The sequence below is a fragment of the Ursus maritimus genome, unplaced genomic scaffold (genome assembly GCF_017311325.1).
Source record: "Ursus maritimus isolate PB19 unplaced genomic scaffold, ASM1731132v1 scaffold_4, whole genome shotgun sequence".
NCBI lineage: Eukaryota > Metazoa > Chordata > Mammalia > Carnivora > Ursidae > Ursus > Ursus maritimus.
In genome coordinates, this window is record NW_024426552.1 from 10,476,263 (window position 1) to 10,620,441 (window position 144,179).

General features: G+C 46.7%; 1 protein-coding gene across 2 annotated transcripts; it reads left to right on the forward strand.

Moving 5' to 3' along the window:
* Positions 1-14,340: 14,340 nt before the first annotated feature.
* On the forward strand, positions 14,341-117,184 carry RCAN1 (regulator of calcineurin 1). 2 transcript variants are annotated; one of them, XM_040620993.1, is made up of 4 exons: positions 14,341-14,689; positions 109,213-109,386; positions 112,098-112,257; positions 115,433-117,184. In XM_040620993.1, the coding sequence occupies exons 1-4, from the start codon at positions 14,447-14,449 to the stop codon at positions 115,600-115,602; spliced, it is 747 nt and encodes a 248-aa protein (XP_040476927.1). In that variant the 5' UTR covers positions 14,341-14,446; the 3' UTR covers positions 115,603-117,184. The 2 variants fall into 2 exon arrangements, with proteins under 2 accessions (XP_040476927.1, XP_008700086.1); XM_008701864.2 differs by lacking the exon at positions 14,341-14,689 and adding an exon at positions 106,035-106,312.
* Positions 117,185-144,179: the final 26,995 nt, after the last annotated feature.

The window sequence follows — 144,179 nt, forward strand, 5'->3', positions numbered from 1 at the left end:
TTGCATTGGGGGGGGGGCCTGGAATCCAGTGATGGGGGTCCTTAAGGAGAGGGGGATTTAGAGTCAGAGAGGCCAGAGGGGAGGCCATGGGACCATGGAGGCAGAGCCCAGAGCTATGCAGCCACAGGCCAAGAAGGAGCAGGAGCTACCAAAAGCTGGAAGAGGAGAGGAAGGACCGTTGCCTCGCGCTTTGGAGCCAGCACGGGCCTGCTGACGCCTTGATTTCTGGCCTCCAGGACCCTGAGAAAGCACATTTCCACATTTCCGTTGTTTTGGCCTCCCGGTGAGGAGCAGCCCTCAGAAACTGATACACAGGCCCATCTGGGGAAGAGCTCAGGGCTGAGACTCTGTTTGGAGCCCCTTCGTAACAGGATGTCCCTCTGTCGGGGCAAAGCAGCCCACAGTCGGTCACCTGTTAACCAGCTAAATGTTTCGCCAAAGCCTGCCTCATCGCTTGTCCCCGCAGACCTGGAGCAGAGCCATAAAGGGGCTCACTCTCATTCTCACTGCCCCCCTGCCTCCTGCTCCCTGGGTCTCTCCCACACACCTGGCAGTTGGTGTCCTCTAACCATACCCTCTCGGCTGGGAACCCTAAGATCCCCTTCCTCCAGCTCCAGAGTCACCCTCCAGGGTGTGCATTCTTGCTCCCCTTTCCTAGCCAAGGGGTCCATCTCTTTGCACCCAGGAAAGGGGGCTAGAAAGCTGCTCATATTTCCAGAAGACGTGGGCAGACTTCTGGACATAACATTTCCCCCAAGTGCCTATGAGAGTGACCGGTCCAGAAGAATTCCCCAGTAGAGACTCACTGAATGAGGGGGTCCCTTTGGCCGGTTGTGCACGGCGGGAATCAACATCAAGCAGTGTGTAGGGGCGGTATTACGTGGCAGAGATATTTTTAAGCAAACAGATCCTTCAAGATCCTTCCGTGCCTTACCTGCGTAGCAGCCTTCTAGGCTCTCCTCATCTAACCCTTCTACCTTGGTCAGTCTGTCCGATGGAAAATGTTAGGGACATGGCCACTTGGACAGCCAAGCTCTTCTTATCCCTCTCCGTTGCCTCCCTCCTCCCCCCATTCCTTCTTTCTCCTGGCTTTTGTAAAGGGATGTGGCCATAGGGGTAACATCACAGAAAATACAACGTGTCAAGCCAGGCTTTTGCAAGTCTACCTTTGACCACTAGGTGGTAGTATTGCCACGGCTTGCTCTCCCTAACCGGCAATTTACTAGGAGTGGCCCCAAAGGAGCCATGACTTCACTCTCCGCATTATTTTGACACGTCTTCACCAGTGTTACCCTGGAGAGGTACAATCTGCAACTAATTTGTTCTGGCAAGTTGACTTAACTTTCTTGCTTTCCATCAGGTGTTTTGTGGCCATATTATTAGACAATTTAAAAAAATTAATAGCTTCTGTTCTAGAGCAGTTTGGGGATTACAGGAAAAATTGAGCAAAGTACAGGGACTTCTCATCTACCACGTCGCTCCACACACAGCCCACAGGTTCCTCTGTTGCTGACATCTTGCCTTGGTGAGGTACGTCTCTGTTACTGAGGAGGCAATACTGATACATTATTATTAACTAAAGTCTATATAGGTTACCTTAGGTTTCATTCTTGGTGTTGTATATTTTATAGGTCTGGACAAATGTCTAATGGTACATATCTATCATTATAATGTTATGCAGAGTATTTTCACTGTCCTAAAAGTCCCCTGTACCACCTATGCCTTCCTCCCTAATGCCCCCACCCAAGCCCTGGCCACCACAGATCCATTCACTGTCTCCATAGTTTTGCCTTTTCCAGAATGTCATGGAGTTGGAACCATAGAGCATGCAGCCTTTACAGAATGGCTTGCTTCTCTTAGCAATATGTGGTTTAGATTCCTCCCTATCTTCTTGTGGGGGAAGCTCATTTGTTTTTAGCCCTCAATAATATTTCATTATCTGAATGTTTATCCGTTCACCTGCTCAAGGGCATCTTGTTGGCTTCTAGTTTTTCGGTAATGATGAGTAACACTGCAATAAACACACGTGTTCAGGTTTCCGTGTGGACATAAGTTTTCAACTCATGTAATCTTACGGAGCACAATTGGCAAAGTGTACGGTAAGACTGTTTTATTAGGTGATTTTGATCAAGAGGGTTTGCTGCTGGTGAGGAATGGTCGGAACATTTTCATCTCAACACCGTCGACAACAAAGCAGCTTTTGCTGTTTTCTAGGGATAATCTTGGTCCTTCCTGAAATAGACATGAAGCGTCACAGGGGTCCAGGGAAGAGAGCTTCCACTGTGTAAAAGGAACCCCCTCCCCCAACACACACGCCCTCCCACCCCTGCTCACTGGATTGATGAAGAAATGGATCTGCCTTTAAAACACTAAGTACACTTAGTTCCCAGTAAGTACACTACATTCCCAGTAAAAACAGCCTGTGATTCTCTTCCGACTAAAACTCAATTCAAATACTCAGGTGAAGTCGGTTTAGTAGAAGGAAAACTTTTTAAAATAAAATAAGATGACGACGGTGATTCCACATTGTAGAGAGATGGCCTTGGTCTCGCAAGTGACTCAGAAACACCCAGATGGGCCCTGAAGAGTAGTTGGGGGTGAGAGACAGGAGGCCCCCTCGACGTGCCTGCAGGGGCACTCAGCCTGCCCCACCTGGACCCAACTTAGTAAAAGTAAGAATCCCACACAACGAATGCAGCCTTGGAGGGAGTTGAGCGTGTCCAAGGAGACTTGCAGCTGAAAGAACAGAGAGCAGCCCGGTCCTTCTCTCTTCGGGGAGTCAGGCTCACCAGACGTAGAGAATAAGCAAGAAAAACCGTCAAAGTAAAATTGCTTTGGAGGCCACAGAGGCAACTCGGCAGACCAACGAGGGTTTTTAATTGAACCAAAACTCCAGAGAGACAGCAGGTGATAAAGCAATAATTTAAGAGCAGGGAAGGTATGGGAAGAGAAGACAGAACAAGGAAGCTCTTAAAGATTAAATACAGACTAACTCAACTCATCTACAGGGGCAGGGGCAGACCAGGGGTGATGTAGGGGTGCCGTGGAAAGGAAGCTTGAGGAAACCCAGCAGGGATGGGTATGTTCACTGTCTTAATCGTGGTTGGTGATGGTTTTGTGTGGGTCAAACTTACCAGTTATACAGTTTAAATTTGTTTAGTGTAGAGTACGCCAGTTATACCTCAATAAAGTGGTTTTATTTTATTAAGATGTTACTTATTTATTTATTTTAGAGAGAGAGAGTGTGTGTGTAGGGAGGAACAGAAGGGGAGAGAGGTGTGGGGTGCGGGAAAATCTCCAGCAGACTCCCCTCTGAGCCGAAGCCAAGAGTCACACACTTAACCAACGGAGCCACCCAGGCGCCCCAGCAAAGTGGTTTTAAAAATACTCCTGCTCCATGATGAGCGCCGAGTCATGTATAGAACTGTTGAATCGTTATGTTGGATACCCGAAACTCGTACAGCACTGTATGTTCATTATACTTCAATTAAAACCAAAAATGCTGCCTCCACAAAAAGCCATTCGAGCAGTGGAAAATGAGTGCAAGTTTGAGGAAACTGATTAGAATGAAGAACACACAGACCCCCTGTCAATTACCCCGTTAGGGGGGAGGAGAGGTGAATGGACCGTCTGAAATACATACAGTCCAACTGTGACAGTAGAACAGCTTATTCTGCAGGCTAAATAAAAAACGTGCTCCCGAATTGAGCCAGAACTGTCTGGGGGCTGCGGGGGCTGCGTCCTCACAGAATGGCTTTTGTGAGCCTAGGTTCATGTCCCCAGTTTGCCTCGATGGAAACTCTGAGAAGCGGTCTGATGAAATGTGCTATTCCGATTGTCGGAGGGATATTGTCAATCATCCATTCATTCCCACAGCAGTCAGTTATCCGGTGTTTGGCACTGGGAGCCACAGATCCTTACAGGCAGGTGCTATAATTACTGAATATTGAATACCTCTGTGCCTGGCATTATGCAGCATACAAGGAGAACTCCCACTCTCCCTGTTCTCAGGCGGCTCACGGTACAACGCAGAAGAAAGACAATGAAGTGTTAGAATGCAGTACGATCATTATATTTGATAAAGGTGACAGAGAGAGCAACATATAGGGGACTGGGTAGGGACCCCAGATCTTATCCGAGGGGGTGGTAGAAAAGACGGAGGAAATTTGATGACCCCTATTTGGATGCCTGATCCTTGGAAGTTCCTGGTGTTTAACTCAACCATGAATGGAGTAGGTTCCCAAGTCCTTGGCTCTGCTACCCGGCTTCGGTGACCCGGCTGTGGTCCTGAACTAAGAGACTGGAGAGAGAGAGAGCGATGAAGACAATGGGGTAACCTCAGCCAATATTATTCCACAGGAAGCATGGACAGGAGTCACCTGGAGTGGGGAATGGGGGAGGGGGGACGTAAGGTAGAGAGAGCAGTTACAGACCTCCTGCTTTCTTCCAGGTGACTGGACAGATTGCAAATTAAAACAGAACAGAGTGGGATGAGCAGGTTTGATGGGAAAGATGATGACTTTCATTTTGGCCTTTTGATCTGAAGTGTTCTTTGGAAATTAGTTTGTATTTCAGATGCCAGTAATGAGCTGGGAAGATGGAAGGGGCAGAGCTCGCTAAAGCCCCGGATGCCCCACAGCCAGAAATCACAGTCCCAGGTCAGAGTGAGACAGTCCGGGTGGAAGAAGCTGTCCCTGATGGAGTTTTGTGCATTCTGTTTATTTGCCCTACTAGGTCAAGGTCACTTGCCAGGATGAATGAAAAATACTAGGACTTTTGTTTGTATTGGTTTCTAACTTTAAAAGAAAAGAGAAAGAAAAGAAAAGAAAGAAAAGAAAAGAAAAGAAAAGAAAGAAAGAAAGAAAGAAAGAAAGAAAGAAAGAAAGAAAGAAAGAATTAGAAAGAAAGAAAGAAAGAAAGAAAGAAAGAAAGAAAGAAAGAAAAGAAAACGAAAGAAAGAAGGAAGGAAGGAAGGGAGGGAGGAAGGGAGGGAGGAAGGAAGGGAGGGAGAAAGGTATGCTCTGCTGCTTTGCCATGTGGGTTAACCCTGGTACCCATTCTCACTGCAAGAGCCAGATTGGCAGGTGTCATGAGGAAGCTCACGGCACCCTGAAGGGACAGCTGGAGCTCCAGGTGGCGTGGGCTGACACAGCTCTTCACACCTTCTCTGCTTTCCAAATTTTGCTGTTACTGCAGGTCCCAAATTCCCACTAAGAGAATTTGCAGATTACATTATCTAGTTTTTAACCAAACTCATCCTCATGAAAATGGACAAGTGCCTTACAAAGATGTCTGCTAGACAGTAGTATGAAGAGATTTCTATGGAAGCAAGCAAGGGGGGGGGGGCAGAGAGAAAGGGACCAACCGCCAGCCAACGGATTCAGTAGTTGAAGATAAATAAATAAAACTAACCTGGCTCTTCAGGGTCAAAGCGACATTTAACAGCAAATGAGAAAATAACCACTTTCTGCCAGAAACATGTATTACCGGGAGAACATTCTGAAAACAGTAGTTTGGAAAGGTTTCTATCATTAGTGCCATTACTGCCAACAAATGACGTGTGACATCTATCAGAGCTCTCGTATCTCACACTTGAAAACTTGGAAACACCATTTCCTAACCTGCTAAAAAGCTTCCAAGGGATTCTGTGCATTTTAAAACCCATTTCTGAAACCTATAAAAATGAATAACTTCCAATTAATTTGCAAGAACAACTCACTGACATCAAGGAGCATGGAAATTTACTAACAGCATCACGTAATAATAATAATAAATAATAACAACCCCTGGCATGTTTGGCCGATGGGATTGAAAAATGAATACCCTGATTTAGAAAGCAGTGTACCTAATACCTGCCATGTGGCTCGTTATGATTTCCCAAAAGGACGAAGCACATTTAATCACATCACTCTCAATAAGATATCGTTCATAAGTAACTGAGAGTTACAGAAGATTTTTGAGAAAACAGGGTATTTTTGATGGTTGATAAAGACTTTACCTTTTTGATCTTCCAAGCTAGAAAAGATGAGGGTAAAAACATAGTAAACATTCAGGGGCGCCTGGCTGTCTCAGTCAGTCAGAGCGTTCGACTATTGATCTCGGGGTTGTGAGTTCAAGCCCCATGTTGGACGAAGAGAATCCTTTAAAAAATAAAATAAACATTTAAATTTGTATTTATTTCCTTTTCTTATACTTTTTTTCAAAGATTTTATTTATTTATTTGAGAGAGTGAGCACAAGTGGGGGAGGGGCAGAGGTAGAGGGAGAAGACCCCCTGCCGAGCAAGGAGCCCAAGGACGTGGGGCTCAATCCCAGGACCCTGAAATCATGACCTGAGCCGAAGCCAGACAGTTAACCAACTGAGCCACCCGGGCGCCCTCTTACACTTTTAACATATCTATTTCTATGTATATTTTATAATAAGCATCACATATATTATGAATAGAGTGAAGGAAACATAATTTAGAAATAAATGTTTTTAATTATATATAACATAGTTTATTAATGTTATTACATACATGATCTGCATATATGTCTATATTCATAGATGATGGATGAACATATATTAATATACCATATTACATATAGTATATATTAGATACTATTGATTGTAATTACTTTGTAGTATGTTATATTATACATACTATATATATACTTGCTTACATTTATTAATGCATATGTATATATTATAATAATGTGCATATATTTACATAATGCATGCATATATTATACTCCTACTATATTTGTGATCCTCCTGCCTTTCCCTAGTGTATTCACACTCCCACATTCCTGGAAGACAACTTCACATCTTCTCTTGCCTTAAACTCTCAATGCCACATTCCTCACCCTCACCATCAGGAGAAGGTATCACTTCCTAGTTCGCTGAGAAGACCTGGGGGAACCACAGGTAACTTTTACCATCCCCACCGGCACCTGTGCTGAGCTTGCTACCTGCTCTCTGGGGCAATAAATGGTATTCCCTTCTTCTCTCTGGACCCGCCTCTCCACTCCCATACCAGGTGCCCTCCCTCCCTCTCCTCACCTAGAGATGGCTCCAAAAATCCCCCTGCCCCGCCCAGTCATCAAGCTGTCTTTATCTACTGAGTCATCTCCCTGAGCACACAACCCCGTATTTTTCCTCCCATCTGTAAACACAAACAAAGCCCTTCCCTTACTCTGATTTCTTCCCATGCCTCTGTCCACCATAGCACAGCCTCTTGAAAGAGTTGCTTAGACTCCTTGAGTTTAATTCTTCTTCCCCCAGTTGGGCACTTCTCGCCCTCCATTTCTCCAAAATTTCTCTTGCCAAGACCAGTAATGACTTCCAAAGTGTGAAATCCCAATCTCAGGTCCCCATCCTCCTCAAAGCTAACCTTGGGGCGGCATCAGGCATGGAAGACCGTCTGTCCTCCGTGAAGCCCTCTGTCTCTGGTTTCCAGGACACTGCACCTGCCCGGTGCTTCCCTGGCCTCTCACCCACCTCCCCAAGCACCACTGCTGACTAATGTCTGAGTTCATACCCCTCTCCTCACTCTGAAGGGGATCTTGACGGCCTCACGCCTTTGTATTCTATCCAGAGGTGCATCTCCCACAGCATGCCTCCAGCCTTCTCCCCTAAACTCCAGATTCTCTACCCGACCGCCTCCTGGACGTGCAGCCCTACGTGGTCTCTCGAGCCTCTACTGCCCCAAAGCGAGCTCCTGCTAATGGCCCCTCCCCAACCTGCTCCTCTCGGAGTCTTTATCTAGGTGAGAGGTGGCTCCTTCCCTGTGGCTATGCGGACCAAAGCCTCAGACTCAGCCTTGACCCCTCTCTTTCTTTAAGTATGGTAGATGCAATCATGGTCCCCTCGAAGATTTCCACATGCCAAAACCCGGAACCTGTGAGTATGTTCTCTTACAGGCCCTGCTCCTTGTGCCTTCGTGAGCATGAGGTCATCATTATTTAACACACCAGGCGCTGCTGGGTATCCCAGGCAAATGAGATGTGGTTCCTACACTATAGGGTAAAATCAAAGAAGGAACTCATCACATCGGTTAAAAACCATCCCTGAGGAGGGGCTCTGGGAGAGGTCCCAGTGACGTCCTACCCCACTCCCTAAAAGGAACTATCTCCTGTGGGAATGATGACAACGACTTCATTGTCATTGTCATCCTGACCTCAGGACAGACTAGCACAGCACACACAAGTGCCTTCCGAGGACAGGCTGTCAACAGACTGGGCATGAGGTGGGACAGGTCCTTAACGTCTCACCCGTCTTGCAATCTGAAGAGAAGAGCTCATTAGCGCAAGAGCTCACTGGTCCCTAGACTCTTTTGGTTCGCAATCCTCTTGGGAACTTCCCAGGGGTAATCCGAAACTGGTGCGCATTCGCAGAGGGCCGGGAGAGACCAAAGAAAGAGGCGGGCCACTCAGGGCTTATGGGTGGCAGGTGTAATAAGCAAGAGAACTTGCACACGAGGCTCGTCGGGGGCGGCAGCAAGATGAATGGATCTCCGCACCCGCCCTCTAACACCAAATCTTAAAAGTGGATAAAAAGGCCCTAATCAGGTCCGGCCACGTAAACCTCACAGGTGTTCTCAACACCGCATCACTGTCTCCAGGTCGTACCTCCCAGACTCTGGGAGCCGGAAGGCCAGTGGAATCCACATTCGAAGGACAGGGGAGGGGGTGAGGAGCCTCCAAGTGCCCCCGTCCAGCTCTCAGGTCAGTTGGCAGCCATGTCTTTTCAGTGACCTTACCCACCAGTCCAGACCCTGCCCTGGTATTCATTCCCTAGACCTGGCCAGAGGGCAAGACCAATTTACCTGTATTCTCACTGTTAAAGGACTTTTTTTTTTTAAGATTTTATTTATTTATTTGACAGAGAGAGAGAGCCAACGAGAGAGGGAACACAAGCAGGGGGAGTGGGAGAAGAAGAAGCAGGCTCCCAGCAGGGCAGGGAGCCCAATGCGGGGCTTGATTCCAGGACCCTGGGATCACGCCCTGAGCCGAAGGCAGACGCTTAAGGACTGAGCCACCCCGGTGCCATAGTTGAAGGACTTTAACACAGAAGAGTGTCTCCAAGAGGGAGACCCAGGACCGGGAGTATTAGTATAATCTTCTATTCTGAGCCTCTCCTCTGGGCCAGGCAGAGGTCGGCCAGTGCTTCTAGCCCCTCGATGCTTCTGACAGGAAGCTACTTACGTCACCTTTCTGTGCAAGAGGATTTGGAGTGTCAGAGACGGCGAGTGACTCCCCCAAGGCTATGGAGATGCAACGGACAGGACTGAGACCTAGACCACATGTCCCTGACTTGTGAAGCCCCATGGGAGATCGCGTGATACTATGACAGGATTCCTGATTTTAGCTCGATACAAAGGAAAATATTTTGAACGAGAGCACCCTGAAAATGCGTGGCTGTGAACTTCCAGAAGTAGATAACTTCTTTGCTTATACACCCATCCTCGACCTCCGATGGCCTCAAGATGGCCCAAGTGACAACCTGGCTTCTGGATAAGGTCCACTTTCTAGGACTTTCCTGCGGCCTGGCTGCATGGCTGCCCTTGGTCACCACAAGGCACCCTGAATTTAATTTAAATTCTCTCCTGTTTAAACAGGCTCCAGAGGTTTTGGTTCCTTGCAACCAGAAGAATCCCAACTCACATAAAAACGACACAGGTGTCAGCTATCTTGAAAGAGAACTTAGGGTGATAGAAAAGCCAGTGAACTTTCTAAACTTGGAAAGGCAAAGGAACCAAATTCCAATATTTCTCTCAAAACTCAGTTTATAACTCAAGCTTTCTGATTTAAGAAGTATCAGAAGACCATAGAAAATAACAGGGATTTTAAAAGTGGGATTTAATTTAATTTTCTAAAAGATTGCTATTTTATTATTTATTTGAGAAGGAGAGAGAGAGAGAGAACACAAGAGCAGGGGAAGGGAGAAGCAGACTCCCCGCTGAGCAGGGAGCCTGATGCAGGGCTTGATCCCAGGACACTGGGATCATGACCTGAGCCAAAGGCAGACACCTAACCCACTGAGCCATCCATGCGCCCCTGAAAGTGGATTTTAAGAATGAAACCTGATTAGGCTTGATCAGGCGGAAAAGTTCCTTTCCCTAATAAAAGAAAAAAGAAAGCCAAAACGACAACAACAAAAACACAGCATATATTTGTATTCGTTTTACAGAAGGTAACAGAATAGGAATTTTCAAATGGCACATTTGAGGAGCTGACTAGAGCAGACTTCGGAACAGTTCCTCCCTTGTAAGAGCAAACACTCGGAAAGTCAGCTATTTGCCTTTTATCCTAAATAAAATGTTTAAATGTCTATAATCTCTCGAGTGTGCAGAAATGCCTTTGGTTCATTTAATAAGCATTCATCGAGTGCCTACTGCACACAGCCCCCTTCAATTCCCGGAACAAAACAGAAAGCAATCCAAAGTGTTATCCAATGACACTTTCCCACCTGGCAAATGAATAGGCTGGCTTATCCAGGCATCGGCGTGTTTGCATAACCGGGCTGCATTAAATGGAAGAGACAGATGCTAAGAACAAAAATAACCAAATGTGGCTTTCTGAGCGCCTCGTCTCTTATATTCAGTAATTACAATGGCTGCTGCGAAGGAAGGAGTTAGGGAAGGAAAATGAACGGGAAATGGTAGGATATATTAATTAAAATTTGTGTCCCTTCCCTCATTTCACACACACACAAAAAAAACCCCAAAAAACAAAAAACAAAAAAAGAATCTCTGAGAGCAGCTCTTTATCCATGTAGGTTCCTTTCCCTTCCTGGTATCTGAACGTCTGGATGGAATCTGCTCCTGCGAGCCAAGGAGAAGGGAAGGCTGTCTACTAGATGCCCAATCAGGGAGCAGGGGTAGGTTTTGGATTCCATCGCCACAGTTGGAAAAGGAGGAACAGCTAACAGTTCCCAAAGGACACGTTAGGAATTTTGTACCTGTTTCATGGTAGAGCAGCTCTTAAAAGATGGCCCCCAAGTTTAGTGGATTTCACCCTGAGCAACGACTACAATCGGAGTTAAGCAGCACCTTGCGCTTAGTTTCCACCTGTGCTGTTGACCACCTGTGCTGTTGACCATCTGTGCCGTTGACAGCACGTTTTCTCTGTTTTTTTCCCTCCTTGGGAAAGGCCACTGATGGTTAGCGTTAGCGTTAGTGAAAGCATAAGACACGGGGGTCTGCCTTTCTTAAATGTATAAGGTGTGACAAAGATGGCAGTTACTATAAAAGTTTATTTTCTAAGTGGAAGGAAGAATCAGACATCTTATGACCAAGTCTACCACCTGCAATAGGGCAAGAACTCAGGGCATGCCCCTAGATGAGGAAGGGGTGACGTTAATCCTAATTATTGAGAGATTCCGTCATTTTGCTCTGATATTTTGAGAGCTCTCGATCTTTCCAGCATCACGCCCAGCGCTGGTCCTGAGTACCTGAGAGTGAGCCCTTCCTTAGAATCATCACCCTGCCCCCCATTTTGAACCTCAAGCACCCCCTACCTTTGCTCTCAAATTCCTACCTCTCCCATCCCTTCGTTTCTTTTCCTTTCCTTTCTTTTCCCTCTCCTCTCCCTTTCCCCACTGTTTTTCTTTGGTTCCTTACCATTGTTCTGGGTCCTAGAGTCCCAAGGGGCAGAGGCAGCGCAGGATGAGAGCAGAGTTGGTACTCTGCTTTGCCATCTGCTGCCTGTTGGCTTGTGGGAAGGTCATTCAATCTCTGAGCCTTGGTTCTAAGAACCAGGAGTAATAACACCGTTTGTGGGGATCATGTGAGCTAGTTTATGTGTGCACCCATTAATTAACAGCTAGCCAAATGAAATCGGTATTATTATTGGGATCACACAGACAACTAGGAAAAACATGTCCCCATCTTAACTTCGCTGCCTGGAGAGGGAGAGGAGAGAGCCGGTGGTGGGAATCCAAAGTCACTGAAGTAATGTGTGACTGTATCTGTGTCTTAGTAAGGACTAGCTGCATTCCAAAGTCAAGGACAGGTAACTCTGTCTTTACCACTTGCCTGAGATTGACCTTGTGCCTTTTTGTCTTAGCTCAGCAGCTGGCCAGCTGTGATGGCCTGCTCTGTGTACATTTTAGGTTTCTTTTTCCTGGTGTGTTTCCTGCTCACATGCATTGTCCCCTGGCCCTCTCTGCTTGCTCTAAGCAGCTTAGGGTAAGCCTGGATTGAAAGAGCGTCCTGTCCTAAGGGTGATGACAACATGGACCCACCCAGCAACGGGTTGCCTGGGTGTTGTTTTTCCAAAACTGGTGCCTCATCCCCTTTGTTACCCTTTTCAGAATGTCTGGCCAAGTTTACAGAGAGTTCTCGACTCTGCAAAGTCACCCACTCTGCCACAACTCATCTAACCCCTTGTGGCCTTTAACACAGTTCCTGTTTTGTAAACACTAGCTTTATTGAGATATAATTCACATATTGTAAAACTCGCTCTTGAGTGTACAATTCAGTGACTTTTAGTATATTCATGCAGTTGTGCAAACATCACCACATTTCAATTTTAGAACATTTTCTTCACCCCCCTCCAAAAAACAAAACCTTTTAGCACGTACTGCGTCTTCTCTCCTCTCCCAGCCCCCGACAGCCACTAATCTATTTTCTTTCTCTGTGGATTTGCCCATCTTGGACATTTCATTTAAATGGGATAATATAGTATGTGGTGTTTTGTAACTGGCTTCCTTCACATTGCTTAATGTTTCCAGGGTTCGTCATGTGGTAGTGTTTATCAGAACCTCATCCCTTTTAATGGCTGAATAATATTCCATTTCTACGGATGTACACGTCATTTACCCATTTGGCTATTGATGAACATTTGGGTTATTTCCGCTTTGGGGCTATTTTATTTTTTATTTTGTTTTGTTTTATTTATTTATTTTGAGAGAGAGAGAGAGAGAACACCAGCAGGGGGACAGGGGCAGAGGGAGAGAGAGAAGGAGTCCTAAGCAGGCTCCACACTCAGGACAGTGGGGCTATTTTTAATAACAATGTTATGAACCTTTGAATATTGGTTTTGTGTGGACATGTTTTCATTTCTCTTGGGTTCATACCTAGAGAGGAATTGCTGAGTCCCACCGTAACCCTATGTTTAACTTTTTGAGGACCTGCCATACTGTTTTTCCAAAGTGGCTGCACCATTTTGCATTCCCACCAGCAATGATGGTTCCTACATTTCTTGATCCTTATATCACATTCTATTTCATGAGTTATCTCTGCATGAATATTACTAGTCCACTTGGATTTAAGCGCCTACTGGCCACAAACCGCTGGTGGGATTGTCACAATGGCAACAACAGCCCACGGCATATTCTGAATAAATCTCAGCTATTAGTTGGATATACTTTTTATTATATTCAGTTACAGTTCTTAACTAAGTTGGGTCAGCCCACTTTAGGAGAAAACACAGGTCTGATTTCACATCTTCCAAACAAACCTACACATAAACAGAGTTACCAGCCCTTACTGGACTCTTACCGTATATGACCTCATTTTTCATTTAAGGAAACCAAGATTCAGGTTACTCATCCAAATAATTAAGACCAAAGCTGAAATTCAGACCCATGTTTTCACTGCATCACGTTATCTTCCCTGGTGAAGGAATTCTATCTATTCTGCAGGGAGAGAGAGGCTTATTTGAGAACTTGTGCTTTCCCTCTATTAATTCCCCAAAGGTAGGGACCGATGTTTTGCTCCCTTTGTTAACTCCTCTTGTACACAGCACGTAGTGGTAACTCAAAAATTTACTTCTGATTATATATAAATTTTGAACAATGATATAACGACTAATATGCTGAAATATAAAAGTACGGTATTGTCACGGTCTAGTTCAATCCTTACTGCGACTATATGTCATAATATACGGTAAGCCTTTAACCGCTTGCCAAAGGCCACGGAGCCACAGCCAAAACTGGATCTCGCTTAAATTCCCCAAAGTTGGCCTATGTGCCTCAAAGCGTCACCTCCTGGGAACCAGAGAAGCTCTGCCTCTGCAGTTACCATCCGGGCGCCCAACACACTCCCTGGTGCCATTCAGCTGACACCAGCTGTCGGAAAAGCGGAACTGGCTGAAGAGGCCTTTGCCCCTAACCAGCATGGCCACCCTGAGGCTTCGGACTGAGGGCGGTGGAATGAGGATCACGTGAGAAGAATTCCGTTCTTTTATTGGCTTTCTCTCCTGGAAGGGCGGGATACAATGACCCAGCGGGGGCCGGCCTTAAAGGAACCGCCGCTAAGTCCGCCTGAGCTCCGCCCCCGGGGCTGGGCGGGGCCGGCGCGCGGAGGCCGCGTCCGGGGGAGCCGTGGTGACCGCCGCCGGCTGCGACGGGAGCCGGAGGGGGTTAACCGCCAAGGCGGCGGGCGGGAGAGCGCGAAGAGCGCGCGTTCGAGCCCGGCTCAGCCGACGGGGGCGCACGGGGGCGCGCGGGCTCCGGCTCAGGGATGGAGGACGCCGTGGCCGGGCCCCGGCTCCGGGCGGCGGCCGAGGCGGCCGAGTCGCGAGCGCAGCCCGGGGTGACGCTGCGGCCCTTCGTGCCGTTCTCGGGGGCGGCTGAGGCCGACGAGGGCGGCGGCGACTGGAGCTTCATCGACTGCGAGATGGAGGAGGTGGACCTGCAGGACCTGCCCAGCGCCACCATCGCCTGCCACCTGGACCCGCGCGTGTTCGTGGACGGCCTGTGCCGGGTGAGCACCGGGCCGGGCGGGCCGTCGGGCGGAGGGCGGACACTTGTTGCCCCGAGGAGGCGGCGCGGGTCCCGGCGCCCAGGTCCCGGCCGGCCCGGGGCAGCCTCTCCAGCCCGGGCTGCTGGCGGGGGGCCGAGAGGCGACCCTCAGGGATGCGGCGACGCCCCCGGCTGCCCTGCTGCGGTCCACTCCTGGCCCGGCGGCGGCGGGGGCGCGCTCCCCGAGGGTCCCGGGTCCCCGAGCACCTGCCGGGCCGCGCGCGCACCCCGCGCAGGGGCTTTGGGCGCCTCACCTTTGATGGTGGCGGGTCACCTCCTCCCGGAGACGCCCCTGCCCCCGGGTGTCTACTCGGGTGGGGAGAGTAGGGGTGGGGGGAGTGGAGTAAGGAACGGTCGAGGGATGCATTAGCACCCGGAGTGGACGGGAGCTTACACTGCCACCCCTGGGGCATGTACCGTCGCTCTGCACTTACTCATTTGGGGAAGGGGCTCCGCTCATTCATAGGGAGCAGGAAACAGACGTGGAGCGGCGACGTGACTCACTGTTCATAAATAGGACAACGTCTCTGCATTCTCAATCTGCACTATTGGAAGAAAAGCCAATGTTTGGGTGAGGATCTGCGGTTGCTCATTATCCTGTGGCTGGCCAGTTTTGGTTGAATGGTGTTGGGGGGAAGGGCCTTTAGAATAATCAGGAATCTTGCTCCCTGAAGGGGTGACATGCCACCATCGGGACACCCAGTAGGTGGGGAGCCGATTTTTAATTTTTTAAAAAATCTACCCAGTTTAGAAACTTAGGAAGCTGAGGGGGCAGGTATGAGTAATCAATAGTGGTGGCAGGGAGGAGGAATTTATTTCAAATCTGCCATTAGTGTGCAGAATAAAATTTGGACAACGAAGGCATTGCAGAATAAAGCCTGTCTTTGAGAGATATGCCTCATGAGGAGAGCAGCTGTCAAAAAAAAGTGATGCTTTCCATGCTTGGCTCTGGGTCTGCGCATACTGTCAATGAACTTGTAGTTGAAGGCTGCTGCCAAGAGGAACACCACTGTGGAACAGAGCATGGTGCGACTGTGTCCCATTTATTTGTAATTTATGTGCCCAGTCGCTTTCAGGAAGGATTTACAACGGCTGTGTGCTTAGGTAAGCTCCTGCTGCATTGTTTCCTACAGCAACGATTGTCGTAAATGCAGGGTCTCACTCATCTTATTCTAAAATCTTTTCTCTTCCTGAGGCCAAGGTCTAGCCACTGTATCAAGTCTCTTTCCTAGGGGTTCGAGGTGTTCTTTCTAATGGAGCAGGGTCGGGTCGTGTAAGGCTGTGCTTATTTGCTTGGGTGTCTAGCAGTTCACAGTTTTACGGTCTTCCCAGTAAGTGCTGGGGACATTCCTGAAATTGCTTTGTATGAAATCTTGTCCACTTTGCTAGCTGTTCATTTTAACAAATGTTTGAGACTCTGCTTGGGCCAGGCACTATTCTAGGCTCTGAGGGGACAGCAGTGAATGGAATCACAACCCTGCCTTCGGGGCTGACCTTTCTTCTGTTGGGGGCAACAGACTGTCAACAAATATTAAATATGTTAGGAGGCTATCGTGCTATAGAAACAAGTAAGGCAGAGAAGATAGGGGAGGAGGGGGTGGAGGTCCGGGAGGGGAGGGAGATTGATGTTTTACCTTACATGATCAGGGAAGAGCTTAACGACAAGGTGATATTTTTTAGCAGAAACCATGGGCTAGCGTTCAGTCCTTTTTTATTATTTTGTTGTGTATTGAATGCTTATGTCCCAGGCCCTAGTTTAGGCCCATGGGGTAGACCGGTGAACACGCTAAGCTTCCTGCTTATGCTCTAGTGGTTGAGGAGGGGTCAGATAACTGAGAAAAGTAAGTGAACAAGGTACTTCGGATTAGTGGAGACAAGTACAGTGGAGAAAGTAACACAGGATAACATGCTAGAGAGTGACCAAGGAGGGGACAGGGGCTGAGTCCTACCAGTCCTAACAGGGACATGGCAGTGGTTCGAGTTAGTGAAGAACAGATGAATTGGGGCAGGACTGAGGGAGGCAGCCGGGGGTGTTGGATCAAGGGGAGGAGGCGGTACTGCTAGAGTCCTAGGAGAGCAGCTGGCAGGCCGGCAGGAGCTGTAGAAGTGAAGGGGTGGGATTAGGATGCTAAAGCAGGAAGTGGCAGGGACCAAATACCCCCACTTGCCCTGGCTTTCTGGTCTCATTGGCGGAACCCAGCTGGCAGCCAGGAGGCCAGGGGAGCCCAAGCAGTGCAGGCCATAGGTGGGGTCAGCCTTCCAGAGCCCAGAGAAGGGTAGAGAAGGCAGCACATGGCCCTGGGGTCAGTGCAGGCAAAGAGGACATCCAGAGAGGGGTCAGCATGGGGCCACTGTAGAGTGAGTGGCCCCGGAAGGTCTCTCTGCACAGCTTGGACTTGGCTGGCAGGAGGAAGCTCCTTGCATAGGTTTTGTGTGGCCAGCGACCAGGCAGAGGGAACAGGAGAGAGCAGCAAAGACAAAAGTTCCAGGGCAGTGGTGAACTGACTATTTAGAGGGTGTGAAGGGCCCTCATGGCCATGGCCGAGTGAGAGTTGGTAGAGGGTGGCTGCAGTCGGACACAGCCGGGGAGTGGTTACATGGGGGCCTTGGCGGCCCTGGGAGGGGTTGGATGTTATTTTAACAGCAGAGCGGAGTGGAGAATGTCTCTTGGCGAAAGAGGGTGGATGGTCAAGAGAGAAAGCAAGGAGACCCCATAGGCAGCTCTCGTCTTTTGGTATCTAGGGGAGCTATGAGGGTATTCCGAATTGGGTGAGGGCATTGGAGTTGGCACCTGTCTTCTCCTCTCGGAGGGTCAAGAGCTTCAGAATGGGGGCGGGGGAGCTTTGGGTGGTATTGCTTGCCCATCTCTAAGCTCCCATAAGATGTCAAACAATTGATGAAGACACCACATTCACTGAGCTAAGGGAGTCACAGGCCCTGAAGGCAAAGAGCACTGCCATGGGGAGGGGGCAGAAATCACTTCGGGGGTCCTTTGATGAGCCTTCCAGTAAAGAGAATTTCTCCTTCAGCTAAAACCATCCCTCTAGGTGGGAAGGTGTGGCTTCTGGCAGCCTTCTTATTTTCAAGGCTATTCTCCCTCAAGGCCTGCCTGATCCCACCTTTGGGTAATATAAGGAAAATGTCCTTCTGCTTCGGGTCGGTGTGTCTGACCCCTGAGTAGGCAGACCACTCACTGCGTTGACAATGGTCCCTGTGCTGGGGGTCTGGCCATCCCCTCTCCTGAACCACTCCCTTGGAGGGTCAGCTGGGTGAGTGATGGTTAGCCCGTTAGGGTCACTAGAACGACATGCATACTGCGGACTGGGTGGCTTATGAACAACAGATGTTTATTTCTCACTGTTCTGGAAGCCAGCTTGGTCGGGGGGTGGTCCTCTTCCGGGCTGCAGTCTTCCCACTCTGTCGTGCTGTGGTAGAAGGGATGAGGGGGCTGGGGGTGGGGGGCTTTTTCATAAGGGCACTGGTCCCTTATGGCCAGAGGGCTCCACGCTCATGACCCGAACACCCCCTAAAGGCCTCACCTCCTCATACCATTACCTTCAGGGGTTAGGATGTCAACATGAGAATTTGGGGGCAACACAAACATCCAGACCATGGCAGACGGTGTGAAGGAAAAAGATGGCGCCAACTTCTTTCCCCATGTTTATTTTCTAACCACGGTCTCGAGAGAAAGACATCGATCTGAACCACCAATGCATTTGGGAATTCAGGTCAGAAGCTGTTTTCTAACCATAGCAGGTCTGATAGGTAAAGTTTGTCTTTGCTAGCTGGGTCGTCATCAGTGCTGTCAATTTATAATAAATGTGCCCATTAGATGCTTATCCAAAAAACAACTGAAACTGTATCATCATTAATTTCAAGTAATATGACTAGAGAGATTCACGCTGTTACAAATAAGTGAAAACTTATTGAAAGAAGATTATTTTCATGGCGCCTGGGTGGCTCGGTCAGTTAAGTGTCAGACTCTTGATTTAGGCTCGGGTCGTGATCTCAGGGTCCTGAGATCAAGCCCCATGTGGGGCTCTGCTCTGATGTGGAGCCTCCTTAAGATTCTCTTCCTCGCCCACCCCACTTTCTCCCTCTCTGGTATATATATATATATATATATATATATAGTAAGATGATAACTTAGCATATCCCATTACTGTTCTGTTTTTGCGAACCTATTTTTTTTTAATACACTGAGAAAGCAAAACAGTGCTTTGAACCATTAAACCATTAATTGCATGTGCTTTGGCTTATTGGCGGTCAACCATTGGTTCCCTAGAATAAAAGTGTTTATTCAGTGCTCATCAAGCTAGCCAGAAACTTAGGAGTTCTCAAATAATACTCCGTGAGTTTCCAGGCGGCGAGTATAGTACCATAGGGTAATAGAAACGAATGCCACTTTTCCCATTGTCTGAAACACGAATGCATATTTGATTGGTAGAGCTTTGCCCAAAGGCTAAGTCAGAAAATATTAATCATCAGAAAATTTACTCTTCCTTAGTGAATAAACTCAAAGACGAATGCCTGCTTAAGATTTGTGATACTGACATGCTTTTCTTTTAGTAACAGGAAATATTCTGAGAGTCATAAAAGGAGTTTGAGTGGTGCTGTTGAATGCTTTGTATCAGGGATGACCCCAGGCCAATCACAACTTAGCTGCATGGAAGAGTCCCCGGGGAGATTTAAAATTGTCCAGGCCCCGGGCCACCCTGACCAACTGTAGTCTCAGGGGCTGGAACCGCCTGGGAAGAGTCACGTAAAAAGCTCCCCGAGGTGATTCTAATTGCAAGTTGAGGTGAGGACCGACCGTTGTCCTACCTGGAAGGGGTTTTGCCTGACCAGAGGCCTTGTTGTGCCCTGGAAATATTGAATAATTGGTCAGTGGGTTCCATTTGGAGCCAGATCTGTGCCTTGATTTCCTCGAGTCTAAAATAGAGTCAGGCTCCTGGTCTGGCGCCTCCCTCCTCTGCGTGGTGTTTGACCTTGTAGCCGGAAAGCTGGATGATTGGCTGTCAGCCCTGGAGCCCGAGCCTTTGGGAGGTGACACATGAGACAAGAGCAGGTCCTTGAACATGGGGTTGCCTCCTGTGGCCTTCGCATGCATCGCCTTCCTCTGCTGCTCAGTCTCCAGCCAAATGGCAGATCCCGGACTGGTCCTCCCCAAACTCGCCTTTTGGTAGACAAGACACCATCCAGTAGTAATTGGTGGCTGAGATGTTTTAGAGGTCCAGGGTAGCAGGGCTGGTATGCATAGTTTCTGCTTACAAGATAGTAGGTACTTGGCGGTGTTTCTGCCTCTAACTGTTCCAAGTCTGTCCGTGGCCGCGTGTTGGAAAATGTGACATTCCAGCAGATCGGTAGCAGTCGAGTTCTACGGTGGTATAAAATCTGGGTGCTTTCAGGCCGTTTCACCTTTCGCCCTAGTGTCATAGGCCTGTGGTTTTTCCAACCTAAACTATGCCTAGGGGTGCCTGGGTGGCTCAGTCGTTAAGCATCTGCCTTCAGCTCAGGGCATGATCCCAGGGTCCTGGGATCGAGCCCCGCATCAGGCTCCTCCACTGGGAGCCTGCTTCTTCCTCTCCCACTCCCCCCGCTTGTGTTCCCTCTCTCGCTGGCTGTCTCTCTCTCTCTGTCAAATAAATAAATAAAATCTTTTAAAAAATAAATAAATAAATAAACAATGCCTAAAGTTGCCCCTGAAACCCCCTGAAGAGTAGAGAGACAGTAAACTGAAATGGTATGGTTTAATTTTATTTGGAAGTGTCCAGAGTGCCGTATGTTAAAAAAACAAAACAAAACAAAAAACCTTTGTGTTATATACCTGCAAAGTTTATTTGAGAATTGATCCTCTATTTCCCTAATTTTAGAATTTCTTACTCTTACATAAGAGGTTCCTTTGATCCCTCCCCATCACTCCCCACGCGAGCAAGTGTGTGGTTCCCTTCCAGCTCCATCCACCACCACCGTGGCCGCCGCCACACATCGCTCAAAGCATTTTTCCTCAGCAGCAGTAGCTGCAAATGTCATTGCCCGTAACTACAGGCTTTCCGAGCCCCAAGACATTACATAAGGGAAGAAAAAACAAATCGGCTTTGTGATAGAGCAGAATAGCTAAAGCAGAGGCTGTTAGATTCCGATTCCTGTGTTTATATTTCAGGCTGTATTCTTCCTCTCTTTCCTTGTAAAAAATGTAATCAGACGGTGGAGTGCACTCTTTGCAGCTGTGTCATTTGAGGGGGCCCGTTGGCCCTGCCCTGTGACTGCATGACTCCTGGTAAGTATCAGCTGGCTGGTACCCAGCTGTGCTGAGCACACATCAGAGGGGGTGGCAGAGAGAGACCCCCTCAGCTCGCATGGTCTATGCACCATTGTCAGGACACACGTCAAGGGCTATGGGGGGGGGGGTGCCAGTCATTTGCAATACAATTCAGTGGGGAGGGAGAATTTCTTTCTTTTGTAAATACTAATCACCACCCTAAACATGGTGACACGGACAGTAAATGACAATGCTGTGTTCTCTGAGCATTGACAGGCTATACCACAGCAAGAGGAAGTAAAAATAGCTCTTCTGCCCTCATTGGGCAAAGCAGATATGCTTTTAAAACATAACATTAAGCAAATATTAATTACCTTAACTCGAAGTCGGATGTTGGGGAAAGGGTTGGCTTTGCGTGTGGATGTCAATCATTGTGGAAATCCTTTGCTGTATTTGATTTAGTTGGCAGAGAGTGTTTTATTTATTTTTAACCTCAGAAGATTTAATTGGGGGTTAATATGCTCGTATTCCCTGTTCAAGTGCGTCCGTGGAGAGGCAATGCAGCGTGACAGCTAAGGTATGGATCTTAAGCATTCCTGTCCCGTACACGCATGCATTGTGAGGCTGAGGAAGCTGTTTGCCCCCCTGTGCCTTAGTTTCCCTGCCTGTCAAGTTGGGGGGGCGTGACAATAGCGCGTACGTATTATGACGTATATAAAGTGCTTCTCGCCGGCTAGGACAAAGTCAGTGTACAAGGTACATTAGTGTGTTTGTTACCTGCTGCTGTGGCCCACGCTAACTCAGCACTCAGTAGTCCAGAACAGGACATGTGACCACCTCCCAGCGGTTGAGGATCCTGAACCCAGGGATGCCTCAGCCTGGTGCCAGTCTCTCTCTTTCTCTCTCTCTCTCTCTCTCTCTCTCTCTCTCTCTCTCTCTCGCAGTCTGCAGGAGAGCATCAGCTGAGCTCCCGGCTGAAAGCCGCCCTGGAGTGCTCCCAGGCTCACTCACTGGCGGCAGCAGGACGGCATTGCTGGTGGGCTGGGGGGCCGAGGACGTCACTCCCGTGGTGGCCGCCCTGCCACGGGGACCTCTCCGTAGGGCAGCCCCCGACCTGGCCGCTGGCTTCCCTCGGAGCCAGTGAGGAAGGACGTGGGAGAGGCAGGGGATCTCAGAGGGAAGTCCCACCACTTGGGTTCCGTTCACGAGAAGTGAGGTGGCGAGGCTGATCACACTCAAGGGGCAGGGGGCAGACACCTCAACAGGACCCAGGGAGGTGGTCGCCAGGGCCATCTCGGGCTGCCGGCCGCAGGAGCTGTTTATTAGTACATTTTTTTCTGTATAAACTCTTTTGACTTCCTGGGGCAGCAGACATTCACAAGTGTTCATTAAGGTATTTTCTAATCTGATTTTTTTAGATTCAACCCTAGAAAAGTTTTATTCCGCACAGTTTTAGACCGCACCACTGAACATAAAATTCCTCATGGATAGGATTAGAGCTAGGTTATTAAGTTCCTAAAGTAGCAAAAGCTGTTAGCCAGTACATTTCTGAAGGAAGAGCTTGGGAAACTAGATCCATTTACTTTGGGAAGACTCGGTATTTTTCCTTTCGGTACTAATTTCAGCAGGTGCAGTATGAAACTCCCAGGTGAGGTCCTAATCAACGCCATAGTACAAGTATTTGAGGTTGGCCTGAATTCAGATTTAAGAGATGAAAATGTTACTTAATTCAGAGAGCCGAGTCTGGATTTTTCTTTCACTCCATGTAACAGTAGCTTGTTTTCCTTCCCACCTTGATATTTCTTGTTCCACTTTCTGCTTTATTTTAAAGATAATAAAATAGTTCCCACTCATTAATGTGAAATGCCTTATGGGTAACCTTTCTCTTTTCATCCTCTTATTAGAACTCTATGCAATAGGTACTCTTACCATCCCCATTCCACAGATGTGGAAACGGAGGCCAGCAGAGGCCCAGAGCCAGGAAGTGCCGGTCCTGGGGTTCAGACCTTGTTTTAGCCAACTCCAGAGCCTGTGCGGTAATCATCTTACAGCGGGCAGTAATGCACATGAATTTTTCATATCTTTCACATCTTATTGAAACCCCAGGGCAGCTCTGTGAAGAAAGTATTTTTATCCACAGGAAACTGAGGTTCAGATGAGTTACAGCTCTGTTCTTCTTACAGCCATTTATTTATACTTCATGGATGTAGCCAAGTACATCAGGGACAGCCCTGGCCGTGTTCTTGTGCTCCAGCAGAAGGCCGGGCCGGGGCCCTGGAGCCAGCTAGACCGGGATTGGAATCCTGGCTCCATCCCTTCACTCATTCATTCATTCATTCATTCATTCATTCAATGAGTATTTACTGGGCACCTGTTCTGAGCACTGCTGGTTGCAGAACTAGCCACAGGGTCCCACGCGAGACTCTGCAGGCCCGGCCTCCCCAGCTACAGAAGGAAGACAGTGACCCCTACCCCGCAGTCACGGTGACGTCAGCATGAGGGAGCACATGGTGAGTGACAGACACCATCCCTCCCTTCATGGGGCTCACAAGCTAGCAGCAAAGACATGAAATTGCATTTTTAAGTTGTGTGTGTTATGGTAAATATAACCAAGGAGCTTGGGAGAGCCATAAAAACTATGAGTCCTTGAACCAGTTATCCAGCCAGATCTCCACTGCTTCATCTCTAAAGTGAGCAGGTCGAGTTGGATCATCGGCCCTCACATCCACAGGGCTCTGCAGTGGTCCATCGGTGGAACATGGCCCGTTTGCCCCTTGCTCCCGGCATCCCCCACATGTTAAATCAGACTTTTCCAAGTAGGAAGTTGCTCAAGAAGAGAATGTCTCTAGCGTGAATCCAGCTCTCTTCCACCCAATTTTCTAGTCTTCCACCTGTGGGGGGGACAGAACTTGACCTCCGCCCATCCTCAGTTTTCAGCTGCGGCTCTCTAACAAAAAGATTAACAAGAGAAAAACAGTTACTAAAGTGTGCGGTGCACATCACAAGGGAGAAACCTCAGCGAGATGTAACTCAGCTTATAAATCCTCTTGAACAAAGAACAGCACGTTTGTAGAGAAACGACGGGGCGGAGAAAAGCCATCTCAGGCTTCGAAGGGCAGCTGAGTGCAGGAAGGTAAATACGTGGGAGGAAGCTAATGGAGTAAGATTGTCTGCAGATTCCCCCGGTGCCTTCTCTGGGCTGATAGAGTCTGGAGTCCTCTCCAGTAAAAGAAGAATTTATATCCTGCCTTAAGGCAGAAAAATGGGGAGAAGATAGGTTTTTTTCTGCCTGTACTCTTAATTGCCTTCAGCTCAAAATAACTTTTATGTTAAAAAGGGGTATTTTGAGGTGACATATTCTGGTTCCTTCATACCCATACTCCTGCCTCCTGTTCCTGTACTGGTCAGTGGGAGGCCTGTCTGCTAGTTTGTAGCCAGAGAGGAGGAACATTTCAGTCCTTTGGAAATTTCTGTAGAGCCGACCTGAAAAGACACCTGTGTCAGAGAGCGTTTCACTGACTCCAGCATCAGTTCTGTCCAGTTAGCATTGGAGGGTTTGCTGAAGATAGCCTCCCAAAGCCAGAACACTCAGAGGACATGTGTGTTTAAAAAGTCTCGTTTACTGGGGACTTTTCCAAATCCCCTGATGGCTATTACTTATTGATAAGGTAATAGTATGTACCATTTGCATGTCTGATTTGTGCCTATTACCCCAGGAAAGTTATTAGTAGTACCCCCTTTGACCCTTAAGTTTGGATGATAAATTATATAATAAGTAATTTTGTGTATATATATATATATGTATGTGTATATATATATATATAATTATAATAAATTAATGATTAGCCCCCTATTTATTTAGCACCATTTGTTCGAAATATATTATGTACATCATTTAATCCTTCTTACAGCCTTCTAAAATAAATACCGTATTTGCCTGTTTTATAGAAGAAGAAAGCTTCTTCCCCCTTCGCAAAACTATCAGCACATAGAATCCATGGCAACAGGACATCAGACTGTGGGCACAGAACCAGGGCAGGAAGGGCCCTGAGGCGCACACCTTGCATTTCTCCAGGGAGGAATCAAGGCTCAGAGAGGGGATGAAGTGTCCTCAGGGGTGCTCCCTGGATATCGGCTAGCACTAGAACAGGTCTTCCTGCCCTCTGCCCGCTGGTTTTTATACTGCTCATTTAATTCTCTGCAAAATAATGTCATCCCCTCTCCCACTACCGCCCCACCTTAAAGAACCCAGAGCATGCAAATAATGAGGAGGACAGCTAGAGTCAAGTCAGCCAGGACAGGGGGCTGCCAAAGAGAGATCTTTGCCCCAGAGCTGATCCCACGCTGTTCAAAAAATACCAGCACTGGCCACCAGGGGACAGTAACTTCGCGTATGTTCTGTGGCGGAGCCTGACTGTTGACTTAGACTTTAATTCAGGCATCCACACAGAAAGTGCATTTTCAGCAGGAAGAAGTCACGCCTGTGCTGCCAAAGAAGCTATTTAAAGATAAGTTTGTAGTTGAAACTTTCAAGTGGAAAGACACCTCCTCCCCTTCCCGTAGAAGACCAAGGTTGTGGGAGAATCACCTCCTGAGTAGTCCCTTCCTTACTGCCTGGCAACACTATGGCCTTTGGAACAGGAAGCACACCGTGTGTGTTCACCTACAGCGATGGTCTTCTTACTCCAACCACGCCTGGGCCCAGTTTGTGACTTCCTCTGCTCCATGCTTTGATTTGCAATTTGTTGGGACTATGACTCAAATTATCAGCGTAAAGAAATACAAAGGGCACTCACTCAGACGAAATAAGCACCATTTCAGAGATAGTGAGAGTTTTCTGAGCTGGTTGCTACATAGACTATTTTTAAATTTTTTTTTTTTTTTTTTTTTTTGAGAGAGAGAGAGAATGAGAATCTTAAGCAGGCCCCACCCCCAGCTCAGAGCCTGATGCTGGGCTCGATCTCATAACCCTGAGATCATGACCTGAGCTGAAATCAAGAGTCCGACGCTTAACCAACTGAGCCAGCCAGGCTACCCTACATAGACTACTTGTAAAAGGTAAAACAGATAGGTCCCAGACCTGCATGGTAGGAAGTTCTTTCTCATGGGAGACCCTGTCCTGGGATGATTCCAGAATTACCGACTGCTCAGGCCATGTGGTGACCATGTTCTGGGCTAGCGTGGGGATTCTTGGGAACTCAGGCAGATCCTGGCTGTGCCCACACACCTGTCTTCGTGTCCTAAGCTGCAGATCTTGGACGGTGATGGAGACCACTTCAGGTCTGGGTCAGTATTCCTAAACTGCTTTGCAGCCCCTAAAAACAGATCACCCATCAGAAAAATCCACTAGGTTGCCTACAGTGGGTGAGTGGTCTGGAAGACACTTGCAGATGTTTGGCAACATCAGGGTTGGTTTCTATCTGTATCTCTGTTTCTAGCAGAGCTGAACCTAAGATGTAGCCTTCCAGCCCAACCACCTGTTCATCCGACAGAATGTTTCCAGAACGTTTTTATTTTTCAAATCAATTCTGAATTTGTGTATTTCTTTGAAGTAGTCAGTGAATTTGCAGGGGACTAACACTTTGACCCTAATTTGCTCTGTCCTGTCAAATATTTATTCTTGATGAATACTGGGAAACACTATTAATGGACAAGATCCATTGTACCTCCACATTTTGGGTATTTCAGTTCCCTAGAGCAAGCTGGGGAAAATGACCTGGTCCTCAGCATGGTGAGTCTGCCCTAGACTGTGGCGTGAGCGAGGTGGGCTGGCAGGTAGGGAGGTTATCTGCTGGCTGGAGAGGGTTATTGTGCCGGGGATAGAATGGAGGTTACGTGCTCCCTTAGCAGCCCAGGGCTGTGGCTGAGATTCTGAGCTTCCTCTTCCGTCTGTGAAAGGAGGGCGAGGTGGTGCGTTCCCTTTGCCTGGATACTGTGAGGATTAAATAAGTGTCTGGGATGGCTTCTGATGGCAGAAGATACTCCAGAATATGTGTGTAGTCTTTACCAAGGAGCCCGTTTTAACGGCAATGAAGATATCTTTAGACCATGTTGTATATTGGATTGCCATTTAATTTTTGTTTGTTCGTTTATTTCCTTTTCATGTATTTCCTTTTCCTCCTTCCTTTCCTCTGCTGGATAGCATGAGGGCCACCTTGGCAGGACCACCTCCTTGCAGGTTCCCCTGCTGCTTATCATTCATCTTTCTTCCGTGGCTCGGCCGAGGGTGGAAATGTGCACATCATACCCATAAGTGCCCACCCTCTTCTACAGACAAACACCGACCTTGCTTTGGCAGCATGCATGGTAAAAGGTGTTACGATGTTGAGGTTATAGGAGGGTGAGCCCCAAAGCCAAGTGAGCCTGAATTCCAGTCCCAGCTCTATCAGCAACGGCTGTGTGACCTTGGACGAGTAACTTTTCTGTGCTTTGGTCTCTCCGTTTTTAAACTGGGTAATCCAAGTACCTACCTCACGGGGTTGTGAACATAGGGAACATGGGCAGGCCACCCCAAAATGTGCCAGGTTGGCCTGTTGGGTTATTTTAAATAGCAGTTATGTAAGAGCCAGCCTGTGCAGGAAGGACACTCCTACCCTCCTCTGTCCCCCTGAAAGCAGGAAATAAGCCTCCCCTGCGGAAGGTGCCCTCCCTGTACCAGGAGGTGAAGACACAGCCTTATCACCAGAATTAATTCAGGGCCAAGAAAGCTATATAAATAACCCTGTTACTTTTTACTAGCTTACAACCCCAGCCCAGATTTGGGTTAGAATTCCTTACTAATTGAAGCCCTCAAAGTTGTCTTCTTTGTCCTGTCACTTCCTTACACATTTATTGTCTCTTTGTCTAAAAAGCATAACAACTGCCTGCCTTGGTCATTTCTTTGAGTCTCAATTTCATTATTGGGCTTCTGTGCACACATAGTAAAACTTCATGTTTTAATTTTTTCTCCTGTTAATCTATCTCACGTCGGCTTAATTTTTAGTCCAGCTGGAAGACCTTAAAAGGTAGAGGAAGAATTGTTCCTTCCCTAAATAAGGATGAGAGGAAAGCATACAAATTGTTAACCTTAAAAACAAAACTGTCAGTATTATATGTCCCTGTACGTCAATTTAAAAAATAAACAGTCGTCTCTAGGTAACTAAAAATTTAAAAAAGGAAAATAAAGCTATTAGCGCTTTTACCAGCAAAAATGGGTTTATTCAGGAAAGCAGAATTGCAATCCCAGACAGTCAAGCTATGGCAACACTACAGGCAAGTCTGGTGAACAAAGCAGAGGGATATTCTATCATGGAAGGAAGGGGGAGTTGGGAGGGCCCAGTAAACAAAAAAAATCCATTGGCCTGACCTGGGAGTTCAAGTGTAGTGGCTTCTCATTGGCTGAGCTGTGACTGTCTCTCAGTGCCTGGGCTCCGACTGTCTCTCATTGGCTGAGCTGTTGTTGCTGGGAGAGGAGAAAACCCTCCTTCTTCCTGTGGGGTGAAAAAGTAGTATCCTTGTGCAATGTGCCTCTCTCCCTGCAATTGACAAAAGGTAGGGTGTTAGCTCCCCCTACTTCTGGCTTCCCATCCTAGTGAGGTTTTCCGTTACTAATTTTCACAAAATAAAGGGCTAACAATAATACCAGACTCCAAGTAAGTGTTTAGTACTTGTTAGCAATCTCATTAAAATCATTATTAAAATGCAAATATTAAAGTGTCTGTTGCTCACTACCATTTATCCTGTACCTGGGATGGTGCCTGCCACGTAGTGGGCACTTCATAAATGTTAAGCGCAGCAGTAGAAGTAAAACACGTACAAATGAAAGTATTGCTCTTTTCAGTCCATTAAATATTAAGCCTATTTTCCCGGGAGTTTCCGACACATGTGAGCACACGTATGAAATTAACAGGCTGAGGTGTTGCCGAACGTAGCCAGATATGTCACACCAGAATATTAAAATGGCTTGTCAGCACTTGTAAATGCTTAGATAAAGCATGTTTTCACATGAAATGAGCTCTGCTACAAAGTTGAAAACAACCTAAGAAACTAAACACTTTGTAAAAATAAATCTCAAATAAGACAATGGATGTAAAAACCATTAACTCTAAAGCATAAAATCATTAATGCTGATGATAAGAAATCCTAGGCTTCCTGGCAGAATTTAAAAAAAATCTGTAATTTGGAAAAATAAATAGCATGTTTGCTGGGGAGGCTTTCCCTCTCTCTTGCCCTCTATCTCTTCTTCCTTTTTCCCCTCTTCTCCTTCCCTCTCTCCCTTCTCTTTCATCATTCTTAGAATGCCTTTGAGGAGACAGACACATCTTTTCAGAAATTCACTGTCCTCTGCTAACTCTCCATTTACTGCACCAGCCAGCTTCTAGCACCCTTGATAGAAGGTGGCTGGTCATTCCTTGCCAAATCTTGTCCCTAAAAGGGCAAAATCAGCTTGTGATCTTATCTCTGAAAGCTGCCCTGGTTTCCATTAGATCGTGCCAGGAAAGATGACCTTCTGTAATGAAATGCATGCTGTCTGCTCAGTACTCAGTGGCCTGCTGTGCTTTTAATTAAATGAACCAATCTTTAAAAACTTTATTGTTATCCCCACAGCAGCATGTCACCCACCAGTCTGTCCCCAGTTCCAGTAATTCCAGATGATTACATCATAGGGCGGCACAGTGGGGACCCAGGGTTGGGCTTCAGCACTGTAGGACTGGGCTCATACTACTTAGAGCCAGCTCTCTGGGCTTCTGGTCTAGGATAACTCACCCCTTATCCTTCTAGCCGGAGAGCCCTGCCATCATAAGCTGGCTTTAGCGAAGAGTTTACATACCGTTGTGTTAGGTCCACCGTGTGCTGGGGGAGTGGTATTTAATGGCATCAGGGAGAACTTTCTGAAGGGCAAAGCTCAGAATAAGTACATTTGCTGAGCGCCAACCATGGGTTATTGCATTTGTCTAGACTGCTGCTTGATTTGAAGAGTAATTCATTCTAAAAGTAATATTTGGGGGGCACTGGGTGGCTCAATCGGTTGGGTGTTTTGCCTTTGGCTCAGGTCATGATATTTGGGTCCTGGGATCAAGCCCTGTGTCAGGCTCCCTGCTCAGCCGGGAGTTTGCGTCTCCCTCTCCCTCTGCCTCTCCCCCCACCCCCCACCCCCGCTCATGCTCTCTCTCTGTCATAAATAAATAAAATCTTTTAAAATAAATAAATGTAATATTTGGTTTTAAAAATGAACAAAAGCATTTACTAAAAATTCCCCAGCCTCTTCTCTCAACCTGTTTCTTAGAAATAGCCTCTGCTGATGGGGCGCCTCGGTGGCTCAGTCCTTAAGCGTCTGCCTTCGGCTCAGAGCCTGATCCCAGGGTCCTGGGATCCAGCCTGGCATCGGGCTCCTACTCAGCAGGAAGCCTGCTTCTCCCTCTCTGGCTCTCCTGCTTGTGTTCCCTCTCTCGCTGTGTCTCTTTCTCTGTCAAATAAACAAATAAAAATCTTAAAAACAAAAAAAAAGAAAAGAAATAGCCTCTGTTGAGTTTTATGTGTACTGTTTCATGCATGTTCTATGCATGGATAAACATGTATGTGGTATATAAAGAGATAAATGCAACTAAATATATACCATGTATATATATTTATATAGTATCATACTATACACACTCTTTTGCCACTTTTTAAAATATTTTGGACATCTTTCCAATAACTCCATGCATTTCTTTGGATGACCACATAGCATTTCATTATAAGGATGTAACATTTAACCAGCAATTCCTTTTGATAAACATTTAGGTTGTTTTCCAGGATTTTTTCCCCCTATTATAAACATTATTGCAAGCAGCTCCTTATACATATATCTTTGTTTACTTCTGTAAATATGTATGTGGGTTACATTTCTAGAAGTAGAATTTCTCAATCAGAGGGTATAATGATTTTGCATATTGATAGATACTGCCAGTTTGCTCTCCAAAATGTTTATACAAATATATATTTCCCCCTGCATAAAACTTCCTCTCTCCCCACATTCTGGCCCACAAAGGGGGTCATAAATCCTTTTCGATCAATGCCAAGATCATTCAGAGGTGAAAAATAGTTTCTCTTTGTTTGAATTTGTTTTTCCTTAATTTGGAACAAGGTTGACCCTCTTTCATGCTTATTGATCATTTGTTTCTGTTGTTGTTGTTGTTCTGTAAATTGATTGTTTATATCTTTTGTTACTTTTCTGGTAAATTTTTGGACTGTACTTATGAATTTGTAAGAATTTCCTGTATATTAAAGGAATTGGCATTTTATCACATATATTGCAGACATTTCCCCCAGTTTGCCATTTGACTTTATGTACTTTTTATCCCCCAGTAATATTTACTCTTTTCATCTGTAGTAGCGACGTAGAAATTTTGCCTTTTGGTCTTCTGGGTTTGTCTCATGCCTACAGAGTCCTTTCCTGGGCCACGATGTATAAGACTATGTTTTTTTCTAGTACATCTATGTTTTGTTTTTGATGTTTGCCTTTAATTCATTAGACATTTTGGTATAAGGAGTAAGGTAGGTTTCTGGTTTTCTTTTTTGCATGTTACCTGTGAGTTCCAAGTCCTACAGATTTGAAATACACCCGGGTGGCCAAATATACTGGAATCAGGGCTCTGCTGGGAATCTTTTTGTCCGTTTTGGAACCAGTTTAATGCTAGTGTACTGACTGTGGCCTTACGTGGCAGCCTTATTTAACAATCAGTGCGTCTGTTCTCCCCCATTCTTCTCTCTCAGTATTTATTTTCCTGGCCAGTTTCATTTGCTTATTCTTGTCCATGAACTTTAGAAGCATTCAGTCTGTCACATTCAAACTATCCTCTACCCCCTATGAATAACGACATAAGAAATGCAACAACGAAACCTGTTGGTATTTTGTGAGATCGCTTTGGGTTTATAGTTACTTAGGGAATATTGGCATCTTTTAATATTATGTTTCGATAATGTTCCACTTATTTGGGCCATCTATATGCTACCAATATATGCCATTGTCTCCATATAGATCCTGTCTGTTGTCTTTAGTTTGTATTCATGTTTTAGATTCTTGGGTATAAATATTTTTTACGTAAATTTAAGAAATGTGTTAAAATATGGATGGGAGTTAAGATGGCGGAGGAGTAGGGGACCCCTTTTTCAGGCGGTCCCCTGAGTCGAGCTGGATAGGTACCAGACCAGCCTGAACATCCACGGAATCAGCCTGAGACGCAGGAAGATACATCTGGATCTCTACAAATGAACATCTCCAGTGCTGAATATTGAGGTACGAAGCGGGGAGCCGTGAAACCACGCACAGATATCAGAAGATAAACAGAAGGGGGAGGGAGCCTCCGCGTTCGGGCGCCAGGAAGCGGTAGCCATCTGCACCGGGGAGCGGGTGGACTCGCGGACCGGCACCCGTGAGAGAACAGACTGAGACCATGAGCGGGGAGCCGCGTGCCACCAGACTGAAATGGAGCTCCGGGAGTGCGCGGGGGCGGCTGGCGGTGTTAGAAACACAAAGGACAGAGACACGCCGGCCCTGGAAGTGAGGGCTGGGACGCCGGGTGTGGGACGCACGTCCCAGGACGCTGCAGGGTTGAGCAGCACCAACAGAAACAGAGTTAAAGTGGCCAGAACATCAGTGGAGAATGGTCCGCGATCCCTCTGTTCTGAGACAGAGGCTGAGATTCAGCCACTGCTGCTCTGACTCTCAGAAGAGGCACAGCAAACAGCCAGGGAAAGCCGCCAGAGAACAAAAGCCTGGAAACACCGGCTCACAGCGTGCCCATCCCCATCCCCCCTCACAGGGGACAGGGAGACTCTACCCAAACAGGGTTGCCTGAGTATCGGCGCAGCAGGCCCCTCCCCCAGAAGGCAGGCTGAAAAATCAAGAAGCCCACATCCCTAAGATCCCTATAAAACAAGGGCACACGGCCTGGGTCCCGGTCAATAATTTGGGCTCTGGACAATCCCGCAACCTCTCCTCATCAGAATGACGAGAAGGAGAAATCCCTCCCAGCAAAGAAAAGACAATGAGTCTGTGGCCTCTGCCACAGCACTAATGGATATGGATATAACCAAATTATCAGAAATGGAATTCAGAGTAACAATGGTCAAGATGATATGTAGACTTGAAAAAAGTATTAATGAAAATGTTAATGACAATATAGAATCCCTAAGGGCAGAAATGAGAGTGAATTTGGCAGAAATTAAAAATTCTATGAGCCAAATGCAGTCAACACTAGAGGCTCTGACGGCCAGGGTGAATGAGACAGAAGAACGAATCGGCGAATTGGAGGATGGGTTAGTAGAAGAAAAAACTAAAATAGAATCTGGACTCAAAAAAATCCATGCACAGGAATGTAGGTTATGGGAGATTACTGACGCAATGAAACGTTCCAATATCAGAATCATCGGCATCCCCGAGGGGGTGGAGAAAAACAGAGGTCTAGAAGAGATATTTGAACAAATTGTAGCTGAAAACTTCCCTAATCTAGCAAGGGAAACAAACATTCATGTCCAAGAGGCAGAGAGGACCCCTCCCAAGCTCAACCACGACAAACCTACGCCACGTCACGTCATAGTGCATTTCGCAAATATTAGATCCAAGGATACAGTATTGAAAGCGGCCAGGGCAAAGAAATTTCTCACGTACCAAGGCAAAGGTATCAGAATTACGTCAGACCTGTCTACACAGACCTGGAATGAGAGAAAGGGTGGCATTTTTAAAGCTCTTTCAGAGAAAAACATGCAGCCAAGCATCCTCTATCCAGCTAGGCTGTCATTCAGAATGGATGGAGAAATAAAGACCTTCCAGAATCGCCAGTCATTGACCAATTTCGTAACCACGAAACCAGCCCTACAGGAGATATTAAGGGGGGTTCTATAAAACTAAAAAGGCCCCAAGAGTGATACAGAACAGAAAGTCACAATCTATAGAAACAAAGACTTTACTGGCAACATGGCATCATTAAAATCATCTCTCTCAATAATCAGTCTCAATGTAAATGGCCTAAATGCTCCCATAAAACGCTAGAGGGTTGCAGATTGGATAAAAAGACATGACCCATCCATTTGCTGTCTACAAGAGACTCATTTTGAACCTAAAGATACATTCAGACTGAAAGTAAAGGGATGGAATACCATCTTTCACGCCAATGGACCTCAAAAGAAAGCTGGGGTAGCAATTCTCATATCAGACAGATTGGATTTTAAACTAAAGACTACAGTTAGAGACACAGAAAGGCACTATATTATTCTTAAAGGATGTATCCAACAAGTGGATATGACAATTATAAATATATATGCCCCCAACAGGGGAGCAGCAAGATACACAAGCCAACTCTTAACCAGAATAAAGAGACATATAGCTAAAAATACGGTAATAGTAGGGGACCTCAACACTCCACTATCAGCAATAGACAGAGCACCGGAGCAGAAAACTAACATAGATACAAGAGCTTTGAATGCCATACTCGACGAGTTGAACCTCATAGATATATATAGAACACTACACCCCAGAACCAAAGAATACTCATTCTATTCTAATGCCCATGGAACATTCTCAAGAATAGACCATGTTCTGGGACACAAAACAGGTCTCAACCGATACCAAAAGACTGAAATTATCCCCTGCATATTCTCAGACCACAACGCTCTGAAATTGGAACGCAATCACAAGGAAAAATTTGGAAGAAACTCAAACACTTGGAGACTAAGAACCATCCTGCTCAGGAATGACTCAATAAACCAGGAAATCAAAAATCAATTTAAACAATTTATGGTGATCAACGAGAATGAAAACAAAACGGTCCAAAACCTATGGGATACTGCAAAGGCAGTCCTAAGGGGGAAATACATAGCCATCCAAGCCTCACTCAAAAGAATAGAAAAATCTAAAATGCAGTTTTTATATTCTCACCTCAAGAAGCTGGAACAGCAACAGGGGGACAGACCTAATCCGCTCACGAGGAAGCAGTTGACCAAGATTAGAGCAGAAATCAATGAATTAGAAACCAGAAGTACAGCAGAGCAGATCAACAGGACTAGAAGCTGGTTCTTTGAGAGAATCAATAAAATTGACAAACTGCTGGCAAGACTTATCCAAAAGAATAGAGAAAGGACCCAAATTAATAAAATTATGAATGAAAAAGGAGAGGTCACGACCAACACCAATGAAATTGGAAAGATTACTAGAAACTTTTATCAACAGCTATATGCCAATAAATTAAGCAGTCTGGAAGGGATGGAGGCCTTCCTGGAAACCTATAAACTACCAAGACTGAAACAGGAAGAAATTGATTTTTTAAACAGGCCAATTAATTATGAAGAGATTGAGTCAGTGATAAACAACCTTCCAAATAACAAAACTCCAGGCCCGGACGGTTTTCCTGGGGAATTCTACCAAACATTCAAAGAAGAAATAATACCTATTCTCCTAAATCTATTTCAAAAAATAGAAACAGAAGGAAAGCTAACAAACTCATTCTATGAGGCCAATATTACCTTGATCCCCAAACCAGGCAAAGACCCCATCAAAAAGGAGAATTACAGACCAATTTCCTAATGAATATGGGCCTTAAAATCCTCAACAAGATCCTGGCTAATAGAATCCAACAGTACATTAAAAGGATTATCCATCATGACCAAGTGGGATTCATACCTGGGATGCAAGCGTGGTTCAACATTCGCAAATTGATCAGCGTGATACATCATATCAACAAGAAAAGACTCAGGAACCATATGATCCTCTCAATTGATGCAGAAAAAGCATTTGACAAATTACAGCATCCTTTCCCGATTAAAACCCTTCAGAGTGTAGGAATAGAGGGTACATTTCTCAATCTCATAAAAGCCATCTATGAAAAGCCTACAGCAAATATTATTCTCAATGGGGAAAAGCTGGAAGCCTTTCCCTTAAGATCAGGAACACGACAAGGATGCCCACTCTCGCCACTATTATTCAACATAGTACTAGAAGTCCTTGCAACAGCAATCAGACAACAAAAGGGATCAGGTATCCAAATCAGCAAAGAAGAAGTCAAAATGTCTCTCTTCGCAGATGACATGATACTCTATATGGAAAACCCAAAAGAATCCACTCCCAAACTATTAGAAGTTATAGAGCAATTCAGTAATGTGGTGGGATACAAAATCAATGCTCAGAAATCAGTTGCATTTCTATAGATGAATAATGAGACTGAAGAAAGAGAAATTAGGGAACCCATCCTGTTTACAATAGCACCAAAAACCATACGTTACCTTGGAATTAACTTAACCAGAGACGTAAAGGATCTTATATTCTAGAAACTATAAATCACTCTTGAAAGACATTGAGGAAGACATAAAAAGAAGGAAAGATATTCCATGCTCATGGATCGAAGAATTAACATAGTTAAAATGTCCATGCTACCCAGAGCAATCTACATTCCAGTGCTATCCTGATCAAAATACCGATGACATTTTCAAAGAACTGGAACAAATAGTCCTTAAATTTGTAGTGGAACCAGAAAAGGCCCCGAATCTCCAAGGAACTGTTGAAAAGGAAAACAAAGCTGGGGCATCACAATGCCGATTTCGAACTGTACTACAAAGCTGTGATCACAAAGACAGCATGGTACTGGCACAAAAACAGACACATAGACCAATGGAACAGAATAGAGAGCCCAGAAATGGACCTTCGGCTCCTTGGGCAACTAATCTTTGATAAAGCAGGAAAAAACATCCAGTGGAAAAAGACAGTCTCTTCAATAAATGGTGCTGGAAGGGTGGACAGCTACATGCAAAATGAAACTTGACTACTCTCTCACACCATATACAAAAATAAACTCCAAATGGATGAAAGCCCTCAATGTGAGACAGGAATCCATCAAAATTCTAGAGGAGAGCATAGGCAGCAACCTATCGCCATAAATAAGCAACCTTTTTCATGACACATCTCCAAAGGCAAGAGAAACAAAAGATAAAATGAACTTGTGGGACTTCATCAAGATAAAAAAGCTTCTGCACAGCCAAGGAAACAGTCAAAAAACTAAGAGGCAGCCGCAGGAATGGGAGAAGATATTTGCAATGACACTACAGATAAAAGACTGGTATCCAAGATCTACAAAGAACTTCTCAAACTCAATACACGAGAAACAAATAAACAAATCAAAAAATGGGCAGAAGATATGAACAGACACTTTTCCAATGAAGACATACAAATGGCTAACAGACACATGAAAAAATGTTCAAAATCATTAGCCATCAGGGAAATTCAAATCAAAACCACACTAAGATACCACCTTACGCCAGTTAGAATGGCAAAAATAGACAAGGCAAGAAGCAACAATTGTTGGAGAGGATGTGGAGAAAGGATCCCTCCTACATTGTTGGCGAGGTACAAGTTGAACAGCCACTCTGGAAAACAGTGTGGAGGTCCCTTAAAAAGTTAAAAATCGAGCTACCCTATGATCCAGCAATTGCACTACTGGGTATTTACCCCAAAGATACAGACGTAGTGAAGAGAAGGGCCTTATGCACCCCAATGTTCATAGCAGCATTGTCCACAATAGCTAAATTGTGGAAGGAGCCGAGATGCCCTTCAACAGATGACTGGATTAAGAAGATGTGGTCCATATACACAATGGGATATTACTCAGCTATCAGAAAGAACGAATTCTCAACATTTGCTGCAACATGGACGGCACTGGAGGAGATAATGCTAAGTGAAATAAGTCAAGCAGAGAAAGACAATTATCATATGATTTCTCTCATCTATGGAACATAAGAACTAGGAAGATCAGTAGGGGAAGAAAGGGATAAAGAAAGGGGGATAATCAGAAGGGGGAATGAAGCATGAGAGACTATGGACTATGAGAAACAAACTGAGGGCCTCAGAGGGGAGGGGGTGGGGAATGGGATAGACTGGTGATGGGTAGTAAGGAGGGCACGTATTGCATGGTGCACTGGGTGTTATACGCAACTAATGAATCATCGAACTTTACATCGGAAACCGGGGATGTACTGTATGGTGACTAACATAATGTAATAAAAAAACATTAAAATTAAAAAAAAAGAAATGTGTTAAAATATGAGCTTGCTTTTCCTATTTTACTTTTGTACAAAGAAAACTGTTGTTTCTATGTGTTAAATTTGCAACCAACCCCCGTACTAAAGCCTCTTCTAGTTTCTGAGAGGGTTCAGTTGATTCTAAGGCATTTGCCAGGTATAAAATCATACGGTCTGCAAACGGTGATGATTTGCCATCTTCCTTACACCTTCCTTCCTTCCTTGTGTTTTCTTCCCTTAGCCACATGGCACTTGAACGACAATTATCAGGTGCCAGATGGCGTCCTTATCTCGTGTCCGTCTTCTAAGGGGAGCGGCTCCTGTTTTCACCCTTGAACATCATCTTGGTGTGGCGTATGGTAGTTTAACTTTCCTGCAGGTGTCTCTCACAGATACTTTCCTGTTCTAGACCTGGTTGCACACAACACATCCAGCGCTCTCACTGCTTTTGAGTAGCCTCTAACCTCGCACTCGATTCTCCTTTTCAAGAAGTGATCCCAAGGATGTTCTGTGAGCCACGTGTCCCCTCCTGCCCCGTCTCAACACTGCCCAGTGGAACTGTGTGTCGATGGAAAGCTTCTTCATCTGTGCTGCTCAGTACAGCAGCCTCTGAGCCACCGAGCACTTGAAATGTGGTGGATATGACCGTGGTCTCTCTGCAGGTGAGCTAGAAAGCACCATGAGGCGCTATGTTCCAGCCTCCTCGGGAAATGCTGGTATTGTGCCCTTTGGGTCCAAACGTATTTTCTAGTCTCTTTCCTGCAAGATAGTAAACATCCGCGCCTCAAGCAAGATAGCACAGTGTTGCTCCTACCCCCCTGACTAATCTAAACCCCAAGGGAACGTGTGTCGGGTGAGTAGGAGAATTGGAGAAGAGTATAAAGAAAAGACAGCCAGAGCGCCTGGGGGGCTCAGTCGCTTAAAAATCTGACTCTTGATTTTGGCCCAGGTCATGATCTCAGGGTTGTGGGAGCGAGCCCCATGTTGGGCTCTGTGCTCAGTGGGGAGGCTGTTTGAAGTTTTTCTCCCTCTGCCCCTCCCTCCACTCACTCACGGGTGTGCTCTCTCACGCGTTCTCTCTCTCACTCTCTCTCTCTCAAAAAAAAAAAAGCATCGCCTCCAGGAAGTCCCTGGGCCTGGGTCTCCAGCATGGGGTTAGGGCTCCCGGTAATGAAGAAACCACAGCAGCGCTCACAAGTCACTTGGAACTTTCCGACTTCAGCCAACCCTGTCCCTCCCACCCTGGGGCTTTCCTGGGCAGTCCCTTGGGGCCACAGCTGGCATTCTCCTTGACTTTCCCTTACTGCCAGCCAGTCATCCGCATGAAGCAGGAGTGACCTACCCCACAAAGAACGCTGTGCTTTTTCTGGCCAAGTGGGAGACCCTGCTTCACGTCTGGAGGTCATTGGTCAAAGCTAAGCGGTGACAGTGCCAACTGTCTGCTCTGCCGCTCACATGCAGCGGGACTTTGGGCAACTTGCTCACCCTCTCGTGCTCGCCCTCTCTGGGCCTCGGCGTGCTGGCCTGCAGATTGACATGGCCACCTTGTGGGCAGGGCTGTAGTGAAGATGATATGAGTCCGTAGCTGGAAAGTGCTCCGAGGGCAGGTGACCTCAGGCTCGGTCCACCTCTGCCCCTCACTGAGAGCTGTCCATGCAGCCGTATTTGGGCGCGGGGCCTGGGTATGTGCAGATGGCTGCACCAGTGGCCCCAGGGAGTCCCCTTTCCTGGCTGGATCACATGCGTGTCTCAGCTCGGCAGAGTGGCAGCTGCTTTCTGCCAGCTGGGTCCCAGCGCCCTTGGGGCAGCTTGTCCAGCGCCCGTGACCCCACGGGAGCTGTCAGGATGCCGGCCCACAGGCCCATCTGGTCCAGGCAATGTGTTGGTTTTGGGAGGGATGCCATCCTAGCGGCCAGGGAAGGAACGCCTGTCCGAGCCTGTTTGCCAGTCGGGAAGTCTGCTCTCTGGTAGGAAGAGGACTGGCCTCCCGGCAGCTAGCAAACCCCAGCATTTCTGTTTCTCCACATGGGTTTCCACAGTGGCTGAAATGACGGGGCCCACCTGCAGAGTCTGGCCTTGGGGACCCATTCCCCAGACACCAGCGTTTGTGACGAATAGACAGGTTGTGTTCACTCTTAGCAGAGTCAGTAATTTGCTAAAAGGTCAAACTCAGCTTGATCAGAACACAGAATTACTAGGATTCTATTCTTTCTGCCCCACTTGCTCCTTTTTTTTTTCATGGTCAGGCAAGAGCCTTGGAGTACTTTCTTAGAGCTTAGAAACTAGGTAATTCTCCTCCCCCTCCGATGACGCTCTTTTCCTGCCTTCCAGCGCATCCAGAGAAGGGACATGGCTGTGGTGACCTTCCCCAGCCTTTCGCTCAGCACCTACTATGTGCCGGTCCCCACAGCACGTGGCTCATCTGTGTGTTACGTGAATGCTCTTAGAGCGTTTGGTCTGTGCCACGCACTGTTGTACGTGCTTAGACATGTGGCTGCGTTTAATCCTCACGCAGGCCCCGTGAGAGAAAAGCTGCTGTCGTTTCCATTTTACGGGTGGAGTAACCGAGGCAGTCAGAGGGGAGGTCACTGGCTCCCTGTTGCACAGCTAAGTTGGGGGAGGGGCGGGATTTGAGCCCCGGCTGTTCTGTCCCAGAGCCGGGGAGTCCTTAACCACTGCCTGCTGCTGCCTCTGCACTCTGGTCCCTCATTTAGTTTGATGCCAGCTCCCTGTGAAGTACACACTGTCGCACTGTCATTCCATGGGGCCTGGAGAGGTCCTGTGCGGGCCGGTAGCTGGCCTGGGATTCAGAAGCAGCCCCCAGGCGCTTGGCTCTAAACACTGCTGTTCCCCATGTACCCGGCTACCGATCCCTCATTCCATCGGAGCCCCTGGACTCTGCCTCGGCCCCTGATGATGCCCATCACGTCAGATGCAACTGACAGACTCTAGGGGGCTTGAGGTTCCCCCAAAGGGGCCCTTCTTGGCTCTTCTTCAGGAAACTTTCTCTTGTTTTATAGCTGTGTCTCTGACTGCAACATCGTTCTGTCTTCCCACGTGCTTGTTTACTGGTCCTGCTTCCTCTGGATGGTTCATGTCTTTTGCCTGATTCAGTGATCGGACTGTTTATTTTAGGTAGGTCTAGTTTCCCACCCAAGGGTCAGGGCAGAAATTCCTCTAATCTTATCAGTCGATACCTAACATTTTGTACCTTTTCGGTCTTACAGCGGTTCTGAAAATAATCACTTACCCATCGTGTCGAGTACGAGCATAAGAATGCAGATGTCACCCATCACCCAGCTCTCCAGCCTCAGAACAAGAAACAAGTGTAAATGAGCGGTTCTTTCCTACACGTTCTAACACTCTAAGTCTGCCTGGGACAGTGGTCACCCAGGGCATGAGCCACTCTTGTAATCTGTGCGCCTGCTCCTTGAAGGCAGGGCTATACCTGGTTCTCCCTGTACCCCGACCTGAGACCGGGTGTGCAGGAGCCTTCTATCAGTGTCTGTCCAGGGAAAGACAGTGGGCAGCTCACGTATATTTGGTGAGAAGGGAGACCCAGGCAGCCAGAACCTAGCCCAGAACTTTCATGAAGGCAATGCCCATAACTGTTTTCTAGACATTTTACTAAACCTGTTTGCTATTCTGGAAGCTGTGTGTATCCTTTGTCTATGCTTGGCTCAGCAGCCAGAGGGCTCCTCCACCCCACCGCATAACCCATGCGGGCCCAGTTCCTCCATCTCTTGGAGGCTCGGTGTCTTCACCAGAAAGCTGGCATGGTTGACTGAGTGGGCCCGTCCTACAGGAGCACTTGGCATTCTTAGTACATGCGAAAGGTAGCGGACATACTATCTTGGTTAGTGTCCCTTTGAAACATGTCTAAGGGAAAGCTCGAGATTCAGGGTGGCGCCTCAGCCCATGTCATAAGCCAAATCTTATTCATAACTATTCAATGATTGGATAATTTGTGACGAGGCACTTAGAGAGTCAGCTGAGGGACGGTGAGCTTCACATATGCTAAAGCTAGCACAAGTTTGGCTGGCATTTATGGGCACTTTGCAAGCCCGTGGTTGATGGGTTGAGAGCTAATTAGTATCATGTCAAAACACATGAAATTGCCAAGATCTGAGCATTTTTCACCTAAAGATGTTGATGCCTCACTGTTACGCATCTGTCCATTACCGGATTTCGCATTTGAGACCATCTCCATAACAAAAGCAAGATTGAGAGCATCCTCTGAGGTCCTAGTGTGTACAAGCAGGGGTCCAGTTTTAGTGTAATCTAGGTGAGAAGATTTGGCTCATTTCGGAGTGAAGGCCACCGTTTCTCTGTGACACCGCCCCGTGTTGGCGCACAGCCATGTGTCCTGAAGCCCTCATGACTCCTCGGCGCCCAGGACCCCATCCTCTGTGTCTTCATGTTCCCAGACACCCTACGGTCCATTCCCATGTTCTCCTGGAGCTCCAGTCAAGTCAAGCCATTGAGGCTTTCCTGTAATTGTAGATTGACGTCTCCGTATTAATCATTAGAGTATATACAAGTTATATAGGAAAATCTGGTCAGGGACAGATGGCCTCAGCCAAGACCTGTTTTGTTTTGTTTTGTTTTGTTTTGTTTTGTTTTGTTTTGTTTTGTTTTGTTTTGTTTCATGGAAGCAGAAAACACAAGTAACAGATGATTGGCTTCTGTTCACTTTTTAAGGCTGTATGAATCAACGTGGGCCATTGATAAATGGTTCTATTCTTAGGGACTTTGAATCCTGGTGTCAAACAATGACAGGCACCCGGATGGCCCCAGAAAGGTGGCTTGGGTAGGAAAGGGGGTCAGGGATTTGTGTGGGTGTGTGAGGGGACAAATCGTCCCATTTTACTGACTTGCTGGCTAATCCTCATGCTGGGGAAACAGGACATCCCCCCTCGACTGGAACTTAATTACCTCCTGACCAGTGTTTGATTTGGTGGAACTGCAGCCTACACACTGATCCTTGGGCTTTAGCCAATCTTTTCTTAGCCAATCCGAGGACAGTGTCGACAGGGTGTGGGCGTGGGTTGGGGCCCATCATCCTGAAATCAGGAAGCAGGGCTGACTGCCTGCGGTAGTGGGCCCAGCAGGAGAGCCCAATGCCAGTGGGGCCACAGTGGGGGGTCCTGACACCCAGGAGCGCCGGGAGGCTGGGCTCCCCTAAGCAGAACTTCTCCCCAGAACGCAAATTCGGAAATGCGTGGTGAATTGGGGTAGTTTCTCAGGTTTTCTGGCTCCCCACATTTTTCTTTTGTCTATCTAAATCCAAACAGGAGGATTTGGTAAAGCTGGTGGGATCTGAAACTCTGGCAGGGGGTGGGGGCACTTGTTCATTACCCCTGATGGCACTTGGCAGCTGGAATCCGGGTCCTGCTGCAGTTTGCTGTGTGACTGCGTATACTGTAATGGGGGGACCATGGGGAGGTTCCACGGCGGCTCGTTCTGTGCACACGTGTAAAATAATGGCCGTTTTGGTATCAGCCTGACAGTCATAGGATCTGGCTTGTGGGGTCTTGAATCCTTTAGATACATCAGTTAATCCTGTTGGAATTCAGTGGTGATTTAAAAGACCCAAGCTCTGGGGCGCCTGGGTGGCTCAGTCGTTAAGCATCTGCCTTCCACTCAGGGCGTGATCCCAGGGTCCTGGGACTGAGCCCCGCATCGGGCTCCCTGCTTCTTCCTCTCCCACTTCCCCTGCTTGTGTTCCTTTCTCGCTGGCTGTCTCTCTCTGTCAAATAAATAAATAAAATCTAACTAACTAACTAACCCAAGCTCTGTTTAGTCTTGCAATAGTCGTGTTTGAAGCTCAGCTTTGATTTTCATCCCCTGTGTTCACGCCCTCCAGGGTTTCACGCAGCCCTGGAGTTTGCGGTGTCCCTGCAGTAGCTGGCCAGCACCCCTCCCCTGCCTGCAGGTTCCATGACATCCCACCCCAGGCCTTTCTGCTTGCTCTTCCCTTGTCCTGGCATAGCTCTTGCCCCCAAGGCCACAGCCGGCTTCCTCGTGTCCTTTGGGTCATGGCTCAGATGGTACCTTCCCAGGGAGATGGTCCCTGGCCATCTTAGTTCGGTTGTACCCCCTCCTCTGCACTTTCTGTCCCACCTGCTATGCTGTCGTTCCCCCACCCCCACCCCAGGTGCTTCTCACCACAGGACACACTGTGTGTTTTTATTCATTAATCGTCCTGCATCCCTGCCTTCCACAGTGTGAACTGCATGCGGGTGGGGGTTGGTTTTAGTTGTTCCCAGAGCTATGCCGGGTACACAGGAGGTGCCCAAGTAAACATTTATCAAATTAGGGAACGAATCCTTTCTGACAAAGATTCACGCTGGCAGTGGCTGGGGAGCATTTGGAAGTGAAGACTGGACCCAGGTTCTCACTTGATTCCACAGTTTTCACAAGGAAATAGCTTTTATGGGTTCTGACAGGTTTCTTTTCTGGACACTGTACAGGCATCACCTGGACCCGGAATAAAAAGGTACAACTGCTGGGTTGTGACTAAAGAAAAAATCCTTATCATTGCCCCCCAGGTCAAGACAGAGAATGTTATTGTGCCCAGAAGTTTCTAGGCCATCCGTATCCAGTCGTTCTGATGCTTTGATTGGCTGGACACACTTTATCTTTCAACAAGGGCTAGTTTCACTTCTCCATGAGGTTCCTGGCTTCTAAAGTGTAGGAAACTTGTCTTCTGCTCTTTTTGTGGCCTTCCTTCTGTGGCCTTGCACTCAGGGGCGGTCACACTTGTGAGGGATCAGCCTTAGTCCTGGCTCCACCTTAGAAGGGGATGTTGGCTAAAATTCAGCATCCTGGACCAGTGGAACCCCGTGGGTTTCTGGGTGCTGGCCAGTGCTGGGACAGAGGGGCCTCGTGAACGTGGGGCAATGGGTCAGGAGAATGTGAAAAAAGTATCAGTGGAAGAGATGTGATTTAGAAAGGGGATCGAGAGAATTTTTTCTTAGGTTTCTAGTTCTTCTTCCCTTCCCGATCAGAGTGCGGAAGTCCATACCCTGTGAGGTGTGCTCATTAGACATTCTTTTCTTTATTCATTCACTTGTTTACCATTCAAATATTTATTGAACTCTCCTGGCAATATACATAGACCCAGGAGAAAACACAGCAATGTCTCTGTCCTCCTGGAATGTGCCTCTTCCTGGGAGAAACAGGTATTAGTTATAGACTGTGATTCCTGCCACGAATAAACCAAACGGGAGCCTGATAAACAATGACAGGGGGCACCCAGTGGGGCCCCGGAAGGTCTCTCTGAGGAGGTGACCTTTAAACTGAGGTCTATGGGCCTCAAAGAGCCAGGTGAGGTCCAGGCAGACGTGGGGGCTGGTGCAAAGGCCTCTGGTAGAAAGAGTGTTCANCCAGGAAGCCAGCGTGAACAGACAATAGTGAGCAAAGGGGAAATAGATAAGTATTGAAAAGTGTTTACTGGACATCTGTATGAGTCAGGGGTTTCCAGAGAAACAGAGCTAAGTAAGAGATATAGATGGATAGATACATAGGTACATAGATCTATAGATAGACAAAACGAATCCCCTTTCCTATATATATTATACATGTAATATTATATTACATATGAATATGTAAGTATATAATATACTTATGATACATATAAATACATAGGCTATCTTAGAGATTGATTTTGCTTGCTTGTAACTTAAACACATGGAAACATGTTTTTCATTATTTGTATCTGGTTTCTTCTGTTCAATGTTCTACTTGTGAAATTCATCCATGCTGCATGTGGTATTGGAATCCTCTAGAGAAACAGAACCGACAGGATGTGTATATTTATAGAGAGAGATTTACTTTAAGGAATTGGCTCACACAATTATGGAGGCTGGCAAGTCCACACTCTAGGGAGGGCTGGCGGGCTGCAGACCCAAGGAGGAGCTGATGCCTTAGTTCAAGTCCAAAGACGATCGGGGGAAGACTCAAGGGAGACCCGGTGTTGCAGTTCAAGTCTGAAAGCCTTGTGTTGCAGAGTTTACTCTTGCTTGAAGGAGGTCAGTCTTTTTATTCTACTCAGGCCGTCAGCTAATTGCATGAAACTCACCACATTAGGGAAAGCAATCTGCTTATTCACAGTTCACCAGTTTAAATGTTCATCGCATCCAAAAACACCCTCACAGAAGCATTCAGAATAATGTTCGACCACATATCTGGGCACCATGACCCAGCCAAGCAGACATATAAAATTAACCATCACACCCATAAAAATAGTTCATCTCCATTGTTGTTTCTATCCTCTGATATGAATATATCACAATTTATTTATTATTCTATTGCTGATGCCATTTGGATATTTTCCTGTTGGGGAGGTTGTGATAATGCCTCTGTAACATTCTCCTGCTTGTCTTTCAACATATGCACATTCGCATCTCCTTGATTGCGGTGCAGCGTTCTTGGGTTGTAACTCCAGCTTTGCTATACATTATTTGTGTCTTGGAATTTTATATCTACATTTGTGAGACAGATAGGTCAATAATTTTTCTTTCTTATAATATCCTTGTCAGGCTTTAGGATCAAAGTTATCCTAAAATCATAAAACACATGGGAAGAATTCCCTTTTTTGTGTCTATTGAAGAGTTTACATAAAATTGATGGTATTTCTTAGATTTCAGTGATCTGTAAGGGCTTGGAGTCTTATTCTGAGAAGGTTTTTAAGTTAGAGATTCAATTTCTTTAATAGATATAGGTAGAATTGATTTCCTGTTGTCAGTTTTAAGTTGCAATTTTCTAGGAATGTTTCCATTTTATTTGAAATGTCAACTATATTGTCATAAAAATTTTTATTGCAGTTTTATAGGCTTTTAAATATCTGTAGGACCTATGGTGATGTCTCCTTTTTCAACTCTGACAATGACAACTTGTGCTTTCTTTCCCTTTTCTTCATCTGTCCCATCAGAGGTTTATTGAATTTATTAATGTTTTTAAAGAGCCAACACTTGACTGTTAATTTTTTTCTATTGTATATTTGTTTTCTATTTCAGTATTTTCTACTCTCCACCCCGACCTTCTTCTTTCTTTGGCTTGTATTTGTGTTCTGTTTTCTTGCTTTTTGAGATTAATATGAAATCATTGATTTTTAGTCTTTTCCAATATATGCCTATAAGGCTATAAATTTCCCTCTACCTATGGCTTTTGGCTTTTGTTGCATCTTACAAGTTTTGGTATGTCCTATCTTTATTACCTTTCACTTCCAGATATATTCTGATGTCCATTGTAATTTCTTATTTGACCTATGGATTATTTATAAGTTCATTGCTTTGTTTACAAATATTCGGGGATATTCTAGTTATCTTTTACATCATTGATTCCCAGCATAGTTCCACTATGTGATCAGAAGACACTCTGTCTCAGTCCCTTGACATTTTTTTCAGACTTGCTTCATGGCTCCACAAAGGGCCAGTTTCATGTATACTGGAAAAGAATGTTTGGGTGGTTTTTTTTGTTTACAATTTTATTTTTAAGTAGCCTCAACACCCAATGTAGGGCTTCAACTCATAACCCTGAGATCAAGAGTCACACAGTCTTACCAACTGAGCTAGCTGGGTGCCCGGAAAAGAATTTATACTTTGTAGCCTGTTAGGTGCACGAAATAACAACTTATAGTCAATTGGGTTAAATTTGTCATTTGCATTGTTCATATCATCTGTTGCCTTACTGAGTTTTAGATTCATGATGCTGAGAGAAGTGTATTAAAATTTCCAACTATGATTGGGATATTTTTCTCCTATCTTTCCACTTTTGCATGTTCACTCTCTCCTCAGAATAACTTTAGAGTTATTTTTTAAATTATTTCATTGTTTCATTATTTCCTTCCCTCCCCTGATTTGCCTATTATACGTTCCTTTACTATTCTTCTAGTGTTCTCTTGTTCTAGAGATTACAATATGCATCCTTGACTTATTAGGATCTGATATGAATTAGAAAGTGGAAATAATAACGTGCTACTTCTGTAGCTGATGTATTATTCTGGAGATGTGTGTAAATTTGCTTCTTTTTTTGTGCGTATCAGTAAGGTTCTTAATGACCTCTTACAGTTGTTAATGTTGTAATATTCACCAAAGTGACTTAAAAGAGTGAAGTTGAAATCTTACGTCGTCTTTAGAAATTATTCAACTCTTGAAATTCTGCTCATTTTTCTAGTTAAACAGGAATGACTCAGAAATTATTTTTATAGTGATCCCAGTATATACTTTATGTAAAATTTTAGAGCATTGCCCTTTGAGCATACAGAGCTGGTGTCTGTTAAGTGCATATCAAAGCATGACCCTCGGGTCATCCCTGTTTTTAGTTCCTAATGCCACACATTTGCATGAAGCTGTGGGGACCAGCGGTTAGTGTGCATTTACTTTTGTCATTTGGATTCAAGATGCTCTTATGAATCCTCTGGCGAAAGTCAGACAGAAGATGTACAGGCTTATTTTCAAAAAGACTCAGGCACCAGGCAAGCAGGTACATGCTTCTCTGCAAGGTTTGAAAAAGCCTAGCCTGTGAGCCCTTTCTAATTTGTAAGCACCTGACCCAGAGTTAAAAGCAACTTAGGATCTTTTCATTATTTACCTCCTTGGGACTGGTGTCCTCTGCATCCTTTGTAATTTTCCCCTGATCTGTCCCTAATTACACCATCTCACCTAGCAATTTGATGCAAACCTCAATAGCTGTTAATATCAACAAGATTACGTTTCATAGGGGAATGTAATTTTCCACTGCAGTCAGCGATGGGAGATGAGTAGACTGGTAAAAGAAACCCTTTCACGAGAAGGATATATTTGAGGAGTTATTCACAAGAACGAGCTATAATTATGAAGCTTTATTTTTACAAAGGACATTTTTCTTAACCTTGGTAATGTCTATTTTCTTAGATTTGGTGGAAGCATTTGGAAAGAGAGATGCTCTGGTGTTGGAAGGCCTATGTTTCATTATTATTTTTGCTTTGAAGTTGTTTGGTGAAGTCACTCTGAATGAGACATTTTGGATATTTCTAGCTCACTGAGTTTCCGATTTCCCTTTGGATTCTTAATCTCTTCTGAAGGTGAGGGAGGGATATTAATAGCGATTACTTGCAATAAGGGGTGAGGTTTTTCTGCCTCTAGAATACAGGTAAAAGGTAAAGTCAACAAACTGTTGCATGACGACAGCCAGTAGGCCGGGGCACTCCAGGTGACTTGCAAGCTGCCCTTGGCTGCCCCGTCCTCAGCCGCCAGCAGGAGGATGCATGCTATTCAGCAGGGTGTTCAAAGAAAAGTCCTAAGGTGTTGGGGAGTAAACGGGTAGCTGTTGGTTAGACTTCGTAACCCGTACGAACTGTGCTGTGTGTGTGTGTGTGTGTGTGTGTGTGTGTGTGGTTTGTTTTTTTCATGGTCAGCCTTCAGGTCCCTGCAGTGCCTGCTCTGGTCACGGGATCTCTGTAAATTGTGGTTGTTTATCAATAGAGATTCCAAGCGAAATAGAGGCTCTTTGTGTTAGTCTGCTAGAGCTGCCATACCGGCGTACCGCAGACTCGGTGTCTTCAACGACATTCATTTATTTTCCAACAGTGGTGGGGGCTGAAGTCCAAGGTCAAGGCCAAGGCCACGTTGGCTTCTCCTGAGGTCTCTCTCCTTGGCTTGCCGATGGCCGCCTTCTTGCTGTGTCTCTGTGTGGGCTATCCTCTGTGTCCACGTGTCCGATGTCCCTTTGTGTAGCCTCATCTTTTTGTGAATTTTTTTTTTTTAAAGTAAGCTCTGCACCCAGCATGGGGCCTGAGCTCAGGACCCTGACATCAAGAGTCGCACACTCTAGGATGTGAGCCAGCCACACATCCCTCCTAACCTCTTCCTAAGAGGATACCAGTCAGACTGGATTAGGACTCACCCTAGAAGCCTTATTTTAACTTAATTACCTTTATAAAGGCCCCGTCTCTAAATACAGTCACATTATGAGGTACTGAGGGTTAGAACTTCAACCTGTGAATTTAGGGAGGTGGGGCGCAATTTAACCCATAACGCTGTTAGAGTAATCTGTTGGTTACCGGGGGCTACGGGATGTGGGCAAAATGGGGAGGTGTTGTTGGTCAAGAGTGCGTGCTTTTGGTTATAAGTGGAGTAAGTTCTGGGGACCTAATATACAGCATGGTGACTGTAGGTAATTAAACTGTATTGTAGACTTGAAATTTGCTAGGAGAGTAGATCTTAAGTGTTCTCACCACACACACAAAAAAGAGGGTAATGACAGTTAATAATCTTGATTGTAAAAATCATTTCACCGTATATATTATATATTCGTCATGTTGTACACCCTAAATATGTAAGATTTTTATCAATCAATAAAACTTGGGGGGGGGAGTATCTGTAGGAACTTATTAGCACTCTTGTTCCTAAAACAAGTATCAGGTTGTTCTCTGTTTGAAACAAACGACTCTGGACCCAGTTCCAACATCGTGTGTGGAGGATTTCCCCCCAGCACCAGTTCACAGACGCCAACTGGCTGGCGGGCAGTCCAGCTCAATTCAGACACTATCTATTCGGAGGTCGCATCAAATCGCACAGGTTAGGGGCTCAGTCCTACCAGACCACCGCCATCCCCACACTCACACACTTCAGATGCCAGTCACAAGTCCAAGTTGTCCCCTGTGCTTCTGACTAATCGGCAATAAATCGGAGGTTCCCATAGCCCCCTCCTTGGGTTTGACCAATTCACTGGAGCGGCCCTCAGAACTCAGAGGAACATTTTACTGAGTAGACTACTGGTTTATTAGAAGAGGCTATCACTCAGAAACAGCCAGATGAAAGGGAGGCATAGGGCAAAGTATGGGGAAAGGGCACAGAGCTTCCATATCCCCTTTCCAAATCTCTATGTGTCCACCAACCCAGCAGCTCCCCGAAGGCTGTCCTTTTGGGTTTTTATGGAGGCTTCATTACACAGGCATTGTTGATTAGATCATTGGCCTCCAGGCCCCCTGGAGGTCAGGGATGGGACTGAAAGTTCCAACCCTCTAATCACAACATTGGCTCCCCAGCAACCAGCCTCCTTGCCTAGGGTGTTCCAAAATTCACCTTATTAACATAACAAAGACACCTTTATGCCCTCATCACTTCAGAAATTCCTGGGGTTTTAGGAGTTCTGTGTCAGAAATGGGGCCAAGGACGAAATGTATCTATTTCTTATAAATCACAGTCTCGCAGATACTCTTTGAAATGGCACCGACCTCCATCTCGCAGCCACATCCAGCCCAGGTGCTAGAGTAAATGCCTCATCTGGCTTGAAAGACAGCCACCCTGTTGGCCTTTTGGTACAGATTCAGAGCCCGGAGGTCACTGAGGAGGCCAGGCTAATTCTGCGCCCTAAATAGAAGGGCACCTGCTTTGCAGGANNNNCGGCAGATCCCCTGGGAGGCGCCCTTGCGGTGCACTCTCCCTGGGCGTCAGGCCACTTCCTGATCTTCCTAACTTTTTATTTTTAGATTTTTTTCTTCTCATTAATAGTCTGTTGAAACTGTCATGCTAGGTATCCTGATGCTGTTTAATACTTTTTAGGGCTGTAAACAGTAGAGGTTTTTCGTTCTTCGTGATTGCTCTCTCGTTAGTTCATGGCACCAACGCCTGGGAATGACTGCTCTTTCTCTATAGGCTTCTTCGCCTCCGTGATCAGAATTGAGCAAACGGAGAGTGGACATGCCGGCTTGGGAAGGGTGGGAACTTCCTCTTCCTCTTCCTCTTCCTCCTCCTCTTCTTCCATTTGAGGAAACTTTTCAAATAAGAGGAAAGAGAGGGTGTGAGTAATACTTTCTCAGATTGAAAAGATCGTTAAGGGGCACTGTCAACTCTTTCTTTTTTTCTTTTTTTTTTTTTTTTAAGATTTTATTTATTTATTTAACAGAGACAGCCAGCGAGAGAGGGAACACAAGCAGGGGGAGTGGGAGAGGAAGAAGCAGGCTCATAGCGGAGGAGCCTGATGTGGGGCTCAATCCCAGAACGCCGGGATCACGCCCTGAGCCGAAGGGAGACGCTTAACGACTGCGCCACCCAGGCGCCCCTCAACTCTTTTTCTGACTCTCGGGGATGTTCATCTTTGTTTTGTTCTGGGTTTTTTTGTTTGTTTGTTTGTTTGTTTGTTTGCCTTTAGTTTATTTACCTATTTATTTATTTACTTATATTAGCAAACTCTGCACCCCATATGGGGCTCAAACTCATGACCCCAAGATCGAGTCGCATGTTCTTCTGACTGAAACAGTCAGGTGTTCCTGTTTTGTTCTGTGTTTTACTAAGGACTTGACTCCTAGCCTTCCTTCCTGTGCCCAGCTCCGGAGCTTTCCGAGCAGAGCAGTCTGGATCCTAGACCAGATCTTCATTTGGTTGTGATGTCAGAATGGGCATTTTTGAACTGTAAGATAGTCTTTGAAAAAAAATCGTGAGGAACGCTGCTGGTTATTTAAACTTTCCAGCTTGGAGGCATTTCCAGTGGATCTTTCCCACCAGAGCCTAAGACTTCTCTGAGGCAACTGGGCCCATCTCTAGACCTAGAACTCTGATGCACTGCTCAGTGTTTCTATTTCTTGGGGGGGTGTGGGGGGGGGTCTGTGCTTGTCAAAAGATATTTTTGAAGTCCAAAACTCTCCTCTCCCTCCTCCACACCAGTTCAGTTCACAAACATCCTCCACGGGACTTGCCTTCCTGTGCCTTTTCCTGACTTGGGGCCAGCTTTTTATGCGTCTGTCGAGGGACAAAAACCCAGGAAAGCATGCGGGTCTCGGGTCTTAGACTCACAGCACCTGGGATTCGGATCGCCGCGCTGTGCAACCTCAGGCAAGTCGGTCAAACTCTCTGGGGTTGGATTGCCTCATCCAGAATAAAGTGGGATGAATACTGCTTGAGCCTCTGAGGACCACAAGGTCACCTGGAGGTGAGGGGCCTAAGAAAAGCATCCAGGGCCCCCAGGGCAATCACCACACCCATCTCATCCTCCCGTCCCCCCATCCCCCCCACCTCCAGTCCCTGGAGTCCATCCCAAACTGTCTTTCAGCTGCTCAGGGTAGCAGCACACAATCCCTGCAGCCCAAAGGACGTGACTGCATAATAGCCCGTGCAGTGAGCCACAGTGATATTTGAACATGAGCCCCGATCTGATTATTCTTCAGTCATTCAACCCCAGGCAAGAATGGATTCATACTTTCCACTGCTGCCTGTGCCAGCCGGTTTCTATATCAGCCAGAGCCTCAGGAAGATGGAAGGACACACTGTCATTCTTTCCATTCGCACTGACCCTGCTTGCTATCAGGCCCGAGTGCCAGCACGCTGAGCTCAAGGAAGCTGCGAGTGCCGAGCGGGCTGTGCACAGCGGCTTCCGTTCCCAGCGCACGTGAGGGCAGATGACATGGTTCTTGGCGTTCACAAGCCCGACTCACTTTACCTGCGAAAGCAAGATAAGCAGGGCCTCCTCCTCTCTCCTTGGGAGTCTGTGGCCAGGTTCGCTTTTATTTTGAGATGTTGAAGTAAATATAGTGTCTACCCTTTGGGTCTGAGAGTCAGGCGATGTGGCATTCCCCCTCCCCCGGTCCCTGATGCCTGCTGTTCGCTCTAAGAGTCAGATTGATAGCAAATCCCAAATGAATTCCTCCCTGGGAGAGAGGTTGGTGGTTGTTATTTCTGTTTGATAGAATAGAAAACAAAACCAAATTCTTCTGCTCGGGGGTCATTACTGAACACTGATGGCCCTGATGGAGTTGGAGCTCTTGACCCTGAACCTGTCCGCCCACCGCCTCCGTCCCCTGAGCCCAGGGATGTTGCTGACACTCTGTTTCAGTTTTAGAAAACTCATTCCAGGGAAATGAGAGATGGGTCTATTTTAGGACCCTTGACTAATTCATTTTATTCTGTTTTCTGTAAAGCAAAGAGCGTTATTCATCAGCAAGTATAAGTAAGGTCTAAGTAATGCAACTCCGCTGTGTTTGGCTTGGGGTCATGATTATTGAGTCGGTCCTGAACATTTATCAAGTACATGCATTGACTCATATATTATTAAAGCCAGGAGGGGCTTTGGTAATCATTTTCTCCAGTGGCTTCCAAATCCGCTGTTTATCAGAATCACCTAGAGGGCTTATTAAAAATTCAGATGCCCCAGTCCTTATGCCAGGCCCAGGGTCAACGATCTGGAGTCTGTCTTCAGCACTGCAATTTTAGCAAGCTCCCCAGGTGGTTCCTAAAGAGCCAGCCTAAACATCTCTAATGGACCCACATTTGGAAATCACTAAGAACAAATCCTTTCTTCATTTCCTTGTTTTGTTTGTTCTTCTGCTTGTTCAAGTGAGTGGCCCAAATGCTGGGTGACCTTGCCAGGGGTCATACGACTCACGGATGTTGAGTTGGGACTGGTAACACAGCCCTGCTCTTCCCAGGGCATCAGTATGAATGGAGCCCCACAAGATGGCCAGTAGAGGCCGGGGGCCAAGACACCACATGCAGAGAGAGCCACGCAGACCCCTCGTGGTAACATTTTGTAGTGTGCCCGAGGCCCCCGTGAAGTTGCTTTGGCCAAGATGAACCTCTCAGAGGAGCCCCTAAGTTCAGGAGATTCTTCTCCAGCCCTTAGGAAGGGTTGTTTGTAGATCTGTCTACAAAGTCTTCTCTCCCTCCCTGGGCAGACCCGTCTCCTTAGGGTCCAGAGCAGGGCCCAGCAAGACCAGAGCAGGTGCCAGGCTTGGCCATAGAAAAGAGCTGGTCTGTCCAATCTACCTGCTGACCCGTGACAGCAACTTGCACAGGAATCCTGCCTAATTTAGACAACCAGTCATCTGAGACAACCAATGTCCACCGGTCTGTGGCTTCAACCAAATGGCCCATCTAAAAATGATTGTCCAATAGGCTTTGGATACATACTGGTTATCTTAACACTTACTTGGTTCAGCAGAAAGATGATAAGAACATGTAGTTTGGTCTGTCTCCGATTTCTAGGAGTTCCGGCTAATTGGTACTCACAGCAAGAGACCTACCAACCTTGGATAGATATAAGACTTTTTAATTTCCTCCTGCAAGAAGATTCTGATGTCTTTTTTCCACACCACCCCTTCCTGGTGTTTTTCAGTGTCATAGCCTAAGTTCTTTCCAGATCAAGTAAGTAGAAATTTATTTTCCGGACTGTGCCTGTCCTTGGCACTCATTTAGCATGGAGTCCCAACAGGATGGCCTCACTTGCTTACCCAAATTTTATATTCTGGGGGTAAAAATCATGAGGGAAGTCGTCAGAGAAATACAAGGACAATACAGAATCTTGTTTCCACAGCACACAGCTGACCCTTTCACGTTTTTGAATTATCACCTCCAGACTGGTGGCCCCCTGGGCTCTGACCTTGGCGGGCTTGGCCTCCTTGTACCCCTTCAGTACTTCCTTCAACCCCTTCAGTAGTCTGCACACTGACATCCAGACCTCTGTGCAGGCTCCAGACCTGGCTAGCCACTTTCCCAGCGGGACTTCCGCTTGTACGCTCTCGGGCCCACCCAGCTGTGTGTGTCCAAACCTGGGCTATCGGCTCTGCCCCTGAACTTGCCACCTCTCTCATCCACCAAGTTGTTTGGGGCCAGAAACAGGGGAGGTGTTGCTGACACCTTCTCCCTCGTCCTCATTGATTCAGCCAGAAGTTTCGTAGATTTCCCATCTAACCATGCTTTCTCTCTGTTTCCACTTTCCTGTCCTCATTAGACCTGCCTCAGTGCAGTCTCTGAGACTATCCCTTGCCTTGGTGACTGCAGCAACCTCCTGCTTAGCCTTGCTGTCCACCCCAGCAACCTCTGATCCACCTCTGGCCTGCTCCCTCAGGGGTCTTTCCGAAGATCTAGTCCGTCATCTCCCCATCCTGCTTTAAACAACTCTTTCACGCTTATCCACTGTCTGTAAGATAAAGTTCAAAACTTACTTGGCAAATAAGGGCTTTTGTTTGGCTCCCGCTTATGTCTCTGCTCCTCCCCTGCCTTTCTCTAGTATGGCTCATTAATGCAAGGGTGGGGACCCACTGGGGTCCCCAGGATGCAGGCTGCTGGGTGGTAAAGCTGGTGGTGGCTCTGCCTGGGATGCCTCACCCCACTCCTGCATCCAGTTGGCCCCCACTGGTCCTTCTGGTAGCCTGTTAAACTTGTTTTTGGGGGGTTTTTTGGTTTTATTTTAGAAATATTATTTATTTGAGAAAGAGAGAGAGAACAAGTAGGGGAGGGGCAGAGAGAGAGCGAGAAGCAGACTTCCCGCTGAGCAGGGAGCCTGACATGGGACTCGATCCCAGGACCCTGAGATCATGCCCTGAGCCGAAGGCAGACACTTAACCGACTGAGCCACCCAGGCACCCTACTCTTAAAATTGTTTTTTAAAGAGACTTCATGTTTTAGAGTAGTTTTATGTTCAGAGCAAAACTGTGGGACGATGCAGAGATTTCCCATATGGGCCTGCCCCCCCCCACATGCCCGGTCCCCCCATCATTATCCACATCCTGCACCAGAGGGCACATTTGCTACCATTGATGATCCTGTATGGACGCGTCATTGTCACCCAGAGTCCACAGTGTACATGAGGGCTCACTCCTGGTGCAGTGTCGTGCAGCCTGGGGGTCTGGACAAATGTATTATGACATGTGTCCACCATTACAGTATCAGATGGAGTATTTTCACTGCCTTCAAAATCCTCTGAGTACTCCCTGTTGATCCCAGATCGTCTTTTCGCAGTAGAGGCTATCTCTTCCCAGCTAACCTCTGCTCCTCTCCGATGAAGAAACTGTCTTAGTACTGTTCCGCCGGTTCCTAGCACAGGCTACATGCTTGCCATGTAATATGTTGTTAATAAGTGCGATGAAGGAGTGAGTGCATGAATGAATGAATAAATGAATGGAGAAAAAAAAAAGTTATGATTGAACCAAGGGGAAAGCGTGATTCATTAGATATCTTTGGGTCTTCTCCCAGCTGTTTATTTGTATTAAAAGTTCATTTGACTACAATAGATTTCCTGCCAAGCAGCAATTAGACCCCCTGGAAAATCTGCCCAGTTTCAAGTTTAAAACATTATATCTGTTGACCAAAATATGTGGACTTCTGCGGTACCTTTTTCTCAACCTGCTATAACTTCTTTCTCCTAAAGACTATACTTCCTGGCTGGTTTTGGTTTTATTTTTAATCAAATTCATCATCCTTCCTGAAAAAGAAAAGTTGGGTTTGAAAGCATGCAAGGCTCTCATAGGTTGCTTTATTCAAGTTAAGAGGAGAACTCCACCAAGCCTGGAGCTCCTAACAGCCGCCCACCCCGCAGCTCGCCGTGTCTGAGTTGGATGGTATCCCAGGGGCTCTCTTCTCCTTGTCATAGGCTCCTCTGGAAGCTGTCCAGAGCCCTGTCCTGGGAGAGGCCTCAGTTCTCCCTGCTGGAAAGAACAGGTCAGGGAGAGGGCATGGCCCCTGGGCTGGGATGGTGCAGGGGTGTGAGCCTGTCGAGCTCATGGCCTGGGTTATTTGTGCTGATCTGACAAAGTGCAAACCCCTGTCCTTGTGTTGGGAAACAAGGAAGAACTAGGAGGCTAATTATGGAATCGTGGAATTTTACCGTTGGGTGGGAGCTAGGGACCATCTCCAGTAAGCGACATTGTTGAGCTCTTGGACTCAAACCAGAATCCTCCCCAAGCTCCCTCTATGCTGTACTTCTTCTCCAGCCATCACATCTGGGGTGCAGCATCCTGGAGACTTCGTCGGACCCTGGCTCACTCACTCACTCAGAGTGGCCGAGAATGAACCGTCCTGGACAGTGTGATGGAAGGAACCCCAAGCTCTGGCTCTGCATAGGCCTGGGTTGGACCTACTCAGTTTTTTTGAGTTTGTTTCCTCATCAGTCAAATGACATCTACCTCAAAGAGCTGTCCTGGGGACAAAATGAAATGATGTGTTTGAGGGTCACACATGGGTCCCCCAGCAGACTGCTGCCTCATCTGCTCTCCTTTGCTTCCGCGGGCAGATTTTTTGCGTGTGTCCTCCCAGTTTGTGGAATCCCGCTCAGGAAGTCCTAACCACTGACCTTTCTGTGTGAAATGCCTTTGAGTAAACACTTTTACTCTACACCTTCTGCCATGTCACCTCCAGGCACAGAGTCCCCAGGCTCTAGGCTTCATTTCCTTTAAGATAGGCTCCCCTCAAGAGCAGAACCCCCTCAGCCATCATGCTGGGCATACACAGGAAGCTCCATGATCAGCAGAGGGGAGAGAGGGGGAGCAGGAGGGGGAGGAAAAGCTGGAAGAAGGAAACGATACCATCAGTAAGTTGAGTGTGGTAGTTCCAGGCAGGGACAGGGGGAAGAACTGCGTGTTTTCCTATGGCGTGTTGCTGCCCCTGCTGAGGGTGGGCCTGGGCCACGTGGGACCTCCCAGGTGCGGATGGCAGTGAGCGGCCAGGCAGCCGTTGCAGGGAGAGGCTCATCCTGACCATATCTCTGCAAAGCCCCAGGACCGGTTTTGGTAAAGAGGGACCCGTGATGCTGCTCAAACACTCACTTGATGGAAACGGACTGGTTTCGGCAGATGCCCTCAAATTTTGCAGTTGAGCGTGCCCACCTTTCTTTGCCACTCATTTCCTCTCGATTCCCTTCCATCTGTCCAGTTTCACCTTCCAGTGGCCACACTTTTGCATTCAGGTGGTTAATATTTATATTCTATGCTGTGACCGTTATCCATGTTTTATTCATAAGTTGATTCTAAAACCTGAGCATCAGTAAGGAGAGTTTATGCTCTTAGAGCTGTGAAACCATTCTTGAGCACTGGGCCAGCCAACTGGTTAGGATTACGTTTCCTTCAAAGTAGGTCCAACTTCAAGACCCAGGAGGCAGTCGAAGAGGATGTATCAAAATCAAAGGCAAATGGGGGGCGCCTGGGTGGCACAGCAGTTAAGCGTCTGCCTTCGGCTCAGGGCGTGATCCCGGCATTATGGGATCGAGCCCCACATCCGGCTCCTCCGCTATGAGCCTGCTTCTTCCTCTCCTGCTCCCCCTGCTTGTGTTCCCTCTCTCACTGGCTGTCTCTCTCTCTGTCAAATAAATAAATAAAATCTTAAAAAAAAAAAATCAAAGGCAAATGGTTACTCCTTTTATACCCTCAAAGATCTGCCAGTTTAAAATCATGTCACGTTATGCGTTACTTCGTATTTGGACCTGACTTAACTGAACAGCGTTCTTATTTTGCTTTGAGTTTCTCTTTGTGTGTGTGTGTGTGTGTGTGTGTGTGTGTGTGTGTGTGTGTGATGTGCTTTATCATGGTCTGAAGTTTTTGCATCTTCTCAATGATGGGAAACTTTCTGTTATTCACATTTTTGCATTCTGGACTGGCTTTTCTCAAGATCTGTGGTTTCCCGGCCCCCTGGACACTTCTCTTCACTCCTCCCCCCGGGCCAGATCCAGCGTTTCCAAGATCCCTTGTCTTCATCTCTTGTGGTTCATGCCTTCTTCTTGCTGACTACATTCACTTTAACTCCCTCCTCATCGCCAAGAGAGAATGAAAAGTAAATTTTCTGATTTCTTGAAATATCTTAAAACTATGTATTCACCTTCCCACTTGATTGCTGGTTTTTCTCTGCATGTAGAACTCTCTAGTGAATACTGTTCTCTCCCAGAACTTTTTAGGGAAGCCTCATTGTCCTCTAGGGTCCAGTTTGGCTGATGTGAAGGCTGACGGCAGTCTCACTCACACACTTTTGTAGGTAACTTGTGGGGATTTTTTCTCTTAAAACATTTTTCTTCATCTTTTGTATTCTGATATGCCTTGCAGATATGTTAATGTGTGAGTCTTTATTCAATATAGTCTTCATTTGGTGGTTATTTCCATCTTAAGACTCATCTCCTTTAAACCTGAAAAAAATATATATATGTTTGCTATATATATATATTTGCATTCCTAATCTCTTCCCTTTCATTTATTTCTTTTCTTTCTGGAACCCTAGTGCTTGATTGAATGTTGGGCCTCCTAAACTGGTACTCTCTTATATTTTCTATCTTTATGTGTTTTTTTGACGCAGGTCATTTTGGCAATGTTCTACCAACTCGAGAAGCAATAGTGTCTGTTGTAACAGAAATAACAGACATTACAAGTAGGAGTGATTATGAAAAATGGGAGGGTCTTGGAGGAGGTGAGAGGGGTTCTTATTAACAAGATAGAGAAGGAGCCAAGAATAGTCAAAATACAGAAAAATGTTATAGTACAATGGGAAATGTTAATTCAAGTTTCTTGGCTTTGGTAGTCTTAAAAAAGTAGCAGTTGAGGTCATTGACTCAGGCCAAAGACTCACGGGTATAAGAAGGTACGAAATCCCTGCGGAAGCAGCAAGTGGGGTGAATGGAAGTTTGACCCAGAAGCCACAAAGATATGCTGAAGTTTTGTAGGATGTATTTTTAGGGGGACCAGCTGGTGTGGCTTTACGTCCAATCATTGGGACCTGTGAGCTGGAGTGGGTTAGAAATTGAGCAAGGCAAGTGTGGTAACAGGACATTGATGAGGGAACTCAACCAAGGCAAAATATTTTCTTTTTCTTTTTTTTTTTAAAGATTTTATTTATTTATTTGACAGGATAGAGACAGCCAGCGAGAGAGGGAACACAAGGAGGGGGAGTGGGAGAGGAAGAAGCAGGCTCATGGCGGAGGAACCTGATGTGGGGCTCGATCCCACAACGCCAGGATCACGCCCTGAGCTGAAGGCAGATGCTTAACCGCTGTGCCACCCAGGCGCCCCAAGGCAAAATATTTTCATCAGTGATGTTCGTATGAGAGATTAGCTATGTAATCTTGACTTTATCCAAGTCCATGACTTGATGTTCTCTCTGTGTCCCTCCCTGCTCCCTCAGTCACCATCACCATGCCAGTGTCTGTCCCAGGAAGAACTGAGACAAAAAGGAAGTTGGAAGCTTTTGGTCCCCCAAATTCGAGGGTCTCTGCTGAAGTCTTTCCGTATACATTAAGTCTGGTTTCAGACATTATCCTTGGATCGCCATCATAAAAGCAAAATCTCACCCAGGCGAGTAATTTCATCTTGTACCAGAATTTCCAATGTACCAGAATTTCCAACTGACATTGGCTTGGATCTAGGAGCAGAGACCCGATAAGCCAGATTCACTCACTTTCATTGACTTTAGAATGTTGCAACTGGAAGGAACCTCGGAGATCAAGCCAAGTGGTTTTGAAATGGTCTCATTTTTGGGTTTTGTTGTAGTTTTTAATGAAATAAATATTGTTCTAAAATGAACTCTTCCACTGAACCCAAAACGTAAGCGGAGCAAAGAGGAACTCCCCCGCGTGGAGTAGCGGTCTGCTGTGGGGCCCCACACCGAGTTCCCCTTCACATCCATGGACTCCTAGGACTTCCCCTTGCTTCATAATCACTGACACGGAGTCCAGACAAGGGCAGGCAGGGTCAGAACCGTACTCTTGCGTTCTGTTCACTGTGCTCTTCTTGCTTCCACCACAAGGCAGTGGATCCTGGACAGGAAAGGGCTTTTTATGAAGCCAGATTTTGATTCTAGCTCCTCACGGGGATGAAAGGAGCTGTCTCAGGAGATTTTTAATCCAAGGCTGCTTTTTTTTTTTTTTTTTTTTTTTTTTTTTTTTTTACCTTAGCTCTTATGAAATCCCTCAGGATCTCATAAGGGAGCTAATGGCTCATGTTTTAGCCCCATGGATACAGTGAGCGTCTGTGGGACTACACGGTCTGCAGGTGAATTCTGCAAATTCCCCAGCCTGCATCCTTGGAATCGCTGGGCACTGTGTTTCCCTAGCAATAAACAGGGCTCTTCTTCCTACCCCGGGATGACCATTCCCTGCCTTTTCTTGGCCACCTATTATGTTAGCGATAATTAAATTTGGTCTTTGATAGGCAAGCAACTAAAAGTGGTCTGTTGTAATTTTCCAAATTAGTCTTAATGATTAATGATTAAGTCATTTAAATTTTTTATCTGTATTGTCAGTGTCATTTTAATTTTAAATGAATTGATTGGAATTATTAGGGAAATTTAATTACTTTAAAGTATGTTCATGTTTTGACATAATACATCTTTTTGAGAAGTAAAGATTTTACTACTTATGTATTTATTTATTTTTAGAGAGAGCCTGTGCATGTGCAGGGGGAGAGGGAGAGGGAGAGAGAGAATCTCAAGCAGGCTCCACGCTCGGCATGGAGCCCTACTCGGGGACTCGATCTCATGACCCTGAGATCATGACCTGAACTGAAATCAAGAGTTGGATGTTTAACCGACTGAGCCACTCAGGTGCCCCTCGTCTTTTTTTCTTTTTAAAATTATTTCCTTACTTGATTTGTTCTCTTTTTATTTTCTTCAGAGCATATTTCAACTGAAACTTTTTTTTTTTTTTTTTACTCTGAAGTTTGAAAAGGGGCCTTTTTCATTGTTTGGGATCTTCTGCATTGACTGGTTTTCTTTAAAATCTCTACAGGCACCACACTATTGAAAACTCAACTCAGACAGGGTCCTCATACAGGGTCCTGGCGGCCATGGGCTTTGGTCCTTCCCTTCCCTGTCTCCTGTCCCTCAACTTCAGTCTGCGTTTGGACAAAGCTGCAGGCTTCCAGGAGAAGCACTGGGAATATCCCCGTGTTCACCCCCACCGCTTCCTGCCTGATCCAGCCCTGCAGGCCTCCACCCAAGACTCCTTAAATCTTTGGCTCCAGAAGGGAATTAACAGGTGACCTCAGACAAGGTCTCTAACCTCTTTGAGACTGTTTCCTCCTCTGTAAAGAGAGATAATGTTATACCTCCTCACCAAGAGGAGAGCTTTTTTTATACTATTCTTAATTCAAGTATCACTAACATACGGTGTTCTGTTGTTTCATTATGTACATTATAATTATTCAACATCATATTATACATTATAATAATTCAACATTATGATATTTCAATTATTATAATAATTCATTATAATACTTCAACAATTTTATACATTTCTCAAAGAGGACAGATTTTAAAGGCTAATATACATGAGCACCTACACGCAGTTGCTGGCACATACGATATGCTGAAATTATTCCTTGCTTTCTCCTTTCTTTTCCTTTTCTGTCCAGTAATCCCTCCATCCCCACCCCTCACACGCCCCGTTCTGGAATCTCCGCCGTGTCTTCTCCACCTGCAGCCGCCCGTGTTGCATGTTGCTTTCCGGGAGGGAGAGGCCTTCTGTCTGCAGCCCTGGATAGTCTTTCCCCTCCGATAACAGTCAAAAATGGGGCTCTATTCTAAGACATGCTAACGTGTCAAGAATCACCACAGAATAAAGGTAACATTCATTCATTATTATTTGTATTAAATTCTTTTAAATACCTAAAAGGAAAATGGCTCAATCTTTTAGGATTTATGGCCATTCTTACACAGCAGTTCCCCCAACTTCAAAAATAAGATTTATTCCAAGTAAAATCTCCCTGTGAGTCTGCCATTGAGCACTTTCCCACCTGCCCGTGAAAAGGCAGGTCTGAATGAATCCTGTTCAGCTGGTTCTGCCCCAGTCCTCCCTGAGCACAGAGACTTAGAGAAACAAAGCTCTCTTCCACTTAGAGCCCCTGGCTCTTAACATAGGATCCACAGGGGAGACCCCAGGATGTAAGGAGACCCTTCTAAGGAGCCGGTCTACTGCAAATGTCAGGGGACCAGGGTGGCCCCAACACACCTTTGCTCCCTGACATCTCTGCCCTCTCTCACAAGCACATACACTTTTTAGACTCAGTTACAGCTTCACATTATCGCGAAGCTGGAAACCTGAATTCTCAAAGTTAACCAAAAGGTTAAAACACATTTGACAGGCGCCTGGGTGGCTCAGTCGGCTAAGTGTCTGCCTTTGGCTCAGGTCATGATCCCAGGGTCCTGGGATCGAGCCCCACGAGCCCCACGTTGGGCTCCCTGCTCAGTGGGGAGTCTGCTTCTCCCTCTGCCCCTCCCCCTGCTCATCCGCTCACACTCTCTCTCAAATAAATGAAATCTTTTAAAAAAACAACACACACATTTGAGGTCAAACTCTTAGCCAATCTGATTATATTAGCAAGGTCTTTTGATGGGTTTGGTGGGGGAAGAATTGCATCAAATAAAGAGTGTCTTCAATTTGCCCTTTCTCCTGCCCAGTGTGAGTGCAAAAAAGTGTCTAGACTCGCAGGTGGAATTCCGACTTGAAGGACCTGAGGAGGCATTAGCCAGTCAGTAGCCAGCTGTGGTCCCGAAGCAGGAGGTCGGCTTTCTGTGGGTGTGTTGAACTTCCTCTTAATGGGACCGTGGTGGGCTTTCAAAGCTGGAGCTCAGGTCATGAGTGCAAGGCTCACGTCCCCCCTGGAAGCTGCTGTAAGTGCATTGCCACACGGATCTGCCAATGCCTCCCCTGTTCTCAGAGCTCAGCCCTTCTATGCAGTTATCCATCAAGTGGCATTTGGTCCTGATGGTGAGAACAACCAACCAAATGCATGAGAGACACAAGACAATATCTCTTTCATTCTGATTATCTTCTGTCCACGGAGCAGACGGGAACTCTGGAGTATAAAGGGAAAAAGAGAAGCACATGGTCCCTCCCGCCTTCTTCCTCTTAGGCTGCTGAAACACCAGCAGCCACAAGTAGGAAATTCTAATGAAGCCCCGACTTGCTAGAGACTTCTTTGGTTGTAGGTTAACCCTTACAAAGACTTACCCAGGCATTTTTCCTCTTAGTAATGAGGCTGACGTTTTCCGTTTCGAAGTTGATTTGAGATTCTGAATGGCTGGTTACCTCTTGCTAACAGAGCGATGCCTCTTAGAGCTTGTGTTCTCAATCTTTGAAGTATTCCAAATTCCTTTTCAGTGGAAATGAGCTGTACCTATCTTACTCGAAAGCATTTGGGCTGTGCCCACATGGCCTCAAACTGCAGAAGCACTCAGAACCCTAATGGGGTTTGGGGCCATGGGGGTGGGTGGAAGGCAAAGCAATACCATTTATCAGATATTTAGTTTAGAGCCGTCAGGTCAAACAACTCTGAAGGGAGGGTGCTAAGCACAATTCTGACCTCCCCTTGGCCCCTCTGCAGGTGAGGTTTGAGTCTTACAGGTCGTGTGTGTCTTCGGGGTCAGCCACCTTCTTTCTGACCCGGGGAGCAAGTGATTGGGCCGCACCTACGTTCTGTACCTACCTGCGTGCGGACGCTCCCGTGCGTGCGTGCCCGGATGTGCACCTGTGCAGGTGTTTGCCTGTGCGTGTGTGCGTGCACTGAGAAGGGAGAAGGAAAAAGGGAGGGGGAACAAAAAGTAAGGAGCGTTTAGTTGTTGCCACTGAGAAGCTTGAGGACAAAGGAACCATGTTTTTTGAGGGGTGGAGTGGGGAGCATGGCGGTGCTTGTTTTGTTATCAGGATCTCCTGTAGACCCGGGCAATGGGCTTCCCCGCTGTAGCCCTCCTCTGGCCACACCCCCAGTTCCCAAAGGGACCCACCACCCAGACCCTACACCTCTCTGTTTATGCCACACTCTAGTACCCAGGACACTGCAACTCCCTCCCCAGATGGTCCATATCCTCTTCCAAGGTCTGTATGGGTCTCTTCCCCAGGTCCGTGGACCAAGCTCTTCTAGGCCACAGGGTGGGGTTATGGACAGAGCTTTATTTATTTATTTTTTTTAATATTTATGTATTCATTTGAGAGAGAGAGAGCTGGGGAGGATGGTGGCAGAGGGGAAGGGAAAGAGAGTCCCAAGCACTCCCCGCTGAGTGTGGAGCCCGATGTGGGGTTTGATCTTATGACCCTGAGATCATGACCTGAGCCAAAACCAAGAGTCTGTCACTTAACCAACCCAGCCACCCAGGTGCACCGTGGACAGAGCTTTAACATGTCAACTTGAGTGCCCACCTGGAGTGGGCAAGGCCCCTCGGAGTGTGACTCCAGGGGATGGGGTGCAGGCACTGGTAGGAAGAAAAGGGGTTAGTTCTCTATTGTCACATTCCAATTAGGGGCCCCGGGGAGTCTGAGAACCCTAAATTTGTGCCTGGCCTTGCAGGTCACTGGGACCATCTGTCAGTGTGAGCGGCTTTTACAAAGTACCACAGACTGGGTAGCTTCTAAACAACAGAAATGTGTTTCCCCCAGTTCCGGAGGCTGGAAGTCTGAGACTGGGGTGCCAGCGTGCTTGGGGTTTGGAGAGAGCCCTCCTCTGGCCTGCACACAGCCCATCTCTCCTTGTCTCCCCACATGGCAGAAAGAGCGAGCTAGCTCTAGGCCCTCTTCTTTTAAAAACACCAACCCATTCCTGAAGGTTCCATCCTCATGACCTCGTTAAGGCCCCACCTCCAGGTACCATTACAATAACTTTTTTTTTTTTAAGGTAGGAAGATAGAACATATTTTATTTAAAATTTATCATTGATGTATACTTTTTTTAATGTTTTTTTATTATATTATGTTAGTCACCATACAGTACATCCCTGGTTTTTGATGTGAAGTTCGATGATTCATTAGTTGTGTGTAACACCCAGTGCACCATGCAATACGTGCCCTCCTTACTACCCATCAGCAGCCTATCACCGTTGAGGGCCATGGTATGCGGGCCTACATTTGTTCAGGAAAGGCAGCCTGCTCTAAACCCCAGCGCTGGGAGACTGAGCAGGAGAGGAGTGTCCACACGGGACTTGGAGAGTCGGGGCTGGGAAAAAAGACTTTTCACATCCGGAAGCCGTCTGTGCATACACATCCAGGTCCATGCCACAGGCTCACCCAGCCTCAGCCTCGGGAAGGGACACCCTCCTCTGGGCCCAGGCAGCCCATTCCATCCTTCCATACTTCCTTCTTCTCTGCAGCCAGAAGTACCCCCATTTCCACTAGCCATCCATTCCAGCCCATTCCACTGGGCATCGACTAGTACAATCCAGAAAGGCGGCAGTTGAGGCAGGGAGCCTAGAAAGTGTTCCTGAGCGAGCCGAGCAACCCGCCTTTCTTTTCGGGGAGCGGGGGTGGGGGCAGGAGACAGGGTGCGGCTCCCCCAGACAATAGGCGGGAAACGGCCTTAAACAGTCACGTGCCATTCAAACCTGAGGGGGTAGCGCTCGTGGTGTGTCCCTGCTTGGTGCTAAGCACACATGCATCCGCGGCCCAGATTTGGGGGCAGGGGGTGGGCTGAGCGGGCCTGCTGCTCAGCCTCGAGGCGCAGGTGGCTCTGCGTGGACCGCGCCAGCCGGAGCCCAGCAACTATGCGGGGTTTTCAATCACTGCCTCCCAAACCGTCTGTGAGGATGACCTGCTTTGTTTCAATTTCCAGCCTCTTGCCAACGAATAAATACAACATAATAAAAATAAATTATGAGAAGAATGAAGTAGAACAGAAAGACCTACAATACACAAGCCTTAACTTCTTATTATTAGATGGAACAGACATGCATTTTTTTCTGATAAATTGCTTTAAAAGTTTCTAAATGCCTTCCTCCCTGTTTCTCTGCTGACCTCATTGCAGACTGGCCCCCGTCACAGACCATACTTGGGCAGCACTAACCTAAATGACAAGTAGAGGTCAAAGTCTGGATTTAAAATTATAAATATGTATATTTATGACGATGAGGTTTTGATAACATTTTCAGGAAAAAAAATCAATGCACATCATATTCAATTTGCATTACTTTTCATCTATTTTTATATCTTTTTTGGTTAACAAGCACACATTTTGTATGGCTATAGTCTTTAACCAAGTTTCTATTCTGTTTTTACTCACTGGCGCTTTTCTCACACTTACATCCCTAGAGCCCCTTCCTGGGTCTGAGCCTCCTCACCTGCCACCTGGTCACCTGGTGGCTGTCCCGTCTGGCACACTGTTCTTTCCTCTCACCTCTGTTCCCCGTTTCAAGGCCAGCCCTCCGAGGTGCCCGAGTGTCTTCCAGAATCCTTTCCAGCATCCTACACCTTACAGGACAATGCCTCTGTTCCTCCATGGCCTGATCTGGCCCCCACTTGCCTCTCTGGCTTCATTTCTTATTTATTTCCTCTTCTGTGGCCCTTTCCACCCCATCCGTGTGCGTCAGCCACTGAGCTCCATGCCGTTCTGGAAGGTTCTTGCCTTTCCATGCCTCCCTGCCTGGGGTATCAATAAACCACCCTCTGCACCCGCACTTAGTGAACAGAAGCTGTTTGTTCCTACAGAGAACTTACATTTTGCTGTATTTCTCCAGAAAGTTTTCTATCACAAACAGCGCCCGCTTAAAACACTTTCATACAATCTTTTTTAGACATAGGAATTCATTCCCCCAAGCGCAGTTAGAGAGTCCAAGATGATGGACCCTTTATAAACATTGTTGCACACTGCCGACTTGTCTTATAGAAAGGTTGAGCCACTTTTCAGCGTCAACATTAGGAAATCCTGACTTTTAATTCAGAAATATTGTGCCAACATTGGCCCCAAGATAAGGTTTAAGATAGAGTGTGTGGTGTGTTCTTAGGTTTGTAATAGCTAATGTCAGACGGATTGGCTTCCTGCTGTATGTTAGTTCTGCAAAAGCAAAGGGGCCTGTCTTCCAACATTCTTTTACCCTGGAAACAATGGACACATAATTGGTACGTGATCACAGCGATGGTGGTGATGTCAAGTTTGATGCTGAGGCGAGCGGAAAGGAAGGTAAAAGGTTTGTCTTTGCCAGCTGTCCCTCCTTTGTGCCCAGCAAAGGGGGCGATGAGGAGCCCAGAGAGCCAGCTCATAGCAGACGATCCATCCAGGCATGTTGGGGGCAGGGGCGGACATCGCTACAGCATCAGCAGGGTGTTTAACGACGTGCGGTGAGAATAGCCTAGTGAACGTGGGTGCTTATGAACACTTAGCCCTTTGAATCCTCACAAAGTGAGCCAGTAGCGGGGTGCTGTCACCCTCTCTACACATGAAAAACTACAGCACATAGGCATTGGATGCCTGGCCCAAGGCGGTAAGGGCGCAGCGCACAGAGTGAGGCCGGGTTGCGATCCCGGGAAGCCGAGAGCCTCACACCACCCCGTGACAATGCCGGGTTTTTGATGGGCTACTTCTTTGGCAGTTGTGACTGTGATGGTTGTCATGACGATAGAGAAGTGGCAAGTTCAGTACAAGTCACTTTTTTTCCGAGCCATTTGAAAGTAATTACCAACGTGATGCCCAAATACAGTAGAATATCTCCCCAAACGAGGACATGCTTCTAGATGATCTCAGTGAAACTGAGGATCCAGACGTTGACACGGATACGTTGCTGCCGTGTAACCCTGAGGTTCCATTTACAGTTCCCCACTTGTCTCAGGAGCGTCCTGTGTAGGGAAGGGATGCAGTCGAGGTTTGCATGTGGCAATAGGTGTCTTACCTCTCGAGTGTCCTTGAGCCTAGAACAACACCCGTCTTTCCTGCATTCTCCTGACCTGGACACCTGTGAGAGCTACAAGCCCGTCATTTGGTAGAATGTCCTTCCGTCTGGGTTTTGCATGATGTCTCCCCATGATTAGACTGAGATTGTGCATCTTTTTTTTTTTAATTGTGGCAAAATACATATGACATAAAATTTACCATCGTAGCCATTTCTAAATGGACAAGTCAATAGTGTAAGTTGTTGCATGAGAGTGTGCTTGGGTGAGTGTCCTAGACACTTCAGGTAGGCGAGAACAGCGTGGGGGGCTCCGCTGGCATCGCCACCCCTCCCTCCCTCCCTCCTGCCCTCCCCCTGGTGGGACCCCGTGGGCCCTTTGCAGGTGCCTCCCCAGGGCATTGTCACGTGACTTCATGTGCCACTGTGGGTCCGCCCCCCGCCTCCCAGAAAGACACTTCCGTAGGAATGCCTGGCACATAGTAGGTGTGCCATCCGTGATCACCGCGTGAAGCAGAATACTTAGGGGAAATTAGGGACTATAGAGGAATTTGATTTTCTGGGACCATAAGAATGTACCCAGCTGTTGTCAATACAGAGGAAATTAGTGCTCCGTGGAGTCTTGATTGATTTTTCGCCAAAATGTGACCTGGAGAGATTACCCCTGAGCGACATGGAGCAAGATGATTGTGTTATGTGCTTTCATAATGGAATTCACAAAGCGTTCGGTCAGATTTCCTTGAAGGACTTGTTCTGCATGACCTCACAGAAAATATGAGGCTGAGCTGGGAGTGCCCCACTTCAGTTAACGCACTCGCATTAAAGAAAATGTAACTAAGCGCAGCACTAATGCACGGGAGTGATAAACAGCCTGGAATTTTCTGGGAGGATTCCTGAATTGGAAGAGATAGGATCTTGGGCCTTTTAAGGAGCCAAATCCCTGAATCCTATGTCCCCGTGGAAAATGCAGTCAAGCAGGAGCGGACTCTATGCTTCAGCTCTTTTGAACAGTAGGACTATTGTGGTCCCCTGACATGGGGCCAGTATTGACACTATTTCCGTGTTAAGATTCAGATTTTATTGGCCTTGACACCGTGTATTAGCTTCTCTTCCTTTCATAAACAGATTACTCAGGTAACGAACTTCTATGTAAAGTAATCCAGAAAGAGGTAAATATTTTCCAGAAAGTGCGAGCTCTTGCAACTCTGCCTTCAAGTATTCAAACCAGCCAAGTAAAACTAACAACAATATTTTTAACTCTTGGAGGAAGATAAAACTGTTCAAATGTATTTTTGTTCTCATACAGAGCATTAGGACAGTATTTAAAATAAACAGGGTAGGCAGGCAGATCACTATTTCTGACAGTGCAGAGTCCAACCAGGCTTACAAATATACTCTGGGGATTATTTTTCTTTGTACTAAAAATAAAAGTTTTAAAATAGCCACTTGCCAAAAAGAGTTTCTTGGTGCTGGAGAAAAGGGCATAGACTGGGAACTTTTATCCCGTATTTACATGGATCATGATTTCGACGCAGCATTAGTTTGTAAAGACAGGTTTCCCGCACTGTCTGAAAGTAGAGTGTTCCCACGAAAACTTGTGTCAGCCGAAATGGTGTAAAGAAGCAGTTATCATTAATTTATATGGAAAAGTTTTTTGAGTGTTTCCAGACCCCCCAAAATCACCCCTTTGGCTTTTCTTCAGATGCATCTTTCTAAAGAATGAACAAAATGGATCAAGGTGGAGCCCAAGTGCTGGAAGACGCAGTTCAAAGCGGGGCTGACTTCAGAGATGCTGGATGTAGTTCCTGGGGAAGGCGCTGGGGGCGCCACGCTTGCTGCTGGCTGTGCGCGCTCTCACTATGGCTCACTACAAAACCAGCACTGAATGCTCCTTTCGCTTTTTGCCCTTTTTTCGTAGAAGCAAAAGTCCCCTATGGATTTCTTTCAGTTGCGAGAAACCGGCTACTAATACAGGCCTCTGGTAAAAGCCAAGGGCCATAATGAGAACTTTCAAAAAGTGGGGTATACCTGTATCGTCAGAACTGCTTTGCCCAACTTTACTGTCCTTCATGTCTTTATTTCACCACTAATTCTCCATTTAGCTTCCCCCAGGCGCTCACTGCAATTCCCAAACAGATGGATCATTCTTCTGATGTCTTTGTGAAACTCTGATTTTTAACACATTATTTTCTTTTTGTTGCCATTTCAACCCAATGGTCTTCTGGTACATTTCAAATTATTATATTAAGTATTAAAATTATTAAAGAATTGCAAAATAGTTTCCATTATAAAACCCTATTTTCATCACTTAAAACTTTACAACAATCCTCTCGTAACAATGTTTTCCAGTAACCAGATGTCCCACAGACATCAACAGCCTTGAGATGAATATCAGTCCAGATATTCTTCATTTGCTTCTGTTCTTTTTCCTCAATTCTCATTCTTATTCTCTATTACCTGTTTGTTCTAAGCGTAGAATATAGAGAAATGATATAGGAAGATCCCGCTTTTAAATTTATACGGAAGTCAAGGTCGGTGTCCTCAGATGGAGCAGTTCACAGGAGGAATTTTAAAATTTGCCTTCTCACAAAAACTTGCAGCCGTTTCCAGTGTGGGTTCTTCCTCACTGGCACTTTCATGGGTCACCTGCGTCTGTGCCAACGTAGACTAGAGCAAGCTTGTTAGAGTCATAAATCATGCAACCTCTATTACTCACTCAAACAGATCCCAGATTTGTATCAGAGTGTTCAGCAAAGCAGGAAAGACTATCCAATGGAAAAAAGACAGTCTCTTCAACAAATGGCATTGGGAAAATTGGACAGCCACATGCAGAAGAATGAAACCGGACCACTTTCTTACACCATACACAAAGATAAACTCAAAATGGATGAAAGACCTAAATGTGAGACAGGAATCCATCAAAATTCTAGAGAACACAGGCAACAACCTCTGTGACCTCGGCCACAGCAACTTCTGGCTAGACATGTCTCCAAAGGTAAGGGACTCAAAGGCAAAAATGAACTGTTGGCATTTCATCAGGATAAAAAGCTTTTGCACAGCAAGGGAAACAGTCAACAAAACTAAAAGGCAACCCACGGAATGGGAGAAGATATTCACAAATGACATATCATATAAAGGGTGGTATCCAGGGTCTATAAAGAACTTACCAAACTCAACACCCAAAAACCAAATAATCCAGTCAAGAAATGGGCAGAAGACATGAACAGACATTTCTCCCAAGAAGATGTACAAATGGCCAACAGACACATGAAAAAATGCTCCACATCACCTGGCATCAGGGAAATACAAATCAAAACCACAATGAGCTACCACTTCACATGGGTCAGAATGGCTAAATTAGGGGCGCCTGGGTGGCTCAGTCGTTAAGCGTCTGCCTTCAGCTCAGGGCGTGATCCCGGAGTCCTGGGATTGAGCCCCACATCAGGCTCCTATGCTGGGAGCCTGCTTCTTCCTCTCCCACTCCCCCTGCTTGTGTTCCCTCTCTCGCTGGCTGTCTCTCTCTCTGTCAAATAAATAAAAAAAATCTTTAAAAAAAAAAAAGAATGGCTAAATTAACAAGTCAGGAAACAACAGATGTTGGCGAGGATGTGGAGGAAGGGGAATCCTCCTACACTGTTGGTGGGAATGCAAACTGTTGCAGCCACTCTGGAAAACAATATGGAGATTCCTCAAAAAGTTAATAATAGCGCTATCCTATGACCCAGCAATTGCACTACTGGGTATTTATCCAAAGGATACAAACACAGTGATTCGAAGGGGCACCTAAATCCCAATGTTTATAGCAGCAATGTCCACAATATCCAAACTGTGGAAAGAGCTGAGATGTCCATCGACAGATGAATGGGTAAAGAAGAGGTGGTATATATATACACTGGAATGTTACTCAGCCATCAAAAAGAATGAAATCTTGCCATTTGCAACAAAATGGATGAAACTAGAGCTTATTATGCTAAGTGAAATAAGTCAGAGAAACCATATGATTTCACTCATATGTGGAATTTAAGAAACAAAACAGATGAACATAGGGGAAAGGAAGGAAAAATAAAACAGAGAAGGAGGCAAACAATAAGAGACTCTTAACTATAGGGAACAAAGTGAGGGTTGCTGGAGGGGAGGTGAGTGGGGGGAATGGGGTAAGTGGGTAATGGGCATTAAGGAGAACACTTGATGTAATGAGCACTGGGTGTTACATGCCACTGATAAATTACTAAATTCTACCCTTGAAACTAATAATACACTCTATGTTAGCTAAATTGAATTTAAATAAAAATTTTTTAAAAATACCTAGAATCTGACTTCTTATATTAAAAGATAAATCTGGGGGAAAAGTTTTTTTCAGTGATCTTAACCCCATCTCAGTTCAGAGCCCGAGACCTGAAAGAGCTCACTAGTGCTCCCTTTAGGTAGTGTTGACTGACTCACCACCATAATCTTGAGGGCATGTCCATGTACCCAAACTGTCTCTTTTTCAGTACTCTCTAGGGCATTTACAGGAAGGCAAATTTGGGTGCAGCCGTCCTGGGTCATGGAGAGAAGGCACCCACGTGCTTGGAGATGCTGCCAGTTATGAGCTACATGACCTTGGACAAGTAATCTGAGCTCGCTGAGCCTCATTTCTGCTAAGGTAAAGATAAGAATGCCTTCCCTTTGTCCTCTCAAGGGTTTCAGGAAACTCCAGTGAGTTAATACATTTGAAAAGACCTTGTAGATCTCAAGGCGTAGGTTGAATGTAACTTAGAATCATCAGTCAGAGCCTGCATAATAAACTGGAAAACGTGAGCCACAGTCTCAGAGGAACATCAGGACCTTCTGTGGGACCCAGTTCCGTATATTTCAAAGGACTTAATCCACTGGAACAAGGGGATATTTGAGAGCATGGCATTTAAAGCATTAGGCTGATTAGACCATTACCAGCAGGACATTTGTGCACCTTACAAACAAGCCCTTTATCTTCTTGCTTGCCTGTGAAACTTACAGAAACACCTACATAATAGGATTCATCATGGAGCTTGTGCTTGTCTGAACTCATTTATAAGCATGTCGGTCTTTATCCAGAACAAACAGGGTTTAATGAAAGTTCTTACAGAAAGAATCCTGTGCCGTGAATCAAACACAGTCAGTATTAAACTTCCTGACACTACTTAATTTGTCAGACAAGTTTCTTTTATTTTTTTCCCAGTCCTGGCCTTGTTCTGAATTTTCCAACGATTCCTGGAATAAGTAGGCTACGTTGTATCCATCTTAGGCTTCTCACAGTTTCCAGTGACTTGTAGGGGACTTTCACGCAGCTGGGTTGACAGTGATTTATGATTTTTATTTTATTATTATGATTACTTGGAAGCCTGTTTTTAGTGTTCAGGTGAAATGCTTTTACAGTGCTCCATTAGCATAGATAGTGAGACACTTGACTGTTAACTATCTCTGCCTGCTTTCCCGCACTTCGTTCTGTTACATAAATCATATTATTCGGGATTATAACCTTTCCTATCTCTGCTGTTGTCCATTTGGAGGCTCTGGATTCAGAGCATTAGAGCTGAAGGACCCTTTACACCATGGACTTTGCAACAGACAGGAGCGCTCCAGGGAGGTGGAATGTTCCGCCCAGCACAGTTGGCTTATTTTTGCTAAAAAGCCGGGGCTAGAAACCGGACCTGGTCCTGGACCAGGGTCCTTTCTAAGATGCCCTGGATCCTTGGAAAGCCAGAGGAGAACCTCTGCTATTCAAAAATCCTTAGATAGCCAGGTTTTCTGGAGATAAGTATTCATAACAGTTTGATTGTTAGAAGTTTAATGTCTGACCATTTCAAGATCAGTGTCTAAAATGGACAGTTCAAACCTGCCTTCTCAGATAGGGGTGAAAGGCTTTTTCTTGATAACCTCCTTTCTTGGTAATTTTTGAGAGTGCCTTTTCTAGATCATTCCAGGTCCTCAATCATCCTGAGAGTTCGTCTGTGTTTTGCTAGAGGCAGTGGTGGTGTGGTGTATAGGGTGAAAAATGGCCTGGGCCTGAGGCCCTTCTTTCTTGGAAAGGGCAGCTGGCCTTGCAAACCTTTCGTTCTTTGCCTTTCTCCACTGCATTACTTTGTTAGTTTGGCCACATCTTTGATGGAGTGGCCAAACGTCTCACAAATTGTCAGCAGCATTAAGAGAACTGGGCTTTTTCCATCAGTCGTACACGGGACCACAGGCACCTCCTTGACAGCTTGAACTTGTCAACATAGTTTGCCGCTGGGTATGATGGATCATTCTTCACTATTTTAAGAATTTGTGTTAGGCTGGGTACAATTTCATTGCCGCCTTGTTTCAGATTCTGATTCTGAGTCAAACATCCGAGAGAACTCAGCATGACGCGGAGCCTGAGTTCCTCATCTGTAGAAGAGAAACGGTGTCCATCTATCTCACCGACAAGGTTGAGGATGAAGAGAGTGTAGGCAGAGCACTGGCCTTAGAGCCTGGGAGACAGGGAGCTGTCACGTGATAGCTGCCCGTGCCCTCATCCGCATCACTGTCCTAGTCGGGATTTGCAGCTCAGTCTTTGCACGTCCCCTTCTGTGAAAAATGGGTACCACCTTTCTCGTCCTTTAAGTACAGCTAACTGTGAAAGTTGTTTCAGTGTTCGTTATTTTTTCGAATGATCTGGAAATTTTAAAACCCACCGCGTGTCCTCGCTAGCATGCACCTGAATATGGCATTGAGGCTCGCGTCTCCCCCCAGGCCTGGGAGGAGTACGCCGTGACGGCTGAAAGGGCACAGTGGGATCTCGCTGGGTTGGGTTTTATTTCTGGCCTTCCTCTTGAACCTGTCCCTGCCTCCAACCTTCATGCGACCTGCGCCAGGCTTTTCATAGCTGAAATGAAAACATCCAGGTCGCCCCCTCCCCCCGGGTGGATTTGTTGTGGGTCAGGACCCGCTGCTTCTGCAACAGGTGGTGAGAAAGACACCCGCCCCCCGCCCCCTGCTCACGGAGCGTCTGGCCCAACGGGCATTGGCTTTCAACAGCGCAGGTTTCCGTTCAAATCAGATGAAATATCCGGCGTTTTATCAACAGCACAGTAAGAGCATCCTGTGAGCCAGGCCCTGAGACCCATCAGGTCACGCGGTTGACCTGCGGCAGGTCCGTCACAGGGCAAGACTACTTGGTCCTCCCCTGCAAGGTGCGCTGAGAGGTGTCCCTGCTCCTGTTTTCCGGCATTTTGAAAAGCACTTTGAAAAGCAGTCTCTGTATTTTAACTACTGACTATTGCCAATAATGGTGAAAAGAAACCAAGTCCAAGAGAATTCTGTTGTACAATTTTTTTTTTTAATCAGAGAGAGAGAGTGCGTGAGCTTAAGCAGGAGGAGTGGCAGGCAGAGGGAGAAGCAGGCTCCAATCTGAGCAAGGAGCTCAGTGCGGGACTTGATCCCAGGACCCGGGGATCATGACCTGAACTGAAGGCAGATGCTTAACTGGCTGAGCCACCCAGGCATCCCTCTGTTGTATACGTTTAGTGTCAGTATGAAACTTTTTATCAGAGACCTTACTCGCTTGAAATATTGTTAAAAATTAAATTATGTGTTTTCATCTTGTGCGAATTATACATTTTATTATGAAGCTCATCTTACGCGTGTCTATTTAGAATTCATACAGAGAGGGGTGCCTAGGTGGCTCAGTTGGTTAAGCGTCTACCTTTGGCTCAGGTCATGATCCCAGGGTCCTGGGATCGAGTCCCACATCGGGCTCCCAGGTCAGTGGGGAGCCTGCTTCTCCCTCTGCTTGCCATTCCCCTGGCTTGTGTGCGCACTCTCTCTGTCTCTATGTCTCTCTCTCGACTCTCTGACAAATAAATAAAATCTTTAAAAAAAAGTAGAATTCATACAGAGAGTGGTGACTTAATTTTAAATTCCTTTCCAATTCTTTACCACTTTTTTTTTTTTTATGCCTTCTAACTCTTTAAAAAAAAAAAAACAACTTTTTATTTCTGGAGTTTTCCAGAGAGGTATAAAAGCAGAGAAGACGACCGAACGAACCCCATACTCAACTCATCACCCAGTTTCAACAATGATGGACACATGGAATCCCCCCTCCCATCCTCACAGCATGGGGTAGTTTTAAACATACTCCCACGTATGGTATCATTTCAATTGCATGCCACCTCAAAGAGATAAGGACTCTTCTTTAAAAAAAAAAAAAAGATAAAAGTACTTTCTTAATATCAAATATTCATTCTGTGTTCAGATTCCCCAATTGCCTCATGAATCTGTTTTTATAAATAGCTTGTTTGAACCAGAATCCAGTATAATGCATCTGTCACATTTGGTTGATCTATTTCTTACGTCTCTTAGTATCCGGTTTCCCAGTCTTTCGTATTTGAAGATACTGGGTGACTTGTCTGGTAGAAAGTCCCACAATCCAGGAGCAGCGACTGCCTTCCCTTAACATTGTTTAGCATATCTCTTTAGCCCCGGGTTTACTGGAAACTCATAGGTTGGGGAACTTGGTCGGAATCAGAGTGTTTTGTTTATTTCGTTCGTATTTATCTGAGATGTCTTGTTCTTGATACTGCTGTGCGTTGGGGGTGCATAGTGATGGGCTGGCTCCCCTTTAGTGTGTCAGGTTGATTGTTCCCGGGATTACAGTGTATTATCCAGTTCATAAAATTCCCCAGCAGCTTTTCATCTGATGGTTTCAGCATCCAATGCGTAACTCATTTTGAAAGATTTTTCCAAAATTCCCAAGAGGGTCTTAGAAATACTCAGTGATTTCTAATAAAATAATGAATTTCAGGTGAATATTCAGGGGATTCATTCATTCAAGCGATAGCATGATTCAAAACGTTTTCATGTTTTTATATAGACACATGTACTTTTCAGGATTCTAACTAGAAAAATAAAGATAGTTCTAACTCCCAAAGAAACAAGGTAAGTATGAGGAAAAATTAGTCAAGGGTTGGCTTGTCTACTCTCTTCTCATAAATCCCAACGGAAGATTGGAAATGTGCATTGTTTCCAAGAATTTTTTTTAAGAGAACACAGTGATTTTAAAGCATTTCTCTCCCATAAAACACGAGCACCTCAAGGCAACTTAAAGTGCTCCACATTCCTTTTGGTAATAATGTTAAAAAAAAAATGTGATTAAATATTGAAATGCCCCTTTAAGTAAAGCATACTGGTGCGCCATCTCACAGGCCAGGTACACTTTGCTGCTTCTAACCCCCTTTGTATCCTAATCATACTTCCTGATTTCAGACTTCCGTTGGGTCTGCAAAGATTTTCGCCTTATAGCTTATTTGTTGTGTTACAAGTAGATCTGATTCTGGAGCTGAATTTACGAAGTTTTGATCCTCCCAGCGCTGTGCTCCAAGCTCATCTACTGGAATATATGATGTCCTTTAGGATCCAGAAACATGGGTCCATCTTACGAATTTATGGCCAACAGTTTATTTGGGACCCACAGTCAAGACTTGAAAATTATACCTAGGTTTCTGGGTTTTATATATCATTCCACTTTTTATATGGAATAACCTTCATCGGAATCATTTCAGGAAATGAGAAAAGTAGGATACGGTCATGAGTCAGACCTGGAAAGCTACAGCATGGAATGAATTAGTCAGAAGAAGGGTTTCGGTGGCCAGCATGAGCTGTGTGCTATCAGGAAGTGGCGTGACTTTCCATGATTTTATGTACTGTAAATCATGTGGCATAATGCTCCAGACACCTGGAGTCTTTTTTTTTTCCAATCATAATTTTTGAGATAAAATAGGAAAGTATTAGGGAGCGCTACATTCCTTTCAGTCGTTGGCTATCCCTGCTGTCCACTCAAATGGATTTCCACCCATTCCCACTCCAGTGGGGACAAGGACATTCACCCCATGGCCCTTTGGGGTTGCTGGGTCAAGTCCGAAAGTCGATTGGCCTTGACAGAGTCCCATGACAAAGCGAGGAATCTGTCTCTTTCGTTTGTAATACTTTCTTGCAAACCCCAGGTCTTGCACCTTATCCAGCCATGCCATTTATGGCCTGCAGCAGAGTTGTCTGGCCCTGTGTTGCGCGTGCCTTCAGAAAAGGCACTCTGAAATTCAGAATAACGCAGCGTGTTCCCGTGTCCCGTCGTCCTGTTAAAGAGAAAAGAAACACCTGTGGAAATGCGGTGGATTAAAAGTCTGAATCACGTGAGGTCTGTAAAACTACATCGCTAGAGGAACATGCTGAAAATATATAGTTACCCATTAAAACTGCACAGGGAGGGAAGTGTGTTGTTTTATTGGCAGCACAAGTCAGCTAAGCAAGTCATCTCTTCCTCCTCTGTTATGCTTGATTGCTTGATAGGTACACAGACCATTCGATCATGATGGCTGGGGAGAGAGATATCATATTTTATACACACACACACAATATATATATATTTTTTTATTTTATTTTATTTTTTTAAGATTTTATTTATTTATTTGACAGAGAGAGACAGCCAGCAAGAGAGGGAACACAAGCAGGGGGAGTGGGAGAGGAAGAAGCAGGCTCATAGCAGAGGAGCCTGATGTGGGGCTTGATCCCATAATGCTGGGATCACGCCCTGAGCCAAACGCAGACACTTAATGACTGCGCCACCCAGGCGCCCCCTATTTATGTATTTTTAACCAGCATATCTAATGGGATAATTCAGTTCAGAGTGGAGCCTCTCCGTGACCATTCACGCTCCCCGTTCAGCATTGATGACATTCTAGGTGACTCTGATGTCCTTGGCAACCCGGTAAACATTTTCTCTGGAAGAATCCTGTAAACCAGGTTTGCCTTGTTTGCCATTTGTGGCACTCTGGCAAGATTCCTATGGATTATTATTGGTCTACAAGTTGCCCAAGGATGGGTGATGTTCTTGTCACGTGGTATCACTTGGCAATCAGATGGTAGTCAGCACAATTCTCTCCTCTACCTAGTCTAGGGTAGAAACCTCCTCAAACCTTACAGTGTGCCCTGGATGGAATGTTTATGTCCCCCTGAAATTCACATGTTGAAATCCCAGCCCCCAGTGTGATGGTACTAGGAGGCGGGGCCTTTGGGAGGTGATTAAGTTATGAGGGCAGAGACCTCATGAATGAAATAAGTGACCTATATAGAAGACCCCAGAGAGTTCCCGCTCCCTTTCCACCAGTGTGAAGACGCAGTGAGAAGACAGGAAGTGCGCCCCCCACCAGACACCAGATCTGCTAGAGCCTTGATCTTGGGCTTCCCAGCCTCCAGAGCCGTGCAAAATAAATGTTGTTTAGAAGCTGCCAGAGACTGTGCATAGGTGACCTGGGAATCTTGTTAAAATGCTGACTGTACTTCAGTAGATCTCGGGTGGGGCCAACGCTCGGCCTTTCTCGCAAGCTCACAGTGCTGCTGGCTCAGGGCCACCCTGTGAAAATCCAGGCTGTCCCGGCCAGGGTTGTATAAATGAGCTATGTCTGCAGAGTCAGCAAGAAGCCAAACCCTAAAGGGTGTCACTTGCTGCCTGAGGCTAATACGTACAGAGCCCTTGTGTGTTGGCGACCCCAAGTCTCTACATCACATTCACGCCACCCCTAGCAGGCATCTCTCCGGTCTGGAGCAGCCCTCATGGGCCCAGGGCATGAGTCCCCTGCCAGCCTTCCCACCCAGCATCTCAAACATCATTTCATCCTCTGAGCACAGGGCCGTGTGCCCCTAACTCTGCCCCAAAGCCTTGGAAAGTTCTGGAAATTCCCTCCGTTTCTCCATTGGCCAGACCCTTTCTTAGTATGAGGATGATTTCTACGACTCTTGGTTATTATTCACGTCTCCCCATGGGACCCACAACACCTACTCTTTTTTTTTTTCAAGATTTTATTTATTTATGTGACAGAGAGACAGCCAGCGAGAGAGGGAACACAGCAGGGGAGTGGGAGAGGAAGAAGCAGGCTCCCAGCAGAGGAGCCCGATGTGGGACTCGATCCCGAACGCCGGGATCACATCCTGAGCTGAAGGCAGACGCTTAACGACTGCGCTACCCAGGCGCCCCACAACACCTACTCTTAGGCATTTATTCTAAAAATGTTTTACACGCCCCTCTTGCCTTTGTTCTCTGCCATTGAGAGAAAGGGCTCAGAAAGTTCAGAAAGACGGGGATTTCACCTTCACTGACCAAGGAGGCAATGCTAGACATCTGTGAAGGAGGCCTCCGAGATTTACAAATTCCTTAAGGCTGATTTAAAGAAAGAGTCAAGAAAGAAAGTTACGAGGGGAGTATCCCAGTCCAGAAATTTGAGCCGATGCTGGATTTCAGAGCCACCCATGGTCAGAACGTGGGTTTGGACTCGCTGAAGATTCGGGAAGCCAAAGTGACAGAACTGATTTCCGGCGCCTTTTTTCCCCAACTGCCCCAATGGAAGTAGGTTCAATCTTTAACTGGTTATTTTATTACCATGGAATTTTCAAATAAACCAGCAAATCGACATCATTATTTTAAGATCCTAGGAAATATGATTCAGGATTCGTCATTCGTTTTTCCAAGGAAGAAACTGGTATAGATATTTTCTGCGAGGGTAAATTTCTGTGCCTTTTCCACTTAGAAGCCAGCCGGCCGACCTTTCGTAAACTTTAGTTGAAAAGAAACAGTGTTCAGAATGTAGGAGTAAAAATAGTTCCCACTGGCACACAGGCATCCTTGATGGCTTCCCGGAGTGTACTGGGCACCCCTGAAAGCCTTTCCACTGTTTTGTTTAGGGGAAAAAAAAAAAAAAAGTCCCATTCCAAATGATTGCCAAGAATGTGGCATTTGAAAAGGTGAGTTTAATCATTGTCCTAGAATGGCTTGTCTTTATCAACATTTGAGTTGTGGTTTTGCACGTGTGACTGACTGACAGCCGCGTGGCATCAGAGGGTCTGGTGCAGGGTGCAAATCCCATCAGATGCGTGATGAAGGGATGCGCACACCACCAAACCTGTCTGGAGGCAGCCCCACGTGGTTCCCGTGGTGGCCTGGAGCCCTCCTTACAGTCCTATCCAATCCTTTTCTTCCAGAGAGTTTTCCTTGGAAACCTGAAGGCGAACAGCAGGAACTTGGGCTCTGCAGATCCCCTGTAAAGACGTTGACGGAGGACTGGTAGTTCGAGATGCATGCATTTTATATTGTCACACACTCTTACAGTACAGCCTGTATAAGTTTCCCGTGGGGACATTTATGCTCTCACAGTTCTGGAAGCTGGATGTCCCAGATCAAGGTGTGTGCAGCGTGGTGTCTCCTGAGGCCCTTCTCTCCCTGCTTTCTCTTCGTTCTAGCTGCGTCCTCGTGTGGTCTTTCCTGTGTGTGTGCAGGTCTGGAATTAGAGCACAGAAGAAAAAATTGCCTGGCTGGGCAGCCCAGGTGGCTCAGTCGGTTAAGCATCCTACTCTTGATCTCAGCTCAGGTCTTGATCTCAGGGTCATGAGTTCGAGCCCCACATTTGGGCTCCATGCTTGGCGTGGAACCTACTTAGAAAAACAAGGTAAGAATTACAACAACAGCCACATGAATCTCTACATGATAGTTTGGGCCACTGGAGATGGTTCTGCTCTGCGAGAAGACTTCTGGAGAAGTACAGCCAGGGGATTCTGCAGAGAACAGGGTGGACCTTGGCTGCTTAAGAGTCTCTGTTGTGCTTCCTCAATTCTGACTTGCTCCTCCTTACCCTCCAAGTGCCCCTGGGGGAGGAGCCTCAGGATTACACCTGGATTCTGGGTTCGGGAGCTCCTGGGTTCAGTTTGGGTGGCCAGGTGTGTTCTGTGGGCCCATTGGCTCCTCAGGGAACTCTGGTGGAGTCTTTTCTGGGCCCTAGCACCTGGGCCTGCCATAGATACTTAATCAGTGGATGAATGATCGAATGAATGAGTTGATGTCAATGGCAAACCAGTTCACACCCAGCTGCGCGTGGCTCAGCCGTGGAGGCTATGGCCCTCCTGCCAAGTCCCCCATCATCGTTCTCCCTGTGCGGTCCTTTAGGGAGGGACTGCTGGGGTTGATGCCCCCGGTGGAGTTAAACCCGGTTTTGCTTTATGTTGGGGGAAATAAAGGCAGGTTGGTGCAGTCCCAGTGTAACCTGGACTCGAGGGACAGCAGCACAACCCTGGCTGTGAGACTGCATTCGTTCTCCAAGCTGACCTCCAGAAATTGTCATTCTGGTGTCTCGGGCACCCAACCACTAATACCGATTTCGATCCATCACAGCGAATCATCTAGAAGATGCATATTTGGATATGCAAACTCAGAAGCAGATGAGAACATCACCTAAACCAGCACCAGGTTAGAAAATGAACACTGCTATAAAGAATTGAAAATAATAATTCTAGAAAGTCAGAGGCAGTCCTAGAAAGTGCCTTTGTGGCAGATTTCACCTTTTTGCACACAGGCTGCCACAAGTGTGGCTACTGGCTGTCTGACTCTCTTCTTCAGCCCAGTGCCTTCGAGGGCAGCTGCCAGCATGGGTCAGGGCGTGCTGGGACCCAGACAGCGCGTGCTTGGCACAGCGCCTCAGTCATGCCAGGGACAGGCAGCGGCCCATCCTCACGGGATGGAGACAGCAGAGGGCAGGAGTAACAGAAGGCAAATGAAGGAGGACTTCAGACATGACTCGTCAGATCTCAGCATCCAGCAAACCTCACCATTCCTCCTGGGTGGTTGACGGCCAGTGTGTTAACAGTGCAATTTAGCAAAATCATACAAACTAAACAAAGTAAGAAACACACACGCAAGAGAAACGCAGACAGGAACAGCATGCGTGTCTTTGTAATTGCTTTATGCTCTGGTATCGTCCTTCGCTCGGATTTACAATATAACCTAGAAGAAATAGCATTTTGTTTAATGGCGTGAAGACAGAATTCAACAGTCTTCTGCCAGCACATCTGTACCAGACCTTAGATTTACTGGTGGATATAGAAGTTAATAATAGCTTTTGAAATGATCATGAACGATGTTTTTCAGTCATCACAATATTTCTTATGATGTTAAGGAAATTATCAGTTTATCACAATTTAAAGACAGATTTTCAAGATATTATAATGATATTTAAATTATCTCTCAAATAAGGCTGTTTAAAAAGTACCATACTCATATTGGGAAAATTTTGATATTGCAGAGAATTTAAATCCTGAGCATGTACTGACTTGATATTTTTTATCATTTTTACCCTTTTGAAAACTCTGCTTTCCCTGTTTATTTTTTTTTTTATTTTAATCTTTTTTTTTTCTTTTTCTTTTAGAGAGACAGGCAGGAGGCTGGGGGGGCAGGGTGGGTTGCAGAGCAGGGGCTGAGGGAGAGAGAGAACCTAAAGCAGGCTCCATGCCCAGCACAGAGCCCGACGCAGGGCTTGATGTCACAACCCTGAGATCATGACCTGAGCCGAAATCAAGAGTCAGACACTTAAACTGCCTGAGCCACCCAGGCACCCCTGCTTTCCCTGTTTAAATCTGAAAACCCAGCTTTTCCGGCTTAAGAGGTCATCAGGGAGCTTTCGCAGATATCAAAGGTATGTCATTTTATTAAGTGAACTAATGTGATTATTTAGGATTTAGTTTAATTGAAGTATAGTTGGCATACAGTCGTCATTAGTTTCAGGTGCACAACATAGTGATTCCACGTTTATACGCATCACAGATGCTCACAGTAAGTGTAGTTACCGTAGTTACCGTGTATCGCCGTCCAAAGTTATTGCCACATTTCTGACTGTACCTCTATGCTGTACTTTTCATCCCTGTGCCTTATTTATGTTATAACTTAACCCCTTAAACACCGATATGCTGATTTCCACGTTCTTATTCATTCAGTACACCCCTAACCCTATAAAACAAACTCCGTATGTAACTTTGAAAGCAGAAGGTACACTGAATGTGTTGATGTAGGGCTTCTCCTTAAGTGGTAAAGCACAGTTGTTGAGAACATGGGCTCAGGATCCACAGGCTTTGGTTCAAACTGCTGTCTGTAAAGCCGAGTGGCAGGGGGTGTATTAGCTCAGGTGCTCTCACAAAATACTGTATAGACTCCATGGCTTCTCAAGGTCTAGATTTCGGGAAGTTGGAGATCAGGGCGCTGGCATGGTTGGTTCTGGTGAGAGGCCTCTGAGCCTCTCTAGGGAAGCTTGACGATGGCTGCTTTCCTGCTGTGTACTCATGAGAGAGAGAGCGCGCGCGCGAGAGAGCCCCGGCCTCTCCTTCTCTCCCTGTAAGGACACTAATCCCATCATGGGGGTCCCACCCTCATGACCTCATCTAAACCTAATTACCTCCCAAAGGTCCCACCGCTTAAGGCCACCACAGTGGGAACGTGAACGTCAACTTTTGAATTTGGGGAAGACAATTTAATCCATAGCAGTGGCCAAGATACTTAATTTATCCCATTTTCTTGGCCTTTTTCCTTTTTCTGTTGGGACTATATTTTCCGAATTCTCTATCTCCTAGGAGCTCTCTGCCTACATGGCAGGAGTAGGTGAGGGGGAGCGGAGAAGGGGATGTGTGGCGGATTGAGAGCAGTAGGCCTGAGTGACCGGTGACCTGCTTGCCCATGAAAGCTCTCCTCTTGGCTCCACTGGAAATGCCCCTCTCTTTTGAGCGTGCTGGGAGCGAGAGGGTCCCCTGTGCCTGGGCTCAGGCTCCTGACTCTCCTGGGTGCTGGAGGCCCAAGCCATTCCCTGACACCAATGCCTCTTGATTCTGGAGGCAACATGGCTGCAGCATGGTGAGAATCTTTCTGTGACCCTTTGGGTTCCAAAGAAAACACCACCCCCTAAAATGCACTATCTTTTTTTTTTTTTAAAGATTTTATTTATTTATTTGACAGAGATAGAGACAGCCAGCGAGAGAGGGAACACAAGCAGGGGGAGTGGGAGAGGAAGAAGCAGGCTCATAGCAGAAGAGCCTGATGCAGGGCTCGAACCCATAATGCCGGGATCACGCCCTGAGCCGAAGGCAGACGCTTAACCGCTGTGCCACCCAGGCGCCCCCTAAAATGCACTGTCTTGTTACCTGTGAGAACTTTCAAAAGTGTGGATGCCAAAATAGAGCTTTTGGGAAGTGGTCATTCATTCATTTTATGTCCCTGTTATCAGAAAGTCATTTTTTAAAAGTCATGCACTGATGACTAATCATTTTCTCAACCTTTTCCATTTTCCAAACACGACATAGTAACGGGTCAAGCTACTTACACCTTTCCTGTTTCCCCTTTTCATGGGAAAAACATACTGTCTTTCCATATCTCGAATGGAATTGAACATTTCTTGTGAAATATACATCTCCGGGGAAAACCCGTCGCTATTCTCAGCTTGCTTCCTCCTATTCTTCAGTTCCTGGTACGGTCAATGTTGCCAGATCTTGTGACTTCTACTTTCTGATCTGGACAGCTATCGTGACTTATTTGCTTAATTAGTATTTGAGATGCCGTGTTTATCTGCAAACTGTAAAGACAGTTTTGCTCTTCAGCTGCGATGGTTTTGCCTTACAGTTATGTAATCTTTGCATCAGCTTCGAGAATAGCTAGTAGTTAACACACCTGCCGACAACAACATATTAGCAGCATTATTGGGGTTTTTCAAATAACTTAATACTCAGTTATACCAGTCAATGACTGGTATGACTTTAAGTTAAAAGCTCTTTCGTTTGAAACAGAGAAAATGGTTTCTACATTAAAAAACATTAATGATAAGGAAGAAAGAGCAAACAAGTACATAGAGTCTGTATTTTTATGTCACTTCTTAGAACCAACATTAAGTAAATTGTAAACGTTCTTAGAGCCAAGTTGAGTAAGTCTGCTGGTGAATGTCTGGAGCGGGACCTTGCTAATAGGCGGAATTTTCATTTTTGTGTTTTTTTTTTTGTGGAAAAAGATGAACTTTCGCCTCATGTGATTGCTAACCATTTTCTGAGTCACTGAGACGTTTGCTCTCAGCCATGATATTTCTGCAAATCACTTTCCTTTGCCGTCCTTCAGATGTTCAGAGAGCATGCTCTATCTCTGAGGAATTTCAGTTCATTCAGGATCGGCTGAAATCGTTCAGCATTCCTGCATGTGTTTCCAACCAAGCAGTTGAGAGTCAGACGTTTATCTTCTTTGGACTCCTTTGAAATGACACGTTTTAAAGGAGCCCTGTATGAAAAGAGGCCCTCCTTCGCTTTTGACCAATAAAGTAGATGAACGTACACATGTGTTGTGTGCTGGGACTATTCTTGGCATGTTAGAACAAGCCTGCTTCATCTTAAATCCCAGAGTTGTCCCCTGAGGGGCACTTGAAAAGCCAGGGGAGACATGGGGGTCACAGCAATGGCGGGAGAGCTGCTGGCACTTGGGGGGGGAGGGGGGAGGTGGGGGACCTGCGTGGTGATAAACACTAGAGAGTGGGACACAGGCTCCTCTCCCTCATTCTCCACAAGAGCAAAAGGAGTGCACACATCTGCTTTTCTCAGGGTTTCCTTTTACCCCTGCCCCACATTGCTGCAGTTTGCATCAGAAACCACAAGGAGCCCGAGGTCTACTTCCTCATTTCTAAAACGACTTTCTTGGTCACGGCTCGCATCAGTTTTCTGTGGGCAAGCAGCGCCCAAGGATGCCACCAACACAGGCTTCTGTGAGGAAATGCCAGGCGGGGTTGAGATTGTCCTCTGGCTGGGTTCTGGAAGCGTGGGTAACACGTGCTGACCAGCAGGTGCCATGCTCTTAGCTCCCATGTGAGCAAGGGGCAAACTTGAGGTCATGACCTTGAAACAAGGCTGGGGGGGTGCGTGGGGGTTGCTGCTTTTGTGACTTTGCTTTGCTTTAGTTTTCTGATTTGGTTTCTCTGAGGCATCACGTCCCACTGAGAAGTATTCGGGGCTGCTGAACCGAGAAGGCCATTCCAGCCTGCCCCCAACTGTAGGCACGGGGCTCAGGAGGGGCTGTCCCTGCTGCTGCCACACCAGTGACAGTGGGCTGGAGAATTCCGTTCAGCTTTGTCAACATAAAGTCACATATAAATTACCTCCATCTATCTGCTTCCTGACCTTGGAGGACTTACTGCTCTCTGTTCAGGGCTCATGCCACTGCTTGCTAAGACATGAAGGCTAGGTCCATGTCTGGGCCTTTTCCTCCGACCTGGGTGGGTGCTTCCTGAGAGCAGGGCTGTGTCTCAATCCCCGGATCTCACAGGGGCCAGCGTGGCCCCTCAGACACTGAGGATGCTCAGATAATGCTTGTTGAGTGAATAGGGAAAGGAGTGCTAGACGATCAAAAGATCAACCCCCACTCATTTACAAGTGGGTTTTTTTTAAAGATTTTATTTATTATTTAAAAAGAGAGAGAGAGAGCACAAGAGCAGGAGCAGGGGGTGGGGTGGGGCAGGACAAGGGGCAGAGGGAGAGGGAGAGAGAGAATCTCAAGCAGACTCCACAGTGAGTGCGGAGCCCAAAATGGGGCTCGATCTCATGACCCTGAGAGCATGACCTGAGCCAAAATCAAGAGTCAGATGCTTAACCGACCGAGCCACCCAGGCACCCCTCATTTACAGGTTTTAAAAGGTTCTGATTACTTTTTTTTTTTTTCTAAATTCTTCTGTCTAGCTCAATATTGTGGAGTTTACAGGGTGCATGATCATTAATTCATTCAGTCACTTGGCTAACTGATAGTGACTGAGCCAGCTCCTAGGCCCCCAGAACTGGGCTAGCTGTGGAAATACAGTGGGTTTTATTATAAGAAACAATGCCGTCAGGTAAAAATGCCCCCAGTCTGTGCAATTATGGCAAAACATTTCAAAATATCCACACATGGGGGCACCTGGGGGGCTCAGTCGGTTAAGCGTCCAACTCTTGATTTTGGCTCAGGTCATGATCTCAGGGTCTTGAGATAGAGCCCCGTGTCGGGCTCCGCACTGAGCGTGGAGCCTGCTTAAGATTCTCTCTCTGCCCCGCCCCACCTCAAAAAAAAAAAAAAAAAGTCCACACATTTGTCCCCATGGGATTACAGTGCTTACTGCTTACCTGAGCACTGAATGCCATCTGAAAATGCTTCACGGAGAGAATCATTCCTTGCAGACCACATCCACTTTTTCCCAAGCGCCCGTGACGGTGAAATCAGCTCGATGCTCAAGCATCAGCTTTGAAGGATAACAGAGAAGGAAGCTGGACAATAAAGAGTACAGTCGCTACTTTCCTATAACATAGTTGCACCAAGTCAAGGTTTCAGTGCGCAGAGAATACATAGGGGAATGCTGCATATATTCTTCAACTACAAAAATAAAGTGTAACTGGCATATGTTAGACCTACTTTTTTTTATTGAACCATAATTGACATATAATATCCTGTTAGTTTCAGGTATAAATCATAGCGATTTGATATTTATGGAATGATCCCCATGGTAAGTCTAGTTACCACCTGTCACCACACCAAGGACCGTATTCACTCCACTAGCCATTACATCCCCACAACTCATTTATTTTATAACTGGAAGTCTGTACCTCTTTATCCCCTTCACTATTTTGTTCGGTCCCCAACCCCTCTCTGCAACAAACCAACAGTTTGTTTCCTGTAACTATGAGTCTGGATTTGATTTTGCTTTATTTGGTTTTATTTGTTTTGGTTTGGTTTTTAGATTCCCTACATAAGTGAGATCATACAGTATTTGTCTTTCTCTCTGATTTATTTCACTTAGCGTAATACCCTCTAGACCCATCCATGTTGTCCCAAATGGGAAGATTTCATGCTTTTTCTTATAGCTGAGCAGTATCCCACTGTAGATATGTACATATACATTTACACACGTCTTCTCCTTACCCACTCATCCATCGATGGACACTTAGGTTGCTTCTGCATCTTGGCTATTGTAAATAAGGCTGCAATGAACGTAGGGGTGCACACATCTCTTCGAATTGGTGTTTTCGTTTTCTTTGGATAAATACCCAGAAGTGAAATTATTGGATTTTATGGTAGTTCTATTTTTAATTTTTTTGAGGAACCTCCTTACTGGGGTTCCCCTGTGGCTATATCAATTATGTCCCACCAACAGCGGATGAAGCTTGTCTTTTCTCCATATTCTTACCAACACTTGTTATTTTTTGTGTTTTGGATACTAGGCAATCTCACAGGTGTAAAGTGGTATCTCCTTGTGGTTTGATTTGCATTTTCCCCAGTGATGAGTGACGTAGAACATCTTTTCCTGTGCCTATTGGCCATCTGTATTTCTCCTTTGGAAAAATATCGATTCAACTCCTCTGTCCCATTTTTTAATCAGGTTCTTTTATATTAAATTGTGTACGTTTTGATATATTTTGGGTACTAACCCCTTATCAAATATATGATTTACAAGTACCTTCTCCCATTCAGTAGGTTGTCTTTTCATTTTGTTGATGCTTTCTTTCCTTCACTGTGCAGAGCTTTTTCATTTGATATAGTTCCGTTTGTTTATTTTAGTTTGGGTTGCCCTTGCCTGAGGAGACTGGCTTCAGAAAATATTGCTAAGGTTGATATCCAGGAGCTTACTGCCTATGTTTCCTTCTAGAAGTTTTATGGTTTCAGGTCTTACATGGAAGTGTTTAATCCATTTTGAATTATTTTTTTACATAAGAAAGTGGTCCATTTCATTCTTCTTTTTAAAAAAGATTGTATTTCTTTTTTTTGTTTTTTGTTTGTTTTAAAGATTTTATTTATTTATTTGACAGCCATAGAGACAGCCAGCGAGAGAGGGAACACAAGCAGGGGGAGTGGGAGAGGAAGAAGCAGGCTCATAGCAGAGGAGCCTGATGTGGGGCTCGATCCCAGAACGCTGGGATCACGCCCTGAGCCGAAGGCAGACGCTTAACAACTGAGCCACCCAGGCACCCCAAAGATTGTATTTCTTTATTTGAGAGAGAGGGAGCACAAGTGGGAGGAGGGATAGAGGGGGAGAAAGAATCTCAAGCAGGTTCCATGCTGAGCTGGGAACCTTACGCAGGGCTTGATCCCAGGACCCTGGAATCATGACCTGAGACAAAGGCAGATGCTTAACCAACTGAGCCACCCAGGTGCCCCCAGTTTAATTCTTTTGCATGTAGCTGTCGTTTCCCAGCACCATTTATTGACGAGACTGTCTTTTCCCCGTTGGATATCCTTGCCTCCTTTGTCAAAGATTACTTGACTATACAGCATGGCTTTATTTCTGGGCTCCTCTGTTCTGTTCCATTACTCTGTGTGCCTGTTTTTGTGCCAGTGCCACACTGTTTTGAATACTGAGTTTTGTAATCAGAGAGCATGGGACCTCCAGCTTTGTTCTTCTTTCTCAAGATTGCTTCGGTGAGTCAGGGTCAGCCCTGTACTTTAATCCTTTGACAGCCACTGTGCCTTTTACTTATGTTCTCATCACACTATGCAAATGTACCTTAAACATCTAAACATATTTCCACCTATATTCTTGATTTTAGTGTTTTAGGACCTCTTCTGAATTCATTTTAAAAGTGGCAAGATAGCCTAGCTGTGTAATTTAAACAAATAGCTCTTCATACAAAATTCAATACATGTTCTACTCCCGTAGCAAATTCTAAACCTTGGCCTTGACACACTATGCTTAGATCACACCATCCATATAAGTTGTTACAGCAAGAGGAACAACTTGGTGCAGATCATCACAATAAATCTACTGCAGAATTAAGCCCCGCGGGTCCTATTCTGGCGCACCAGACGTCACATGTACATCGCTAACTTGATGGTCTATGTCAGGTTTTCAAGTCATTGAAAGCAGGGTTGGACTGTCGTTCTCCAGCTTCTGAGGAGGCACAGAAGGGAAAATGGATGTTAAAGAGATCAACCCAGAACATTTGCAGTCATTATCGGGGTCAGGAAGGAATAGGAGTGCTTAACAGAAAAGGTAACCACATCCGTGGGTCCTGGGGCAATTTCTGTGCCCCCGGAGATGATATTTAAATTATTATAAAAGTGGGACTCGGCCAGGAGAAGACGCAGGAGGTGCTCTATGCAGAGGAAGCAGCTTGGATGAGAGCCTCTGAGTGCTAAAAGCCTGGGGAGCCCTGATGAACCAGGACAGTGTGGCGGGACCTGCACGGAGAGGTCACAGGAGCCACTCGTGGTCTAGAGGCTGGATATTCTCCTGAGAGCAAGTGGAGGCCAAAGCAGGGCTGACAGGAAGAGAGGGACAGGGTGTTTCCTAATGTCTCAACGAAGAGGCCGTGGTGGTGGGTTTTCCAAAGCTCACCTTCTAGAATGCTCTTCCTCCCTGTGTGCCGTCAGGTAGCATGCAGAGAACTGGGTGAAGGCTTCCAGCCATCTGTTCCTACAAACAGGCCTCCCTAAGCCTACCTAAGGCACCCGTGACCACCCGCAAGATGGTATCCTTCCTGTCACCCCCTTGGCAGCCCCTGGTGAAGGCGCACTCCTAGGAGGAGAGAAGGGCGGTGGAGGAAGGAACCAGAGAGATGGGAAGAAGGATGGGGTGAGGAAACAGGGATAAAGAGTCAGAAACTGTAAGCAGTACGGTAGCTGTGAATCCAACTTCATGAGATCACTTTGAACGTTCAGTGGTCAAGATGCACCAATTAAAGACCAAGATTGTCAGAGGCGATCAAAAAACGCGATCCCACCAGATGTCGTCAACGAGAAACCCACTGTAAACACAAAGACATGTGTAGATTAAAAGTAAGTGGGCGGAGAAAGATAACCCGTGCTAACACTAATCAGAAAAGGGTCAGAAAAAGCTGGAAGAAGCGAGTGGAATGCAGAAGGGTGGAATGGAGGGTGCAGGGGTGGGGAGTGCGGTCACGGTTCACTCTGGGTATCCACTACGAGCCAGGCCCCGCGCCGAGCCCCAGGCGGGGTTCTCCACGGCGCACCACGGCCCGCAGAAGTAGGTCCTACCTTTATAGTTTTGGAGACTCAGGTCCACCATCCCCTGGTGTAGCCTTTCGGAATAGGGGACTTAGTCCGCCTTTCCTGCCCCGCTTCTGTTAGAACTTTTCTTCTGCAGCTGCTTTATCAGAATTAGCTCTGGCTGCCCTTGACCCTTAGGTTGAAGGGGGAAAAGGGAATTTTGCATGGCCCCCTTGTGTGGCATTTGCAGAATGTCCCGTGGTCAGTCTGATCTCACACCTGAAGGGCAGGTCACAAGATTTTTTTTCTTTTGTACTTTTAGAAATGGTTTCAAATGCGACAAAGGAGCCAGAAGATCCTCAGAATGTATAATGATAGTACAGCGGCTGCCGTTCACCCCAGACTTGCTTGCGCTGAGCTGTGCTATGTGGGCCCTTTCTGTACACCAGAGGTGCTCAAACTTGAGTGTGCGTCCCATCACTTAGAGGACTTACTAAAACATAGAGCTGCTGGGCACCTGGGTGGCTCAGTGGGTTAACGTCTGCCTTTGGCTCAGGTCATGATCTCAGGGTTCTGGGATTAGTCCCAAGTCGGGTTCCCTGCTCAGCAGGGGAGCCTGCTTCTCCCTCTCCTTCTGCCTGCCACTCCCCTACTTGTGTGCTTTCTCTAATAAATAAAAATTTAAAAAAAAATAATCTGTTCTGTAACTGTTCTGTAACTGTATGATCAATTACCACAGATTTAGAGGCTTAACAGAACACCCAGCTATTAGCTGACAGGTCTGTTGTCAGAAGCCTGGGCATGGCGTTCCTGGGTTCTCTGCTCAAGGTCCTAGGAGGATGGGGATTCATAGATGATAGTTGAATGAAATGCACAAAGGAATGGTTATTCTTTGCACTTGAAAGTCTGTTCTTAATCCCAAACGGCCCATATAAGAATCTGCTCAATAAAGGTGCTCAAAACATACACATTTCATCTCCAGGTAGGTAGAACCCAGCCCCAGAAAAGCCCACCTGTCTGAGGGAGTTTTCCCCTGTAACTCATTTGCTGCCTGGAATTTTCCTCTTAGCCATGCATTCACTCCTTCGGGGGTGAGACTTTGATCTCCATAATTTGCTGATTAAATCCATCTTCTCCGGGAGGCCTTCTTGCACTCGAACAGCTGTCATCATTAACGCTGTAATGGGAAAACAAGTTCATTAGGTAACATTCCAGTCTTGTTAGAAGGGGGATGCAGAGGGCAGGGCCATCCCAAGGAGAAAGGAAGAGATCTGGAATGTGACTCTGGGACAGCAAGAAGAGTAGAGAAAGCACAGATGAGGAAGGAGGAGGGGTGAGGACATGGCAGTGACGGAATTTGAGAGTTCTGCTCAGAGAAGGCAACATGCCGGGGGTCATCGGCAAGGCCTGGATAGGAGATTTTCCAGAATCAGATATGTTCTGCCGGCCACACCATGGAGCCCGTAGAATGTGCTGTGTGAGAGTTGTTCACGTTTCTGTGGAACTCAGCACTGCGGAGCAGGACAGCCTCGTGCCGGTCTCCGGGCAGGCCGTGGCCTTGACTCTAGCGAGAATGGCCCAGTCAACACAGCTGATATTTGGCCTCTTCACCAGATAAAAATGGTTGACCAAAGAGGTTATCAAAGAAAAACAAAATATTTTCTGGTGAAATCCCTATTTTTAAAAGTATTTAGGTAAGAGATGGGGTTCTTTCAACAGTGGGCACCCCAAAATATTCATGGGTTAAAAAACACCAGGTTTGGGAATTGTGTGTATCAAATCCTTGCAGTACAAAGAAATTAGAGACACATACCACAGCATTATGCAAAAAAAGAGGAGGTGGATTTCCTCTCCCTAACGTTTAACCTTGAATAACTTATCTGTTAACCAAGGTTTCTGTGACCACTGATGTACAAGAGATAGTGGGGGGAGGGGAAAGAGAGAAGCCTTTTGGTTATTAGGAACGTCATAAATTGCGGAAATACTAGCGAAGTCCAAATAGGCAAAAAAGGAAAACATTGCAATCTCATACTAACGTGCATATTTTTTCTTTTCACCAAAATGGATCACAGCAATAAACATTGCTTTGTAACCTGCTTTTTTCTCTTAACAGCAAGTTGTGAACATCTTTATTGTGTCATGAGATAGTTTTCACCTCCTTACTGTGAGAAGCTCTGTAATCAATGGCATGGATTCAGCGTATTAATTAGCTGGCCACTGATTGGATGTTGAGGTTGCTTTAGGCATGTGATTTGCATAAGCACCATTGTGGGGGAATATGTTTGCGTCTAAATCTTTGCCCACAGCTGTGTGGATTTCCTTTAGAATAAGTTCCTAGGAGTAAAATTGTTGGGTTTTCAGTTGACATGGTTAATGCTGAGAGTCTAAAACTGTTGAGTTTATTGCCTTTTTTTTTTTAACCATATTTTTTTGAAAGTTCCTTAACATGCGTAGATGATCAAATGATCTGGAGTGTAATCAGTATTCTCATGGTGCCCAGCTTAAAGTCTGTCCTGTTTGTGAGAGATTTCAAATGATTAACTTAGTGTACAACTCTTTGACCTCAGAACTTATTGGTTTCTTGATCTTGGGAGTGATTTGGTGGTCGGTTGGTTGGTTATTTGGTTGGTTGGTGGACACAGTAACACTCCAGCACCCTTCAGTAATAAAGGAGTTGCCCCCCAGGTGCCCTTGGCGATTGCCCCCTTTACTTCAGCTGAGAGCCACCTCCCTAACTCCCCCCCCCTTCTCCAGGTAGCTGCTATCCCAGAGCTGACCCACGTGGGGGTATCAACACCCAGCCCTTCGGGGGTCGGGCCATCTTCAGAACTCCCCACAGGACCAGCAAAGCTTCCTTTAGAACATCGTAGTTTTAGTTTTCCTCTGCCGAGTCTCCTTTCCTCCCCTTACTATCCCCCCACCCTCCTTTCCTTGGGTATTGAGCCCAGGAGCACCCCCCAAATAAATCTCCTGCACAAGAACATCTGTCTCTGGGGCTGGAAGCAGCCAGTGCCTGTTGAATTTATTGGTTGGTTGAGGGGTTGCAGGGGGTGGCGGCTCAGCAGACCCCCGTGGTTGATTACCGTACATGCCACGTAATTCACCTCTACAGAGGGTTGTAATACCACCGTGTCCTCCTTCAGGATGGAAGAGCCAGGCCAGCTTAGACTCTTGGGGAGGGTTCCTTTAAAGGATGAAGTCGGGCACAATCTTCCTAAGAGTTACTTCAATCACAAGAAGATTGATCAAACTGTGTCCTAGGTTTTTGCAAAGGCAGCTTAAATGGTCTTTTTTTTTTTTTTTAAGATTTTTAATTTATTTATTTGAGAGAGAGCATGAGCTGGGGAAGGGGCAGAGGGAGAGGGAGAAGCAGACTCCTCACTGTGCAAGGAGCCAGAGGTGGGCCTCCATCCCAGGAACCTGAGATCACGACCTGAACTGAATGTAGACGCTTAGCCGACTGAGCCACCCAGGCCCCCTTTAAATGGGCTTTTATAGAACTATCTTGGGGCGCCTAGGTGGCTCAGTCATTTGGGCGTCTGCCTTCAGCTCAGGTCATGATCCCAGGCTCCTGAGATCGAGTCCCGCGTCGGGCTCCTTACACTTAGCGGGGAGCCTGCTTCTCCCTCTGCCCTGCCACTTCCCCTGCTTGTGCACGCTCTCTCTCTCTGACAAATAAATAAACAAATCTTTAGAAAAATAAAAGAAAAGAACTACCTTAAAAGCCTCACCCTGAAAACACCTGCCTCTCTGTCTTTCTTTCCGATCAGCTCTAACCCCGTCTTCTAAGGCCACTCATGACAAAACCTTTCTGTCTCCACCGATCACAGGCTCGTTCTGTGGAAGTCAGTAAGTGTGTTAAGATTCTGATTCTTAGTCGTGCTGTCTGCCTCCCTGGTATGACCCAATCACGTCTTACTAACGATTTCTAAAGAACCAACTGTGGTTTGTAGACGTTTGAGCAGAATCTGTGTCATCCCTCTCCTCATGTCTCCACTGTTCGCTTGCGTTACCGTATAATTTCAGGGGTGGAAGAGAACATTTGGCAAATGTCCAGGTAGTCACTTATGAAAATGTGTTGTGTCAGTGAACGGGCCAGAAAAAAATAAAGAATTGCCATGGGAGGAGTGACAGACATGCTCTCTGAGTGTATTATTCAAAGTGGATCATGTGACAGAGAACATTGTGAGCGCCGGGGTGGGTGGGAGAGCAGCTTCACGCATACCCCTACCCCTCCGTGTCTGGGTCACAGCAAGGGACTAATCTCTTTTTGCTGACTACTTAATTAAGCCAGAGGCCAAGAGCTCAAATGCCTCTGGGGTCGGGAGCGATGGGGACAATTCCATCTGGAGAGCACAGGGTTTAGCTTCCAGGTCAGCCATAGCCATGTGGCCCTCTGGGCCCCCAATGGCTTCATCTTCCCTTCTTTACCTCCCAAGAAGCCAGATGTTCTGTTTCTATGTGAAACCTCCTAGTGTTTCAATATTGATAGCTAACTTCTTAAATGTTGGGGTGCTGCCAGCTCACAACAGTTCTAGACCCAAGAGGACAGGCCTTCCGTCCCAGACGCCATGGTGCAGAGGCCTGTGGCCAAGTTCTTGTCCCTTGACAGCAACACCCAGATGTCCCCAACGAACAAAGTCGGCCCAGTTGTTCCCTTTTCTGATGGCGAGTGTTAGTATCCAAAGTTGTCTGTTCTGTGTGAATGGTTTATTTCTTGTCTAAGTATATTTGAAGTCATTGTGCCATCCTCATGAAGACAGGATAGACTTTCTCATGCAGCTTATTATCAGACTTGCAAATAATCAGCGAAGAAGGCAGCGTGAGTACAAAAAGACAGCATATGCTCTCAGCTACAGATGTGGAAACAGGGCCCGGGGTGGGGATGCAAAGAGCAGGAAAAACACACAGGACACACTTTTCTCTGCTCCCGGGTTTGGCAGAAAATGATTTCTGAGCCGACTCCTGAGTTTTTAAAGTGGGTGTGGATACAAACTCCGCCCAGCAAAGTTCTCGAAAACTGTGTTTTCTACTTGGTGGTTTTATAGACTTAGAGATTGTGATTTTGCTCCACGCTCTCTCCTTATGCAGCCAGATGCTTCCCCTGGAATCTATAGGCTATTGCAGGGCCCTAGCCCTGGGCCAGGTTCCCTGGGAGAACCTACTAGAAAGACCCCTGGCCTCCACCTCCAGGCAGCACACATCCTGGCCAGGGTTCAGCTGCATCAGTTCTGTCCAGATGAGTGTAGAATATGGCACTGAAAGGCTCAGGGTCCTTCCGTTGGCATTCACACGAGAAAGGAGAGCCCGTGCTCTGGAGGGAAAGGGATTTCCTTGATGGGAATGAATGAGGGCAGGCTGCAAGCTGGACCGAGAGAGAACCAGGTCCTGGCGAGTAAGGAGAGCAGGGGCCAACTGTGGCTACCCTGCTCCCCTCCATTTCCTGCCCCCGCCCCTGGGGCTTTGTCACCACGGGATCGCTCCCCTGCTGACACCAAGGCAGAAGTTAAAATCCATAATTAAACCAAGGTGGGTCTAGAAAGGAAGAGAGAAAGAGAGCAAATAAGGGATGATTAATTAGGGTGGCTTGGGCCCCAGTCATCTCTAAATAAACGTTACCTCCCTTAATCCCCTGTCTGCTGGTCTGCGGGTCATTCATTAAGTGTCGTTCTGATTTGCCTATGGCTGTTTCTCCTTCGTAAGCCCTGTAAGCAGTCGGTTTCCAAGAAGTTACAGAGGGGTGGGTAACCTTTATGTACTAAGGAAAGAGTGAGGTAATAAGGAAACAAAAGTTAATGGGATTTTGAGCGCCTGTGGAATTTAACAACCAAGATGAAATCTTGTATGAACTCTGACCTCTTTAAGGGATAAATTTGAACATGCTCTTCCTCCCTACTTTTTCCTAATCCACTGATTATTTCATTTTATTTCTTCTCTTTTCTTTCTTTTTTCTTTTTCTTTTTTTGACGATTGCAATTTTTTTAAATTTCACCGTAAGCTTTGACAGAGCATGCGTGCCCTTTTGCTAAAATACATGGCCCGCAGCTTCACCATTGTTGTTTTTTTTAAAGATTTTATTTATTTGAGACAGAGAGAACACAAGCAGGGGGAGGGGCAGAGGGAGAGGGAGAAGCAGGCTCCCCGCTGAGCAGGGAGCCCGACAGAGGGCTAGATCCCAGGACCCTGAGATCATGGCCTGAGCTGAAGGCAGACACATAACCAACTGAGCCACCCGGGTGCCCCTAGCAGCTTCACCACTGCATCAGTCCTTTTTGGCACTGGCATCAGTAAGCCACCCATATTATTTATTTAAGTCCTTGAAAGTTCTGGATTATCCCAGAAACACAGATTATGTGCGCACTGTCTTGTATGAATCCGTGCAAAGTATCGGATCCCTCAGGCTCTTCTACTTTTCAAATTATCACAAATGTGCCAGGCTGAAGCTTGGTATTCATGTCGTTTCTTCTCGGTTATCCTACAGATGCAGAAGACGACTGCTTATGAAACATAAACATGATCTTCATTTAAGGTGGTTTTCTGAGATGTGGAATTCTTATTTTAGGCATCATCCCCCCGTCCTGGGAGAAGCACCACTGGCCTGTTTGTTCAAGGTTCCTTTAGAACCTTGAAGCCCATCAGCAGAAAGGTTACCGGCTTTGTGTGACATTGTCTTTGAAACCGGAGGCCCTTCCCTGTGACCGAGCCGATGTTACCAGTGATAAAGCAAAGCTAAAAGCAGTAAATTCCTGCGCCCAAATCTGGCCTCTCAGAGCCCAGCTCCCTGATTACTCCTGAAAGAGAACAAGAATGGAACCTCCTTTGGAGATCAAAAAGCACATTTTTTCCTCCTCTCTTTCTTGATCGTTAGGACAAAGCTCAAAGAAGATTCCTGCTTGGACAAGTGGTCTCTGTGGGTTTTGATCGTGAATCTCACTGGTAAGAGAATTTTCAGTACATCTGCCAGTAGAAGCGTTTGTGTTCATAAATTCTACACAATCTCAGCTCTACACTGGGCACCTTATAAAACATACCCTAAAAATAGGCATTTAAAAAAGACATAAAAAGACATTGAAAGAGGTGAAAATATTATGTTCAGTTGAATATGTTTTCCCACGTGCAGAGGGTTGCCGAGACCGCTGCCGTGGCCGTAGGAATCAGAGTCCTCTGGTAGCATCCTGTGGCTGGGGCCTCTGAGTCTGTAGCTGATGGCTCAGTCCGCCATGCCCCAGCGACCCTCGGGCTCCCGCACAGCAAGGACAGAGAACGTACGCCCGGGGAACGGGCCTGGCGCACTCCAAACACACACGCACGCCTTTGCTGACGCTACAGCACCTTCTAGGATGGAAAGGAAGGGCATGGCCGTTGCTCAAATCAAAGACTCGGGACACCCTTCAGTCAGGACCACCAAGGACCATGGCCCTTGGATGCCCGGTGAATTCAGGCTCTTTACGTGCCTCAGAGGGGTCCTCCCTGGGGCAGTCTGAATGTCACAAACACTTATCCGCAACTCCAGGAAGCACAGAGTGAGTGGTGTTGCCCCCACGTGGCTTTCACTGCATTCGGGAAGGTGCCAGATAAGAACAGAACTAGGGTGTGAGGCAGACTATGGTGAGAGCCCAGGGGGGTCAACGGGGCTAAAGGAGGGAGAGGACATTTAGTCGGGAGGGGCATCTCCTGGAAACACGGTGTTTGTGGTGGGCTTTAAAGGATGAATAGGAGTCTGATGGGGAGAGAAGAGATAAATAGCTGGCTGAGGGAACTGAGGAAAGCAGGCACAGCTGCAGGTGTGCTGCAAAGTGCTGTGGGCTCCGTGGCTGGGGAAGGCTCAGGCCTCACTGGGCATCTTGTTTCCACCTCGCTGTTTATTCTGGTTCTGTGGTATGGAGGTCAGGTCATGCTCCAATCCCTCCAGTGGCTGCCATCTTGGTCAGAATAGAAGCCAGAGTTCTTTCAGGGCTAAAAGGCTCACATGGCGTGTTCCCAACCACTTTCTCCATGTCTCTCCCCTGCAGCCACCCGGAGCCTCCTGCTGGGCCTTTAATGTGCCCAGTTCTCCTGCTTTGGTGCCTTTGTGTATTCTGTTCCCAGAACTGGAATGCAGTTCCCCAACATCCCACAGTTCACTCCCCTACTTACTTCAGATATAATGCATTCACATGTCATCTTCTCAGAGATGCCTTCTCTGGCTAGTCTCTCACTCAACACTCCTTTTCGCAGGTCTTCCTATCCCTCCTCTGTGCCTTTTCCCCAGCACATAGCACTGTCTAAACACACTGTGTATTTTACCCATTTATCTTGTTTCTCTTCTTTTTCTTTTCTTCCTGTCTAGAATGTAAGCTCCATGAAGGCAGGGAGTTTTGTCTGTTTTGTTCACTCTTGAACACCCAACACTGTTTGGGTGAAAGAACAGATGGATGGATGGATGGGTGAAAGAATGGATGGATGGATGGATGGATGGATGGATGGATGGATGGGCAGATGGATGGATAGATGCATGGATGCATGCATGGTTGGATGGATGTTTGGATGGACAGATGGATGGATGGATGGGTGGATGGATGGATGCATGCATGGTTGGATGGATGTTTGGATGGACAGATGGATGCGTGGTCGGGTGGATGGATGCATGCATGGTTGGATGGATGTTTGGATGGACAGATGGATGCATGGATGCGTGGTCGGGTGGATGGATGCATGCATGCATGGTTGGATGGTTGAACAGATGGATGCATGCATGCATGGATGGGTGCATGGATGGGTACATGGATGAATGCTAAGTGAAAGTCTTCATCTTTAACCTAAGGAACAATGGGAAGTCATGGAATTTTTTCCAGTGGGAGAGGAATGTGATCAAGGCCGGCTTCAGGAAGTTTTATGTTGTGGAATTCTGTACGATATTGGAGACATGAGAAATTGGCCACAGCGAAGCCAGTTAATAGGTATTGCAATGGCAGAAGCTGCCTGACATGGTGTGCTGAGAGTGCAAAGTGGAGGGTGGTACAGAGAATCCACAGAACTCTCCATGGACCTCCAGGTGGGGCACTTAGAAGAGGAAGACATCCAAGATGCCCTAGACGGTCCAACCAGAGGGGCTGAGAGAACAGAGATGGGGAAATGAGCTAGGACACCAGAAGGCACTGCGCTAGGTGGGCGTGGTTCTGTAGTTCCATGGAGCAAGCCTGCAATCTGCGATCCAAAGACCAGGGTGAGTCCTGACTCTCCTTAACAAAGTGTGCCCTTCTGGACCTCAGTATCCTTAGAGGTGAAAGAGGAAATAGAAACGCCACAGCCACCAGTTGTGTTTCAGGCTCTGTGCCAGGCACTCTGTCGACATCACATTGTTTGATCCCACCACAGCTCTGAATTCGATATTAACCCGGTTTACAAGCTGAGGACAAGGACACGTCCTTAGTTAATAACATCTTTTAGACTGGGAAATGATATGGAGTGTCAGAGTGAGCCCCTGGGTTTTTCTATTGTAGAGTAACTTAGGCTGGAAGAACAAAGCTCCCCGTGCTAGAAATGCTACAAATATAAAGTAACAGTGGGACAGTTCCATTATTTCAGAAGCTAACAACTCGCCTAAACCACAAGTGCCATTAGCATTCAAGATAAGTGCTCTTTAAAATGACACCTTTTATCCGAGGCAGGTGTGTCATTCCCTCCACACCACCCTTCCCCACCCCTCCGGCTTTTGCAGATTGCCTCATTCTTTGCCCTGCTGTGGTTTGCGCATCCAAGCCCAAACTCAGTTTCCCTTTCTGGTGGTTTTGTAGCAAGTTTCCCCAGGGGCACATTCTTGGCATAGTCGTAAACTCCTTGGGGTTTTTAAGGACTTGCTGAGGTCATCCTAACTTTGCCTGAGGAATGCTGTAATGGGATTGGGGAAATTCAACAGAAACCTCAATTTTTCCTCACTGAAAATAGAAAATTTCTTGGTGAAATATGTTCTAACTGCATATGGAGCCAGAGGAGGCAAGTGTAAGGTAAAGAGACTCATTTAGAATTTTTATGGTATGAATGGAAGAAATGCAAAACAGCTAAAGCTTTCAGGTGGCTAAAGCATTTCATTTCTTCTTTAACTTCTGGTGTCAGTGTTACTATTTTAAGTGCAAGTCTTAGCATGCTTTTCAAGAGCTCTAATGAGACATTAGGCACTGCTGTCTTCAAATCACTTATATCCGACTAGCAAACACTTGTACTTGTCTCCCAAATGACAAGCGATATAATGTAGGAAAGTCCACTCGCTAAATACTTGTTCTGGAACAATTTTTATCCTCCGTGGGGAAAATCACTATTTACAGTGTAATTCTTTTGCACAGGATGTTTAGAAATCCCAGTTCACGTATAATAGACATGCAGTCAAAAAACAGACATTCCTAAGGAGAGCTGTCAGATTAGCAGAGGAAGGGGAACCGAGATGAGTTTGCAGCAGTGTTGCTCTGGGTACAAGGACAGGTGTCTGTCCCCTTGGCCAGCCACACTCACACAGTAGCCAAGGAAGCCTGTGCTGTGGCCCCGAGGTGCCCCTCTCCCGGTCCAAGGCCCTGGTCGCTCTGTGACCCAGTGAGTTTTGCCAGAGAGCATTCTTTTCAGCCTCCCTACAGTTGGCCACCATTTTGAGCTCGTCTTCCTGATGTAAAAATGGGAGCACTCAGTTCAGAAGTGGATTCGAATGAGCTCGAAATCAATTCAAAGGCAGGTACAGAATTACACTTTTTTTTTAGGCGTTTTGGGCATCGTGGTGAAAGATCAATCATTTGTCATCTATTTCTATGAGCAAAGACAGATGAACAATCTTCGGATACCTCACTATTCCTTTTTTGTTGTTTTCATCTGTACAAGGAAACAAAAACTATAAATTTGGGTGAGCAGCAGTACTCTTGTTCATCTGAGGACGAACAAAAATGTTTCAGATCGGCCCACACAACTGATCTGGAACTTCATGTCATGATTTAAAAAAAAAAAAAAAAAGGGGGGGGGGATTCCTGGGTGCTCAGTCGGTGAAGCGTCTGCCTTCGGCTCAGGTCATGATCTCGGAGTTCTGGGATCGAGTCCCACATCCGGCTCCTTGTTCAGGGGGAAGCCTGCTTCTCCCTCTCTCTCTACAGCTCCCCCTGCTTGTGCTGTCTGTCAAATAAATAAAATCTTAAAAAAATAATAAATAAATTTTAAAAAAAGAAGAAAAAGACAGTGAAATTAGCCTCTTCCTCCTCCGATCCCCTTTTAACTCTACTTGCTAAGGTGGACCCCAGGAGAAAGAAAAGGGGTTGGAGCTGGCAGGAGGTGGGGGGGCACCTCAGAGCCCTCCCCAGCCTCTCTGGAGGAGGGGGAGGCAGTTGTGTGCCTCCTCCCTCCCTTTCCTTCCTCCACCAACACCTCCCATAGCCGCACTACTGCCACCGGAGCCTGTGTGTCACGGACCCCCGCAGACCGCGCTGAAAATGCAGCACCACTCAAGCAGACACTCCCCAACGCCAAGCACCGACTCACGTGACCATTTCCCCTTGATGTTTGATGCAAACCCGTACTATTCACGGTGTTCCAAACTTGTTAGAATATATGCATTGAGATCTTTCCGGGCTGGGGGTGATGGGTAATTTGGCAAAGCAAACACCGTAACTGGTGACTTACATAATCCTACGGTTGGCAGCAAGGCAGCGAGCGCTGAAATGAAGCAACGCTCATTCATCCAAGAAGACTTTGCTTTTCCCCTTTTGGAGGGATAAATGCTCTGGTTTGTTTTTTCTCCATTGCATATATTCGTTTTATTATTGGCTGGCTTTAATGATTCTTTGAAGTTAATTTTTATGTGTGAATGGCAACGGTCTGTTTAACTCTTGGAAACTTCCAGAGGAGGTGTCTCTGTGTGCCTCTAGCCTAGAGAATGCTTTTATAAGTAACTGAGGTGCTTTTAGGTGATAATGAAATTGGGGAGATTGGGAAGGACCTGGGGCCCAGGCTGCCCTAGGGATCTACACTGGTAAAGTGCTTAGAATTTCAGAGTTGCAGCCTATGGAAAGAACTAGCACCCTGTCATCCCAGTAGCTTCTCTACACCAAAACATTGTACCTGGAAAAGGGGCCAGCTGGACTAGCTTTTCAACGTAGCGTACATTCTTTCCATTTCTTTTCCTTTCCTATTAAAACAACAACAACAACAACAACAACAACTTTGTCTACATGTCTCAAGGCAAGACAACTGCACGCAATGTTTCTTTTCTCAACTTCAGAGCAGAGATTCTCTAAAATGTTTTTGTATCTTTTTCTGAATCCAGTAGCTGTTAGAAAATGATCAAAGGGTTGCATATTCCTAGTTCCCAAATTACAAATAATAAAGTTTTCCAATGAAAAATCCCAGGATTGCTTGAGGATCTCCTCCCACGTTCCCACTGTGGAATACAAGCGGGAATTGGGACATTCATCCAGTAAAGTTCAATTAGGGGGGAAAAAAGCCATATTTCAAAATGAATTCCACTTTTTTCTTTAAAAACAGAGTTCATTGACCAAGAAAGATTTCAAAATGTCTTCTCTAATACCCCAACACGAAACTTTGAGGTTTTCAGGGAATTACAGGGATCAAACGACTAGTCGAGACTTGGGTTTCCAGGTTTCCGAAGGGCTCGAAACTCCCCTGGAGGCTAATTACTGTTTACTGCTGAGACCTTCCTCATTTTTCTTCTGTAACATTTTCCATCTTAAGAAGGGTCGTCCCATTCAGCTGAGGAGCATGGTGTCTGAGTGGCTGAATGGAATTACTACCAGTGGAAACTATGCTGCAAGAGGGGTTGATAAAGCAGCTGCAAGGCAAACCTTGGCTGTTTTTTCCATCCTCCCCAAGCAAAGTTAATTAGCATAGGGAAAATGACTAAGGTGTTGACGTCACCTCTTTCCAGTAGAAACTTACACTCTGTCTCTGTCTGCCTGAAAGCATGCAGGACTTGACTCAGGAATTTGCTGTCCAAACAGGATGCTCTGGAAGCTGGCCTTTTTTTTCCCAGGGGGCTGGACTTCGGTGCTTTATAAGGGCCGCCCAGAGAAACGACCTCCAGCCTCTCGGAAGGGAACCTCACTTGGGGCTTGACTGCCTGAGCTGCTAGTCCTCTCACTGTTAAGAAAGCGAGATGCACTTTAGAAACTTTAACTACAGTTTTAGCTCCCTGATTGCCTGTGTGGCAAACAGTGATATCTTCAGCGAAAGTGAAACCAGGGTAAGGCTTCTAATATAATGTGATTTTTGAGAGTTTTCAAAGCATTGTGTTCATTGGGGCTGTTAACTTGAGATATTTGCAGGGGTGTTATGTGGCTGTCTTGTGGGTTTGGGGGTTTTGAAATAAATCCAGAATACTTGGAGCTTTATCAGTCGAAAGCTGTTGCCTGAGGAATGAACTGCGAAAGAATTTTTAAAGCTGTCAATATTGGAAAACATCCAGGTCCCTTGACCAACTAGTAATGCAACTAGTTTTAACAGGGTGTTTTTCATTCTGTATAGGTTGTAAGTCAACTTCTGGAGGGAAGCTTTTTCTGACAGTGAATGGAGCGTTTCACTTTGACATCTAGAGATCAGAATAATTTCATTTTATCTTAGGAAGTAAATATCATAAAGATGTGTGTATGTTTGTAGTAATTATGAAGGCCTGTCTTCAAGTTTTCGGATTTCTTCAGCTAGGGAAAATGAGGCTGTAGCAAGTGGTAAAACTGGATAAATAACTTAAGTGGGGGTAAGTGTACCTCCCAGGAAGCAGCTCTCATTGGTGGTAATTAGTATAATTAGTAATTTTAATTAGTATGCTTTTCTTCTTCATTTGATTAAGATGTAGGGTTTCCATCAGTAGCTACCCAGCTGTCTCATTGATCTGGAGCAGTACTGGATATGAATGAATTCTGTGTGTTCTGTTTGGGGATGGTATTTCATGTGATGTGCTTTATACTCAATGCTACATTGGAGCCTGTGAAGGTTTCGTGTTGTTGTTATTGTCGTTTAATCAAATTTAACTCCATAATTGCATACGATGCTTGTGAGCCAGGACTGGGCTCTTTGAACTAGATATCAGAGCACATTCTATGTATGAAAGCACTACAAAATCTATGTATTTTGTATTAGCCTTATGTGAGTCAAAATCAGTATTTATGTAATTAATTACAGAGAGATGCTATCCAACAACTGTAATAACCAGATACCGGTTATGAAAACAAATAAGATTATTTTATAGGAGAATGTTGTCGCAGTAATATGGATTCAACAGATACCGTTTCTTCTCTTGTGTTCTGCTCCTGAGCCCCGACTTGTATTCTAAAAATATTCCTGAAAGTCCTCTCTCCCTAAATTCTGAATCATAACTTCAAAACTAAGCAGTTGGTCACAATGCCTATTGATGAGGTCATGCAGAATTCCAAATTTATGCCCGTACGCTGTGCCAGAAACTTGCCGGTCCTCATGCTCCGGAGAGGTGGGGAGAGAGTCACGTGCCCAGACGAACTCCTCCGCCAAGCATCAGCCATGCATTGTTCTCATTCTTTGCCTCTGCAAAACCCCTCAGAAATGTTCAAGAACTAAAGCCATGGAATTCACTCACAAGTGCGTGAGCTCTTCCCACCCACCCACCCCCACCCCCACCAACCTGCTCAGGGGAGTCAGGCTGACCACTGGCCCCACAGGCTCGAACACACGTCCTGTCCTGCCTGTGGGGTGGCTTGTACCCGGACATCCCATTCCCTCACCTCCCTAGCGCCGAATATTCTTGAAAATGCTCTCCTCTCTTAACACGCCACTCTCTCGTCACCCCTCTACAGAAACTGTGCTTTCCATAGGTTTCTGAGGTACCCACCTCCCCTTCTGCATGGATCCCCTTTCTGCCCCCACTGGACCCTCAGCCAGCCCTTTCTGCTTTTCACAGAGTTCCCACAACCTGTCCTCCGTGTTCAGTCTGGAAAAAAAGACTCAGAAAGCATGACCACTCAAAATCCATGTAATCTTTCTGGAAGTTTCGACTGGCTGTCAAGTTCCTCTCTGGTTGGAGCCCTGGGGCCCTGCATGGCCTCCCAGCTCCCCTCACGCCCTCCTGCTGATGCCCTCTCCCCCTCCTGGACCCAGCCCAGGAGGGGGCTCTCCAAAAGAGCTTTTCCCAGAAGGCTGATGAGCTCCCTCCTGAATGGAAGCCTAACACCCTTGAACTTGGGCATTTCCATTCTAAGAGCTCATGCTGTTTCATAATGTCAGTAGCCTTTATAGTGCTCTTCACGAGAGCTAGAAACGTACATGTATTAAAGGCAGCATGCAGAAATGGCTCCATTTGCAGTACATTAATTTTTAAACCAGTATTCTTTTAGACAGTTAAAAAGTAACAGACCACGTGGGAAAACAATAGAAGGATTTCTTCTTAGACCTCTTCCTTTACCCTAAGAAATGCAAGGTTTCTTATTAACTTTGTTGTTTCCCAGTGCAATAGATTTTTTTTTTCTGGGGCGCCTGGGTGGCTCAGTTGGTTAATTGTCTGCCTTCGGCTCAGGTCATGATCCCAGTGTCCTGGAATTGAGCCCCACATCCTTTGGCTCCCTGCTCAGCAGGGAGCCTGCTTCTCCCTCTCCCTCTGCCTGCCACTCTGCCTACTCATGCTCTATATCTCTCTTTCAAATAAATAGATAAAATCTGTAAAAAAAAAAAATTACTTTTTTCAAATGAGCTCCAGTGTTCTTAAGCCCTAAAGAAATAGCTCATGCCCACAGCAACTTCCCAAACTGAGCAGTGGGATCAGAGTTCACGAGGCTGGGGAAGGTCGTTGGGTGTTAGGAACCGTCCTTTTCTACTTGAAGAAGACTTTCTGTGGCTGTAAGAGGTGCTTAAGTATTGGTACTTGTTCTGCTGATTAAATGAATGTAATAAATCATACATTCTTACTTTCTTCTAAAATCACCTGTCTTAGAATTAAAAGGGCAGAAGGAGCAAATCTTCCTCAGAGAGGAAAGGCTGGCTCTCTGCCTCCTTTAAGAAAGAGGTTGGGTGTTCTCGAAATGAGACTAGTTCACTTCCTTAAGAGGGAATGTAACGGAGTCGTCGAGACTCCTACACAGGTATGTTCTAACTCCTTTTATTTTTGTTGTTACTTTTCAGGCCAAATTTGAATCCCTCTTTAGGACATACGACAAGGATATCACCTTTCAGTATTTTAAGAGCTTCAAACGAGTCCGAATAAACTTCAGCAACCCCTTATCTGCAGCAGATGCCAGGCTCCATCTGCATAAGACTGAATTTCTCGGAAAGGAAATGAAATTATATTTTGCCCAGGTGAGTTGAATCCACTGACACGCATGCTTCTCCCTCTCCCCCTTTTTAAAAGTAGCTTATACATTGATTATGCTGTACATTGACTTATTTTCTGCATATATATGTGGACCGCAATATTGGAATTACAAAGTATATCCTGTTCCATACCCTCCCTTCATGCATCATTATTCGTGATCATTTTACTGCCACATGAAAATGTTTAAAAAGATCATTATATGGAATATTACTCATTCATCAGAAAGGATGTATACTTACCATTTACATCAACATGGATGGAACTGGAGGGGATTATGCTGAGCGAAATCAGTCAATCAGAGAAAGACAGTTACACGGTTTCACTCATGTGTGGAATATAAGAAACAGCACAGAGGATCACAGGGGAAGGGAGGGAAGAGTGCATGGGAAGTCATCAGAGAGGGAGACAAACCATGAGAGACTCTTAACTCTAGGAAACAAACCGAGGGTTTCTGGAGGGGAGGAGGGTGGGGGTATGGGGTAACTGGGTGATAGGGATTAAGGAGGGCACGTGATGTGATGAGCGCTGGGTGTTATCTGCAACTGATAAATTACTGAACTCTACCCCTGAAACTAGTGATGTACTGTATGTTGGCTAATTGAATTTAAATTTTTAAAAAAGATCATTATAATAGGCACATAATATTGTGCCATACAGGTATTTCAGACATACTTAGCCGGTCTGTACTGTCAGACATGTGTATTGTTCCCCAGTTTTCACTGTCATAGGTGACGCTGCCACAGTCATGGGTCTACACCCTTTTTAAAGTGTGTTTATTTTGTCATTTCAACGATAAAAGCGATACAAGTTGACTCACGCAATCCAAGTACAACACAAAAGTCCCTAAAGTTAAATAGATAATTTCTCCACTCTCCTTCCAAAGCCTTCCCCCTGATGTAACCACCTTTGAAAATCTAGTGTGAATCCTTACACACGGTCTCCTTCACACGTACAAAGACACGAACACAGTGTAGGTCATTTTCTTGCACAGAACAATGGAGTTACTACCGCCTTCTCCTTTACTTAGCAGGGTGTGATGGACAATCTCCCCAGTCAGTATGAACCTTATGTGTTGATTTAAAGCTCTAAGAATTCATTTTGAGAAAGGCAAAGTTCATACTCTGCATTTGCAGTGCCTCGCCTATCTTAACTGGCAGCGTGTACTTGAAAGCAAGCGATCTCAGAAATGGCCCCTGACCTTGGTTTGAGTAACACTGGGAGAACCTTTCCGGCTCCTTCAGAAAGGTGGTCAGTCAAGTGCAAGGTTGTGGGCATGACTACTCTAGCACTCTAAGGTTTGTGCAGCGGGTTTCCAGGAATTTGCTCCGGGGTTTAGGGCTAATGACATCTTCCAGATGGAGAGCAGACCTGAGAGGGTCCCCACTCCATTCACGTTCTCGGCTGCACCGAGCTCCGGCAGTCTGCAAGTGTGGACATGCCCTTGGGCACAGGGCTGCCAGGCCTGGCTTGAAAGGGGAAAATGAGTTGACCAGACAGGTAGCTAACCCTAAGAAATCCTCCCGGTAGCAGGAGTCCCAGCCCCGGACACTCACGAAGGGCTGTGCATCGGGTTTGCTTTTTCTCTGGCTCGCCATCCTTCCAGCTCTCCCCCCTTCCCCCTCCCTCCAGCCTTCAGTGATAGGTGACCCATCAAGGCAGCTCACCAAGTTCTGTATGATGATGTAACAGGGATCTGCCAGGTTAGCAGTGGAAGGGGAAGGAACTTCTCCGATGCTGCTTCCTGGTTAGAGGGGGGCCCCACTGGGGCTCTGAGCTCCCCAGGCCGGCAAAGGAGCAGACTCCTCATGGGAAGAAGGACGGCTTGCTGGCCCCTCAGTGTAAATTAGAGCTGGGATGCCCTGCCCCCTGGTGGCGTGTGGGAGGCACAGGTCTTGGCCTTGGACCCAGAGTTGTGAACACACTCCTTTCTGCATTTGATCACGCTCCGGACCATTACTTAGGCCTTCCACAACTTTCTTCTGATTACGAAAGTAAATGGATGCTCCTTGTGAAAACTAAAATACAAAGAAAACCCAAACTGGTAAGACTTTGATGTGACACCTTTCTGGACGGCCCGGTAGCCACGCTAGGACTTCGAAGCCCAAACTAGCGTCATGGGTTATTGTTTCATATTATTACTTTTTTTTAAACTTCCTGGAAGGTGGACCTTTTTTCCCTTCCTTGCTTCTGGCATCTGCTTTGGAAGCCCAGAGGGAGGGAATTGCAGGGTACCACTGGGTGGGCGGGAGTCCTGGGTCCCCGTCCCCGCATTGGCCCCTGAGAAACTCTATCATCTTCGAGCTGTTGTTTAGCCTTCTGGAGCTCCCGTTATGCCCTGTGATAGGAGAGCTGGAAGAAATGGATTCTGAGATGCTTCTGGCCTCAGCAATAGTACTTTATTTTTTTCCATTTCTAGTAAAACGGTACTAATTTGCCATCGGTCTGGGTCAGTGGGAATTACTTGTGTGCCTGTGGGTCCCTGTCCTGGGAGGGGGCTGCAGTCAGGTGGGCACCATAACCTGTCACCTTTTCCGCAGAGACCTTGTCACGAGCCGTCCTTGAACGGCAGGCGTTCCACTGCCCGGACGTGGGCTCTTCCTTTGTCCCCAGTCCTCCGCAAGCTGTCACTAAGTGCTGTTGCATCACGTGGCTTCTTTCCTCCCGAAACATCCACCGTGTTTCTCTCTCTCCTCAGACTTTACACATAGGAAGTTCCCACCTGGCTCCCCCAAATCCAGACAAGCAGTTTCTGATCTCTCCTCCCGCCTCGCCGCCAGTTGGCTGGAAACAAGTGGAAGATGCCACTCCCGTCATAAATTACGATCTGTTATACGCTATCTCCAAGCTGGGGCCAGGTAAGCTGTGCTCTGGGGTGGGGGCAGGGAAAGAGATGGGGAGAACTGGTGCTCGAGGGCCAAGACTGAGACGCGCACCTGCCCTCAGGGAGCAGCCAGAGCCTGGTGGCCCCTTTCAACTGTCCTTCGATGGATGCGAGCGTGTTTGGGAACTTTTTCTATTTGCGTTCGTCTGTGTCCATAACTCAGGTTGTTGGGAGCCTGCGTGCCTGCCTCTGGCCTTAGCCAGTCGTGGGGACCAAGCACTGTGACCCCTCACGGCCGGCATCACATGAACCCTTCCTGTCACCCACTGAGCACAGCCTGTGTGGGCAGATCCAGACCCGGGCCCCAGGCCTGTCACCCCAGAACGAGCGATTGGACTTGGAAAGGGAAAACGGACCATGCCACTCTTTAGAAATTTCATATTTTTTTTTAAAGATTTTATTTATTTGACAGAGATAGAGACAGCCAGCGAGAGAGGGAACACAAGCAGGGGGAGTGGGAGAGGAAGAAGCAGGCTCACAGCAGAAGAGCCTGATGTGGGGCTCGATCCCATAACGCCGGGATCACGCCCTGAGCCGAAGGCAGACGCTTAACCGCTGTGCCACCCAGGTGCCCCAGAAATTTCATTTTTAGTCAAGGTGGTTTCGTCCATTGATCTCTTTCTGACCTGCCCTTGTGAATGTTCAAGAGAACCACAGAGCATAGTGAAGAAAGAGCCCCCATCGTGCGTGCCCCCTCTTGGCCCCATTGGGGTGCTCACATCTTTTCAAATGCAGAGAAAGAAGAGGTTCCAGTCCTGATGGCTTGGAAGGTGTGAGTATTCAGAGCGATAACAGATACTCTGGTCTCAGCCTCCTTCTCCCTACAATGGGTATTACCCGGTAGAGTTAACGAGCCCTAGATGAGGCTGTGTAGAAAGCACCTCGAAGGTGCCTGGCCCACAGGCAGTGCCCAATACATGATTTCTGGAAACCATAAAATGTGAGTGGTTCCTGTCCTACCTGCTAGGGTTTGGGTGAGGGGCATGAAGTGGTTCGAGGCCACCCTCCTGCCCTAACCATAGAACAAACATCGCAAACGCCGAGACCGCCAGCTCCTCATTTCTCCTTGACTGGCAATCTGGTGATGTTCCTTTCGACGGAGGGTTTTATTTCTTGGACCATCAGCAGTTTCATGTTGAAAAGATCACATTTCTGAACGCACCGCCCCAGTGGAAGTTCTCCCTGAGGGAGCGAGTAAGAATCACATTACTTCCTGGGAATGGTGGCGTGAAGGTCAAGATGGCCAGTCTGAGGAAGCAGGCCTCCTCCCCGAAGCTCCTGGCGCGGGCGCGTCAGCAGAGCTGAGGAGTGGAGTCCGCGGGGATGCTGGAGAAGAGAAGAAATGGGGCCTCCATCTGGAAGAGGTGACCAACTGCTCCAGATGCAAGAAGTGCAGCTAAAGGCAAGTCTTCACACTCCAGAATCTACCACGCCTTCAGAGAAGGCTGATTTGAGAAGCCTTTGCAGAAACTAGACATAATAAAATCCATTCACCCCCAGTTTACTGCACAGGGAGCTGGACCAGCATTTCCTATTTGGCCGTGCGTTGCAGCCAACAAGATTGCAAAGATTTTGCAAAGATGGTCCTACGATGGATCGTGGGCAATTGGTAGATAAGGATCCTGACCCACGTGATCTTGTGACCCTCCACCTGCATTTCCTCCGGGAGAGAGAGCTGAGACTCGCTCACCTTTCCAAATGCGATTGCACTGACATTCCTGGTAGAGAAACAACAACTATCTTTTTTATGAGAAAAAGTGCCTTCTGGGTTCAGAGTCCCCAGAGTAGCGTGAGGCTGGAAGGTCTGGACTCCGGGCTGAAGAAGAGCACCCAGAACTTGGAGAAAAACCCACCCTTGTACCCCTGGGAGGGGTGGAGTAAGAAGCAAACCATCCCCCCACCTGTTTAAATCCTAGCATTCTGCTGCACCCAGCTTCCCACCAGTAATGATCCGTGCTCTGTGTGTAAACGAGTAAAACTAGCTGACACTTACCAGGCCTGTGACCCGGGCGCCAGGACCTAAGAACTAGGCTTGCACCGAGGTAATCGGCTCAGCGAGGTCAGGGCCTTCGTTACCCCATTTTACAGAGGAGGAGATGGCCGTTCACAGGGATGGGAAGGAGTGCGCCCGCGGGCTCCGAGTACTGAGCGGTGGGGCCCCCAGCCCACATGTGGCCACCTCTCCCTCAGCGCTGAAGAGGCAGCCAGAGCAGCGCCACAGACGGCTTTGCAGTTACGGAAGACACATCATCCCACCCCTGCCTCGCCAGAGGGACCTGAGCTGGGCTGAACTTGGTCATACTCAGGCAGACCTAGACATGCAGGGCGACACTCCTGCCTCCCGGGGCTGCACGTTGTCCTGTGAAAGGGCTGCTGTGGTCACATGTGTTTTGGGAGCACCCGGTTCAAACCAGCCATAGTTACATCCTCACGCGGGGCCCCCCTGGTGCCTCCTGTCTCAGGTGCGTGCTGCCTCCTGGGGAGCCTCGAGAGGGAGGCTCGCCATGTCCCTTCCTAACGTGTTTTATTCATGCATTGTCTTCTCCTGAATGCGCACTGTGCAAGGAGTCGTCTGGGAATTTTAGGAGGCCTGGTGAACATGCTAAGTGTGATTAAAAATACACTCCTTGGGGCACCTGAGTGGCTCAGTCGGTTAGGTGTCTGACTCCTGACTTTGGCCCAAGTCTCAGGATCTGAGATTGAGCCCCGCGTTGGGCTCCATGCTGGGCATGGAGCCTGCTTGGGATTCTCTCTCTCCCTCTCCCTCTGCCCCTACCTCCCATTTAAATAAATAAATGAGTAAATACATACATAAATAAATTAATTAAATAAACTCCTTCTATATACCTCGATTCAGTGTTTGAAAGCAGAATAATATATAATGGTGATTTTATATATATGTCTGTGTATATATATAGCTTATTACATTTATATTTAAATTTCGATATTATATTTCTAGATATAAATTTTTTTCTGCTAGAGCCACCAAAGGAGTACCAATCCAGAGCATAGCTGGCTGTGTCCCTCCATCCCCACTGAACGTCCAGAGAAGCCTGGCTGCGCCTTCCCCTCCATGCTTTTCCATGCGCTCTTGCTTTTTGGCCCTCCCACCCTTGCCTGAGTGACCTGCATCTCTCTTCCTTCCCTAGGGGAAAAGTATGAATTGCACGCGGCGACCGACACCACGCCGAGCGTGGTGGTGCACGTCTGTGAGAGCGATCAGGAGAACGAAGAAGACGAGATGGAACGAATGAAGAGACCCAAACCAAAAATCATCCAGACCCGAAGGCCGGAGTACACGCCTCTGCACTTAAGCTGAACAGGCGGCCGGGGGGCAGAAGTATTCTGAATCACACTCGCGGGGAGAATCTTGTACTGTGGAAGTGGCCGCTCACGACCTGGGAGGTGGCAGCCGTGACCGGCGTGGCAGGAATGCCAGTTCACGTTGCTCAGAAGAGAATCCAGGCTCCGCCCCCTGGTTCTGACGCTCCGCCTCCTCCAGTGTCCTGGGCTCCCGGGAATGTCCTGGGCCAGGCACTGAGCTCGAGGTGATCGCACAAGGACATTTGGGCCCGTCTCCATGAAAACTGATAACGATAGTGTTTAGTACTTGTTCTTTTCTGGTAGTTTCTGTGTTTGTCAAGGGCAGCTTCGTCCCCGGGTGTGGGGAGAGCCTTCTGTTTCTGACCAGCCTGCGGGGTCGGCTCTCTCTGCTGGAGCCACCAAGTGGTGCAGAAACGTCCTGAGAACGAGAACAACGCAATGTGGGATTTGTAGTGTTTCATTTTTTACCCCCTCATGTTCTAACGTTTGTGCATGTATATTACTGATTTTCAGAACTAACCTTTGTTCGTGTATAGAGTTACGCCATTGTTGTTTTGCATCTTTTGGGAAGACGGGAAAGCGTTTGGAAAAAATGTCACCTTTCCAGATTCCTGACTGTCTTTGCAACAGCACTCACACGGGGCATCCCACCTGGAACACATCCAGCCCGCGTCCTGTCCAATGCCACATCTACCTTGTGCTTTGGCAAAAGAAGTCGATCTGAAATTCCTGTGTCAAGTTTCACTTTATAAAATTCAGAGAACAGCAGTTTCACTGCCAACTTTTAGTGAGTGAGAAATTTTAGTTTAGGACTTTTGGGTCAGACATTGGTTCCATTTCTTTCTTTACATCGTGGTTTATACACATGAATCATAGCCCCCCCCCAAAAAAAAACCTTTTGGGGGAGTGGTTGGTTGAGATAGTTGATTTTTTTTTTTTACCCCACTGAAACGTCAATATAAACCTGTAAATAAAGCTGATAGCATATATTCATACCTGTTGTACACTGGGGTGAAAAATACGGCAGTGAAGGATTAGTGTCAGAATATTACCCTACCCGTGACTTGTATGTTGTAGAAAACGCTGGTAAATGTTGGACGGGACTTGAACTCCTAGCATGTGACGTGGTTAGTACGTGTGTGGCGGAACGGAAGAGATACAGTGCCTTTCCCCATTAATTCCTGATGGAGTCGTTACACTCGCTTAGTCTGTAATTTTTTTTTCTCCTAGCTGTAATGTGTGTGTCTGGTAAAGAGGTATTCTATTTTGGCCTTACAATACCATAGCAAAATTGGTCGTTTTGAAATACCTAATGCCAAGTAACAGTGCATATGCTTTGGAAATTTGGAAGGTGGTTTCCTTTAAGAAGCAAATACATTTGATTGTTCCCATCAAGAAACTGAATGTTCTCAGACCCCTGTTTACAGTACGTGGTGAGGTGGGGGGCAGGTGAGGGAGAGACCATTGCATAGCTGTTCCAATGTTCCTGGTTAAGTGCTTTTAAACTGGAGAGGCTAACCTCAAAATATTTTTTTTTAACTGCAGTCTCTAATAAATCAGCACAATATGGAAAGTTTCATCTTTGTGCCCTTTTCTTTCTGACGATCAGTCTTTGAACCCTGCAGTCTCAAAAGGACACATTCCTTCCTCAGTGTCTGTGTAGAAACTCCTTGTTCTTTGCTCTGGTTCACAGAGGGATTGACCACACGAACTGGACACCACTTAGTAAAGGGGAAAATAGCCAAAACTGAGATTGAGGGGTCTGAGTATTTGCTTTGTGGAGGGAGATGATACTCTGGCAAGAAGCCTACTCACCAAAAAAACCAGCAGCTCCACTACACAACAACGTTTTGACTGTTAATTTGAAGAGTTGTCTTTCCTGTTAGAAAAGATGTCCATGAAGATACTGAATTACAAAGGCCGGTTACGTTGGAAAGTCTGTCTCTGAGGCTTCTGTTTGAATCTCAAGCAGCCTTTTCCCTGGAGCCCTGCTGGCACGTGGTGGCGAGCGTCCTGCCTGGGCCAGCCCGCGAAAGCCGAAACAAACCAGGGTTTCTTCTTGCAAAGGACATTAATCTCGATCAAGATTAACATGAGGCATTTTTCCGTGAAAATTCACATGCTCTTCTTTTTTTTCTCTTACGAAGAGCCTCATCCTGTCACGTCCAGGAGAATTTCCGTATCTTAAACCCGTACGTGTTTGAGGGTTAAACGTGGGAGATTCCGCTTTTCGATCCGGTGGCCAAGTCTGATTATCGAGCAGATTCACTAATTGAGCACCTGGCGAGGGAGGGGGCTGTCCTCGATCATCACGTTGAGAAGCGAGGAGCCCACTGGGGAGCACAGGTGAATTACACGGTGTGCCGGCCCAGGATCCTTTCTCATCAATAACCCTGGGATAAAAATGTGCTGTCCGGGGGCGCCTGGGTGGCTCAGTCGTTAAGCGTCTGCCTTCGGCTCAGGGCGTGATCCCAGAGTCCTGAAATGGAGCCCCACATCAGGCTCCTCCGCTAGGAGCTTGCTTTTTCCTCTCCCACTCCCCCTGCTTCCCTCTCTCGCTGGCTCTCTCTGTCTCTCTGTCAAATAAATAAATAAAATCTTTAAAATAAAAAAAGAATGTGCTGTCCGTTCACTCAGATTTCCAGTTGGTTCCCTCGCACACCTGGGAAAATAGGAGCGATGGTCCCACAGCCCATGAAGACGACAAAGCCTCGAGAAGAAATCACAAGTCACTAAACATCTTCACTCGGGAGGATGATGGCTGATGAGTCCTGTGGCAGCCTCAGCTGGAATCCTGACACCAGTGATGCATGCACTCGCTGCTGACCAGGCTGGGGATACCAAGGGCCCCAAACCATGTGCGCTCAGGACTCACCCGTCCCTTGGTCCGGCCCTGCTCATCGAAGAGCTCTGTGAAGTGCGAAGCAACAGACCAGGTGACATGAGGCAGAACACACCCTTTTGCCATTGATTGAATGTGTTCCTTAAATAGATTTTGATAGAATCCATTTCTGATCTGGTGAAACCAACATGGAGTCATCCAAGAAAATAAACACGCCCCCCCGCAACAGAGGACGCTAAACCCAAGGGAAGGGTGGTGATCGATGGGGAGTACTAACGTTTCATGCAGCTATTAATATTTGGGTTAGGAAGATTGATGTGCAGTCAGCAAGCATTTAGGATTTTGTATTTCCAGAATGCAGCGTGAATGAGTGCCCACGGGAGATGTGGGTTTTCAGAGAGCCTTCGTTTTCTGTGACATGTACAGAACTCACTACAAAGTAAACAGATTTTCTCAAATATTAAATTGCAACAGATTCAATACACCGTACGGACATGCTATGGCCCAAAAGGAATCAGCAGCTGGGGTATGTCGTACTCTAAATGTATGTCATGGGGTTGCAGAACCCTGTGGAATATTCCCCTCAACATATGAAGGGCCTGTCACGTGGCAGTCATCTAAAGGTCCACAAGTTAGAGGGAGACTCTAACCCAAAAATTATTTAGGAAGAAGTTAGAACACACAGAAGCAATGCATTCTTTCTTCCTCAATTCTCTGGTCTTCTAAAGACACGTAGGGATTTTTCTTTTCGAGGATGCCACCGCGCTTGGCCGTCTTTAATTCGCATCTGAAATTCCCACCCCTGTGACCCCGCGGAGTTCATGCAATCGGTAGATGGATTGCATCCTCCCGTGCCTTACCTTCCTCAGCACTGCCTCTCTGCTGCTCCTGAAAGGTCATTGTAATCATGGCTATGGTTCTGAAAGGCAGGAGGAAACCCTTTGAAAGTGATTGAACTGTGGTGTCTACATTCAACATTTCTTTGTTTTTCAAGATGCCGATTCGGGATTCAGTGACCATTCTACAAAGCCAATGAGAGCCAACCCATTGCTCTAACCCAAGCCCACAGCTCTGGCCCTGAGTACCGTCAGGCGAGCCCCCGTCTTGGCTAACATTCAAGCTCTGATCACGTGGCATTTACAGGGTTTCTAACTCACCGTATTGTCTCTTTCCTGTGCACCATCACACCCGTCACCCTGTGCCTAGACCATGATCCCGGTGTCCCAGCCCTGCTCGGGCTAACTCCATAATGCTAGGCACCCTGTGAGAGCAGGCCCATGTCTGTCTGAATCCCTGGCAGCTACCAGCAGCCCAGCCCGCAGTGAGTGATAAATATTGCTGACAGAATTAATTGACTCACTGACACTTACCCTACGGTTCTGCAGCGCTGATGTCTCTTCCTCCTGAGAATCATTCCCAGCGCTCCTGCTGAGTCTCCCATTGTGCGCCATACTTTCCCTTTGTCGTATGCATTGACTTTTTAGCATAATTGTGAGATTGTTTGTCTTCCCTGTTTGAACCTAAGTCTAGTGGAGGCAGGATGTCTGGGAGCCTGTGCCTCAAAACTGACGTTGAACACAAGTTGGATGGATGGATGGATGGATGGATGGATGGATGGATGGATGGGGATTTCAGACGCAGAGGAGTGAGAGGTCCCTGAGAAAGAATAGGAAAAGAATGAGGCATGTTCTCCTCTCCTAGTCAATAGAGCCAATAAGCAGCTCGGTGCTTTAATCCAACAAATTGCCGGGCTTCTGGAACAACGAGAACAAAAGAGGGAGAAGAGGAGACCTAATCGTGTTGGGGTAAGGCAATAGACGAGAAAAGAAGAAAAATTTGCTTTTACATTTCTCTTCTCAAACAGAGCGATCAGCTAAAGCGTGAGTGACTGGGAAGGGCAGGAAAGAACTTTCCAGATGATGGAAATGCTCTGTGCCTTGACTGAGCAACACAGTGGCAGCGGCAAGCGTGCCTTTGCCCAAAACTCATCCAACCGCATACTTACGCTGGGTGCACTTTGTTATGTGTAAAGTGTGCCTCAGTAAAGTCGGCTTAATTTTTAAAAATCAGGATAAAGGGGAAAAAATGTTCAGATCTTGTTCAATGGCCAACAGTTGGGGAAGGCCTCCATTCTCCATAGCCCTCATAAAAATATTTTCCGAGTGTATAATGATTTAATAACATTCTTTAAACAATATTATACAGCAAGGCAAAGCAGCATCCCAAATTAGAGTGTGAACACTTTCCAGAAGAACTCGGGGTGTCCGTGGCAATTTGTTAATTGGAGAAATCAACTTAGGTCCTATTTACTTCCTTAAAGTTTAATGTATAGGACTAATGTTTTTATATGTTCAGAATCAACACATTGCTAATTCGAGAATCACATAGACCCACATTAATCAGTGGTAAATGGCATTGACTTTTGTGTACTTTAATGTCAACCCATACTCTCATGAGACCTCAGGCAGCAGCAACGTGTTGGACTAGAAAATGCATTTGCAGTGCTGCATTTGGAATGAATGAAAAAGAAAGCATTAAAAAAAAAGCATTAAAAAAAGCATTGGAAAAAGAAAGCAATAAAAACCCCACTTTACTGCAAGGTCAGTTTTATTTTTGAAGCTTCTAAAACACACTTTTCTTGCAAGTTATGCAAAATGTGCATCATTCTTTTTCTCCTAGAAATAAAAGAAATTTAAGAACCATGAATGTTGGAGAAATCATATAGGATCATCAATAACCATTATAAATAATGGCTTGTGACCACATTCACGTCTTTGCGCCTTCCAAATTCTAGTATTTTTCATGTGGTTGTATCATAGACTCAATTGCCAAATATCCTCTTTTAATTGAGTTAAATTCACAACTTTTATACAGTAAAAATAGTTCCAGTTTTTGGTCTTTGTAGCAAGTCTTTTGTGAAACAACAAAAAATTCACTTTGTAGAGGTGCTAATGGGCGAGCATGGGAATTTTCTTAAAACTCCTATCGCAGGGCGTCTGGGTGGCTCAGTAGGTTAAGCATCCAACTCCCGAGTTTGGCTCAGGTCCTGACCTCAGGGTCGTGAGATGAAGCCTCGCATTGGGCTCCATGCTTAATGGGGAGTCTGCTTGTCTCTGCCCCTGTACCCTGCCCTTTTCGCACACGCGCTCTCTCTCTCAAATAAATAAATAAATTTAAGAACAAACAAGAAACCACACTCATATCAAATAATCAAGTATGGAGGACATCACATAGATTAAATTGCATTTGGCCCAATATACCTTGTTTTTATAAACATATGGCACTTCCTCCGATGCATCACTGGGAAATGCTACCAAGGAAGCAGATGTGATCGGGGAAACGCCCCCACCTGGGCTTACGGCCCCTCTGCCGGCACCGGGAACTAAGGAAGCTGATTTCCTAGGAAGCTCAAGGGACCATCTACCTTCGGGAAAACTGGAGCTCACCTGGGAAGAGAGAGTCAAGGTGGACTGAGCTGCCTGCCCATCTCAGATGATGGGTTCCTGAGCCAGACTTCATTTCATCCTGGTTCAGTTTGTTCCTTTTCATTCATTCAGGCAAAATGGGCCCAAATCCAAATTCTTTTTTTTTTTTTTAATATCTTGCCCCCATGGCTCATGAGAGCATTCACCCAGCTCAACCTAGGAACCCTGAGGTCACCCCGACTGTCCTCTTTCTCACTCCCCATGTTGCAGTGAGATTCTCCTGGGTTATCTGGGCCGGCCCTACCAATCACAAGGGTCCTTAGAAGAAGGAAGCTAGAGAGATTTGACCACAGGAAAGACTGAGACACTGCACTCCTGGCTTTGAAGATGGCGGGAGGGGCCCTGAGCTCAGGGATGCAAGGAACATGGCTCGTGAAGCTGGAACAGGCAAGGAAAATGAGTCTCCCCTCGAGCCTCCGGAGGGAGGAGGGCTTTGCGGACACCTTGACTTCAGCCCGTGAAACTCCTCTCCCTCTGGCCTCTGGAACGGAAAGAAAAGAAATGTATATTAAACCCCCAAGTGTGTGGTGAACGGTTATAGCAGCAGCAGGAAGCTAATACATCCTTCAATCTAGAATGGAATTTAAAATCCTTAGCGGGCCCTGAGGCCCCCCTCTGTCCTGCCCTTTGTCCTTCGTCACCAACCTCTTCATGCACGTACGGTCTCTGGCTCGGCCCTGTCCAGTCACACCGACGTGCCGCACACACTCCCTTGCACAGAATTTGCCAAATTCTGTGCCATTCCCAGGAAAATACTGACGGAGGCATGGGTGGTGATTCCAGGCCTTTGCCTGGGGCCCCAAATCCTGGAAATGACTAAATTTCTTTGTGGGGAGGAAATTACACCATAGACAGATGGTACCAGCTACCCAGGGCATGAAGTGAACCCCTATTGCCTCATCTTGGTTATGCCACAGGGTCTAGGCAGCAGGCGGGCACTGAGCCAGCTTTGGAAATCATGAATTACCACAAAAAATTTCAGAGTACTTTCTGGAAAGCAGCTTTCCTCCCCAGGGAGCAAGGAATTTGAATCTTGCCTGGGATACACTCCTGGGATGCTCCGAGGACAGGGGTTCTCAGGGAAGCAGAAGCAAGGGACTGACAGATGGTCCTAAATGATGTGGGAAACAAGGCAGAAGAAAAATCATTAAATTTCCTTACTACCTACAGCCCATTGACACGTCCTTGAAACAGGCAGAGTGACATTCCTCAGGGACTCAACTGTCTGGGTGTTAATACTTTGCTAAGGGCAAAAGGCAACCCCACCCCAGGGTCCTGTAAGTCTACTTTATCATATAAAAATTCCTTTAGAAATTTCCTTTATCTCTAAACCCCCAAGATACGTGTTGGCAATCACACCCCCTCCCCCGCCCCAAGCACATGGCCCACCAATACGCATCTGAAAGGTCTCATGACTCAGGTTTTATCAGACGGTCATAAATGACCTTTTCCCAACAATAGTTAGCCCCTCTCAAGGTCCTGGAAACCTTGCTTCCAAAATTCCTTAGAGACTTATGCTTTCCCTAACCCCCTCCCAGCTCGAAAGTATATAATGAACCACTTCTCATGACCCCAGTGCAGCTCTTTCTGCCCACGGGTCCTGTCCCTGTGCCTTAATAAAACCACCTTTTTGTACCAAAGACGCCTCGAGAATTCTTTCTTGGCTGTTGGCTTCGAACCCCAACGTTCTTTCCAACACCATAAGGGCTCAGGTTTGGGGGGCAGTCCCACTCCCAGTGCTGTATCTTGGGTGATCGCAGCCAAGAACCCAAGTCGCTGGGAGCAAGGGTTTGGGTAGGTGGGTTGGGGAGCTACACAAGGCTGTACGGACAAATTCCTGGCAGAGGGACCGACTGGGAGAGAGGAGGCGTCAGGCATAAGCACGGCCCGTCCGCTCCCAGGGCCAGGGTGCTGACAATGGGGAGAACCGCTGGGGATCTAGGAAGCCTGGCATGAATGGTCTGGGATATGTGGCTGAGTGCTGCCTCCTGGGCCAGCCGACCAGTCAGGCCAGCAGCGCCCCCTGCTGCCCAAACTGAGCTGCACACACTCAGCACTGGTGGGAGAAATAAGCAGGAGGCGGGCACAAAAGGGGAAGTTGGAGGGGGGTGTTGGGAAGGGAGGCAGAGAGAGGTCACCCGGGCAGGTCCCGCAGGGCTGGGTGGAGAACGTAAGGGGGCTCTGTAGCTGGGTGTCCCCGATCTGAAGAGGCAGTTGCCACATCCCCAGTCACTAGAGAGTTCCCGAGGCTGTGTCCCAGGGTTGGAGAGGATGGGGCTAGTGGGAATGAAGTTGTGTTTGGGTTGGAGGGTGGTGGTAGGCAGCATGGTCAAGACGGCCCCAAGATTCCCAGCCCTGCTCCAGGTGAATCGGATCTGTGGCTACGATGGGATATCAGCCCCCCCCCCCATGATTATATTACCTTAGGTGGCAAAAGGGATTTTGCAGATAGAACTCAGTGCCCTACTCCGGGACTTTGAGTTAATCAAAGGGAAATTTATCCTGGGTGGTCCTGACCTAATCAGCGGAGCCCTTAAAGTGGACAAGAAGCTGCAGCAAGGCTCTCCTGATGGCAGGAAGGGGTGAGCTGCCAGGTGATGAGAGGAGGGCCGTGTGACAAGGACCTGCAGCAACTTCTAGAAGCTGAGAGCAGTCCCCGGCCAACAGCCAGGAAGAAAAAGGAAAAAACTGCAGGGAAATGAATTCTGCTAATGACTGAATGAGTTTGGAAGAGGACCCTGAGCTCAGGTAAGACCCCAGGTCTGCCTAACACCTTGATGCCAAGGTGGTCTCGCCTGGGGAGAGACCCTAAGCAGAGGACCCAGCCAACACGTACCTGGACTCATGACCCACAGAAACTGCAAGGTGATAAATGTGTGTATGTTAAACTTCTATGTTATTGGTAATTAGTGCAGCAATCAAGGTGCAACGTGCCACCTCAGAGGGGGCGTGTGACCTCTTCATCAGGGCGTCGCTCATGGCCATAAAGTCAGCCCAAGGCCAGCAGCTCGGGGCCAGGCTGTGTGCCCCGGGAGCCATCAACCCCAAATGGACCTGAGCTGTCCTCAAAGTGTCCCTGTCCTGCATGCCACGGACCATGTCCATTTAAGCACTGATCTCTTGCCTCCTTTTTAATGAATACATTTATGACAATATTTTAGTAAGCTCTTTCCTACGCAATTTTGCAAAAAGATATAGTTATGAACTGGGGTGGGTTTCGTTTTTATTTTTATTGAAAGGGTACGATACTCTTGGTATAAAGCATTTTTGTAAGATACGCAAAATAAAGTTACTATGATTTAAGAAATCAGGCTTTCTGTGCTTATTTGAACTACTGTGCCGATGACACCATCCACAGGCCGTTGCAATATCACAACATTGCCTTCAGTGCTCATTCAGAAGGTATCGACTGAGAGTCCAGGTGTGCCAGGCACTGAAGAGGGGATGAGAAGGACAAACATGGAGCCCAGCCTCACAGAGCTTAGTCCGAGGAACTAGATAGTAAAATATAAACAAATAATTTCAGGAGAGCAATGCTGGGAAAAAGATCAAGATGTATTCGTTTTCTATTGCCGCTGCTAACCAGTTACCACCAACTTAGTGCCTGAAACAGTGCAGATGGATTCTCTCACAGTTCTGGACGCCAAGGTCTAAAATCAAGGTGTCTGCCATGTTCCTTCTGGAGGTCTGGGGAGAACCCGTTTCCTTGCATTTTTAGGTCCCCTTCCTGGAAGCTCTCCAACCCTGGCTTCGTCATCTCTCTTCATCACCTCCTCTTCACCCCAGCGGTAAGGGGGGGATTCCTGCCCCAGGGTTACTGGGACCGTGAAGACGCCACACCCAACGCTGGCCAGTGAGGCCAATGGCAGGTTTTTAGTCTCACGTAGTCACAGCCAGAGGGAGAGGGGCACCAACCGCCACGCAGGGCCACCCAGGGTCACACTCGGGAACAGAGTGAACAGGCAGGGCTGTGAGAGGCAGGCTTCGTAGTACCAAGAGGGCGAGGTGCCCCGGTTCCCACGAGAGGGTGTGATGGGCTTGTCTGAATAATTCCACGAGCTGGGAGGGAACTGGAACCCACTACTCCAGGGTCAGCAGGCACTGAGCTTCTGTGTGATAAGAAGGGGTGCTTGGCTGGGGGACTTCCCCACAGGAGCGGCATGGGGGAGGGGAAGACCCTTCACAGCCCTCTGATTCCTCCAGATATCAAGGCACACATAATATGGAGTCTTATGTGATGTCCCGCACCACATCGTCCTACTTCCTACTACAGATGGAAGTGGGCGAGACACAATGTCAGCCCCTATTTGTCTGAATCTGGAGCTGTTGCTCTAGCTGCCACACCGCACAGTCTCTGCCGTGCTGTGGGTTGTGACAGCCAGTGTGTGAAGATGGCCCCCAAGGAGCCACATCGGCCCACACGTGTGCCCTGGCAACATGTCCTCCCACATTGAGTCTGGGTTGGCCCTAAGATTCAATTTAACCAATAGAACATGGTCAAAAGGACACCATACTTGTTCTGAGGCATATGAAGGCCTGGAAGCTTCTGCTTCTGTCGCCTTGGCAGCCAGCTACCACGGAAGGAGTCCAGCTACTTCCTGTTGAAGGGAAGAGGAAGAGGTACCAGGGCATGAGACCCTTCCACGGAGGAGAGGCCACGGGAAGGAGCACCAAGTTATCGGCCATGTAGGCAAAGAAGCCACCATGGAATGTTGTAGCAAAATAGAGCCCCCAGACACTGCAGCCCCAGCCCAGCTCACGGAGCAGAGAAACTGGCAGCTGAAACCAGTCGATCTATGGCGTACGGTGAGAGAATGCAATCGTGGTTGTTGAAAGCCACTGCTGCCGGGTGATTTGTCACTCCAACAGATGACTAAAACTCTGATTTAAATCTTTTCTTACCGGGGTGCCTGGGTGGCTCAGTCAGTTGAACATCTGCCTTCACCTCGGGTCATGGTCTCAGGGTCCTGGGATTGAGCCCCACATTGGGCTCCCTGGTCAGTGGGGAGCCTGCTTCTCCCTCTCCTGCTCCGCCTGCTTGTGCTCTCTCTCACTCTTTCAAATAAATGCATAAAATCTTTAAAAAAAAAGAAAAAAGAAAAAAGAAAATGACCCAACTCTCTCTATGTATGAGAACACTTGCATGAATATACTTACAGATTAATAAAAAGGGATGAAGAAAGACCTCTAGTTATATTGCATTTTTTATCATTTCTAGTCCCACGCATGGATTTTTTTTTTAAGATTTTATTTATTTATTCGACAGAGATAGAGATAGCCAGCGAGAGAGGGAACACAAGCAGGGGGAGTGGGAGAGGAAGAAGCAGGCTCATAGCAGAGGAGCCTGATGTGGGGCTCGATCCCATAACTCCAGGATCACGCCCTGAGCCGAAGGCAGACGCTTAACGACTGTACCACCCAGGTGCCCCCATCCATGGATTTTTTTATAAAGTTGTCTAATGGCTGCCTCCTCACTCTTTGTCAATTTCTGTGTTTTGAAAAACATATTCTGTCACAACGCTTGGTCATTCTGAAGGCTTTCGAGAGAGTTCCTTCACAGACATTCTTCCAGAAACACTGAAAGCACGAGTTACATAGATGAGCTAACTTTGACATGAGGTAATGTCTTGGGCTGTTCGTCCGACTCCAAAGAAAGATGGCGTGTAACTCCAGGTAGTGGTGACTGATACTCTAAAAGCCAGAGTGGGTGTCTTTCCAATTTTTCAATGCATGCCTAGGCTGCTGTGTCACCCGTGGCCCTCCCGCCTCTCACGGGGCTCATGATGCAGTGGGGTTTTGAGGCGGGCGTTGCGTTAGGGGGATTATGGCCTGCTCAAAGCTTCCTCATCGTCACTGACTTAGATCTTCTCTGGGGCAAGGTAGGTCCTGGGATAAACCACCCCTAGGCCTTCCTTTAATCTCCAAGAAAGATATTCAAGGCTGACACACAGATGTGTGTTTGTCGCCATTAGAGACGAGTTTCTCTGCTGTCAGAAGGAAGTCTTGAAACACTCCTGGGGGCCCAGACCCTTGTTCTCCACAAGACTGCCACCCAGCCCACTCCCAAAGGCTCCACAACTGGGTGTCCTCCATGTTTCCACGTCTCAGTGACGGGGAACCCTGTTCCTGGTGACTGAAGGGAGGGCGGTGGGAGGCGTCCTGTCTCCTTGTCTCCCCTTCACTCACTCAGGCCTTCCTCATGTCTCCCTTCACGATCAGCTAAGCCTCCCCATCCACGCTCACACTCCTGCCGGAGCAAGCTTTCTAACACGCACATCTGATCCTCATACTTCCCCTCACCGTCATACTCAGTCCAAACTCAGTCTCCTGACACACATCCGTCCACCCTGGGAATTCTTTCTCGCCTCCGCAGAGACCGAAGACCCCATGGGGCATCTGCACTGCTCAGGCCATGCCCCCCGCCCTGTGTCTTCACCCACAATGCCTTTCTCTGACTTTCCAGCTTCTCACCATTCTCCAGGACACTTCTCAAGCATCACGCTCTTTGGGAAGACTTGTCTGAAGCCCGCAAGTCCCCCTACAGAGAGCTGAGTGTCCCTGCCCTGGGCTCCCACAAAGCCATTGTGTCCCCAGCACAGGTCCAACCACGCTGGACTAGACCGTGGGGTTGGCTTTCCTTCCATCCCCTGAGCAGCTTGCCAATTATTTCAATTTCTGTGTCTGATTTCTCAGCACCCTGCAGAATGCTTGGAATGAAGTAGTCATTCAATAAATATTTATTTATTTAAAAAATGAATTGCTTCCAACCCTACTTGATTCCTTTTTCTTCAACTCCATAAAGGTACAGAGCCTCCCCCAACACTACTGAGCGGGCGGAGTCTGTGTGGGTGGGTGGTGGAAACTTGGGCAAAATAGGTGACAAAAATATTTCACAGGCGGTGTTTTCTCAGTGGGGACAATGCATCCAACGTGGAAACGTAGGCCTGGCTTTCCCCCAGGTGCTTCCAGGAGGAGCTGGTTCTCATCTCCACGCCCCCGGCTGTGTCCACATCTGCCCCGTCTCCACGGCCAGTGGAGTTAGCCAAAGCAAGAAACCATCACTGAGTGATGGGAAAACATTTCAAAGACACGATGAGTTGAGTCTGGACACCGCACGGTTTTCTGAAAAGTTGTCCCTTCGGGATCTGTAGGGCCCGGCTGAAGAGCTGAGGCAGAGAGGACATTCCTGAGGCACTGACCTTGACCTACAATATGGAAGAGTACAGCCGCTTGGTTCTGAGTGCGCAGTAACAATTCATTCCTGAGAAATTTCCTAGAGGGCCCGAGAACAAAACAATCCCCTCATGTAAGGCATCTGATATCCGAGTGCTTACACAACTCAACCAACAAAGAGCGTATGTTGAAATCATTGCTAAAAATACTGTAGTTAAGAAATTTTTTCTTTTTTAAGATTATTTATTTATTTGAGAGAGAGATCAAGAGAGAGCATGAGTGGGATGAGGGGCCAAGGGAGAAGCAGACTCCCCACTGAGCAGGGAGCCCAGCACGGGACTCGATCCCAGGACCCCAGGATCATGACCTGAGCTGAAGGCAGATGCTTCACCGATGTGCCACCCAGACGCCCTTTTTTTCTTTTCAGAATCCTCTGTCCTGTCTCACAAAGCAGCTCCATCCAGGGGAATTTCCGGCAACTTGGAGGTAGTGACTGTGTGTCCCGAGAGGCGGCCGTGACATTCTCGGACACGCCAAGCCAGGTCCTTTCCTGGGACCTAGGCTGAGCTCCCTGGAGCTGGAGTAGCCAGTGAGAGTGTTGGCACTCCCTCGGCTGCGCTTTTCGCAGATGAAGGGGGGGATGGAGCAATGCACATGGTGATAGCTCGGTGACACTCGGGACACGTGGTCAGAGCAAGAACAGGGAGACAGGCACACTCCCAGCACCCAGGGACTGTGCTACGGCTGGGAGAAACTTGTGTGCAACCCGAATGTTAAAGGCTTCTGCCCGGGTCTCTCAGTGCTGGGGAAATTCCGCAGCTCGGGGAAGCCCAAGCCTCCCTCCCGAGATGCCTGCTTACACTTTCCGCACCGGCCTCGGCCACTCTTGCGGCCACATCGCCCGGGCCACAGAGTGTGCCTCCGTCCCTGATGTCCGACGTACAATCACATGTAATTCACCCACTTGGTGCGCAGCTCAGCGGTTGGGTGTATTCATGGACGTGTGCCGCCAGCACCGCCATCCGTCCGAGAGCACTGTCACCACCTCACCAAGAAACACCAAACCCATTAGCAGTTATGCCTCGGGTTCCCCATCCTTCCCCCACCCCCACCCCCAGCCCAGCCTTCAGCAACCAGGAATCTACCTTGTTTCTCTACATTACCGCACCCTGGGCTCTCCTGGGAATGGAATCCTCTACCATGGGATCTTGCGTGACTGGCTGTTTTTGTTATAGGATTTCTTTTCCTTTTAGCGCCCACGGTGCTTCCTCACGCCCCTTTGAAGAACGAAGAGGTAGACCCGACGAAGAGCGGTGGGCAGCAAAGCAAAGCTTATTGAGTGATAGTCTGAAGCTCCCGAAGACGGAGGGGACCCAGGAGGGTTGCCAATTTGACATTTAGATCTAGGGGTTTCAAGGGCTTGTGGGTGGGCTGTTTTAACCTGATTAACCCTCCACGTGCCTGTCCCCCAATCAGGTGAGCTACCTACCACATGGGAAAGGGTGGAGGGTTCCTTCCAGGGTGGTGTAAAATCCTCGTAAGAATGGTTTCCTCTTGGGGCGCCTGGGTGGCTCAGTCAGTTAAGCGCCTGCCTTTGGCTCAAGTCATGATCCTGGAGCCTCCGGATCGAGTCCTGAGTTGGGCTTCCTGCTCAGCGGGGAGCCTGCTTCTCCCTCTGCCCCTACCCCCGGCTCGTGTTCTCTCTCAAATACATAAAAAAAAGTCTTAAAAAAAAAACAAAACAGGTGGTGTCCTCTTAGGGAGGGGGGCCTCTTGTCCCTGCCTGCCTTCGCTCCGACTATCTTTCATTACTTTCACGCATCGTAACAATTACGCGGCTCATCCGCTTCGTACCACGTATCACTACTTCATTCCGTTTTAGGACGGATACTCGTGTATTTTAGGTCAGTGTGTTTATCCATTGATTGGCTGATGGGCATTTGGCTCTTCTGCTTTTGGGCTATGATGAGTAAAGCTGCTACGACTATTTGCATAACAGTTTCTGTGCGGACTTACTGCTTTTGTTTCTGTTGGGTCTCTATGCAGGAGCAGAATTGCTGGGTCTCCTGATAACTCTGTGCTCAATCATTTGAGGAACTGCCCGACTGCTCCCCAAGGCAGCTGAACCACTTTATGTGGCCACCGGGAGTGTATGAGGGCTTCGATTTCTCCACATTCTTACTGATGCTTTTTCTCTCTGACTTTTTCGTCCTGGTCACCTAGCGGGTATGAAGTGGTATCTCCTGGTGGTGTGCCTTTACAATTCCCTGGGACAGGTGACGTGAAACGTCTTTTCTTGTGCCTAATTGACCACTGGTTTTGGGTTGAGAGGAGGGATTTCATCTTGCAGAACATTCTACTGTCTCATTCTCCCATCCCCTCCTCCTCATCTTCTACCCTCTTGAATCCCACCCAACCCAAACACGCAGCGAGGTCCAGCCTTTTCACTCCCCTTCCTCTGATGCCCCAGGGCCAGTCAACACAGGGACTCAGGGTCTGCCACCGTGGGCTTGCCTGACAAAGGCAGACGTCTCACACCAGCTGCTTAGACCAAAAGTTCTCCGTCTTCTTCCGTCTGTGTAACTGGCACAGGGGAGGGGCCCACTGGTGGATAGCTGTTAATATCGACATGTGTTTGAATGCATGTGTTCAGGCTTCAGAGTGCTACAAATTCACAAGGTGAGGAGCTCCTCCAAAAATTCAGAGGGAAGGAAAGGGTTTGGGGGCATATGTTGAAATCCTGGACCCCCCCCCCCCCAAACAGCCCACTTTTCACAAAGATCTAACCTTCCTTAAAGAAAAACAGAAGGTGACTTTGGGAGATGAGAAATTCACCCAGACCTCATGGTAGCCATGATGAGATTTGTACGGAAGCTCGGAAATTCTAGAGCCGTGGGAAAATGGGGCTTGATAGGAGTATTGTGACCTCTGATCGTATGTCAGCCTTGGCTGAATTCCGGTCTCAGGCAGTGCATGGAGCATCTGTTCGCACCTCACATGGGTCGGTAGAGAACAATCCACAGTGGGTCCTCCACGCTCGCTTGTTGACAGACAGAGGGACCCGTTGGCCAAGTCTCCAGGTGGAGTCAGGTGAGGGAATGGAGGGGTGGGGTAGGGGGAGGATGGGCCTGTCCAATCAGAGCACAAGGTGAGCTCCATCCTGGTACACACCAGAGAGTATTAGGAATGACTAACGATAAGAACGCCAAGGTAAGTATTCACCATAGAAAGGCCAGGACCTGCTGTCACATAAAACCAAACCACAAAACAAAACTCATCTGGGTTTTGGTCTTTATTCCTGGTTGGTGCAAAAAGACGAAAAAGTAATAAGCTAAGTGCCTTTGTCTGGGAAGCAAATCACCCTCAGGCCAGTTTCTTCACCTGTTGAATTCATTCATTCACCTCTGAACAGTTATTGGGCACCAACGAGGTGCCCTGAACAAGGCTAAATGTTGACGATAGAGATGAGTCGAAATCCTTATCATCCAGCCAGGATTAAATGCGAGAGGATGGGTGAGGCCTTTCCACCTGAGGGGGCCCAAGAGAGGTTCCTTCGGCAAGGCAATGCTGCTGTTGATTCTCGACAGATGGGAAGGACTCTGGCACAAGGGTCAAAGAAGGAAAGGCATTTGAGACGGTTGGCACAACAGCAAATACCTGTAGAAATAGAGTTCATCTATGTCCCCAGTTCCCAGGGTATCAACATTCCTACTCTTCCCGAGGCTTGAGACTTCCAGGTCCACATCCACTGGTTGGTTAGGACACCCAGTTCTAAGGCCACCTTGAGACCCAGTGGTCCCCCAGGGCTTACAGAGGCCTGGGTTACTGTGGGGTTCATTGTTTCTGGAGCCCAGCAGGTCACGGAGGTGTATCTGGACCAGAGGTTAACAGATGCTCTCTTAAACCTACAGAAGCTACGGACATGCCAGCTGCAGAGTGGGGGCCTGCTGGGGTGAGATCATGGCTCGGGGAGGGTTCCAGAGTCTGGGTTTGTTCCTGGGACACCGGCACTGGCCCGAGTCCTTAAAGATTTCCTCTGTCTACCAACCCTTACACCCCCAGGCTTGGCTGGTGCTGTTCTAGTCCCATCCGCTCACCCACCATACCTGTTAGACCCAGAAACTGTCAACCCTCGCATCCACCCCCACCTTGCCCTCAGGAGCCTGAGGGCAGGCCCTGAACCCAATAGCATGAGGTCATGTTCTTTCTCAGACAATTGAGTATCTCCCTCCAGGACAAGTCCTACCTGGAGAGTTGCCCTCATCTTCTGCCTGGAGCAGACTGCTTCAGTGGTGAAGAATGTGGGGGCCCCTTTTCCCGGGTTTCATCTGGGCAGTAACTTATCTTGGCAGATGACCTTGACTTGCCCAGTCCGACTCCCTGCTGTGACTTGTGGATCATCCTCCTTCCTTGAGATTGGGGCTTCCAGAGCCTTCCTCGGATCAGCTCCCTCTTGGGCAGCCAAACTTCCACAGCAGTGTAGCTCCTCCCCTGGCATTTACACAGGCTTGATCCCACCCTTGCTAAGGCAGGAAACGGCAGTGGCCAGCCAGAAATCCAGAGGCTCCGGGCCAGGACAGCTAACTCTGGAGTGACGCCCCCCCAAACCTCACCTCCCTCATCCAGCCCAGAGCAGAAGCTGACAGGCAGTCGAAGCACCTAATTTTAAGGAACATTTATCTTCTCCTGTTTTTTCAAGAAGCAGAAAGTTACAAAAGGAAGCAGGTACCTAGGCTAACATCCCAGAGAAATAGGCAGAAAGGGCCTTCTACCTCTGTGTTCACAGTTCAAAGAGAGGGCTTCAAGCCCCCAAGAAAGACATCCCTGAGAAGCAAAACTGGTAAGGGGCTTAATTCCTTTTTTGAAAGATTTACACGCATCTCAAAGAGACTGAAAGAATGCTAAAGGAAATACTCTTAAGTAAAGGGAGGGAGGGGCTTCTCCTTCCCTTTGATCCCAGGGAAAATCCTCTTTCTTTTGACTTGCCTTTGCCTGGAAGAGTGGTCCTCGGCTCACCGCTAGGGGATCAACCCTCCTTTCCCTGTCGGCTGGCTGCTCCATGATCCTACCACCAGCCTGGTCCTGGCAACATGGTCTCTTGAGCTCTCACAGGAGCCTCTGGGATGCAGGTTCCCACATTGCCTTCCCTCATTCCCACTCCTGCCCCCCTCTCTCTGTCTGAAATCAGCTGTGTGCTGCAGTGGGGTGACCTTGGAACCGCACAAGGCCTGCTTCTTTTGAAGCCACTGGAATCGGAATCTGCAAATGGTTCAAGGAGGCATCACCAAGTCCTGAGCCACTGAACTAAAAATCGGGTACCTGGGACTCCTCCACCCACCCCACCCCACCCCACCATCTGATTAAACCAGAACCACCGGGCAGTTGCTAAAGTTCCCCTGGATTCTGAAGCATAGCTAAGGGTGAAAACCGCCAGCAGGGGGCAGAATGCAGAGGGATAGTTTGCATATTACCAGGGAGCCCAGACCAGAGCCTTTGAGCAAGGAGAGGCCTTTGAGACCTTGTAGGGGAAAGGGATAGTGAGATTTGGGATTTTGAAAGATCCTCTGGGGGCACCCTGTGGACAGCGGAGGGGCGAGGCCTGCAGACCAGGGAGCTCATCGTGGGATGCAGGTGTGGGCCACCTGTGCCTGGCCAAGGCAAGGACTACAGGATAAGAAGACGGGAGAGAGACTCAGAAGGATTAAAGCTTTGACCTTGCTCACTGTCACTCAAGGTCATCCTTTTCCACTTTTCCCTGATCTCAGGTTCCTGCAGTCTCGAAGTCAGTTTCCAGAAGCAGGGGAATTAGTGTTCGAACCCAGAAGTGAAGAAATATCCCCTCAGGAAGGGGCCGAAGCACCTGCTTCTACGACTCATCAAAGAGGAATTCAAGTGTAAGGTCAATCCAGCCAGCCTGCGGTAGGGAAGGAAGTTTTTGGATAACTTTTATCTACTGTCGACTTGACAAATTCTCATAACACGGTTTTATTGCTTAAGTAAAGAAAAACCAAATTCATGATAATAAAAAGTATCATCAAACAATTTCTGCTCGTGGTTAACATTTTTCTGGCTGATTCAAAGTTCCCGGGACGGGCTTGCTATCTTCAGTTTTCTATCCCCTGTTCTCAACAGTCTGTGAAGAAGAATGACCTGTTTCCCAATCATCTTGATGATAGAATTCCCTAAAATGGCACATCTGGGCCTTTAATGTGTGGTTCAAGGCCTGGGCATGGGTTTCAGGTTAATCGCTGCCCGCGATGTGGTCATCCTATCCATTATGGAACCCAGCACCGGGCTGGAAACTGCTCCTTCCCAGCAGGGAATGGTGTTTGCCATGCAGCCCTCAAGTGGGATGCAACGGGCCCCCTCCTCTTGCTAGCTCACCCTGTGGGTTCCTGTTTCCACCATTGCCCCTGGAAAATGTTTCTCGTGTTTGAGAATTCAGCAAGAAGGATGGTCATGGGTCTTTCTCATCTGGAAAACCTTGACCTGCTTTTGTGTCCTCCTTGGCTTATCAGACACAACAGAGACATTTGCCAGAGTTAACCAGCCCCTCATGTTTGAGACACAGTATTTTCCTGACTTCCAGGATGGGACTCTTGGTTTTCCTGCCACCTCTCCAGCTGTTCCTTCTTAGTCTCTGTTCCTGCTTTATTCTCCTAGAGACTGAATATGCAAATGGACAACGGCCAGATCATTTGGAGAGAGAGAGCTCTGACCCACAGCCTGCAGCAGCCTTCCCAGGAAGCCCGCTTGCTGGAAGCCAGACTAGATCTCTAGTCACAATACAAAAAGATAATCAATAACTTCGCAACACTTGGCCCCAAATGGCCAGGACTTAACTAATAACTGACAGCTTCCAGAATTTGTGTCCCCACTCCCAATTTAGGACCAACAAGAGAAAGACAAATATTCACCCCTAACCAATCACATAGGACACCCCCCTTCTGGGTAGCCTACCTACTGTTTCCCCAAGCCAACAACCTCCAATGAAGCCACCTGAAGTCTTCTCTTTGGTCTCCTACGACGTGTTCCCACTCCTCTGCCTGCCTTTGAGTCTCTGCCAAAATGCAAGTGATGAGCTCCCTCGCTACCTCTCTACCGAATCAAAAGCTTTTACTTGGGGAACCTGGGTGGTTCAGTTGGTTTAGCGTCTGCCTTTGGCTCTAGCCATGATCCCATGATCCCAGGGTCCTGGAATCGAGTCCCATGTCAGGCTCCCTGCTCAGAGGGGAGCCTGCTTCTCCTTCTCCCTCTACAGCTTTCCGTGCTTGTTCTTTCTCTCTCTCTTGCTCTCTCGCTCTCTCTGTCAAATAAATAAAATCTAAAAAAAAAAAAAAAGCATTTGCTAATCTCACTTGGCTCCTCTGTGAAACTAATCACTGGGGCATCTCAAGACTTGATCCTCAGACCTCTCTTCCCCACAGGGGCTCTCAACAAGTCCCATGGCCTGGAGTACCATCGTATGCTGAGGACACCCAAGTGTGCCTCTAGCCTGACTCCTCTCCGTAATTCAGATTCAACAGACAGTTGCCCACATCTAGACTTGGACTTTGAAAGGCATCCCTGACTTCACACTTTCAAAAGACAAACTTCTTAACATTTCCCCCCATGGTGCCCATCTCAGTGAATGACACAACTCCACATGGCCACTCAAGTCAACTCTTGCTGTCCTCCTTGATTCCTCTTCTCACTGCTTGGGCTCAGCCACATTGTTTAGAGCCATTCAGGGTCTTCTGACAGCTCTGCCTCAAAATGTTTTTCAGAGCTATTTACTTCTACTTCTTCTCTGCAGCCAGCTTCCTTCAAGCCCCATCATGTCTCATGTGGACCATGTGGGTGCTCGGTTTATGCTTTGGAGTGAATGAGTGAGCCACTGGGTTGGTTTCTCATTACTCATTGAACTCCAACATTTGACTGTTCCCGGTGATTCTAAAGAGCCTTATCAGCAGATGTAATCTGTCTTCCAGGAAACTTTGAAATTACATTTCATGAAAGATGTGATGTTAACAAGGGGCTGGTGAAATGCAAAGGTCCTCTTATGAAAAAAGAAGCTAATGGTTTCTGTATTGCCAAGAATCTATGGATCCATTCATCCTCAGCAACATGGAGGCCAAGTGTTGATCATTAAATGCTTGTTAATTACAGATATAGACATACATGCACATATGTGTATATTTCAAAACCCGAAAAAAGAACAGAGAATAATATGATTACCCATGTAGCTGAACCCCACTGTATCATAACAATATTTTGCAATTTGTGCTTCAGATTTTTTTAATATATATAAAATACTATAGCTAGAAGTGAGACCCTCTATCCCCTCTTCCTTGATTCTATTTCCCTTCCTCCCTCTGCAGAGGTAACTGCTGTCATGAATTTGGTATTTATAATCTCATGTGTTTCTATATAGTTAGACTGAATGTTCTAGGTCGGCAAGCAAGATTGTGTGACCCTGACTAATGTCATCTTGGACAAGTCTGCCATGCCAACTGACCAGTCTGTGATCTGAAACATTCGGGAGCACAGCACCCCCCAACCCCCCATCGCACCCCCACCTCCTCCCCACCTCATTCTTTCCTTTTGTTCAACCACACCTTTACGTACACGTCAGGGCAAAGCATCTTTGATCTGCCCTGGGGACAGGACAATGACACACCGATTTTCCAACATTCCCCTCTTAAGTGATCCCTCACCTGTACTCCCAGCCCCTAGGGTTATAAAAGCTGGTCTTAAGGGAGAGGGGGGCTGGGGAGCTCTGCTTGACTTGTGGCCCGCGCAAGACACGCTTCTGTCTGTAAATCCTCTTAAGAAACCATTTCTCGTCAAGCTGGATTTGGTGGCCTTTTTCTTTTGTCTTAAGGCTGCTTTGGCCTTGGGAGGTCTTTTTATAAAAACCTCTCTTTCCCGGAACAGAGACAAACTTTGCTCTACCAATGGTAAATTTTAAAAACTGGTATATTTTAGGTATGATTTGGCAGAATACTTTTTAAAATTCAACATTTTTTCGTATTCATCCATGGGGATACACACTCTGATTCACTCCCCGGGCGGTTTTGCTTCCTTTCCACCGTTCGGGTTTGTCGCAGTGCACAGCAAAGCGCACACGTAATTAGTTCATTAATGGTCATGAAATGAAAGTATCCGGGAACCCGACTGGAGCAAGAAAGAGAACGTGAATTACGCTTCCCAAGCGCCTCACGTGACGTCATCTGCTCACCGCCTGCTGCACTTCCCCAAAAGGAAACCCCTTTCTAACTTCTCATGCCCTAATCGCCAGCCTAAGAATCCTATATGCGAGACGTCATACAATCTGTTGGCTCGTCTGGCTTCTTTTGCTCAACTTCCTATTAGAGAGATTCATCTATCTTTCTATGTCCACCACCGGTTGGTTCATTTAAATTTTTCTTTTTGGGGCGCCCGGATAGCTCTGTGAGTGAAGCGTCTGCCTTCGGCTCAGGTCATGACCCCCAGGGTGCTGGGATGGAGCCCCACATCCGCTCCCTGCTGAGTGGGGAGCCTGCTTCTCCCTCTCCCTCTGCCACTCCCCCTGCTTGTACTCTCTCTCTCTTTCACAAATAAGTAAATAAAAATCTTTAATAATAATAATAATAAAGGCTGGATTATAAGTTACGGGGAGGAAGGTCACAGAGGTCAAGTGCTATTTTCAGCACATCGTGGCAAGTGTACGTACTGTCAACATGATTGATGACTGTCCTGTCGGTGGCCTTGGTCAGCTGCCGCCGGAGGCAGGGTTGGTCAGGCATCTCCAAAGCAACGTTAGTCTTTTCCCCTCCCTTTCTATCCTGTTCGGTTTAGAAGGAAGTCACTCACAGAATGGGGACTTTGACTCTCCCTTTCGAGGCACGATAGCGGCATTAATCCTTTGGAACCCTTCCGCATAGAGATTTAGTCTCTTCTTCCTCATTTATAAATATATCCAATCATTTATTTATATGCATATGGACTGGTGGATTTTACTTGATACTTTGTGTTATAATCTAATATTACTTTATTTTGCAGCTCAGAAGTTCCAGCGTTGACCACCGGGAACCCCCTGTCTGTCGGCTCCTGTGATCCTTCTGATGCGGGGAATGAAGGCAAAACAAATGTAGCTTCAGTTAAAATCTCCTTACAGCTGGCAGCCCTGGATGGATCCCTGAAAAACGCAGAGTGTGACCTTCTTCCAGGAATTCATGGCTGTCTTAGGGTCTTAATGTTTCAAAGTAACCGTCTCTTGGCAGCAGCTGGCCCCTCAAGGTCCTGAAAGCATTGCTTCCAGATTCTTGGAGCCTTGCGCTATCCCTAAGCCCCACTAATTAGGAAGTCTACCGTCAGTCACTCCTCACAGTCCCGGCATAGCTCTTTCTGCCCTCAGGTCCTGTCCCACGAGTAGGGAAGGGGTGAAGGTATAGGCAGGACAGATAGGACGCCCCACGACCACGACGTGCACGTGTGTCACGTCCTGCCCCTTTGATCCTAGAGCTACACACACCGATTCAGAACTTCGTTGCATTTGGGCCATAGCACCCAGTCCACATAAAACTGACATTTAAAAATGGGTTGGGACTTCCTTTGTGACCAAGTACGTGGCCAATGTCTGAAACTGTTCCACCGATACTTGTAAAGAATGAATACTCTCTACTGGTTGAGTGTAGGGTTCTGTCTGTATGTTCACTCAATAAAGCTTCGGAATTCTATTACTCAAATATTTTTTATGCTTATGCTTAGCATTTTGGGGGGAGAGAAAAGATGTAGCAGTTTCTCAGAGAAGGATGTTAAACTTCTCCCACAACCCAATTCCTCTTCATATGAATATCCCGATTTCTTGTAAATCAGCCAATATTGTCTTACATTTTTTAATTCTACATGTTTACACACAAACAAAGCCGTAACTTTAATATCTTCATTTTATTAAATTATGTGACCTTGATATCCTACTGATCGCCTGAATTTTTACTTTTTTTGTATATTAATATTGATAGCTTAGATTTCTGTGCTTTAGTATTTACTGAATATATTTTTTCATACATTATTTCATTTTCAACTTTTTGATTTGGTTTTATTTTATTTTTTAAAAAAGATTTTACTTATTTAATGAGAGAGAGAGAGCACACGCAGTGGGAGTGGTAAAGGGGGAGGGAGAAGCAGATTCCCCTCTGAGCAGGGAGCCCGATGCGGGGCTCGATCTCAGGACCCAGGATCATGACAGAGCAGAAAGCAGATGCTCAACCAACCAAGCCCCCCAGGCGTCCCACGTTTGGTTTTACTTTTGATGTGCATCTTGCAAAAGCAGCAAAGAGTCAGATTTAATTTTGTTATTCAGTGTGATAATCTTAGTCTTTTAGTGTCTACATATCCTGTTTAAGAAATTATTATCGGGGCGCCTGGGTGGCACAGCGGTTAAGCGTCTGCCTTCAGCTCAGGGTGTGATCCCGGCGTTCCGGGATCGAGCCCCACATCAGGCTCCTCCGCTGTGAGCCTGCTTCTTCCTCTCCCACTCCCCCTGCTTGTGTTCCCTCTCTCGCTGGCTGTCTCTGTCTCTGTCAAATAAATAAATAAAATCTTAAAAAAAAAAAAAGAAATTATTATTGGTCTAGTTGGATATATTTCTGCTATATTATTTTTTGACTTCTGTTTAACAGCTTTTTTCTTTTGTCCTATTTACTTATTTAATTGACTTTTCATCATGATAAGTGCACTCCTTAGTCCCCATCACCTATTTCACCCATCCCCCCACCCCCCTCCCCTCTGGTGGCCGTCGGTTTGTTCTCTAGAGTTGACAGTCTGTTTCTTGGTTTGTCTCTCTTCTTTTTTTTTTTTTTTCCTTTGCTTATTTGTTTTGTTTCTTCAATTCCACATATGAGTGAAATCATATGGTATTTGTTTTTCCCTGACTGACTTATTTCCCTTAGCACTATACTCTCTAACGCCAACCATATGCTGCAAATGGCAGGATTTCGTTATTTTTTATAGCTGAATAATATTCCGGTGTGTGTGTGTGTGTGTGTGTGTGTGTGTGTGTGTCTTCTTTACCCATTCATCTATCGATGGACACTTGGGCTGTTTCCATAGTTTGGCTATTGTAGATAATGCTGCTATAAACATTGGGGTGGGTGCATGTATCCCTTTGAATTAGTGCTTTCATATTCTTTGGGTAAATACCCAGTAATGTGATTACTAGACCATAGGGTAATTCAATGTTTAATTTTTTGAGGAACCTCCGTACTGTTTTTCACAGTGGCTGCACCAGTTTGCATTCCCCCCAGCAGTGCATGAGGGTGCCTTTTTCTCCACGTCTTCACCTACACCTGTTGTTTCTTGTATTGTTGATTTTAGCCATTTGGATAAGTGTGAGATGATGTCTCGTTGTAGTTTTGATTTGCATGTCCTTAATGATCAATGACGTTGAGCATCTTTTCATGTGTCTGTTGGCCATCTGTATGTCTTCTTTGGAGAAATGCCTGTTCATGTCTTCTACCCATTTTTAAATCAGATTATTTGTTTTATTTGGTGTTGAGTTGTATCAGTTCTTTATATATTTTGGATACTAACCCTTAATCAGATCTGTCATTTGCAAATATCTTTTCCCATTCAGTAGGTTGCCTTTGAGTTTTATTGATTGTTTCCTTCTTTGTGCAGAAAGCTTTATTTTGCAATAGTCCCAGTAGTTTATTTTTGCTTTTATTTCCCTTGCCTCAGGAGACAGATCTAGAAAAATGTTGCTACAGCTGATGTTAGAGAAATTACCACCTGTGCTCTCTTCTAGGATTTTTTATGGTTTCAGATCTCACATTTAGTTATGCTTTTAATACATTTTGAGTTTATTTTTGTGTATGGTGTAAGAAAGCAGTCCAGTTTCATTCTCTTGTGTGCAGCTGTCCAGTTTTCCCAACACTACTGGTTAAAGAGACTTTTTCCCATTGTATGTTTTTGCCTTCTTTGTCAAAAATTAATTGACCATATAATTGAGTATTTATTTCTGTTTTTTTAATTGTATTCCATTGACCTATGTGTCTATTTTTATGCCAGTACCATACTGTTTTAATTACTACTGTTTTGTAATATAACTTCAAATCTGGAATTGTGATACCTCCAGCTTTATTTTTCTTTTAACAGCTTTTTTTTGTTAAAGAATTTTCCCCTTCAGGTTTCTACCAGTGTGATAAAGCATTCTATATTCACTTTTATTTTTATTTTATTTTTTTAAGATTTAATTTATTTATTTGAGAGAGAGCAAGAGAGCAAGTGAGAGAGGGAGAGCATGAGTGGGGGGTGGGGAGAGGGAGAAGCAGGCTCCCCACTGAGCAGGAAGCCCAATGTGGAGCTCAATCCCAGAACCCTGGGATCATGTCCTGAGCCAAAGGCAGATGCTTAAACGACTGAGCCACCTAAGTGCACCTCTTATAAATTTAAACATACAACTAGTCCTAAGTATTAACCTGATAAAAATGAAAACATAAGTCTACACAAAGACGTGTAATTGGATGTTTTTATCAATTTTGTTTATAAGAACCCTAAGTTAAACCTTAAAGTAACCTGAAGTAAACACCTAAAGTAAATGGTAATGTCTATCAGCTAGTGACTGATAAATATCACAGCACATCCGTTATGAAATACTAACCAGCAGTATTAGGAACAAGCTACAGATACCTGAAACAACACGTACAAATCTCCAAATCCTTATGCCAAGTGAAGGAAGCTAAATGTAAAAGACTGCATACTATATGACTCCATTTGTACAGCATTCTGGAAAAGTGAAACTGAAATCAGATTAGTGGTTGCTGGGAGCTTAGGTTAGGAGAACAGATAGGTACAAAGGGGCACATGGGAAATTTTGAAGTGAAGGAAAGATTCCATATCTTTATTATGATTACGATTACATGACTGTACATTTGTCAAAATTCCTCGAATGTTATACCTCAAAGAGAGAAATTTTATCAAATGCAAATTATACCTTAATAAACATGACTTTAAATACATATGAATATAATCCAGACTCGGACCAGTTCACACCATTTCCTGTGATACACCATCCCTGTTCAGCCTCCTGACTAGTCTCCCTTCTTCAGCATCTTCAACCAGTTCTCAACATGGCAACCACCATGAACACATTAAACGTAAGTTATTCCCATTTAACACCTGTCCCATTTTTCCCATCTTACAAAAGTTTATGAAAGTACCTATAAGATCTTTCCCCCATCGCTTGAGCACTTCCCTTGTCTTCCCTCCACTTCCTGTTCCCTCTTCCCAGCCACAGTAACTGATTTCTTTCTCCTCTCACCAGACCTTTCCCATCCTAGGCTCCTGGCATTTGCATCTCCCTCTGCCTCCTCCCAGGTGCCCAAATTACTTGCTCCTCGCTTCCTTAAGACCTTCATTGAAATCTCATTTCTTCAGTGGGAATTTCCCCTGCCACCCTATTTAAAATTACAACCTCCCCCAACCCCTGGCCAACACTCCCTATCCCCCTTCTCTGCTTGATTTTTCCATGGCACTTCTACATTTTAGGAATGTTATTTATTTTCTTGACCACTGGGGTCCTTCTCCCCTTCCTTCCCCCCACCAAATTGAACATAAGGTCCATCAGAAAAGACATTTTTGTCCACTTTGTTGATCCCTCTCTGTGTCTAAAACAGTGTCTGCACAGAATAAGTGATGAATAATGTAAATGTTGACTAAACAAAGAAATGAATGCTCATACGGTTTTTCTCCTTTAAAATGAATCACTTCAGTAAATTTGATAATAATAACATGTGTGTTTCTCTCCAGAGAAAAAGGACCATTAGGAGGTTATGAAAAGATTTGCTTTAAGGAATTGGATCACTTGATTATGGAGACTAACAAATAGAAAATCTACAGAGCTGATGTCCCGATGTTGGTCTAAGGGCCGGCAGTCTGCTGTAGATCCAGGAAGAGCTTTATGTCCCATTTCAAAGGCTCTCAGGCAGGAGAATTCTCTCTTACTTGAGAGAGAGTCAGACTTTTGTTCTAGTAGGGTCTTCAACTGATTGGGTAAGGCCCACCTACATTGAGGCATGCAATCTGCTTTACTGTGTCTGTAGATGTCAA

Coding starts and splice junctions, on each gene's coding strand:
- RCAN1 (XM_040620993.1), top strand. CDS start 14,447: ATGGAGGACGCCGTGGCCGGGCCCCGGCTCCGGGCGGCGGCCGAGGCG. Junction 14,690..109,212: donor TCGTGGACGGCCTGTGCCGG/GTGAGCACCGGG, acceptor GTTACTTTTCAG/GCCAAATTTGAATCCCTCTT. Junction 109,387..112,097: donor TGAAATTATATTTTGCCCAG/GTGAGTTGAATC, acceptor CTCTCTCCTCAG/ACTTTACACATAGGAAGTTC.